Raw genomic sequence first — 120,496 nt, 5'->3', positions numbered from 1 at the left:
TGCATTTGAACTCCCACAGGCGTGTGATAACATGACTACGAGTCCACAGTGGCTCTGCCAGGCTGATGGGAAAGTCAACAGTTTCATAATTTCACAAGTATGTTGGCTGCTGTGGCGGGCCGTGTTTACCCTACAGTAATTAAACCACCTTTGAATAACCTCAACCAGGACACTAGGCAGTGGTGGAAGAACTATTCAGATGCTTTACTTAAAGGTCCACTGTGTAGTGTTTTAAGTATTTCATTAGCTAAAATCAATGTCTTCGTTCATAAATATGTCCTCATTGGTGTAAAATGACCTCTGCCAATCATCTTGACTTATCCTCGTAAGCGAAGAATTTCTTATCTGTATTTACATTGGACGGGCAAGTCCAAGGAGGCTTCCGTGTCGTTCTGTCATTTTGAAAACCTATAAATCGCTGAGAGGGACATAAAGCACTAGCCAACCTGTCTAGCTAATCCACGACGCGTTTTCGTCCAGAGCCAGCGTCATGTGACTGAAACCAGCTGAGACGGAGAAGGAGATCAGCGAGAGGCGCTTGTCACTGCCAAGGGGGCTCCTATGGCGCCATTTTGATGCTAACAAGTGATCACCCGTCGTTAGCATTCCATTGACTGCCATTCATTTTGACGTCACTTTGACGGCGAATAACTTTACATCTGAAGCGTTTAAAGACTATTTGTCCGTTGTTTATTTCTAAAGAAACACGACAATGTGTAAAAGGCTCCATTACCTTGTACCTCACGTTATGGCTCCGTAGCAGACGTTTTTGTAAAAATAGGCTAACGATTGGGTCATAACCACGCGACTTACTGTCGCATAGGAGAGGAATTACCGTATAGTACAGGAGAAGCTCGCAGGCAGTTTGGACTTACATTAGCTGTTTAGGTTTAATTACTGATCTTAACTAGCATTTTAGTTAGCAATAATTAGCCTGTGCTTATGTTATCTCCTTACATATACCTACACTCTCCGTCTCTGTAAGATTGGGAATGATTGAGATTTCTCTTGGCACAGCTACCAGAAGACTTATAACTTTCAGACAGGTTGCTCACGTCACATCTACGTCGTCTCTGTCAGTTGGAGGCTGCTCAGTAACACTCAGCGCTCCCTGGAAAAGTTCTTCTAATATCCTTCACTGGTCTCTGTCCAGAGACACGGGATCTGTTGGTCCAGTTTATATACTGTCTATGGTCACTGCCCCCGGCAAATTTGAAAGCCTGCGCTGCACTTTAGTTCATAATGGAGGATCCTACTTATGCCGAGCCACAGGAGAAGGAATCCTCGTCGCCGGAAAAGGGAATTATAGCTTCTTGGTACGTAACGGCTACCGTAGTTGCAACACGCATTTGAAAAAGCGAGGCGCTAAGAGAGCACTATTCGTTTGAATGCAAAATACAATTTCACCGCTAGATGGGAGAAATTCCTACACAGTGTACCTTTAAGTAAAAGTATTAATACCACACTGTTAAAATACTCTAGTTACAAGTAAAAGTCCTACATTGAAAATGTTACTTAAGTAAAAGTATGTATCATCAGGAAAATGTACTTAAAGTATTAGAAGTAAAAATCCTCCCATTGTAGAAAGTGTAAAGGATCCAACCAGCTGTGTGTTTAATGGTCTAATCATCTCAGCTGTAGGCCGTTATATTGTTGGCTAGTTTACCGTATAAAATCTGCTGTTTTATTCTAAACTACATGTGTATTTTGTGTGCAAAAAGTCTCATTTGTAAAGTACAAATGAGTAACTACTAGTACAAACTTGTAACTAGGGATAGACCGACTATCGTTTTTTTGGCAGTTTGCAGATTATCTGCGTTTTAGTTTCCTGATTTCCAATAATGTTTATGAATTCAAAAGTGCGCTAACCCTACTTTGGCTCGGCTCCAGCTCTGTGTCCGTCACCACTGAGTCTGACTTCATGTCCCCCCACCCTCCCCCACAACACTCTCTGACTGTTACTGGGTAATATGTTGAAAGTTTCTCATTTATTAAATAATTGCTTAAAGCATTTAAACTAAGTTTTGTGTTGGAGTTTGTCACATTCCAAAATCTTAACTTTGATTTAAAGATTTTCATTTTCACTGTAACTGCATATTGATTCTAAATATCTGTTTCATTAACTATTAATAATCAGTATCGGCATTGAAAAATCGAAAGTATCGGTCGATCCCTACTAGTAACTAAAGCTGTCAGATTAATCTAGTAGAGTACAAAGTCCAATATTTCTCTCTGAAATGTAGCAGAGTACAAGGAGAAAGTGGCATGAAAAGAAAAGACTCAAGGAAAGTACAAGTACCTCAAATTTGTATGTAGGTACAGTACATGTACATGTACTTCGTTACATTCCACCACTGACACTAGGGCATTATCGTTTGGAATAAAGTAATTTAACAAGGCTCGACACATATTTCGTCCCGAGGAGCTATAACCGAGGAGCTATAACCGAGGACACAGAGAGCAGCCTTCCTGGAAGCCGTGCAGCTGAAGGAGTTGCTAACTCCGCCCAAACAGCTGACGGATTTATGTGACGCTTCAGAGGAAAGGGCGTCTCATTCCTCTTAAACACAACAGGCTCGTTCGAGATGAACCGCGCCTCGCCTGTAACGTGTACGAGAGCAGGCGGCGGCAGCCGGGGGCGGTGACGACAATCTGCTGTCAAGTCGGACAGTTTCCAGCCATTTCCAGCAGCTTTCAGGCTGAACAGGAAGTCACAGAAACACTCACATCCTGTTAGGTCCGATTTAACAAAATGTTATCAGACCCATAAATCAGCTCATACACAGTCTCCAGTGGTTTTTATTAAAGGGAAACTTCACCGATTTAGCATTAAGCTTTGTATCAGTAGAAACCTGGTAGTATTTTTGAATGACCGTGCTTTCCTCCCTCATGTCCCCCTGAGAGGGGAGATCTCTGTATTGTGGGTCTGGAAAAATCGCAAAAATCGCCATTTTGCGTCATCTGAGGCTTTTTTGCCCAGAGGCAAAAGACTACAGCCTGTATGGCCTGTATTAGGAGCCACTTCCGCATAGCCCATAGGGGGTTGGACTGTCGGCTTTTTCCGGAGATTGCCGAGGAAAAAACGAGTGTCAGCCATCTTGAATCCTGGCTTAGCTTCTCAGCAGGAGCAGAAACTGTTCATCCCGACGGAAATTTTAGAACAACAATTATGTGCATTCAAACTACCGCACACGTGTACCACCGGGATACATTGGTACACATCGGAGAATATGCAGACCACTTTATTACAGACGCAATACTCCACACACTACGCAAGCTTCGCCTGCACGGAGACCAGCGGTGGTGCTCGATACCTCTGGCCGGTAAAGAGACCTCATCAGCGGGGAGCGTTGAACGAGTGTGCCGTGGAAAGCTAACGCTAGCCGGCCACCTGTTCACCAATCCTGCTTGCAAGTGTTCGCTCATTAAACAAACTGGACTACATCCAACTTCAACGAAACTCCCAACGTGAGTTCAGAGACTGCTGTGCTGTGTTTGTTGTTGTGGAAATATTGCTGTGGACAATCCAGCCTGCTGCTCTGTCACCGGGTAAGACTACTAGTGGAGGTGGGCTGTGTTACCCCGGACTGCCTGTTGCAGAAATGGGGTGATTTGTATCCAACTAACTGCTAACTGCTGGTGGAGTTTGTGACTGTAAAATGCCAACAATTCTAGCTACATCCCACGCAAATGTACGGCTGTGTTTATACTCGATGTTTATACCACAGCCCACCAAGAGCTAATGCTAGTAGCTATGTGTTAGCCTTCTTTTATGGCTTGGTTGAATTCTAATGTAGAATGCGGTCTGTTATGTAAGGGTTAATGCCCGACGAGGTGTCCATTGTCAGGTATTAATGGACGGCGAGGCGTGAACCGTCGTCCGCTGCGCGTCGGACGGTTGCCTCCACCGAAGTCCATTAATACCTGACAATGGACACCTAGTCGGGCATTAACCCGCTTATACCATGGTCACTTGCCAAATAACATATTTTTAAAACATTAGTTTTATTAGTTTTACAATCGAAATCTAAAGTTTATCCAAACAATAACTCTGTTTCCCTGGTTACGCCTGACGGTTTGACTAATACCTGGAACAATCATTCCCATCTATCAGATTCTTATGCAATGCAAACGTTGTTCTCTCCACCAGGAATTAGGAAGAACCTTAGATACGACTTGCCTCCCTTAGCAACCGGAGATATTTATATAGTCCGCTCAGCTGATAGAACCCTTCAGTTTAGCTGCGAGCCAGAAAGCTAACACTATGCTAGCAAGATCCAAAGTCAATAAGTCTTTTTTTCGTGTATATGGTTGAAATGACAATAAAACACACTTGTTGAGTTGATCGTCTCACTGTCTGCAAAGAACTTCTAATATATCAAGAAGTGCCACTCCCTCGTTACTTCCGGCTTCTGAACTGGTTGCAGTTCCACCAGAGTTCCATATAGGGGGCGCTCACAGGCCAGTGCAGAATGAATGGGACTCTATGGAGCTATACCCCTCAAAATCCACTTTTCTCAGGATATAATTTTTTGTCTAGTAATTTGAATGTTGCATTCGAAAGGGGAGGCTAAGAAAATACACACTGCTGTGTGTTAGATTTTTTTTAAAGTCGCTTTTTTGTTCTAAAAAGCCTTTTAAAATGTCAATGACGTCATACACATATACGGCCAGAGATACTGCATTCTGGGATTTGGTGTCTTTCATCCACATGAGCCAAAAACACATTTTCTGGCTTTTCTCGGCCTAGAAGCAACCAATTTCTAAAAAAGTTTCACATTTCTACTACATAAGTGACCCAATTCAAATATATATTCATCTTTCCAATGGTGAAATATTCCTTTAAGACAGAGTAGCTGTTAAAATGCTCTACATGCGATCTGTTGCTGATGTTAATATACAACAGACTGTAGATGATCCCTAATCTGAACGGATTTAGTCTCTCTCTGACTTCTAAACGTAACTATTCTTATTCTTTATTTTATAAAAAGGACAACACACATTAGCTGGCCGGCTAATTTTCAACTGTAGTCCTTTGGCCAGATGATTTTAGACCAAAGCAACAGGAAACAGCGAGACATTGGTACAGGTTAAACTATACAGACAGAAGTCAACAAGACACCATACAGACAGCTAGAGCAACAAATAAGCTTTCTCAGTAAGCCATGCAGAGCTACAGGCAGCAGCAAGACATTAGCACAGTTACACATCAACAGTATCCCCCATTCAGTACAAGGAGCCATGCAAGCATCAGAACACAGCCAAGCAACACAGACCCGAGCCATCTTCTTGCACTGTTCAACCGTGCAGAGCAGTAGCGAGCAGTAATAAAAAGATGAAATCGGCTACATCACTCACATCAGCCACACGACATGTGTTCTGTACAGAATACGCCTTTAAATCAGACAAATAGCAATTCAAATCCCACCAGTTCAAAAACAATAAAAAGTTGATGTAAAACGACATCATGTTGAGTCGAAAATGTCAGCATTCACGTCACTTCCTGTGGGAATCACAGGTGGGAAACTCGGGCTAGATTTTCCAGTTGGTGACGTGTTGTTGACAACTGACGTTTGATGGAGGCCACTTTGGTTCACTGAACATATTTCAATGACAATAAACTGTTTATTGTGGACAAAAGCCTCTGCCAAGAAACATACACAGACATAATAGGTTTCAAATTATTCATAAATAGGTGGTATTAATAAATAGGTTTATTTATAGGTATCCTTTCCTGTTGGTTGTCCTGCAGATAACACCAACACACACCTGGCGATGTGCTGTCTGTACAGGTCCTATCCCCTGACCAATCAGCTATCCTAACCTTAACCACTCGAGGTCAAATGCCTAACCCCAACCAATCGAGCTGCTTCGTAGGGCAGGTCATGGCGTGGCTATGGTGGAATTCGTAATTTCGCATTCCGACCATGTGAACGCTGGCAATCGGAAAAACAACGTAATCACGGGGGCAGTCCCTGTTATTCCCAGGTGGCATGAACGCATCAAACGTCGGACCCAAATCTAACCGGCATGCATTGGGCGGCCATCGCCTGTGATCCATTCTGCGCAGGCCTGGCTCATCTCGAATTAATTTAATTGCAGTAAGTGGAGATGTTCTTAGCCTTCCTTTGTTTGGTTCATACATGATTTTAAATTGTTTTTTTTTCCTCACTGAACAATATCAAATCTATTAAAATGGCAAGAAAAATGTGTAGGGACATATCTTGGAAACTACGGTTTTAATCTCCCCTTGTGTGCCGCTCTAAATGTTAATTTTGTTTTCTCTAGCCTTTTGCTTTTGACTTGTATATTTTTAAGTAGTTCCCCTTTTTGGTTTGTTTTTGTATTTTTTGTTTAGGTAAGTCTTTCTTGTAAATTGACAACATTTGTATCTACGCATGTATATTCTCTTTCCCCTACGAGAGTTTTGTATGTTTTTTTTTTGTCAATTAAAAAAAAAGAAATGTCCGAGTTTACATTTCCGGTTTTTAATCGTTCTCTTCATCCATGCTTTTTGCTGTTGTGACTGTCCCTTCAAAATAAAAGTCTTAAATAAATGGATCTGAAAAAACCATAGAACTTCTTTAACCAACGCATCCCGGAGACAACAAAAATAAATTAAAAAAAATTAAAAATCTTGAACGAGCCTATTTCGTTGCCTCTCTCCTCCGATGGTGGGAGGGACTAAAAGACGCGGGGAAGGGAGGCAGGTGGAGGAGTGCTTGGGGACGTACCCAGAGAGAGTTTCAATCAATACGCTATTGCAGAGACATGAATACACGCCACGGTGACTGAAGCCATCCCTTTTACGCAGTATGGCAGAATGCTGCATCACAAACAAACAGGCGGTCACATTTACTCATACAACAACAACGCAATGAAAAACACAAATTAAACAATTATGAATCAACAGGCTTCCCCACAAATCCCAGCCAAGCTGCTGGGGCTCAACACACACGCCAGCACGCATACACAGAGGCACAGCGGCCACTGACACCAGCAGTAACTATCTAAAGCAAGCAGTGATAGTTAGTAAAACCACTTGACTAAAAAAACGTACCAAAAGCTGCTCATCATTTGAAGAAAACGTACATCCTCATTTCTTTCATTGACTAAAAAAACTCTAAACAAAGTTGAACTTTATCGCTGCTATGGTTATGTGATGCTAGCTAGTTTTGCTTCAGTTGGCTAACTGGTCCGGAAAATGCCGACGTAGCTAGGTCAAGGGCTCTGGCTGGCTCCGGCCTGTCAAAGAATACGCCCAACAGGGCAAACACGAAATTTGATTGGCTAAAGAATATGACAATCGACAACATCGCTTAAACAGCAGAGGGATTCACTCGGAATTCGGAAGGCCTCAGAGTAGATTTTTCCCATGATTTTTCCCCACTACATTCATCACAATTCATCTGTTACAGCTTTAGTTACTAGTTACATTTTTCAACATAAGATGTCTGCACACAAAACACAAGATAAAATCTGATGTTTTATTATAAATTAAACTATGCAACAATGTAACGGCCTAATGGTTAAAATGATTAGCCGATTAAACACTTGGTTGATTGACAAAACGATTTTGAACGTTTTCAGATTTTTTCTGCATTGAGTACTTTTACTTTTAATACTTTGAGTACATTTCCCTGATGATACTGACATACTTTTAACATGTTCAGTGAAGGACTTTTACATAATTTCTACATATATTAAGAGAAAAGGAGCGGAGTAAAGGAAATATGTGGTAATCATTCTTCCAACAGCCCAATAGTGACAGCAGCAGCAGTATGGTATACTTTCAGACAGCGGTGGAAAGTACCTTTTAATACATTTACTGCAGCCTGTATTATTCAGTACTGTACTTGAGTATTCCCACTTTCTGCTACGTCATACTTGTACTCAACTTGAGGGAAATATTGTACTTTTTTAGTCCACTACATTTAGTTGATACATTTAGTTACTTTACAAATTCATATTGTTAATGCAAAATATTATAAATACATAAAGCTACCCAGCAGTATATCAAGTGATTACAATTAGCTCCACCTTTACCAGCTACAACATTAAAGTGATACACACATTCATCTATCAATGACTCTAATCCAATACAATTATATATTTTTTTCTGAAATTAACCATTCTGCATAATGAGTACTTTTACACTTTGGTCTTTAAGTATATTTGGATGCTAAAGCTTTTCGTGCTTTTATTTTGAAGCAGGACTTTTGCTTGTATTTCTTCACTGTGGTATTACTACTTTTACTTAATGATCGGAGTACTTTTCCCACCACAGCTTTCAAAAAAATGTCCCGATAGATACATACACTTTGTTAACCAGTAAAATAAATGTAAAAAAGGAGCTTGGTAAAAGTTTACAGATATAAAGAATAGGAAAATACGATACACAATCAATCTTACAAATAGAAGAGATACACCAATCTACCTTAAGTGACTATATGAAACAAACTGTGTAATGTCCCATCTGATGACCATAAATGACCTGCAACAGTGAACGAGACCAACAGTGAAAAGAACACTAGTTTTTATATAGTTTTAATAAGGCCTCTGCCCGGGTCTGATTTTTCCCGCGCAGTCACAGAATAATTTGCCGCAGGTAGACGGCATTCTGACGGGTCACAGATTTCAGCAGATTTCTTTACATAGGCCTAATTGTATTTCAATTTTATTTTAGAAGTTATCGGTTGTAGTTATGGCGGTTACTGGAGCGGGAACATTACAGGAAAGAAGGAAATTAAACAAACAACTAAAAGCAAAAAGTGAAATGGAAAGACAACGGGCGAAAACCAAGTCACACTCGGTTGGGCTTTCAACAGATGGAGACAAAAGTCTATTTTGTTCATAAAATAACTTTAGATGTGCGATATGGTTCTATGCCAGTAGCCAACATTAAATTACGTCCCCCTTCCATTTAACCTTGACGTTTTATTCCTTTAATCCATGTTTGTGTTGGCCTATGGTTGCTACGACAATCTCTTAATGTTTTGGCTCGTGACAGTGACAGGGATACCTGGTTTAGCTCATGATACGTCCAAAGTAGGCTAAGTTACCGTATGCTACACTTAAAATGCAACGATGCATCTGTGACGTTATCTTTTATTGTAAATGAATGATTTTCTGTCCGAGCAAAACATTCATCGCAACTATATGACCTCTCCATAACATATAACTCCTAGACCTTTAGGACAGCAGGTGTGGTAAAAAACCCTACCACTTTTGTCCAAAGCGGCCGCTAGAATCAACCCACACTGAAAGTTACATACAGCCACTTTAATGTCTCACAGTACATATTAAACTTCTAAACATCCAGGATGCAGTTTCAGGGTTTCTATGGGAATGAAGTACACAAGAGCAATGGTTGAATGAGCTTTTATTTTTTACTTCCCTTCAGAGTATTGGATGAAAGGCAGATGGAAATGTTCTGGAACATTTTGGGGCTCTGTGATACAAAATATTTGATGAATGCAAATTAGAGATAAAAAAGTATACGATTAATCTAAATAAATAGATTGTCTTGTCTTGAGTATATAGGTGCATGGGAATGGTCAAAATATTTCTTATCTGTAAGAATTAAAAACACTTAACGTTTTAACAAAGACAAACACTTTTTTTTGCACGCATTTCATTCCAAAAATACATATACACTTAAAATGGCACACAGAGAGATTTCCACTTCTCTGTTAATTAAATGCACACTAAAATTACATCTTCAAAAGCACAAGTTAAGTAGCAAAACATGGGCGTATGAACAATATCTATAATATTCACAACTCTCACAAGACTTCCTTCATTTCTGACAGAGTTTTATTCTTTGGAGGCCGAATGAATATGATTCAGAACATATTGTTAATGTTGGCCTCATACAGCAGGTGTTTGTTACATTCAGGTTACACACGTCATCACATAGGAGTCACTTTATCATTCCTTTGGTCATCTATGTTTTTATATGGGACGCCTAAAAGAGAGAGAAAAAAGGAACAGATATTAGAGCTGCGCTAATAGTCATCAGGAAGAATCGGTCTACAGGCATTCAACACAAATGGAGAATATAGTTGACTTTCAAGGGAATTCTTCTGGAAATACACTCTAAGAAATGAGTCGGTAAAATAACAGAAGAAGTTCTGGCAGCTCATTGTCGGGACTTTGCACCGTAATTAAAAAAACTAAAATTATGTGTGCAGCTACAATTCAAATACAGAACATTTGTTTGGCCTGTATATTAAATGCTCTTACAATAATATCAAACACGTTTGATTTTGTCAGAGCATCAAGACGGGAAAAAGACTGACTGGGACTGAGTTTTATGACCTCGCACCAAGAAATGGAGAGCACGCGAGCGCCCCGACTCTAGCAAGACTCTCAGGATTTCATCCAGATATTGGGAATTAGTCTGTGACAGCAGAATCGCTTGAAAAGTCGTTTGGTGTAATGTCGACATTAGTCAACTTGATCGTTTTTCCCCAATAAGGACAATTCTTACTTGTTGACGTCAGGCTGAGCTCCTTCTTGTGCTTGTTTTTCCTGCGGACAGAAAGAACCGAGGTTAGAAAAAGTGATAAATACCACACCTGTGTGTGCCTGCAGGTAGGAGTTGAGTGAATGCAGAGGAGGTACGTAGAGCGAGTGAGTGAGGAGGAGTGAGGAATGCAGGCAGTGAATCACACCCTTCCCTTCCCCAGTGCTGATACAGAAATTCAGTTTGCTCCCAGAAAATTCTCCCAAAAAAGGTGATGACACTGTAATTTTTCTCTCACCCACTGTGAGACGACTGCTGCTTCTGAATTACATAAACTTGTGACCTGCAATGAAAATTGTATGAATTTGTGGTAGTTTTCTTTCCTTTCTCTGTGTCGAGTAGACTCGAGGACAGTGGCTGGGTCAGGACCTTCTGCCTGCGTCAGTCAGCAGTCGTGACACAATCTCATGCACAGCCGAATGCTTTGATATTTGCGCAGAATCGGCCGAGACTCACTTGGATCTCTGTCTGCAAGCGCACGCGATGGCGGTCACGATGGCGATGACGGCGACAGCGGCCAGGACCGCGATCAGGATGATCCACTTGGTTTCTGTAACAAACAACAATTCAATAAAAACACTTTGACTCTTAAAGGAAGCCCACAATCTTAGGAATAGGGAAATAAAGTCTTCTACAGTGTGCTGAGGTAAGGAATGAGTCTTTTGCCTTCAATCACAGCTATTCCTACAGTTCAGTCAGGAGCACTCGTCATAGATTTAACCATATATTAAAACAGTTATGCTTGGTGCTGATGGCTCTGCTCTTCATAATGCTCCCTAGACCAGCCAAGCAGCATGCTAAGCTGAGACAGTTTTTTGTACCTGTCTGTTTATAATAAGGGTGTTTATAGTGTGTATATTACTGCTATTATAACTTTTATTAAATTTTTTCTGTCTTATACTTTTTTGTATATTGAATTTGTATTTGTCTTATTGTGATTGTGTAATTTTTTTTCTTTTGAGGTGCTGTAACAAGGGAATTTCCCCAGTTTGGTATTTAAAAAGTAAATCTTATCTTGTATTACAAGAGTCAGACATTGAAAACCATTTTAAACTTTGAGTCATGTTAGGACTCTGAACTAGGAAGGTGGAGGCTGGGGTGGTGGAGGCCAAGCGTTGCCAGCAGCAGCAGCAGCAGCAGCTGGGGCAGCATGTGTGTAGCAGGGATCAGTGAGGAGGGAGTCATATTTACTGTAAATGGACCGGCCTTGATGTGAGAATGGCAGTGATTGGTTTGTGACTGATAGAAATGGCAATTCAATCAGCGGGCGTATGACTTCCGTGTCCTGCATGAACGCTAACCTAATAAATAATAGTTTGACTCTGTATATCTGTGTCTGTGTATTTCTGTATATCTGTATCAGTATCTGTCTCCCAACCGCCCAGCAAGAGCCTGGGTCTGTCTCAGGTTTCTGCCTGTAAAAGGGAGTTTTTCCTCGCCACTGTTGCACCAAATGCTTGCTCGTGGGGAATTGTTGGGTCTTTGTAAATTATAGAGTGTGGTCTAGACCTACTCTATATGTAAAGTGTCCTGTTATTTGACACTATGAATAAAAAAGAATTGAATTAGTTTGTAAATGGCATCAGTAGAGGAGTGCAGCAGATGTTTGAGCAGGCCGTACCCAGTCCTCCGCTTGGTGTTTTCTCCACCTCGCAGTTTGAGCCCTCAAAGCCCTCTGCACACTGACAGGCGTATGTGCTGTTGCTGGCCTCCTGGCATGTTCCTCCGTTCTGACAGGGGTAGCTGAGGCAAGGGCTCGCTGCAACACAAAACAAGATATTATGGTTTTGTTTCTCTCACAATCATCATGTTAGCATCTTAACTAAATAGAGCTGAAAGAATAAATAAATGCAGCAGGGTGATTAACAAGCTTTACCACGTTTTCCCCTTTGCTGAAAGTTACTCATTTTGAACTCTGATTACATGCCTTAATACAGTATGAGACAAGCTAACACGGCCACAGAGAGGTAGCCTCTCTCTGAAGACCAGCTGCACATAGTGTCTCAGGAAATCTGGTGCTAATTGCACACAGATCCTGAGTGCAAATTAAATGAATGCCGCAGCACACATTTGCCCTGTGCTTTCACTTCAACATGTCTGCCACTCAAAACAACAACAAAGAGATGCAACATGATGACAGAGAGACAGAAAACGACGACAAAGACATTCAAAATGACTACAAATACACACAAAACAACTTCAAAAAGACGCAAAATGCGACAAAGAGACACAAAATGAGCACAAAAAGACAACACATGACCACAAATAGACACCAAAAGACAAAACAATTACTCAGAGACACAAAACGTAGGGGATGCGTACTGACACGATATTGACAAAAAGTGTTATTGCGATACAGATTCTGAATATTGCGATATCGATATTAATTTCGATATTTTTAAACATATGTAAAATTACAAAAGTTATGGGAAAACGCATCAAAATAGATTCACAACAATATAGTGCACACTGAGACTTCCAGTATGTAGGGCTCTATAGTGCGGCTGGACCACAGGTCGGTCGTGGATGAAAAATATTCAATATTTCCGACTCATATAAACACTGTTTATAAAGTTTTTTGAGTGACAAATAGATGCGGGATGCGATTACTTTTGGCCACTAAGGTTTCCTCTTCAATCTCCCTGAGCAACACTAATTTTCTTACTTTTGTGTTCTTTCTTTTGCTCCACTCACTCCCTTTGCTCTCTGATTAGGTCCTTTCTTTTCTTTCCCTTCTTGGATTTATTCCTTTTTTTTTTTGTCTCTAGCCATTTCTTCACTTACTGTCATTCTGTTGAAATCCACACACACACAAACACACACACCTCTGTAGCAGTCCCGTTTGAAGTTGTAGACGGTGCAGACGTCTCCGCTCTGGCAGGTCTTGGGCTGGCACACGGCGCCCAGGCTGGTGCATTCACAGGCCTGGGAACAGTCCTCGGTCACAAACTTCTCGTTCAGCTGCAGGGCGGAGGACAGGATGACATCATCACACAGAGACACGCACAGTCACTGCTGTAACTACAGGAGGCCTCTTACAGTGTAGTATCTGTGATACATCTGTTGTACTTACAGTGTAGTATCTGCTGAGGAAGGTGCAGCCACACTGCGTGTATGGCACACAGCTTCCCTCGCTCATGACGAAGCCGGCGGCACACTGGCAGCCCTCCATGCAGGAAGTGATGTCACACTCGGAGGGTGCTGCCAGGTCAGCGCATGAGGCGGGGCAAGGGGACATGCAGGGGGAGTAGGTGCTGTTGGCGTCACAGGACAGGACTGGGAGAGAGCGAGAGACACACAAGCTAGTTGGAGTTTTGTGTATATGTCACGCACATTACAACAAACTAGTGCTGCAAAGATCAGTCGATTAGTTGTCAGCAATTAAATTAATCCGCAACTATTTTCATAATAAATTAATCGTTCATCTTTTATAAAAAAAAAAAAAAAAAAAGGAAATCTTTGATTCCAGCTTGTTAAATGTGAATATGTTCTAGTTTCTTCTCTCCTCTGTGACAGTAAACTGATTATCTTTGAGTTGTGGACAAAAACAAGACAATTGAGGTCATCTTGAGATTTGGGAAACGCGGATTGATATTTTTCACAATTTTCTGACAAACAGGCCAAACAACTAATCGATTAATCGAGAAAATAATCAAAAGATAAATCGACAATGGAAATAACCGTTAGTTGCAGCCCTAGAACAAACCCACAAATTATGGCACTGCGTTGAAGAAATGTGTCACACAATTTAAAAATCTATAAGCAGACTTTGCTTGCGTTGTGGCTGCATTCATTTTTGTCAAAGTAACGTTATGGTTATGAGACGTTTCAAATGTATCTACGCTTCATCTGCATTACCACGCAGCAGACTTATGATTGTCATACAGTAGGCCAACAGAAATGAATGGATGTCCCGAACAGTAGGACAAATACATGAAAAGCATTACATTTCGGAGGCAAATATTTATTTGATAACTTCAGTTACTTTGCAGATTTAGATTATTATTACAAAATATAATCTAACTAATACATTAAGAAATAAATTAAGCTACCCAGCAGTATTTAAAAATTAGCTCCCCCTTTATCAGTTGCAACATTAAAGTAATCAACACATTAATGCATCAAGAATTAGAATCCCCTGATATATCTGAAATGGGCCATTCTGCATAAGGAGTACTTTAACTTTGGGTACTTCTGATGCTCAAAGATTTGTACTTTTACTCAAGTAGGCTTTTGAATCCGGCTCAATGTGCTAAAACCAGGTCCTCGTCCAGCACTGAGAACCACTCTGCTGTTGTTATAGCAACGTGATGTGAATGCAGTGTGACTGTGCGTGTGTGTTCAGCATCTTACCACAGCCCAGCTGCTGCCTCCAGTGCCCCAGTTTGACTCCAGCCTCCTGACACGCTGCGGCGTACGCTTCATAACTGGCACAACGCAGCACTGCACTGCCATCCTCAGCACACAGGTCAAACACACAGTCACTGACAGACACACGCAAACACACACACACACACACACACACACACACACACACACACACACACACACACACACACACACACACACACACACACACACACACACACACACACACACACACACACACACACACACACACACACACACACACACACACACACACACACACACACACACACACACACACACACACACACACACACGATGTCATATTTTAATTTTAAAGAAGGGTGTGAAAGTAAAGTGTTATGCACACATAAAAACTGCACTGTAACTCTCTTCAGAGGACAGCTCTCACTCACACACACACACAATGATGTCATTTAAATTTAAAAGAAGGGTGTGAAAGTAAAGTGTGATGCACACATTAAAACTGCACTGTAAACACAAACGAAAACTTACTCCTGGTAGATTTGAGGTTCCAGGGCTGCGTGGCAGGCAGCAAATGGCCCCTCGGAGTGAGACAGTGCTCCACACTGAGCCACACTGAGGTAGTTATTGAGCTGAGACTGGGAGCAGTCCGATGTCTCAAATCCTGAATCCAGATCAGTCTCCGCCTCGTGCCTGGAGACACATGGCAGGAAGAAACAGAAATGATTAAAGTTGGGGATCCCTATGGGGTCCTTGAGGGGGTTCCAGGAGGTCTCCAGCAAATAGGGGAAAACCTTTCATTTAAATACAACTATAATTCTATCCAGAACCAACACAATGACAGAAGGTACAACTATTTTAATGAAGGGTTTCATACGCTTTGTGTAATCAGGTGGGGGACCCTGGGGAGAAATCTAATTTTTGTCAGTTTAGGTTTCCATCACGTAAAGAAGTTTGTGAACCACTGCTATAGAAAGTGCATTTACAGCGTAAGCAGCTGGGGGTGGTCCTACCTGTGGACTGTGTGAGGAAGGTTGGAGGTTCTCAGTCCGCCCGCCTGCCGCTCACTGACCCTCCAGCTTTCTCCAAACGTGTTCAGGTCCCGGACCAGCGTTCCGTCCGGCTTAATGTACTCGTTTCTGGTGACGCCGTCGTAGTTTCCGCACAGCCCTCTGACAGAGTTCTTATAGGTGCTGGGCAGTATGATCTCTGGTACACAAACACAACGGAGCGGGATGAATGAACGGATTTACAAACAAGTTAAAGTCCGTTAACGAGGGCTGAGGTTGCCGTTTCTCTCACCTCCGCGGTAGTTGCCGTCAAAGCGAACTGTGAGTCCAAAGTCAGTGGCGAGCTGGACCTGCCTGGAGTTCATCGTGATGGTCAAACCGGCAACTGGACTGAGAGGGGGGGCCACACGCTCCCCATTCACCTAGAGGGAATACAATAGGATTTCACTCAACGCATTCTCATGAACGGGTTCGTATGGTATCATTTGAAAACTTATGCACAACCATTTGCAAGATATCCTATGAAATTACAGTTACTTGTAACATAGTCTCTATCAAAGAGGTTTAATTTCCTGGGATTGCTCTGGTGCCGCCGGAAATTCGCTTGTGGATTTGTGAGGACTATGGTTAACTGCTCCTCAGATCTCTGCAGGGTAAATCCAGACAGCTAGCTAGACTATCTGTCCAATCTGAGTTTTCTCTCGCACGACTAAAACAAGCTTTGAACGTACACATGTTCCACCAAAACAAGTTCCTTCCCGAGGCTATTTTACAGAGGCACCGTGGCTCCGTCCGGCGCTTAACACCGCCAATGACGATTGTGATTGGTTTAAAGAAACGCCAATAAAGCATGTTTTTCTCCCATCCCGGAATGCTGTGTGGACTAGCCAGACCCTCCTGCGCAGCGCTGTGGAGGAAGGTCTGGCAAAGCGAGACTACTGGTGACATGACAGTTAAGTTTATAGGCGTTGGGGGGCATACAGCAGAATTGCGATATTTTCCTTGGTAATACTGTGTCGATACACGGATGCCAAGTATCAATCTAGTATTATATAAATTGCACATGAGAATTTAGTTCAGTTTGTCAGGTGCATACAATATTATTGACTGGTTTTCATAAAAGTTTTGGTCATTTTGTCTGCTTGGCAATCCCATTTTGCAGCAATAAAATGGAAGTGAGCTGTACAAACAGAGAAATTGATCTTTTGAAGTTGGAAAAAGGTAAGTAATTGCAATATACCGCAGAATATCGCAGTATGATTAAAATCGCATTATTATCTTATTGTGACATAGGTATCGTGAGAATATCGTATTTCAGCAGCCGTTGGAGTTAAGTTTAGCCTACAAAAGGTGACCGTCATGGGGCGACAGCAGTTAGGTTTAGACACCAAAACGACTGGTTAAGATTGGAAAAAAATGGTGGTTTGGGTTAAAAAAGTACAAGTACAAAGTAGTACTCCTTTCTACGTGGATCTTGGCGCTGTTACACAGCAGCAGTCAATGTGGTGCATACAGTAATACATACGTGGAATACATATGAATCAGTGTTTTACTTTTCACAGCTATATGTACGAATGGTTCATTGGAACAGTTCCACTATACTTTTTTCCTACGAGCAAAACATGCTTTAACGAAAGGAAGACAAAGCACTGACCAGGACTTGCTTCTTCTGCAGGAAGCGAACGTTGAAACCGTAAACGTCGATGTACATCTGATCCAGGAGGGAGATCCTCTGGTTCCCCCCGCGCCTGATGTTCTTCCCCCTCACCACCAGCGGCGTCAGGGAGTTGTCCGGGTCGTAGCTCTGGGTCAGGACGTAGGTGTAGGCGCCCTGGAAATGATGGGTGAAACCATCAAATGTTCGGTGGTGAGGATCCCCTTGGATGCTGCACTTGTCAAACTCTGTATGGAAATATACAAATGAAACGGTCAAAATGGGTCATGACCTAAACTAGGGCTTGGGCTGGGTTTAAAAAAAAAAAAACTCCAGATATCTGAATGAAATGTCACTCACTACTCTGGAGAGCTGCACTTTATTGTGTGTTCATGTTAAATAAAAAGTACATTAATGTAACTGCTTTGGGGTCAATTAAATATTAATACTTTTAAGAATGCGTCAGGTTAGACGGAACCTTTGTTATTAACCTTTGTAATAATTGTAGAATCTTTTTTTCATACCCAACATAAACTGGTATTGTAACTGAATTGTTCCTAACCTAATTGAAATTGAATAGGGAATAAAATCGATTCAGGACCTTGTGAATCAGAAAATCATTGATGATACCCAGCCCCAACTTAAACAATACTAAGGTTTAAAGTCTCTAAACTACAGGTGTCAAACTCAAGCCCTGCCGGCCGAAACCGGCCCATCGCAAATTTTGATCCATCAATATCAATCTAGGTTCACAATCAATTTTTGTCCGCCTAGTTGTGCGCCAAACTAAAAAGACAGGAACCATTCTTTTTACTCGACACTCAACGCAGCATTTGAGACACAGACATTCCCACACAGCCTGTGAAACAGGTTGTTGTTAGTCGGGTAGCCTACTTTGAAAAAATGCATTGTTTTGCTTGATTTCTAAATTCTTTGATGGCTAAAGAACAAAAATGTCATAACAATTTCTTTGGAATACTCAATTTATTGCCTCCTACAATGGAAATCAAAACTTAAAGTTTTCCATTTGTTATCAATTATGTGCAATGTGTAAACTCTGCAAAAAAACTTTTTCATGAGAGCTTTTTTTCAAATTAGGAGACCTTATAATAACTAACAATAACACTTCCAACACTGTTTGGCCAATATAGATGTATACACAATCAAAGCCCACAGTTGGCATTTTCCCTTTTTTTGTGATGCAGAAAGAGCCAACATTACATACATAAGTTGGATTACACTAAACTACACAATGCATTGCATGAAGGAACCATATAATACTAATAATAATACTTCCAACTTTAAAGCAGTCTCCATCATAAATAAGCTCAATAATGAAAGCCCTCAAAACAGCCTGTCCCAAGCCAAAAAGTTGACAAATAATATACATGACTCTTAATGAGAGAAACCCATGAATAGAGAGGTCCATTGTTTTGTAACATCCCAAATTCTCCTGTGACAGCCTACATTTGCAGCTACATTTGCCCAACAACCCATAAAATCACAATTCGGCATATTTAAACAAAATAAACCACACCCACCAACAGTTACACCTCTTAAACTCTGAGCTAACGTGTTGTTACCTGTTAGATTGTCAAAGTGACGATAGACCTGTGACCTGACTGGAGCACATAACCAGTCCTCTGCCGACTCTGCCCAGAGTGGCAGCACTGAGCACCGGGGGAGTGTTGGTGTTTACACTGCTAACATATGAGCTTTGGACCGCACCAACGGTACTCATTTTATACCACACTTAGTATGAATAATAGTATGGGATCGTAACGTTACTCACACTGAAATGACCCAACATGTCCTCGGCTCTGGGGTGACCCATGAACTCCAACCTATAGTAGCGGGAGATGACGTGGTGTGTGCCAGTCTCATCATCAGTAGCTAGTCCAGAACCGCAAATGAAGGTCCATTTGTTTGCTCTTTGTCGTTTTATTCATGCTTTCGTCAAACATGACAACATATGGCTTCTCAGTAACGCTGCACGATAGCTTCTTCTTGATGAATGAAGCGATGCCATATTTGGCGACATATGCTGTTTTATTTTCACCACAGGTGAATGACTTTGCAAGCTGCGAATCGGGGAACATGACAGCAAAGACGCCACGTATGTCCTCGTTAGATTTAAATGAACTGTGCCTCCGACTGAGAGGTGGCGTCTGAATTGTAACGTCGTTAGTTCGTGCTACAAACAATGCAGGGATTAGCCTGGCCCCGCTATGGCTAGCTGCTGCCACGTACCGCTGGTGCTTTCCTCCTTTCATATACGACTCGACGGCTTTGAGCCCCATGGTCCCTAATGAAAGTCTTTTTGCAGAATTTACACATTGCCTCGTTGTTTTCAGCCGGCGCCAACCACCTCCTAAATACATCCTCTTCCATCCACTTGTCCTTAAATTTGCACTTCCCCATCTTCTTTGCATGTTGAACCCATTGACATATATAAAAGGTTGAACCTCACCTCCACAACCACGTAATGGCGGCACGCAGCTCGACGTCAGCGTCTGTAGCCGACGTACCGTAAAACAGCTATTAATCGCGGAGACTCTCATTTCACACCATGCTAAATTAATTAACTATTATATGTTTTACAGTGGGTCACTGTGCTTTCCCATCGTCATTAAGCGCGCCGGCTGAAATTGTAATACCTACAGCAACTTTATTGTAAATTTAAGACAATTTAAGACCTTAATTACCCGGATTTTAATTTAAGACATTTTAAGACTTTTTAAGGACCCGCGGGAACCCTGTTTATGTGGACCAAATTGACTACATGTCTTGATGTGATTCTCATTGATGTTGATTGTCATTTTCCAGTGTGGCCCTGAGTGAAATTGAGTTTGACAGCCCTGGTTTAAAGTCTCTAAACTGTACAACTGTTATCCGACATGTTGGAATGTTGGAGGAAGCCGATCAGAGTGGGGCACTCACTGGTGGGTTTGCAGGTCAGGTCTCCATTCTTGTCCAGGGCACACACGGCGTTGGAGTTACAGCTGTGTTCCTTACACGCGATTTTGCCGCCAAGGTTACAGGTACACCTGTCGGTACATCTATTTGTCAGCCACGAGTCTCCCACCTGTGCACACACACACACAAAATTATGTTTTGCTATGTGTAACAATCTTTCCTTTCCTTCCTAAGGACATGACCTAAGTCATAGTGCCTATGCAACTATCGGCACTGTACATATATACTATAGTGTAATAATTCTAAATCAATATAAGTGCAATACAATACAAGAAAAAAAAACATAAATGAGATTTGTGAGATACTGTATCTGCCTGTTTTACACTCTGTGACCAACCGGTGGTATTGGAAATGAAGCCTCGAGAAACGAACCCTTAAGCGTACAACTTTGCTGGAAAGCTCCAATGCTTCACGCGGCTTCATCTCGCCATCACTACCTTTAATGCTTATAACCTGCATGTGTTTCTGATGTTGAATGAGATCACGTCGCGTTTTAGGCCCATCGGCCGCTTCACTCACATCATGGTACTCTCCATCTGAGTCCACACAGCCACATTTGTCTAGAGGAACGCACACGTTGTCGCTGAGAACGAAGCCGGCGTCACACTGGCAGCCCTCCACACAGGTGGTCGGGGGGAGGTGGCAGAAGATGGGGAAGAGGTCGGAGCAGGTGGGGGGGCAGGGGGCGGTGCAGTCAGAGTAGTGGCTTTTGGGAGGGCAGGGCATGGCTGCAGGGAGGGGAGACAATTAAGTATGTGAAGAGTCAAACTAGAATCCGTGCAGTGATAACAACTCTAAAAAAGATGAACAAATACATTATCGGCATCAACATCAAGCGCAACAATGACATTATCATTCATATCACATTATCAACCCAGGCCTGTTCTGGATTTCATCTGCTGCTATTTAAAAAGGTTAATAGATACAGGAACACATTTGTTTTTATCAATCTCTAACCGTAAACCTCCCAGCAGGGGGCAGCAGCTCATACTTACGACAGAAGGTGTTGTTCCTCCAGCTGATGGTGACTCCGGCGCTCTGACAGGCCTGAGCGTAGGCCTCCACGTTGTCACAGAGAGTGGCCGGCATGCCGTCGTACTCGCACATGTCGTAGACGCAGTTACCCAGGAAGGCCTCGGGGGGCACGAAGGAGTGGCAGGGCTTGAAGCGGTCGGAGAGGATGACCTCGGCACACTGAGCCTCGAACCGCTTCTCCTCCTCTGCCGTGCAGTTGGGGTGGACGTCTGGACGGGTGTCTGGCTGACAGCTAGAGGGGAGAGTGTTTGGATCAGTGGTTTAGTCAGGCCCGAGCGGCAACCTGCGGGGCTGAAAAGTGAAGCCAATGCGGAGTAGTCTTGATCAACGTAAAGTTGATTTTTCAGGATTAAGCATGAAATTCGATGTCCCTCCCCTTCCGCTCTCTGTGTTTTACCATTCTCAAAATCGGTTCACAAAATTTGGATGGTGCAACAAGGTAGGCCTGCTTGGTTCTTTGAAGGAATGAATTCCTTGTAAAGATTTACAAGGAATATGTTTAAGGTATTTCCTCTCTAAGTGGGACATTTTGGGACTGACTGGTGGGATTGCTGTGGACAAAGTACACACGCAATACACTGGTAAGAGTAAATTAGGTTTAACCATGTATGCAGCTAATTTAAATAGCTCACATTACTGTATTGTGTCAACAGTTAACTTCATTTAATATTGTTTGTGGCATTTTCTTTTGCGGGGTGCAAATGTTCCACCAAAAACAAGTTCCTTCCAGAGACTATTTAGCAGAGACTATTTAGCAGAGCCACCGTCACTGTGTCCGGAGCTTAGAGCCCAAGACGACTGTGATCGGTTTAAACAAATGCAAACAAATGCAAACAACCCAGAGTTTTTTTCTCCTATCCCAGAATGCATCTGTGGTGTAGCCATACCTTACTCCACAGCACTGTGGAGCTACAGTACAGGCCAAAAGTTTGGACACACCTTCTCATTCAATGCATTTCCTTTATTTTCATGACTATTTACATTGTAGATTCTCACTGAAGGCATCAAAACTATGAATGAACACATATGGAATTATGTACTTAACAAAAAAGTGTGAAATAACTGAAAATATTTTAGATTCCTTAAAGTAGTCACCCTTTTTTTGATAACTCTGCAAACCCTTGGTGTTCTCTCAATGAGCTTCATGAGGTAGTCACCTGAAATGGTTTTCACTTCACAGGTGTGCTTTGTCAGGGTTAATTAGTGGAATTTTGTCCCTTATTAATAAAAAAAGCAAAGGGTGGCTACTTTGAAGAATCTATCTTTTCAATAAACTGTCTGTACACTTACAAAGTTATCAATGTTTCGGTTAACATGTAGGGACCCTCATTATGCTACCATTGAAGTTTGGTGATATTTTGATCCTTTTTAGTGGTACAAAATAATGTTTTTACTCTCCCTGTGCCCCGAATACTAGCGTTGTAAGATAATCAGCGGTCCGCGCTAGCTTGTTTCATGCTACAAACATATTTGATTAGCATGAAAACATGTCCCAGAGAACGATCGAGTGGGTACACATCTGTTATTAACCTCTAGGTTCGTTTTGCGCCGGAATTGTCCTTTAAACCTGATTCTTTCTTATGGCCAGCAGGGGGCGATTTCACTGGTTGCAAAAAGAAGTCTGTTGTAGATGTCTATGAGAAAATGACCCTGCTTCTCACTTGAATTATTATCTCAGTAATCATTTTCAAAATGAGTTTATGGCCTCAATCGCTACTTTCAAGTCTTCTTCAACACAGCATGATGTTCATTTAGTAAATTAGACAATAAGTCCCATTTATTTTAAAATGAAAAATAAATCAGAAGATACTTTAGGGCGGGGCAGCTTGTGATTGACAAGTCGCTACCTGTCAATCAGGACAGAGGCTAAGCAATGCTAACCATGGCCCTGTGTACATTTAAATAGCTGTGAATTTTTTTTGGAGTGTTTTCATCTTAGAACTTTGGCCCGGTGCTTTTTCACTTCTTCAAAGTTAATGGTAACTGTAATAACTGTAACCCACTGACCCAGGATCACTGTCTCCGTCTGATTTCCAGCTGTTGCCCAGTTCAATCACATCCTTGGCTGGCTTCTTGTTGGGCATCAGGTTGTCATCGGAGGAGTTGTGGTTGTAGTTCCCACACATTCCACACAGCTGAAGAGGAGGGAGATGGAGCTAGGTTATTACAGTGCTTCACACACTGAGGGGCCTCGAAAAGGCTGCATCTCGCAGCATAATCCCAATTCAGAGTCCAATTACAATGATATCAATGGTGAAACACTTTGTCTTTGGCAAAGGGACAATAAGACAGGCCTAAAGTCTTCATACTTGGGCTGGGCGATATGGAGAAAATTGGATATTCTTAACCAATTACATTAATGTCGATATTGTGACAATATTGTAGGATTGACAATTGTTGCTACAAGAAAATATTTACACAATTAGTATTCCATGCACTAAAAAGGTACGTATAAAGGCTTTAGGCCGCCAAGATGTTATTGTAGGCCCAGTTTAATATGCAATTTAATACAATATATGTGAGGTCCCTGCTCCGTCTCTCTTTTAGCTAAAGGGTCCTCAGCTTAAAAAAACGTTGACGACCCCTGGACAAGGTGGTTGAAGGCTAATAACAGCTGAACAGTGTGGTAAGTTCAGAAAATGACATCACTTTACTGTAATGCAGCCTTTAAAAGCAGGAAAAAACAACACCTACCATAATACGATATCCAAAACCTAAGACGATATCTAGTCTCGTATCACGATATGGATATAATATTGATATTTTGCCCAGCCCTTGTTCATACCTTGTTATAGTATTCTCCAGGAACAGTAATCTCCAGGTGATGGACTCCGTCAAACTTGACCTGCAGACCAAAGTTTGTGTCCAGCAGACTGTAGGATCCGCTGGTTATCACCTTGGCTCCGGCCACGTCAATGGAAACTGGGGTTCGCACCCGCCGTTCATTCAGCTAAGACAAGACAGAGAGAACACAGACAGTCAGCCGCTGGGCATTTTACTATGCCCATTACTGTTTCCTGCAGCCAGTATAATACTAAAAACAGAAACAGGTTCCTTACCAGAACTCTGCGGCTCTTCTGCAGCTCAACCACAGTGTCATGAGGCAGGTAGACTGTGACAGAGCGGACATAGGAGGCCTCTGGCTGACCGCGCTCCTCGTTTTTAGCCACGATCTTGAAGGGAGTTACCTTGGTGGTGTTACACACCTAGAGGATTCAGAAAAAAAACATTTGAAACAGTTACGCTTTTATGTTGCCAGGGGTTAAAGTGGGATCTGGAAACCCTAAGATACAGGTGAGGGGGGGGGGGGCGGATTGCTAACACCACACCAAATTCCATTCTCAAATTTAACATATTATAGTTTCTTACAAAACTGAAATCTCTGACTGCAACACAGCCCTTAGAGAAAACTTACTTTTAAAGCGTTATTTCCTTACTATTAAAACAGTGGTGAAGAACACCAGGAGCTGAGTGAATAAAACTAAATTATAATTATTAATTATTATCAGGACGACTTGACCAATCACAGTCCATCAGTCTGCGTCGCCTCGACTCAAAGTTACACATTTTTGGAGGTGCACATCGAGCTACGGCGAAGGGCTCGGAGGGGGGTTCACGGCGACACAGAGGGGTCTGGGGGGTACGGCGTCGATTTGACGCAGAAGCATAAATCAGCCTTAAGAACACCGGATCTGCAGCAGGTTACCGTGTTGGTTACTACAGAGGCTGTTTGCACGCGATCTTCACCTGTTCAACTGGCTTTAACAGCAAATTTAGCATCAAATTCAGCCCGTACCTCCACCAGAGTGTAAGTGCACGTGCCCATGTACGTGTGCATCACACCATCAAAGGTGTAGTAGTGAGGATCTCCAGCCACGTGGCACACTCCTTTCCCTGAGGAAGGGAAATAAGGCTTGGTGAAATATGAAACAAAACTACAAAAATATGACATGACAATACTCTTAAAATGTTGACACAGCTTATGCCGACCTTACACCAAACGACTTCTCAATTCCACTGTCGTAGACTATTTTCCAATATCGGAATGAACTCAGGAGAGTCTTGCTAGAGTAGGAGCGCTCCCGTCGTCTCAATCGTTTGGTGTAAGTAAATAGTACTGGTCCATGGAATTTGTTGTAAATCTCCCATTTTCTCCCAATCTGAATTCCCAGTTGCATTATTTAACTCAAAGATAGTGTATATCAATACAGTCAGTTTGTATCAAAATATTTCAGACTTTAGAAACTGATCTTCATAATCAAGTGCTAGGTTAAAAATTAGCTAGTGGACACACACACACACACACACACACACACACACACACACACACACACACACACACACACACACACACACACACACACACACACACACACACACACACACATATGTCACGTAAGGGCCCTGTTCATGTTGCACAGACATTTTAATTGCATTTTGTGTCTGTTAAGAGGCACAAAGGCACTGTTTACAATATGCCCCCACAACTGGCATTTTAGCTAACTGGGAGCTCTGGCCATAGCTGCAGTTTGCTAGCACCGATTCTGGTCGTTTTTTTTTCCTATAGTCAGTACTCGGATACATCTAGCGATCAAGATTCTGGTAAAAATTGTCCGGATTTCTCCTTTAAGTTTACCTGTAGAATGGCAATCCAGCACTCCTTCTACAACTTTACACTCCTGGGCCGGGCTGCACTGCCACGGCTCGCAGGTGATGTTTTTGTTGCCGTTACACTTGCAGCGCTCGGAGCAGTCCTTCTCTGTGAACCAACTATCTCCCACCTACACACACAAGTAGTGCACATACATAAGTTCGATGCATGTTCAAACACCTTTTCTTGCAAAACCCTCCACCTGAGCGGAGCACGCTTACCGGCCTGTAGTGTCCGTCTTGGTCGGTACATCCGCACTCGCTGAGCGGGACGCATTTGTCTCCGCTGAGGACCAAGCCAGGGTTGCAGACGCATCCCTCCACACAGGGCTGGTTGCAGGAGCCGCCAGGGCTCACGGGGTCCTGACAGCTGGGCTGGGAGCAGGCGGGGCCGCACGGGCTGTACTGACTGCCTGGGGGGCACTTAAGAGCTGGAGGGAGAGAAGGACAGTTGCAAATAGGGTTATTATAGTAAAGTAAAATGAACTGAAACTAAATAAAAACTAAAACATTCAAGAAAAAGTTAAACTAAACTGAGACTATATTGCCAGGTAAAAAAAACAAAGATATAAATGAGCGTACGACAGAAGGTGTTGTTTCTCCATGCGATGGAGACTCCGGCAGCAGCACACATGTCGGCGTAGCTCTCTACGGCCTGGCACAGAGCCACGGTCTGACCGCCGGTGGCACACATGTCGTACACACAGTTTCCAAAGTACGGCTCGGGAGGCACGACCGAGTGGCACGGCTTAAAGATACCTGAAAATCAAAACACAGAGAGGCAGCGGAGGTGAATGGCAATCATTTTACTGTATTTCATTTACTCAATAATTACTCTCTTAGTGGTATTAGGCTAGTGTCTGTGTGTGTGTGTGTGTGTGTGTGTGTGTGTACCTTTGGGATCGGTGATCATGCCGCAGCTGGTGGGCTTCTTGGCCTCCTCCTCCACCTTTTTGTCACAGTCGTCCGCTCCTCCCCCGTTGGTGCAGCTGAAGAAGACGAGGAGGAAATATGAAAATGGCACAAAGTGATGGTTTTTGTTGTGTAAAACATGGCTCAAACGTCTAATGTATGTGTGGGTTCTGTGATGCGACTCACTCTGGCCGGGGGTCAGGAACCTGCCAGCTGTCTCCAAGTTCGTTGGTGTTAGCGGCCGGTTTATTGTCTGGTTTCAAGTTGTCATCTTTGGAGTTTCCGTTGAAATTTCCTGCCGGGGGAAACAAACATTAAGACTCAGTCAGAGCCACTGGTACACTGAAGCAAATACAGTGGACAACGTAGCTGTCGAGAAGAACAGACTAAACTTACTGACTGGCTGCAATCAGTTGTGAAATTGACTCCCAGTAGAGAATGATGTTTATTATGTTTATTATAGTATGAAGAGCTTGAAATAAGAGAAGTTCCGATACCAGTATCGGAAAAGCCTCCGATACTGCCTAAAATACTGGTAAGCATCGGTAAGTACTCATATGCACCGATCCCATACCACGAAATTTAGACCTGATGAAAATCTAATTCAAAGTAGTTTATTTATGTTCTCTTTGTGTTATGACTAACTGTCAAACTGGATAATTAAATAAAGTTCTATAGCGTTCAATGTTTGTTTGTTCATGTTTCACAAAAAGTTTAACCTGAGCCAGGCCGTACAACAAAGACAGAAATCATATTGCATCCATACAGTGATAGTGGTGTACAGCTGTTAAAACATAATAAAATATATGACACACTGGTATGGGATTGGTACTCGGTATCAGGTGATACGCAAGTTCAGATATCGGAATCAGTATCACGAAGGGAAAAAATGGTATCGGACCATCTCTACTTGAAATGGGTCACAACTGGTTCTTACCACACATGCCACAGAGCAGGCCATTGTAGGAGGTCGGCACGGTAACGTCAGCGTGGTGGTTGCCATCGAAACGCACCCTCAGGCCGAAGGATGTCTCCAGGACAACAAACTTGCCGCTCAGGTAGATTTTTACTCCGCTGATGGAGGTGACGGGGGGAACAACCACCGTCCCATTGACCTGGAGGACACACAGCAGAGATGTTGGTTCTGATGCTGGGCAGACAGTGGCTGTATGTGGAGTAGGGCTGCACAATAGATTGTTTTTAATCCTCATCGCGATATTTTAGTGGTGCCTTTAGAGTTCAATTCAATGTTCAATTTGTTCAATAAAAGAACGTTGGGAATGATATCCTTTCATTTGTTTCAACAAGCAATTTGTTGTATTTTATACTGAAAGCAGCAGAAACGCCGAACTGAGTACATTCTAATACGTTTATTTATTGAAAATGATATATCGTTATCATGATATTTAACACAGTTATCGCATGTTTTCCTCATACCGTGCAGCCCTAATGTGGAGGCACTGATTGGAGGAAGTGCTTTCTTGTCTATTGTTCCAAATGGATCCCATTCATAGAGCCTTGTTTAAACGCAGAAAAGAGGGGAACTAATGACAGTGATGATGACTCAGTTCCGAATATCATTGCAATGTGATGCAGCCATTAATAATGTAAATAGTTACACCATTTGCTTGACAGGTAAAAACGTCTTGTCTGCTGTAAAAGATATTCCATGTTCAGTTTCACTCCACACTTTCCGCCTGGCCATGCCCCACCCGCAAACTCCTAATTTAGTAACTGAAACCCATCCACTCCGCTAACGGTCTGCAGTTGTACACGTTCAGAGCAGCCAAAGCGTAAGAAAGCCAGTTTTTGAAGAAGTGCAAAAAAAAACAGGAGAGATTATTAATCTAACGAGCAGATCTACAGCTTTAGTGTATCAGGTAACATACCTGGACTGTGCGACCCTTGCCGAGGATGACCGTCACGCCGCTCACATTGATCACCACGGCCTTGACGTAGGAAATCTTCTTACTGCTCCCTCTGTGCTCGTTCTGGGTGTCCACGGTGAAGTAGGGCATGCCGGAGGAGGCGTTGCAGGGTTTGGACAGGGTGTAGGAGCACGCTCCCATATAATGGTGGGTGTGTTTGTCAAAGGTGGTGTAGTGGGGATCGCCACATACTGAGCACATACCATTTCCTGAACAAGAGAGGCAAGAGTTTAGCTTAACTTTAACTGTTGGGGTTTCGCTGACGAATCAAACCAAAATTCACACCCAATCTAAACCAATAGTACTGGTCCATGGAATTTGTTGGAAATCTACCATTTTCTCCCAATCTGAATTCCCAGTTGCATTATTTGACTCAAAGATATTGTATGTCGATACAAATCATCAGTTTGTATCAAAATATTTTAGACTTTAGAAACTGAGCTTCATAATCAAGTGCTAGATTAAAAATGAGCTAGTGGGGACCTATATTAGACCTTTTATTTTATTTATTTTTTAAGTTTGGAAACTGTTTTTCTTTGCACTGACTATTTAATTCAATTTCCTTTAATATTAAGGTGATTGTACGTTGTAAAATGAAATGAAGATTTTTGATTTTAGAATTATAACTGAAAGTACTGTTCAAATAAGTATTATTCTTCCTCATATTGGATCTTTCTCTTGGAGAGTGATAGGGAAGTTATTATGGAAGATGTGCTGGAGATGTGTGTTTTAAGTAGAAAGTCTGGGTTGTGCCATATTGGTGTATGTTTACATGGTGTCATTATGAAATGTTAATGTTCCATCAAGCTGACACTGTTTATTTAAGTTTTTCGGAATGCTTGACTTCAATGTGTGTGTGTTTGTGTTACATACCCAGAGGACGACATTCATATTCTCCGTCGTGTAGCTGGCAGCTCTCAGTGGTCGGCCTACAGCTGCTGTTGTGACACTGGATCAAACCTCCGCTGTGGCCACACAACTTCTGCTCACAACCCTCCAGGTACCAGTTATCATCCACCTGCGCACACACACACACACACACACACACACACACACACACACACACACACACACACACACACACACACACACACACACACACACACACACACACACTTTAATTACATCAAGCCTCCACAAATACGTCATTGTTCAGATCAATATTGTTGAGTATGTGCTTGAAACATTCATACTTAAAAAATAAATACCAGGAATGTATCAATACTTATGGAATGCCTGCCGCTGCTGCAATAAGTGCAATCGCTGCTCAGAGGAAATGCTGTAAATTATAGAGCGTGGTCTAGAACTACTCTGTGTGTAAAGTGTCCTGAGATACCCTCTGCTATGATTTGACACTATAAATAAAATTGAATTGAATGTGATTTCAGTGACTCGGAGCACTCACAGGGTGATAGGATCCACTGGGGTCCACGCAGCCGCAGTCTTTCAGGGACACACACTTGTCGTTGCTGAGGATGAAGCCCGGCTTACACTCGCAGCCCTCCACACACAGGTCCTCGGCAGACCGGGGTCCAGACACACCCAGACACGTCTCCGCGACGAACCTCACACACAGGGAGTAGGAGCTGTTGGGAGGACAGGCCAGGGCTGCATGGAGGAACAGAGGGACGGAGAGATGGAGGGAGGGATAGATGACGGACAGAGGCAGGGTAGGAAGGTAGGATGTAAGGATATATATATATATATATATATATATATATATATATATATATATATATATACACACACACACAACTATTGATGGGTAACCCCTGATCCACTTCCTCCCTTCCCAGCCACAGCGAAGAAAGTTACGTTTAGACACCAAAACGACCAGTTAAGTTTAAGAAAATGCTCATGGTTTGGATTAAAACACTTGTGAGGAACGAAAAAGCGTTTCCTGGGTGAAAGTATTAAGATTAGATTCTGCGTAACTTCTGGCTGTAGCTGTATTCTTTCTAGCCACAACCCCCTTCTATGATGATGTATCACTTCCTTGCTTTTGACCTATAGGCTTACACCCTGATAGAGAGCCACACTCCCATTCATTAGTGGAACACTATATATGTGAGCAGACTACTGCTGACAATGACCCTGAAGAACAACTATTTCAGTTCAGTGGTCATTTTAACTGCATACTGCCATGTCAAATAAAGGAGAGTTGCATTTGAGACAGATTCTACCCGTGCAATCAGGCCTCCACATGATGGAACAGACAGTGAATGTCTTTGGAAGAAAAGGGAAGTTTGTGAGACTTACGACAGAAGCTTGGAGTCCTCCACGGGTGGACTTTGGCTCCGGCGCTCTGGCAGGCGTCGGTGTAGGCCTGGAGCTGGTCACACAGCACATGCTGCTGGCCTTGGAACTGGCACATGTCATACACACAGCTCTGGAAGAACGGAGTGGGATTCACCACACCGATACACTCCCTGGAACAGAGGCAAACACTCAGAGGGTCAGGCAGAGGGTCCAACACTAGAGATGTAACCAAACATTTAACTCACCATTCAATTCACGCTTTGAACGTCATGACACGATTCTCACCAGTTTTTTAACAGAATGAGCTGCAGACAAATGACTGAAAGCTATTCCTTATTAGGGGTCCAAGCCCGAGGGGGCAAGGAAACCGCGTGTTGCAAGGCAACGCGGTTCACATCTCCAACGGAGCGTGGAACTCTATTGTTTTTCTAAGGATTTTTATTATTTGTATTCATTTCCATTATTCTTCTCCGCCTAAAACTCCGACTGCAGCCTAAACCGTACATGGTGGGGAGTTGCAATTTTCAGCACTGGTCCAAAACCCCGCAAGGACCTCAGGCGCAAAAATGTACCCATTTCTACCACTAGGTGGCGCTATAGCAGACAAAAACGCGTTTGGCCCTATAACTCCCACACCGTACACCCGACATTCAAAAACAATACATCTACGCGTTCCCTGGATCCAACTGAATCACGTGATATAGGCCACGCCCATTTCCGCCTAGACTTGTATGCGTGAAAAATCGTGATTTATCAAAAACCTACTTTATCGAACTCCTCCTGGACCGTGCGACCGATCTGCACGAAACTTGGAACCTAGCATCCCCAGACTGACTTGACAAAAAGTTATAAAAGGAATTTTTATACGATAAAAACTGTGCATATAACTCACAAACTAATTTGTGTAGCTAACTATGAAAACACCAACTTTGGCATATCTCAGCCAAAATGAAGGCTATCAACCCCAAACTTTAGATTATTCTTTGCCATGACCCTCTGGAGGTACCCCATGCGATTTACCAAAATTGGTCACTAGGGGGCGCTACAACTACAAAAAGTTTATATCTCATAAACGGCTCATCCGATTTATACGAAATATAAATCCCTAGAATGGAGTACCGAGGGGTCAAAGTGGGCGTGGCCTATGGGACTCAATGAGACCCAACTCTAGATTCACCACTTACACCAATGTGAACAACTTTAAATTTACAGGGTAGATGGACAATGGGCCATGGACCACACCTACCAAAAATTAAACATGTGGACCACTAGGTGGCGCTGTAATGTTTTTTTGGCTTTAACTCCCACATTACACATCGCACATTAGAAATTCTTACATCCACGTGTTCCTTGAATCAAGCTGAATTACCTGATTTAGGCCACGCCCATTTCCGCGCAAAAGTCTTTTCGCAATATTGCGCAATGTGCAAAGCGACCTTTTTCGAACTCGTCCTAGGCCGTGCGACAGTTCTGCACGAAACCTGGTAGATAGCATCTCCAGATGGACCTGACAAAAAGTTATTGAAGGAATTTTGCTACGTTAAAGTATGCGCATTTGACGACAAAACTAATTTTCCTAGCTAGCTACTACAAACATATATCATATCTCGGCCAAATTAAATGTTATCAGCAAATAACTTGAGGTCCTTGTTCAACATCTGACGACGATACTCTGTACCACATTTGAATAAGATCGGCCTTTAGGGGGCGCTATAAGCAACGTTTATTTGTTTCGCCCACTAACTCAATGCATTTCAATGGGAAATTTGCAATTGCAATATCTCTGCCACAGTAAAAGCAATCAACACGAAAGTAGCCACCCTTTGCTTTTTTGATAACTCTGCAAACCCTGGTGTTCTCTCAATGAGCTTCATGAGGTAGTCACCTGAAATGGTTTTCACTTCACAAGTGTGCTTTGTCAGGGTTAATTAGTGGGATTTTTTCCCTTATTAATAAAAAAGCAAAGGGTGGCTACTTTGAAGAATCTAAAATATAAGACATGTTTTCAGTTATTTCACACTTTTTTGTTAAGTACATAATTCCATATGTGTTCATTCATAGTTTTGATGCCTTCAGTGAGAATCCACAATGTAAATAGTCATGAAAATAAAAAGGAAACGCATTGAATGAGAAGGTGTGTCCAAACTTTTGGCCTGTACTGTATGTAGTACCTCAAAATCCCATTGACACCTCTTTCCTCTGCAAATCTCACATTTTAAACTGCCTCTGAAAACGGGCGAATCTCAACCAAGCTAAAAGTTGACGTCAACTCCTCAACTCCTCCTTATTTAGCTCTACCTTATATATCTGTCACGCCCCAACATTTACATAGCCCACTGATCTGGGATCAGTTTGTCTTGTGAATCTAGGTCGCGCAGATCTTAAAAATGTTATACGTTGTTCGTGTGATATTTCATTACTAAATTCACTTCTTAGACTTTTTTATACTAGAAATCAACTATGCAGAGCTCAAATATGGGCTGTTTTATGAAAATTGATGGCTAATTGCAAATTTAGTACAACTTTTTTGGACTTGAGAAGCTCCACAGTATGACGTGGGAGAGGCCAGTGCCTGCCCGGATTGCTGGCTTGCTTCCCGGTCTGTACACCTTCAGACCTCGCCGCGCGCTGGGATGAGGATGAATAAACTAACCAAACTCTGTATCTAGTGCTTTGTACAGTAACATTAGTTCATGTCTCCGGGCGAAATGAAGTTTGAAGCCAGCGGCGGACAGAAAAAAAAAACTGTGGTCAGCACATTTTTGTTAACATACACACTGGAGATTATTTAGATTAAAAACTACAGGATCCAAGTAGTCAGAAAAAAAATATATATATATAACCACGATACTTACAATATAACGATACAATATTATGCCATTTCAAACATGCCATATTCAGCGAGATTTTGTTTGATTATTACTTTTTTCTCTACTTACGTCCTACTTACGTCCTAATTACGTCCCCCAAAAGAAAACTTTGAAAGAATTGCACACCAAGGCAAACCACATGAAATACATTTGAAGTTATCATTTTAACCCGGGGGGGTAATGGTAATCGATAGAAAGAACCATTGTTGTTTCACTCTGTTTTCATCTAAAAAGAAACATTTCTCCGTTTGTTCATCTCCCTTCAGTTTCATTGCTGCAAACTCAACTGCACCATCTAGTTGACTGAAAAAGCAAATTATTTTATTATTCTAGTACCAAGAAGTTAAACTCCCATGTGAAATTTATATAATAAAAGATGGACACTCTGCGTATGTGTATCGATACAGTATTGCCATGAAAAATATTGTGATAATATGCTGTATCAATTCTTCCCCCACCATTAAAACTATATCTATATGGATATGTTGTGGGGAGATTATAATGCTTTTATTGTAGATTCTGACTGTATGGGGTATACAAATTTGTATTTTCTTTCCAAAAGGTTTCAAAGGCTTTTTAAATCTATAATAGTAGCAGTATAATAGTAGTTACATTACTTTCTTATCCAACAAATCTATTACTCTAAGAATCTGCAAATATGTTTAATACATGTCTCTTGTGTTGTTCTTTCACATAACTAAAATGACGAAAGTGTAAAAAAAATGATTCCATGGGACATACGTGAAGGCACTCAGTATATTCTATCTTGTAAAGGGTCTGTGGTTGGAAAGAAAGATTAAAGCCTCTGCCCTCTGGTAGCTACTGCCCTGCTGTGCGACGTGTAGTTTTTTGGAGATGTGCACGTCAGGCTACGGCGTAGGGTCCGTGTCTCCATGTACCTCCGTATGTACCCACGGCGTGGATTTACAACAGAAGCATAAATCGGCCTTTTAACAGCTATAACAGGTCAATAATTAGGGGAAAAAGCTGCTTTCTTACCTGAAGGGTCCAGCAGGGTCTTTGAGTTTGCCGCATTTGTCTGGCTTCACCACCTCGGCCTCCAGTTTGGGGTCACAGTCTGGGCTGGGCCCGGTGCCTTGGCTACACCTGAACAATGCAAACACAACACCAGGGTTAAATTCCATTTCACTTATCCTCAGGAGTTATGGCAGAGTCAATTCTTTGTAGGGCTGGGCAATATGAAAAAATAAAATAAATACGGCAATATTGCGACAATATTGTAGGGATGAAAATTGGTGCTTTCACAAAATATTCACACAATGAGATTTGTAGTATATAATCATCAATATTGTGGACATAATGACTAAGTGGGTAAAGGCAAGTAACAGAACAGCTAGAACAGTCTGGTAAATTCAGAAATGACATCACTTTACTGTAATCCAGCCTTTCAAACCAGGACAACACTTGCGTCATATTACCATATTCAAAATCTATGACTATGTCTAGTATCACAATATCGATATAATATTGATATATTGCCCAGCCCTGATTTTATAATAATACTTTCTCTAGAAAATATAATTAATGTTCTTTTTGGACATTTTTGGAGTTAAAAATGTCCCATCGCACACAAGTATAAATCCATACAATGCGTAGCTTATATAATTTGTGTTATTGTCATTTCCCAAACTGTAAGTAAGTGAATGTATGTTCAGGTTATAGAGCCCAGTCACATGTACCTCAATCACATGCTTGAGCTTTATGGGAATCTCCAGGGAAGTCTTAAGGGAATTCTCAGATTCCAGCACTGAAATGAATGCACGTAAAACTCACGAGTCATCCTCGTCTTCTTTTGTCTGCCAGCTGTTGCCGAAGTCGTTGACGTTGCCTCCCAGAGTGCCATCTGGCTTGGTAAAGTCGTTGTTCGGGTTCCCGTCGTAGTCGCCGCAGAGGCCGCACATCTGGTCGTGGTAGGAGCTGCCGGGACGGGGAGGAAGAGAAAACGGGATTAGGAGATGGAGAGGAATGTCTAAAGAAGACTTTAAAAGGTTTAAATAGTGTCTGGCTCTTTAATGGAATTCTATAAACAACAGAGACAGAATGCTCTGATACTATTAATCAGAGCACCGTCAACGGAAGAGATAGAAGCAAAGTATTAAGAATGTTGGCAGGATTTATTAAAAATAGCAGATCTGTATGACGTTTGAACTACAGATTGGACAGATGCCGAGGTGATTACTTAGGCAGTTTTTACGAAAAACACAGAGACTCAACTGCAGATTATGGCTCTTATTTGCTGCACCCAGCTCGTGTCATTCTGTCTTTCAGGGCCTCTTTCATTCAGATTCCTATTTCCTGTCTAAATTCTTTTAGTAGTTAATCGTTTCAGCAAAAGAAATGTGGACTGACAAAGCTCCTCAGATCTCTGCAGGGTAAATCCAGACAGCTAGCTAGACCATCTGTCCAATCTTTTGAGTTTTCTGTTGAACGACTAAAACAACATTTGAACGTACACATGTTCCACCAGAACAAGTTCCTTCCTGAGGTTATTTTACAGAGGTACCGGGGCTCTGTCCGGCGCCCAAGACGATTGTGATTTGTTTAAAGAATTGCCAATAAACCAGAATGCCAATCCTGGAATGCTGTGTGGACTAGCCAGACCTTCCTCCGCGGCGCTGCGGAGGAAGGTCTGGCAATGCCAGACTATTACATTACCAACCTGGGAACAGAGATCTGGACGTAATGGTTTCCGTCCCAGCGCACCCGGAGGCCGAAGGGCGTCTGCAGGGTGATGTACTGGCCGGCCAGACTGAGAGAGATGAGAGGGGAGGGGGAGTGAGGGAGGGACACTCGCAGTCCGTTCACCTGCCGGAGGGAAGGTAGAAAAAACCAGGGTCAGCAGAAGCTACAGGTACCAGTTTTGACATACACATGTGTGTTACATATTTACAGTTTCCTGTCAGCTTTTCCAACTCAAAGCTATTTATTGGCATAGTCCCAACAGTTACAGAGAAGCCATGAAAATCATAGATCTCAGGTCCCTCCAACAATGCTCATTAAATATGTCTAAAAAGAAAATCACACCAGTAATAAAAATGGGAATCTAAGACATAAAATAGTGCGGAGGTTAGGATAAAATATATACCATAGAATATAAAGACAATAATTTATATTTGTGTTGTACAGTAAATGCAAACTGAATAAACTGAATTTAAACAGGAAAGTAGTAGATGTACTGCATATGTAATATATGAATGAATAAATATAATTATATAGGGCTGCAACTAACAATTATTTTCATTGTTTGGTTTATAAAATGCCAGAAAATGTCAATCAGAAGACGTCTTCTAATGTCTTGTTTTGTCCACAACTCAAAGATATTCAGTTTACTGTCACAGAGGAGAAACTAGAACATATTCACACTTAACAAGCTGGAATCAGAGATTTAATAAACAACAACAGACAACTAATCAATTACTCTTTGCAGATGGTAACAGGTGTAAAAAACGCAAATCAAAAGTATATGACTACACATAAATAAAAACCCAGCACACAAGATAATATAAGATAAGATAAGATGACGGAGTAAAGACACTGAGGATGTGTGGACAGATCAAACAGATGAGTACAGGAGACGATGAGGAGGAAGAGCGTGGATAGACTTCTGGGATTATGGCATTATAAAAGAGATAAAGGTCAAGGAACAAGGGATACGATCAGATAAGAAAAGGTGAAGAGAACAAGAGACAGGCTTTGGGTTGTGATGTCACTCATCCTGAAGATTAAGCTATATTGAGAGGGAGTGACAGCGGGTGTGTGCGTGGCACATGTATATTCCCTTTAGGGGTGAGGGCGGGGGATAAAAAATGTTATGTATCCTGATAAAAAAACGATTTTTAAAATTGATTCTTTTCCCTAGAATAGATATTTTAAGGTATTTGTTTTTTACCAATGATTCACTTGTATATGGTACCGCTAGACCTGTAATTATTACATAATCACGTTTCTTTGTTTCTCCGCAATTCATTGCTAACATTAGCTAAGGTCTTAAGGCGTGTTACTGGTAATTGTTGATTTTGTTTAGATTTGCCAATTTGTAATTATATAAGTGATTATTGTTTGGACTATACATTTCTATTATTATTTCAATTTGTTAGTTGTTGGCACTTGACCCTATACTGTACATATTCATAACAACAAAAATGACAAGAGGGGGGAACAGAAAAATGTTTTTATGATAATTAAGAGGCGTGGTTTACTTCATAGGCTGTGTACCTGTGTTATTACTGTACATTAGCTGGGTCACATGACAGTGATATCAATCAATTGCAAAATCAATCTGCAAAATTCGGAATTGTTACAGCTCTAGGTATCGCCGATGGCGACTACATCGTAACAGAGCGAAAGCAGAAAATGTGTTACGTTCTTCTTTATGAATTAAATAAATGTCAGACTAACATGTGATGTGCATTCTTCTTAGAAAACAACTAGTTTTTAGAAATGTCTCCTGATCTCTGGAAGTGTATTATTCAACTGTAGTTTTTCTTAAAGGAGGAAAAGAAAATATATAACCAATACTCAATACTATCGAATCGCGATACTTCTAGAATCGCAATGAAGGAAAATCGCAATACACCCATGTATGGTGAAAGAATCAGGACAAAAGCACATGGTCCAGGCCCTAATACACATGTTGTGCCCAGTCATCCTCAGTGATACTGACAGCTTGTAAATACAGAGACAGAGATACTGACCAGCGTCCTCCTGGCCTTCATCAGGGTCACAGTGATTCCATTCACAGTCACGTAGAGCTTTCTCAGGTAGGACAACCCTGGCATTCCTCTCTCCTCATTCTTCCCCTCCACTGAGAACCAGGGACCTGCACAGGAAGGGTACACACAGGTCATTGTCTGCTATGTGCAGTAACTAGGTTTTTTAGCTAAAGTTCAATATTCAGATACAGATAAAACATCTCATGGAGAATTATAATATGAGACACTGTCAAAACTGCTCTGTATTCTCATGCAAGGATGAGAACATGGAAATATATATGACTATATATAGTACATATATGACTTGGACTAATGACAACTATGGTTGTTTTCATTTATCATGTAGTTGTAGTGCCACCTCCTGGTTTAAGACATCAGATTTTACAGGACAACTTCTAGTAGATCTGTGAAGTACTGTCTTTAAGTACAAATTTGAGATACTTGTACTTTACTTGAGTCTTTTCTTTACATGCCCCTTTCTCCTTCTACTCTGCTACATGTCAGAGAGAAATATTGTACTTTTTACTCCACTACATTCATCGGACAGCTTTAGTTACTTTACAAATTTAGACTTTTGCCCACAAGGCAGCCTTTTGGGAATTACGTCACACAACAAAGTACCGTAGTATTGTGTGCAAAGCGCCAGTTAATTTAAGTACACGCTTAATGGTCCCATGAAAAACAGTGAAAACCGGACATTTTCATGAATTTATAAAACCCCCCCCGGACGCCCCGGACAGTACGTAAAAAGTGGACATGTCCGGGCAAAAGAGGACGTTTGTTCATCCTAAGTAAAGGATTATCTGAATACTTTTATCACCACTGGATCTGTGCATGTGTCATCTAAATGTGCTCGCAATTAGATGGTTTGTGTAAGAGATAGATAGATAGAGTCTATATTGTCCATCTTCTTTCCATAGCACATATAGAACATGTAACACATACAAAACACATCACATTAAGACGCCCACATAGACATATCAAATTCTCAACCATAGCTGTGGCAGGTTGAGAATTTTGCACCAATTTTTAGACAGGGACATGAAAACATTGTGTTCAGGTGCAATGGAAATAAAAGACCCCTACCTGTGGTGTTCTTGCAGGTTCTGGCCAGGGTGTAGGTACATGTTCCCATGAAGCTGTAGAACTTTTTGTCAAACGTGTTGTAGTGAGGATCTCCAGACACCACACAGTCCTGAGAGCCTGAGGGAGAGGGTCACACACACACACACACACACACACACACACACACACACACACACACACACACACACACACACACACACACACACACACACACACACACACACACACACACACCGTCAGAGTAGCTACAACACGGCTGCAATTACTCCAGTCACAATTTAGCAACTTTTTTTTGTTTGTTAACATTGAATAACTTGCATTTGGGAGTTGTAGTAGAGTATCATGTTTCAGTTTTACAGAGCTAGGACAAGCTAATGCTCGTGCTAGCTAGCTTAATTAGCAAAGTGCAGGTGTAATTCAGAATGAAATGCCGACTCCTTAGTGTCTTTTAGTACAACCATAGACTGTATAATATTAACCGAACACTGAACGAGACATTGTAGGCGAAGAAGTGAAGTTCTACGACGAAAACACGGACAACACCCGCAGGCCACAACACCGTGGTAGTGAGGGACTTGTCACTCAATCACAAGGTAACGTTAGCCACGCCCCTTAATCATCCCCTGCACGGATGCAATATTTTGTTTCCCCACTATGGCCACGCCAAGACCTGCCCTTCAATAGCTACTATTGGCTAGGCATCCATGCTTACACAAGGTAACGTAACCTGATTTGTTCAGGTCCTATCCCCTGACCAATCGACTATCCTGCGATTCGTAATTTTGCTGCCTGGATAGCTCAGTTGGTCAAATGGTTGGGCAGGCGCCCATATACAGAGGTTTACTCCTCGACGCAGCGGGCCCGGGTTCGACTTCGACCTGCGGCCCTTTGCTGCATGTCATTCCCCCTTCTCTTTCCCCTTTCCCATGTCTTCAGCTGCCCTTTTAAAAATAAAGGCCGAAAATGCCCCAAAAAATAAATCATGCCCTGCCCTGCTTTAGAGTCTATTTTACTCTATATGGGACCATCATTTACAAAATGAACATCATGCAGTATTGAAGAAGACTTGAAACTAGCAATTGGGACCATAAACTCATTAGGAATGATTATACTAAGTTAATAAATCAAGTGAGAAGTAGGGTCGTTTTCTCATAGACTTCTGTCAAATTTGACTTCTTTTTGCAGCCAGTGCCCCCTGCTGGAAATTAGATAGACTGCAGGTTTAAGGCACTTCCGCATTGGCTTCATTTATTTTTAGAGCCGAAGGTTGCTGCTTGAGGTTGCTTATCTTCCTCCAAACTTTGAGCCTTGTTATCATCATACTGTACCAAGTAATATTAGAATAGGTACCTAGTACTTAAAATATATCAACAGTATTAGTTTCCCACATTCTTAAGCGCTTATTCCCTGACATCACACCTTGTTCCGTTGTACCTACAGTACATGCATGTATGGTTACTGTAAAGGCAGTCTAGCACACTGTTAGTACAAATAATGACATGCTGTAGTCTAAAGCCTTACCAGTGATACCTCCCACAATGTATTTGCATTTAGTTTTTAATTCATGAATTTGGGTCCAGACAACATCTTCTGCTAAGCTGTAGCAGTGAGATGCCAAGTACCGTATAATTCATATATCCAGTTCAGTTACGTTGTGTAGTAGTGTGGTGGGTGTAGACTTACTGGTGGGATAGCAGCCCAGCTCTCCATCCTTGTGTTTACACTCGTGCATTGGGGGACATTCAGAGGCCGCACAGGTAACGAAGGGAGCATCGCACTTACACTTCAACATACAGTCCGCCTGATAAAACTCGTCTCCAGGCTGACACACACACACACACACACACACACACACACACACACACACACACACGTGTTAGCAGGATGAAGTTCATATCAAAGGCCGTAATATCCTCAAAATGTAGAAATGTCTTCTTTCAAACCAACTTCACCGTACCTCATAATACTGGCCGTTGTAGGTGCAGCCACAAGAACTCTTCCTGACGCACTTGCCGGCACTCAGGACGTAGCCAGGATCACACACACAGCTTTCAGAGCAGGGCCCACTGCAGGAGGGAGGTTTCCCAGTACACGTCTCCTGACAGGGGTCTGCACAGGGCTCATAGTGGCTGTTTGGGCCGCAGTCCAGAGCTAGGGGGGAGCATGGGAGGCTGAAGTCAGTGATAGTGCTGGGCAAAGAAGCATATGCTGAAACCAGGGCCAGTTTTTATATCAAGTGTAGTATCAAGATTTGAAATATAGGCAGCAGGCTTAATGTGTAGGTTATAGGCAAATAAGAAACCAAAATATGATGCCAAAATACATAAGGTACAAAAACACCATGAATGTTGCCTATATGAAAATTTAAATAGTGATGATTTGCCTCAGCTGTGAAATGCTCCTATTAGCACCACACAGCCACATCATTTTACTTATACCTACTATATCTATCCACATGTTATTTCTCCCGTTAACACTCACGGCAGAAGGTGCTATTCCTCCAGGGTCCGATGTTCCCCCCGCGGTCCTGGCATTCATTGACGTAGGCTTCTATGGCTTCACACAGAACGGGCTTGGCTCCATCCAGCGCACACAGGTCAAAGACACAGTCCTTGAAGTAATTCTGAAGACACACATAAGGTTTGTTGCATTACAATGCTTCATTCTGTCGCTTTGTTTTCAACCACAAATTCTAATTTCCGTCTCCCTCGTGTTTTGGGTTTTTATTTTAATTGTTGAGCTTGTATTTTATTGCACATAGGTAAGATGTACCTGTAAGTAGGGCTGTATATTCAATTCTCGAATTAAAATCAAACTTTGTTTGAATGATCTGATATTGAACAATAAAATCCCGAAATCAATCTTTTATTATCCACATGACCGTGGATGTGGTGAACTGAGTGAGAGTGCGTGTGTGTGTGTGTGTGTGTGTGTGTGTGTGTGTGTGTGTGTGTGTGTGTGTGTGTGTGTGTGTGTGTGTGTGTGTGTGTGTGTGTGGTGACTTACATTTGGGTTGACTTTGGGGTGGCACACAGCAAAGGGACCCTTTTTGTCCAGCAGGATACCACAGTATCCAGAGCTCTCATACAGTTCTTGCTCTCCATCACACTCAGGGATGGTGGTGTTGGGTTTCTTATTACACCTGCCAGCACAGACACTCTGTTAGAGGAGCTCTCTGTGTGTTGGTTAGTTAGGTTTTGTCCCTAGTAATTATAATAAAGGGGTAACTGTACCTACAGTGTTTGTTTAGTATGGAGACCCAACATATTCAATATTAAATTAATAAAAAGACATTATGCAACAAATAAATGAAAAAAATAATACTTTTAAAAACAGTCTGTATATATGTCTTGTTTGTAGGAATTATGTTTGTATGCTACTCACTCTGAATCGGTGTTCCAGCTGTGTCCAAAGTCATTGGCATTGTCGGTCAACGATCCATCTGGTTTACGGAAGTCATCTTTGGCATCTCCATCGTAATCTCCACACAGGCCACACAGCTGGTTCTCATAGCTGCAGATTACAAGAAATGATCTACATGTTAGTGATTTGTGGAAGTGAGAGCAACAAGTCAGTTAGAGCTACATCTCTCTACTCCTCCACCATGTCCAAGAGTTTGTGACTTATTCCAACCAAGTACTAGTGTTTTCACTGATTATCTGAGTTTATTACATTACATTAAATGTCATTTAACTGAGGCTTTTATCCAAAGCGACTTACAATTGCTATTTATGTCAGAGGTTGCATGCCTCTGGAGCAACTAGGGGTTAAGTGTCTTACTCAGGGACACATTGGTTGATGTATCGCAGTGGGAATTGAACTTTATTGTCAGCAATATTCCCAAACTTCCATTGGAAATGGGATTCTGTGTGTGGGTCGGGGTAAGAATGTAAAGACACGGCAACTCCTCAGTCCTAACTCACTCTTTGATCACTTTGATGTCCATGAAGTGGTTTCCATCATAACGAACAGTCACACCAAAGTCCATGGATACAGTGTAGAACTTTCCTGACTTGAACACAGAGACACCAGGGGCCGGAGACACTGGCACGTTTACATTGGTCCCATTCACCTGTGTGGGGAAAGCAGGTGAAAATAACATAATGGGTGATTATCAAGGAAATAGAAACTTTAAAACGGTCTATGTATACAATCTTACATGTTAAAATAACAATGAAAATTAAAGCTGCAAGCAGCGATGACGGGCCCTCGCTTCTTGCATCGGGGGGTACTGGCAAACGCAACATCACATGTAGACCACACATTCTAAGTTTCATGTAAATCGGAATAACTTTTGCCAAGATACAACCGTTCCTGTTTCAACAGCCACCTACAGGAAGTTGTTCCTCCATAACTTGCGCATTGTTTTAACTATCAAAACTATTTTGATACATTTTAGTCACGAGGTTCCACCGAGTCCATATCCAAGTTTTCGTGCAGATTGGACTTACGGCACATGGAGGAGTTAGAGTATGTTTCCCATATATCATTATGTGGCTAATTAATAAAATAAATTCTAACAGCGCCATCTAATGGCCAATTCACTCTACATTTGGCTTGGATGCTCAAGCCCCTATGCGGAACATCTGTGTCATGTTTGGTGGCAATCAGAATAAATCTTGGTAAGATACGCAACTTCCTGTTTCGACAGCCCCTACAAGTTGGTCCTCTGTAACTTGTGCATTGTGTTAGCTATCCAAATTCTTTTGATAGCTATTTGTCATGAGGGTCCACCGAGTCTACGTGTATATTTTTGTGCAGATGGGACTCGTGCTCTAGGAGCAAATTAGCTAATTAATTAAAAAAATTAAAACAGCGCCATCTAAAGGCCAATTGACGACATATTTGGCAAACAGCCTCATTGGCACATGAGGAACAACTTTCTTAAGTTTTGTGTCCATTGGAATAACCGTATGCAAGATACAACCGTTCCTGTTTCCACAACCACCTACAGGAAGTTGGTCCTCCATAACTTGCGCATTGTTTTAGCTATCAAAATTCTTTTGATAACTTTTTGTCACGATGGTCCTCCAAGTCTACATGCAAGTTTTCGTGCCGATCGGACTCACGTCCCAGGAGTAGTTAGACAAAGTAGGCTTCCCATATGTCAATATTTTGCTGATTAATAAAAAAAAAAATGTAAACAGCGTCATCTAATGGCCGATTGCCGCCAACTTTGCTGAACACAGATGCTGAACCAGCCATGAGGAACAACTTTGTCAAGTGTCGGGGAAATCGGAATAATTGTTGCCAAGATAACGCAACTTCCTGTTTAGAAAGGAAGTTTCTATAACTTGCGCATTTTTTCAACTATCAAAATTCTCTGGATAACTTTTCGTCATGAGGGTCAACAGATAGTACCTGCAAAGATTCAAGAAGATTGAAATCACGGCCTAAGACGAGTTCGAAAGAATGTAAAACACCTGAAAAATTCCTAATTAAAAATGGCCACCTTCCGGTTGGGCGGAGCTAATGAAGGTAAATGGGAAAAATGTCTGCAATGATTACAGCAATATGTGTATTAAATCTGGTGAAGATCGGAGGAACTATGTCCAAGTTAAGACCTTCCACGCCTTAGGGGGCGTGGAAAACCAAGATTTGGAAAATTTTTGAATTTTGTAATTTTTTTCTAAAAATAGCCCCATGGAGTTCAAGATGAGACCTATGTTCCCTCAAAAGTTGGTATATTAACTTCTTACTTTTTCCGGAATTAAGGCGCACGTTAGGGGGCGCTACGGAGCCCCCTGGCAACACCCGAGGCCAAGCACTACAGAACTTTGCAATTTTCACCAGTTGTGACAGGTGTGCAAATTTTTCTGTGTTTGTTCCTCCACTCATTTCTTACCTGCACAGTGCCACCTTTGAGGATGGAGATCTTCAACATGCGCACATATACATGTACGGCCTTCACATAGGAGATAGTGGGTGTGTTAAAGCGATGTTCATTGTCGGCATGGACCTCAAAGAATGGCAGAGTTGTTGTATTGCAGGGTCCAGACATCAAGTAGCTACAGTTGCCCATGAAGTTGTAGTTGCGTTTGTCAAAAGTGGTGTAGTGGGGATCACTAGTCGCTACGCATGTGGATGTACCTGAGGTATGAGAAACTGTACTTTAGCAGTTGTTATGTTACTAGCATGTTTCAGTGATTTAAATATTAAAATTGTAACAAAACACAAGTCTTTAGAATACAGCAGATAGTAACAACAGGTCATTTGGGACCAAATTAGATTATTTCAGATGGTCGATCTGAAGTTAGACGTCTACCAGACATTACCTTTAGGATAGCAGCCTGAAACACCATTGACCTCGCGGCACTCTTCAGTAGGGTCACAGGAGTTATCAACACATTCCAAAGAGTAGTTCCCTGCACAGCGACACAGCGTTGAGCAGCCATCTCCAAATATGATCTCGCCAGGCTAATTAACACAGTTGAACAAACCATCAATAATTGCAGGGTGCATTGTATGTCCCAAGAACTACATAGAACAATCTTTTTTTCATGTAATGTCTTACAATTATATATTTTGCCTTAACAGGAATGTATGCATATGGGTATATCTGACCTCATAATAGTTATTCTGGCCGTCCAGACAGCCACATTTCTCCAATGGCACACAGTGCCGTCCTTTGAAGACAAACCCTGGTTTGCAGAAGCAGCCACTGATACAGGAGCCAGAACAGTTGGTGGAGGGTTCCATACAGGTGGGGATACAAGCTGGGCCACATTCTATATAATCTGCATCAGGAGGGCATGGTTCTGTACAGCACAGAGGAAACAAGGTGGTTGAATAAAAATGGGGAAACAGATGTTTAAAAGAAAGAAAGAAAGAAAGAAAGAAAGAAAGAAAGAAAGAAAGAAAGAATTAAATGAAGTATTAGTGTAAAACTCAAAACCCAAACTTTGATAAGGACATGTCATACTTGGCGGTTTAGCTGTGGTTGGTCCTGGAGTTGTTGGTTTAGGTGTAGTTGGTCCTGGAGTTGTTGGTTTAGGTGTAGTTGGTCCTGGAGTTGTAGGTTTAGGTGTAGTTGGTCCTGGAGTTGTTGGTTTAGGTGTAGTTGGTCCTGGAGTTGTTAGAAAGAATGCAGGTTTAAGGCACTTCCACATTGACTTCACTTTTCAGAGCCAGAGGTTGCTGCTTGACAGCTACTCATTACCAGGGACGGGGCTTGAAGGGGGACACGGGTTGGCACTGGATCAGAGTACTGTCACTTGGCTGACTGCTCTGCCAATCTTCCCGGCCCTTGTCACATGACCAATTAATGTTTCCATGATGACTATCCAAAATTCTGATACCATGAAACCAGCACTGGAATTGTTTTAAAAAAATTGGCAGACTGAGTTTATAGAAAATGTGTATTATATATGCGGATGTACAATTTGTGATTATTGGTCTACCCATGTGGCATCACACTTAAAAAAACCTGGAATTGCCCCTGCTCATTTTTTTTTTAAGTCTGGGTTGTGCCATATTGGTGTATGTTTACATGGTGTCATTTGTTGATGTTCCAACAAGCTGACACTGTTTATTTAAGTTTTTCGGAATGCTTGACTAAAATGTTTCAATGTGTGTGTGTTTGTGTTACATACCCAGAGGACGACATTCATATTCTCCGTCGTGTAGCTGGCAGCTCTCAGTGGTCGGCCTACAGCTGCTGTTGTGACACTGGATCAAACCTCCGCTGTGACACACACACTTCTGCTCACAACCCTCCAGGTACCAGTTATCATCCACCTGACACACACACACACACACACACACACACACACACACACACACACACACACACACACAAATGATGAACAGTCATATACAATACAATCTAATTACATCAAGCCTCCAAAAACACGTAATTGTTCAGATCAGATACATTACATATGACGCTACAACAATATTGTTGAGTATGTGCTTGAAACATTCATACTTAAAAAATAAATACCAGGAATGTATCAATACTTATGGAATGCCTGCCGCCGCTGCAATAAGTGCAATCGCTGCTCAGAGGAAATGCTGTAAATTATAGAGCGTGGTCTAGAACTACTCTGTGTGTAAAGTGTCCTGAGATACCCTCTGCTATGATTTGACACTATAAATAAAATTGAATTGAATGTGATTTCAGTGACTCCGAGCACTCACAGGGTGATAGGATCCACTGGGGTCCACGCAGCCGCAGTCTTTCAGGGACACACACTTGTCGTTGCTGAGGATGAAGCCCGGCTTACACTCGCAGCCCTCCACACACAGGTCCTCGCAACCGGGGGGTCCAGACACACCCAGACACGTCTCCGGACACGAACTCACACACAGGGAGTAGGAGCTGTTGGGAGGACAGGCCAGGGCTGCATGGAGGAACAGAGGGACGGAGAGATGGAGGGAGGGATAGATGACGGACAGAGGCAGGGTAGGAAGGTAGGATGAATGGATTGAGGAGGGGTAGCAGGATGAACCAAAGGAGGGTAGGATAGCGACAGGGATATGTAAAAGGAGGGACAGAAGGATTAAGATAAGGATGAAAAGATGATTAATGGGTTCCTTGTAGCCACACCTCTTAAGGTGCTAAAAATCAAATACAGTAGATTTTTTTTGTCTGTTAATGAAGAAAAAATAAGTCGACAATGATCCCTGAAATTTAACTACAGCAATAGTGTCAAAGAACTGTACTTTAAAACATTAATATGAGTTCCCCCAGCCTGCCTATGGTCCCCTAGTGGCTAGAAATGGTGATAGGTGTAAACCGAGCCCTGGGTATCCTGCTCTGCCTTTGAGAAAATGAAAGCTCAGATGGGCCAATCAGGAATCTTCTCCTTATGAGGTCATAAGGAGTAAGGTTACCTCCCCTTTCTCTGCTTTGCCCGCCCAGAGAATTTGGCCCACCCATGAGAGAGAGACATCATGGCTTTCAAACGAACAAAGTGGCAGTTGGTCAAGGCCACACCCCCACCCTCCACCTTGCCCCCCCTCTCTCCTCCTAAATAGCTACAGACACAAAAATGGCACATACTAAGGAAAGCTCATTGTGGGACTGGCTCTAGTGGCTGTAATTCTGCACCAAGGCTGAATTTCGGGAAAGAAACTTCAGATACAGTATTAGGGGACCACTAAGGTCTATATAAAAGAGACTTCAGATACAGTATTAGGGGACCACTAAGGTCTATATAAAACAGACTTCAGATACAGTATTAGGGGACCACTGAGGTCTATATAAAAGAGACTTCAGATACAGTATTAGGGGACCACTAAGGTCTATATAAAACAGACTTCAGATACAGTATTAGGGGACCACTAAGGTCTATATAAAAGAGACTTCAGATACAGTATTAGCGGACCACTAAGGCCTATATAAAAGAGACTTCAGATACAGTATTAGGGGACCACTAAGGCCTATATAAAAGAGACTTCAGATACAGTATTAGGGGACCACTGAGGTCTATATAAAAGAGACTTCAGATACAGTATTAGGGGACCACTGAGGTCTACATAAAAGCATCCAAAGAGCACCATGTCATGGGACCTTTAATATATGGAACTATTGATGGGTAACCCCTGATCCACTTCCTACCTTCCCAGCCACGGTGAAGAAAGTTACGTTTAGACACCAAAACGACCAGTTAAGTTGCTCATGGTTTGGATTAAAACACTCGCGAGGAACAAAAACATGTTTCCTGGGTGAAAGTATTAAGATTAGATTCTGCGTAACTTCTGGCTGTAGCTGTATTCTTTCTAGCCACAACCCCCTTCTATGATGATGTATCACTTCCTTGCTTTTGACCTATAGGCTTACACCCTGATAGAGAGCCACACTCCCATTCATTAGTGGAACACTATATATGTGAGCAGACTACTGCTGACAATGACCCTGAAGAACAACTATTTCAGTTCAGTGGGCATTTTAACTGCATACTGCCATGTCAAATAAAGGAGAGTTGCGTTTGAGACAGATTCTACCCGTGCAATCAGGCCTCCACATGATGGAACAGACAGTGAATGTCTTTGGAAGAAAAGGGAAGTTTGTGAGACTTACGACAGAAGCTTGGAGTCCTCCACGGGTGGACTTTGGCTCCGGCGCTCTGGCAGGCGTCGGTGTAGGCCTGGAGCTGGTCACACAGCACATGCTGCTGGCCTTGGAACTGGCACATGTCATACACACAGCTCTGGAAGAACGGAGTGGGATTCACCACACCGATACACTCCCTGGAACAGAGGCAAACACTCAGAGGGTCAGGCAGAGGGTCCAACACTAGAGATGTAACCAAACATTTAACTCACCATTCAATTCACGCTTTGAACGTCATGACACGATTCTCACCAGTTTTTTAACAGAATGAGCTGCAGACAAGCTACACTACCAAGCCACGGCCGAGTTGACCAATCAAAGTTGTTGTGGTCTGCGTCGCCGCGACGTTTAGTTACTTATTTCGAGACGTGCACGTCAGGCTACGTAGGGTCCGTGTCTCCATGTACCTCCGTACGTACCCACGGCGTGGATTTACAACAGAAGCATAAATCGGCCTTTTAACAGCTATAACAGGTCAATAATTAGGGGAAAAAGCTGCTTTCTTACCTGAAGGGTCCAGCAGGGTCTTTGAGTTTGCCACATTTGTCTGGCTTCACCACCTCGGCCTCCAGTTTGGGGTCACAGTCTGGGCTGGGCCCGGTGCCTTGGCTACACCTGAACAACGCAAACACAACACCAGGGTCACATTCCATTTCACTTATCCTCAGGAGTTATGGCAGAGTCAATTCTTTGTAGGGCTGGGCGATATGGAAAAACAAAACAAAAAATCATATCACACTATTTTTGACCAAATACTGCGATATCGTGACAATATTGTGGGTTGAGAATTGGTGCTTTCACAAAATATTGAGATTTGTAGTATATAATCATCAATAATGTGGATATAATGACTAAGTGGGTAAAGGCAAATAACAGAACAGCTAGAACAGTCTGGTAAATTCAGAAATGACATCACTTTACTGTAATCCAGCCTTTCAAACACTTGCGTCATATTACCATATTAAAAATCTAAGACTATATCTAGTATCACAATATCGATATAATATCAATATATTGCCCAGCCCTAATTTTATAATAATACTTTCTCTACAAAATAGAATTTATTTAATTTATATATTTTCTTGCGAAAAATAATTTCTGGTGTTAAAAATGTCCCATTGCGCACAAGTATAAATCCATACAGTACATTGCATAGCTTATATAATTTGTGTTATTGTCATTTCCCAAACTGTAAGTAAGTGAATGTATGTTCAGGTTATAGAGCCCAGTCACATGTACCTCAATCACATGCTTGAGCTTTATGGGAATCTCCAGGGAAGTCTTAAGGGAATTCTCAGATTCCAGCACTGAAATGAATGCACGTAAAACTCACGAGTCATCCTCGTCTTCTTTTGTCTGCCAGCTGTTGCCGAAGTCGTTGACGTTGCCTCCCAGAGTGCCATCTGGCTTGGTAAAGTCGTTGTTCGGGTTCCCGTCGTAGTCGCCGCAGAGGCCGCACATCTGGTCGTGGTAGGAGCTGCCGGGACGGGGAGGAAGAGAAAACGGGATTAGGAGATGGAGAGGAATGTCTAAAGAAGACTTTAAAAGGTTTAAATAGCGTCTGGCTCTTTAATGGAATTCTATAAACAACAGAGACAGAATGCTCTGATACTATTAATCAGAGCACCGTCAACGGAAGAGATAGAAGCAAAGTATTAAGAATGTTGGCAGGATTTATTAAAAATAGCAGATCTGTATGACGTTTGAACTACAGACTGGACAGATGCCGAGGTGATTACTTAGGCAGTTTTTACGAAATACACAGAGACTCAACTGCAGATTATGGCTCTTATTTGCTGCACCCAGCTCGTGTCATTCTGTCTTTCAGGGCCTCTTTCATTCAGATTCCTATTTCCTGTCTAAATTCTTTTAATTAAGGATAATTATCAATGAAATACTGAAAAATGATGAAAACATTTAACTGCTGTATTTTATGTAAGTATGTAACATTTTCTTCAAATAAAAAAAAGAGAATAAAAAAATGAAAAATTCCCACATGAATGCAACCAAGGAGACAGGGTGGGACCACCAGAACGTTACATTAATAGTCTATATCGATGACGTTTCATTTATGGGATTGTTCCGGTGCCGCTGCAGGTTCCATCTGATGTCCCTCATTTTCGCCAGATGTCCGTTACCTTCCTCTTTCTTTGTGTTGGCGTTCTAAAGTCCGGTGGATTTCTGAGGACTATGGTTAATTGCTCCTCAGATCTCTGCAGGGTAAATCCAGACAGCTAGCTAGACCATCTGTCCAATCTGAGTTTTCTGTTGAACGACTAAAACAACTTTTGAACGTACACATGTTCCACCAAAACAAGTTCCTTCCTGAGGCTATTTTACAGAGGTACCGGGGCTCTGTCCGGCGCCCAAGACGATTGTGATTTGTTTAAAGAATTGCCAATAAACCAGAATGCCCATCCCGGAATGCTGTGTGGACTAGCCAGACTATTACATTACCAACCTGGGAACAGAGATCTGGGCGTAATGGTTTCCGTCCCAGCGCACCCGGAGGCCGAAGGGCGTCTGCAGGGTGATGTACTGGCCGGCCAGACTGAGAGAGATGAGAGGGGAGGGGGAGTGAGGGAGGGACACTCGCAGTCCGTTCACCTGCCGGAGGGAAGGAAGAAAAAACCAGGGTCAACAGAAGCTACAGGTACCAGTTTTGACATACACATGTGTGTTACATATTTACAGTTTCCTGTCAGCTTTTCCAACTCAAAGCTATTTATTGGCATAGTCCCAACAGTTACAGAGAAGCCATGAAAATCTTAGATCTCAGGTCCCTCCAACAATGCTCATTAAATATGTCTAAAAAGAAAATCACACCAGTAATAAAAATGGGAATCTAAGACATAAAATAATGCTAGAAAAAAAAAAAAAGTCAATCAGAAGATGTCCTCTAATGTCTTGTTTTGTCCACAACTCAAAAGATATTCAGTTTACTGTCACAGAGGAGAAACTAGAACATATTCACACTTAACAAGCTGGAATCAGAGATTTAATAAATAGTCAAAATAGTTGGTGATTCATTTAATAGTTGACAACTACTCAATTACTCTTTGCAGATGGTAACAGGTGTAAAAAATCAAAAAAGTATCCAAATCAAAAGTCCACACAATCAAAAGTATATGACTACACATAAATAAAAACCCAGCACACAAGATAATATAAGATAAGATAAGATAAGATAAGATGACGGAGTAAAGACACTGAGGATGTGTGGACAGATCAAACAGATGAGTACAGGAGATGATGAGGAGGAAGAGCGTGGATAGATTTCTGGGATTATAAAAGAGATAAAGGTCAAGGAACAAAGGATATGATCAGATAAGAAAAGGTGAAGAGAACAAGAGACAGGCTTTGGGTTGTGATGTCACTCATCCTGAAGATTAAGCTATAGAGAGCCAAAGTCACGCATTTCTACTTCCGGTCCATGGCAGGGCTTAACATTAACTTTTTGAGGCACTTGTCCTTCGGACAAGTACATTCACGTTTCACTTGTCCATGCATAAAAGTCACTTGTCCGGGTAAAGATTCATCATTTTATAAAAAAAATTGTGTTTTGCTAATGCAGAATTTGAACAAACCGTTGAAAGCATCCAAACACTATCAACATTAATACAATTCTGTTGAAACAGTAGAAACAAACGTGTCCCAACAATAGATTTCCCCTTCAACAAGAAAAAAGGATCTCCAGACTCCATAATACAAAGTAATATGTTGCACGCCGGTGTGCAGAAGTTATTATATTGAGATTCTAAGTCAGTATTTTAAAGTTTGTCATTACTTTCAGATTCCTAGTCAATATTCTAAGTTACTTAGTCAATATATTGAGATACTAAGTCGATACTTTGACATATTGAGTCAATATATTGAGATTGTAAGTCAATATTTTAAATGTTCTTATTGGTTTGAGATTCTTTGTCAATATTCTGAGTTACTAAGTCAATATATTGAGATACTAAGTCAATATTTTGAGATAAATCAATATATTGAGATACTGAACAATATAGTGAGATATTAAGTCAATATTGAGATACTAAGTCAATATTTTGAGATAAATCAATATATTGAGATACTGAACAATATAGTGAGATATTAAGTCAATATTGAGATACTAAGTCAATATTTTGAGATAAATTAATATATTGAGATACTAAGCCAATATATTGAGATTCTAAGTCAATATTTGACAGTTTCTCATTACTTTGAGATTCTTAGTTTATATTCTGAGATACTAAGTCAATATTTTGACCAGAGGTAGTGGTGACTTGAACTTCTACTATATCTAAAATAATTTTGTAGACATACAATGGATTTTGCCACTAAATGTTGGTGTTAACTTTTTTAATACAATTTCACAAATTTCTACCCGGCAGAGGCTGATTTACCGAAAAGATCCTTTTAAAAAGGTGTAGCTACTTTACAGTTGATTATTACCTGATATTTAATCTGCATATATTATTATTATTTTTTTCAAAAAGGAGCAAAAAAAAACGACATTATAGAACGGCTTGTTTATTGCTAAGGCAAAATTAAATGATTTATTAAAAATGTAACAACAATAACAACCACTGGATAGGAAAAGGTTATTTTACAACAACTTTGAATGCAGCACAACGCTGGCGGGGCGAATTTCAAGTGAACGCAACATCTGTGTTTTTCCGACAACAGCAGCGGCACACTGTCATATGTTCCTCTCCAGTGAAATACAGACAGACACACTTTTACACTGTTTAGCTGTCAGCATTTTAACTGTTTACTCCAGTTGCTAGCTAACGATAGGCTAACGTTACTTGCTGTTGAGTGTAGTGTTAGCTAACTAGCGTAACATGCGGCGATGTTTAGGTTGCCTCTAACGTCCGTTTTCGGAGCATCCGAGAGAAGCGCAGGCATTTCAGTGGGCACCGCGTTGCAATTCGGTCCGGTAGATAACGGTCGTTAAGGCACCGGGTCTCTCCTTTTCTGTCAACGATGTGGCGAGGAGGTAACGTTAAGGCGGAGTTAGCAAGCCAACGCAGTTAACTAACACCGGCAGGTTCACCGTGCTTTCATGCTGCATTGCTTCCAGAGAACGAGCTGAACAGGGGGCTGGGTCTAACGTTAGCGGTCCGTTGACCGGTATTGCGGGGGAAAGAAATTATCGTTTCAAATCTGTAACATAGACGTAATGAGTGGCACATGACGTGAACTAACATGGCATTTTAGTTTGTTTGAGTTTTAACTTGTCCAGTGGGACAAGTCAATTTCTCTTCCACTTGCCCTACAAAAAATCCACTTGTCCCGGACAAGCGGACAAGCCTTAATGTCGAGCCCTGCATGGTACCTATCTTTCGAAAAAATATGAATGGGAGTCATAATGGAGAGATAATAATATTTTTTTGGTCTGGTTTGAATTGAGCCATGAATTACACATATGATGTTCACCAGTTTAATAGATAATTTCGCAAGTCAAGAAAATCTCAGTTTATTGTTAAACTGTTGAAGTATAAGACTGTGAAAATACGTAATTAGAAAGACTACACACTTCAAAGTCGCATGGATGACGTCCAATGATTCACCTGTATATGGTACCGCTAGACCTGTAACAATTATTACATAATCACGTTTCTTTGTTTCTCTGGAATTAATTGCTAACATTAGCTAAGGTCTTAAGGCGTGTGACTGGTAATTGTTGATTGTGTTTAGATTTGCCAATTTGTAATTATGTAAGTGATTATTGTTTGTACTATACATTTCTATTATTATTTCAATTTGTTAGTTGTTGGCACTTGACCCTATACTGTTCATATTTATAACAACAAAAATGACAAGAGGGGGGAACAGAAAAATGTTTTTATGATAATTAAGAGGCGTGGTTTACTTCATAGGCTGTGTACCTGTGTTATTACTGTACATTAGCTGGGTCACATGACAGTGATATCAATCAATTGATCTGCAAAATTTGGAATTGTTACAGCTCTAGGTATCGCCGATGGCGACTACATCGTAACAGAGCGAAAGCAGAAAATGTGTTACGTTCTTCTTTATGAATTAAATAAATGTCAGACTGACATGTGATGTGCATTCTTCTTAGAAAACTAAAGTTTTTAGAAATGTCTCCTGATCTCTGGAAGTGTATTATTCAACTGTAGTTTTTCTTAAAGGAGGAAATGAATATATATAACCAATACTCAATACTATCGAATCGCGATACTTCTAAAATCGCAATGAAGGAAAATCGCAATACACCCATGTATGGTGAAAGAATCGGGACAAAAGCACATGGTCCAGGCCCTAATACACATGTTGTGCCCAGTCATCCTCAGTGATACTGACAGCTTGTAAATACAGAGACAGAGATACTGACCAGCGTCCTCCTGGCCTTCATCAGGGTCACAGTGATTCCATTCACAGTCACGTAGAGCTTTCTCAGGTAGGACAACCCTGGCATTCCTCTCTCCTCATTCTTCCCCTCCACTGAGAACCAGGGACCTGCACAGGAAGGGTACACACAGGTCACTGTCTGCTATGTGCAGTAACTAGGTTTCTTAAACAGTGGGGCTGAACAATTTGGACTTTTGAACTAATTGTGATTTTTCTGCCAGAAATTGCGATTAGGATTTAATTTTAGCTAAAGTTCAATATTCAGATACAGATAAAACATCTCATGGAGAATTATAATATGAGACACTGTCAAAACTGCTCTGTATTCTTATGCAAGGATGAGAACATGGATATGAATGGCCAGCAACAAGTGTTTTTCTTTTAATAAGCACGGGACATTGAACAGTCAAACACAGAACATTTATCACAAAAGCTAAAGTTATAATAATAAAGAACAATTCCAATAATAACTAGCGTGCCATTTTTGCACGCCTATCTGCGAAACCCTTAAAATATAGAATTTTTTGCCAGGCCTGATGTGTGTGCAAAGTTTGGTGAGTTTTTGAGAATGGGAATTAATTTCACGGAAAAATAAAGCCTAATAATAAAGCTTAATAATAATAATAATAATAATAATAATAATAATTCCTTCAGTTTCAGCAGGGCCTTCGTAAGCTGACGTTACTCGGTGCTCAGGCCTTAAATATCAGTACTTTACTGTAAACTAAAATGAAATGTCTGATATGCCTCAGTTCAATAGCTGCATCTACAAATTAAACCTTCTACGCTCATATTAAATGAAGTCATGAAAAATAAATGAAAGATCCACTGAAAATAGGACATTGCTGATAACAGCATGTGATATGTAACATTATTCCATCATTTATCTTGTGAAAAAACAGTAAATAATAATAAAAAAAAGCACAACACCACGTATAGAACAAACATAAAAAATATAAAAAAAAAAAAAAAAAAAAAAAAAAAAAAACCCAAAAAAAAAAAAAAAAAAATAACCACCCCGGTGGTTTTTTTTTTTTTTTTTTTTTTTTTTTTTTATAATAAAAAAAAAAAAATTTGTTGGTGTTTAAAAAAAAAAAAAAAAAAAAAATGGTGGTGGTTTTTTTTTTGTTTTTGTTTCGTGTTTTTTTTTTTTTATTTTGCTGTATTTTTTTTTTTAATTTTTGTACGCGTGTAGTGAGGATCTCCAGACACCACACAGTCCTGAGAGCCTGAGGGACAGGGTCACACACACACACACACACACACACACACACACACACACACACACACAACGTCAGAGTAGCTACAACACGGCTGCACTTACTCCAGTCACAATTTAGCAACTTTTTTTGTTTGTTAACATTGAATAACTTGCATTTGGGAGATGTAGTTCTATTCTGGTACCAACACAATATTTGTTGTAATGACGTACCCAAATGTCACCTTTCATTAACCCATTGTTGCGTTAACATGATACTCATTCAACCAAGTATCATGTTTCAGTTTTACAGAGCTAGGACAAGCTAATGCTCGCGCTAGCTAGCTTAATTAGCAAAGTGCAGGTGTAATTCAGAATGAAATGCCGACTCCTTAGTGTCTTTTAGTACAACCATAGACTGTATAATATTAACCGAACGCTGAACGAGACATTGTCAGGCGAAGAAGTGAAGTTCTACGACGAAAACACGGACAACACCCGCAGGCCACAACACCGTGGTAGTGAGGGACTTGTCACTCAATCACAAGGTAACGTAAGCCACGCCCCTTAATCATCTCCTGCCCAGATAGATCAGTTGGTAGAGCGGGCGCCCATACACAGAGGTTTACTCCTCGACGCAGCGGGCTCGGGTTCGACTCCGACCTGCGGCTCTTTGCTGCATGTCATTCCCCCTTCTCATTCCCCTTTCATGTCTTCAACTGCCCTTTTAAAAATAAAGGCCGAAAATGCCCCACAAAATCATGCAGTATTGAAGAAGACTTGAAACTAGCAATTGGGACCATAAACTCATTAGGAATGATTATACTAAGTTAATAAATCAAGTGAGAAGTAGGGTCGTTTTCTCATAGACTTCTTTCAAATTTTGCAACCAGTGCCCCCTGCTGGAAATTAGATAGACTGCAGGTTTAAGGAACTTCCGCATTGGCTTCATTTTTTTTTAGAGCCGAAGGTTGCTGCTTGAGGTTGCTTATCTTTCTCCAAACTTTGAGCCTTGTTATCATCATACTGTACCAAGTAATATTAGAATAGTTACCTAGTACTTAAAATATATCAACAGTATTAGTTTCCCACATTCTTAAGCGCTTATTCCCTGACATCACACCTTGTTCCGTTGTACCTACAGTACATGCATGTATGGTTACTGTAAAGGCAGTCTGGCACACTGTTAGTACAAATAATGACATGCTGTAATCTAAAGCCTTACCAGTGATACCTCCCACAATGTATTTGCATTCATCTTCTGCTAAGCTGTAACAGTGAGATGCCAAGTATCGTATAATTCATATATCCAGTTCAGTTACGTTGTGTAGTAGTGTGGTGGGTGTAGACTTACTGGTGGGATAGCAGCCCAGCTCTCCATCCTTGTGTTTACACTCGTGCATTGGGGGACATTCAGAGGCCGCACAGGTAACGAAGGGAGCATTGCACTTACACTTCAACATACAGTCCGCCTGATAAAACTCGTCTCCAGGCTGACACACACACACACACACACACACACACACACACACACACAACGTAATTGTGTTAGCAGGATGAAGTTCATATCAAAGGCCGTAATATCCTCAAAATGCAGAAATGTCTTCTTTCAAACCAACTTCACTGTACCTCATAATACTGGCCGTTGTAGGTGCAGCCACAAGAACTCTTCCTGACGCACTTGCCGGCACTCAGGACGTAGCCAGGATCACACACACAGCTTTCAGAGCAGGGCCCACTGCAGGAGGGAGGTTTCCCAGTACACGTCTCCTGACAGGGGTCTGCACAGGGCTCATAGTGGCTGTTTGGGCCGCAGTCCAGAGCTAAGGGGGAGCATGGGAGGCTGAAGTCAGTGATAGTGCTGGGCAAAGAAGCATATGCTGAAACCAGGGCCTGTTTTTATATCAAGTGTAGTATCAAGATTTGAAATATAGGCAGCAGGCTTAATGTGTAGGTTATAGGCAAATAAGAAACCAAAATATGATGCCAAAATACATGGGTACAGGTACAAAAACACCATGAATGTTGCCTATATGAGAATTAAAATAGTGATGATTTGCCTCAGCTGTGAAATTCTCCTATTAGCACCACACAGCCACATCATTCTACTTATACCTACTATATCTATCCACATGTTATTTCTCCCGTTAACACTCACGGCAGAAGGTGCTATTCCTCCAGGGTCCGATGTTCACCCCGCGGTCCTGGCATTCATTGACGTAGGCTTCTATGGCTTCACACAGAACGGGCTTGGCTCCATCCAGCGCACACAGGTCAAAGACACAGTCCTTGAAGTAATTCTGAAGACACACATAAGGTTTGTTGCGTTTCATTCTGTCTCTTCGTTTTCAACCACAAATTCTAATTTCCGTCTCCCTCGTGTTTTGGGTTTTTATTTTTATTGTAGTGCTTGTATTTTATTACATGTAGGTATGCTAAAAGTAGGGCTGTATATTCAATTCTCCAATTAAATCAAACTTTGTTTGGGTGATCTGATATTGAACAATAAAATCCACATGACCGTCAATGTGGTGAATTGAGTGTGAGAGAGTGTGTGTGTGTGTGTGTGTGTGTGTGTGTGTGTGTGTGTGTGTGTGTGTGTGTGTGTGTGTGTCTCTCTGTGTGGTGACTTACATTTGGGTTGACTTTGGGGTGGCACACAGCGAAGGGACCCTTTTGTCCAGCAGGATGCCACAGTATCCAGAGCTCTCATACAGTTCTTGCTCTCCATCACACTCAGGGATGGTGGTGTTGGGTTTCTTATTACACCTGCCAGCACAGACACTCTGTTAGAGGAGCTCTCTAAACCTAACTAACCAACACACGGTTAGTTAGGTTTTGTCCCTAGTAATTATAATAAAGGGGTAACTGTACCTACAGTGTTTGTTTAGTATGGAGTCCCAACATATTCGATATTAAATTAATAAAAGACATTATGCAACAAATAAACCCAAAAAATAATACTGTTGTCTGTATATATGTCTTGTTTGTAGGAATTATGTTTGTATGCTACTCACTCTGAATCGGTGTTCCAGCTGTGTCCAAAGTCATTGGCATTGTCGGTCAACGATCCATCTGGTTTACGGAAGTCATCTTTGGCATCTCCATCGTAATCTCCACACAGGCCACACAGCTGGTTCTCATAGCTGCAGATTACAAGAAATGATCTACATGTTAGCGATTTGTGGAAGTGAGAGCAACAAGTCAGTTAGAGCTACATCTCTCTGCTCCTCCACCATGTCCAAGAGTTTGTGACTTATTCCAACCAAGTACTAGTGTTTTCACTGATTATCTGAGTTTATTACATTACATTAAATGTCATTTAACTGAGGCTTTTATCCAAAGCGACTTACAATTGCTATTTATGTCAGAGGTCGCATGCCTCTGGAGCAACTAGGGGTTAAGTGTCTTGCTCAGGGACACATTGGTTGATGTATCGCAGTGGGAATTGAACTTTATTGTCAGCAATATTCCCAAACTTCCATTGGAAATGGGATTTTGTGTGGGGGTCGGGGTAAGAATGTGAAGACACGGCAACTCCTCAGTCCTAACTCACTCTTTGATCACTTTGATGTCCATGAAGTGGTTTCCATCATAACGAACAGTCACACCAAAGTCCATGGATACAGTGTAGAACTTTCCTGACTTGAACACAGAGACACCAGGGGCCGGAGACACTGGCACGTTTACATTGGTCCCATTCACCTGTGTGGGGAAAGCAGGTGAAAATAACATAATGGGTGATTATCAAGGAAATAGAAACTTTAAAACGGTCTATGTATACAATCTTACATGTTAAAATAACAATGAAAATAACGACAATAACTTCCTGCGTTGCTCCCGAGCCTCCCATAATAACTACTAGGCCATTAGAGGCCGCCATCTCTATAAACTAGTGCTGTCAAACGATTAAAATATTTAATCGCGATTAATCGCATTAATGTCATAGTTAACTCCCAATTAATCGCACATTTTTATCTATTTTAAATGTCCCTTGATTTCTTTTTGTCCCATTATTATTTTCTCATTTTAATGCTCTTATCAACATGATAAGATACTTTTAAAACGGTGCCTGAACCAAAAGATATATACATATTTAAAAAAGGAGCACCTTGTTCAATTTTATTTGTCTGTTCAAAAATATAAAACAAAAAAAAGTTGATCTAAAAAAAAAAAAAAAAAGGAGCACAAAACCGTGAAAACAACCACTGGATGGGAAAAGAATGCACCACGAGGCTGGTGAGGCGAGCAACATGACATCATGACTGTGTTTTTCAGACAACGGCAGATACAGTCCGGTGTTGGAGTCCTCTCCAGTGAAATACAGACACACTTTACACCGTTTAGCTGTAAACATTTTAACCGTGTTTACTCCAGCTGCTAGCTAACGGTAGGCTAACGTTACCTGCTGCTAAGTGTAGTGTTGACTGGCCTCCTGTGCGGCGATGTTTCAGTTCCCTCTAACGTCCGTTTTCGGAGCATCAGAAATAAGCGCAGGCATCTAAGTGGCACCTAAATAAGGCACCGAAATCCGCATTGCTGTTTGGTCTGGTAGATAACGGTCGTTAAGGCACCGGTGCCGTATTAGCACTGGGTCTCGGACCCCATTCAAAACGGCGATTTTCGTCGAAAAGCGACTAGTTTGCAGGTATGTACTACTCTTTGGCCGGCTCGCAAGCAAGTGAAAACAAGTGTGTGCAGCGTGCATGTTGTTTTGTTTCCGGTCTAGCTAGATCTGGTGTGGTGTTGTAGTATTTCTAACGTTACTAGTTGTTGCAACAGCATGTTAAAAAACTACAAAGTTTGCTGGGCCAAAAAGAATGTTAATCTCGCGATAAAAAAAATTGACTTTAAAATGGGTTTGCGTTAACGCCATTTTAACTGACAGCACTACTATAAACATAAATACAGGTCGTAATTGTTGCTGCAAACGACCTATGTGGGCGTTTTTCAGGGTACGAGTCAGGACAGCTTCTCTTGTAAATATGTCACGCTGCCATCCTGTCTGTTAAAAATCTGTGTTTGTTCCTCCCCTCATTTCTTACCTGCACAGTGCCACCTTTGAGAATGGAGATCTTCAACATGCGCACATATACATGTACGGCCTTCACATAGGAGATGGTGGGTGTGTTAAAGCGATGTTCATTGTCGGCATGGACCTCAAAGAATGGCAGAGTTGTTGTATTGCAGGGTCCAGACATCAAGTAGCTACAGTTGCCCATGAAGTTGTAGTTGCGTTTGTCAAAAGTGGTGTAGTGGGGATCACTAGTCGCTACGCATGTGGATGTACCTGAGGTATGAGAAACTGTACTTTAGTTGTTATGTTACTAGTATGTTTCAGTGATTTAAATATTAAAATTGTAACAAAACACAAGTCTTTAGAATACAGCAGATAGTAACAACAGGTCATTTGGGACCAAATTAGTTTATTTCAAATGGTCGATCTGAAGTTAGACGTCTACCAGACATTACCTTTAGGATAGCAGCCTGAAACACCATTGACCTCGCGGCACTCTTCAGTAGGGTCACAGGAGTTATCAACACATTCCAAAGAGTAGTTCCCTGCACAGCGACACAGCGTTGAGCAGCCATCTCCAAATATGATCTCGCCAGGCTAATTAACACAATTGAACAAACCATCAATAACTGCAGGATGCATTGTGTCTCACAAGAACTACATAGAACAATCTTTTTCTCATGTAATGGCTTACAATTATATATTTTGCCTTAACAGGAATGTATGCATATGGGTATATCTGACCTCATAATAGTTATTCTGGCCGTCCAGACAGCCACATTTCTCCAATGGCACACAGTGCCGTCCTTTGAAGACAAACCCTGGTTTGCAGAAGCAGCCACTGATACAGGAGCCAGAACAGTTGGTGGAGGGTTCCATACAGGTGGGGATACAAGCTGGGCCACATTCTATATAATCTGCATCAGGAGGGCATGGTTCTGTACAGCACAGAGGAAACAAGGTGGTTGAATAAAAATGGGGAAACAGATGTATGAAAGAAAGAGAATTAAATGAAGTATTAGTGTAAAACTCAAAACCCAAACTTTGATAAGGACATGTCATACTTGGTGGCTTAGCTGTGGTTGGTCCTGGAGTTGTTGGTTTAGGTGTAGTTGGTCCTGGAGTTGTTGGTTTAGGTGTAGTTGGTCCTGGAGTTGTTGGTTTAGGTGTAGTTGGTCCTGGAGTTGTTAGAAAGAATGCAGGTTTAAGGCACTTGCACATTGACTTCACTTTTCAGAGCCAGAGGTTGCTGCTTGACAGCTACTCATTACCAGGGACGGGGCTTGAAGGGGGGCACGGGTTGGCACTGGATCAGAGTACTGTCACTTGGCTGACTGCTCTGCCAATCTTCCCGGCCCTTGTCACATGACCAATTAATGTTTCCATGATGACTATCCAAAATTCTGATACCATGAAACCAGCACTGGAATTGTTTTTAAAAAAATTGGCAGACTGAGTTTATAGAAAATGTGTATTATATATGCGGATGTACAATTAGTGATTATTGGTCTACCCACTTAAAAAATCCTGGAATTGCCCCTGCTCATTTTTTTAAGTAGAAAGTCTGGGTTGTGCCATATTGGTGTATGTTTACATGGTGTCATTATGAAATTGGTTAATGTTCCACCAAGCTGACACTGTTTATTTAAGTTTTTCGGAATGCTTGACTAAAATGTTTCAATGTGTGTGTGTTTGTGTTACATACCCAGAGGACGACATTCATATTCTCCGTCGTAGCTGGCAGCTCTCAGTTGGGTCGGCCTACAGCTGCTGTTGTGACACTGGATCAAACCTCCGCTGTGCACACACACTTCTGCTCACAACCCTCCAGGTACCAGTTATCATCCACCTGACACACACACACACCCCCCACACACACACACACACACACACACACACACACACACACACACACACACACACACACACACACACAACACACACACACACACACACACACACACACACACACAAATGATGAACAGTCATATACAATACAATCTAATTACATCAAGCCTCCAAAAACAATATTGTTCAGATCAGATACATTACATATGACGCTACAACAATATTGTTGAGTATGTGCTTGAAACATTCATACGTAAAAATAAATAAACACCAGGAATGTATCAATACTTATGGGCCTGCCGGTGCGCTCGCAATAAGTGCAATCGCTGCTCAGAGGAAATGCTGTAAATAGAGATTATAGGCGGGTCTAGAACTACTCTGTGTGTAAAGTGTCCTGAGATACCGTGTGCTATGATTTGACACTATAAATAAAATTGAATTGAATGTGATTTCAGTGACTCCGAGCACTCACAGGGTGATAGGATCCACTGGGGTCCGCCCGCAGGTCTTTCAGGGACACACACTTGTCGTTGCTGAGGATAAAGCCCGGCTTACACTCGCAGCCCCTCCACACACAGGTCCTGCGAACCGGGGGTCCAGACACACCAGCACGTCTCCGGAAACGAACTCACACACAGGGAGTAGGAGCTGTTGGGAGGACAGGCCAGGGCTGCATGGAGGAACAGAGGGACGGAGAGATGGAGGGAGGGATAGATGACAGACAGAGGCAGGGTAGGAAGGTAGGATGAATGGATTGAGGAGGGGTAGCAGGATGAACCAAAGGAGGGTAGGATAGCGACAGGGATATGTAAAAGGAGGGACAGAAGGATTAAGATAAGGATGAAAAGATGATTAATGGGTTCCTTGTAGCCACACCTCTTAAGTTACTAAAAATCAAACACAGTAGATTTTTTTGTGTGTTAATGAAGAAAAAATAAATTCGACAATGATTGCTGAAATATAACGTACAGCAATAGTGGCAAAGAACTGTACTTAAAAACATTAATATGAGTGCCCAGCCTGACTATGGTCCCCTAGTGGCTAGAAATGGTGATAGGTGTAAACAACCGAGCCGGGTATCCTGCTCTGCCTTTGAGAAAATGAAAGCTCAGATGGGCCAATCAGGAATCTTCTCCTTGAAGGTCATAAGGAGTAAGGTTACCTCCCCTTTCTCTGCTTTGCCCGCCCAGAGAATTTGGCCCACCCATGAGAGAGAGACATCATGGCTTTCAAACGAACAAAGTGGCAGTTGGTCAAGGCCACAGCCCCACCCTCCACCTTGCCCCCCCTCTCTCCTCCTCAATAGCTACAGACACAGAAATGGCACATACTAAGGAAAGCTCATTGTGGGACTGGCTCTAGTGGCTGTAATTCTGCACCAAGGCTGAATTTCGGGAAAGAGACTTCAGATACAGTATTAGGGGACCACTAAGGTCTATATAAAAGATACTTCAGATACAGTATTAGGGGACCACTAAGGTCTACATAAAAGCATCCAAAGAGCACCATGTCATGGGACCTTTAATATAAGGTCTATATAAAAGAGACTTCAGATACAGTATTAGGGGACCACTAAGGTCTATATAAAAGAGACTTCAGATACAGTATTAGGGGACCACTAAGGCCTATATAAAAGAGACTTCAGATACAGTATTAGGGGACCACTAAGGTCTACATAAAAGCATCCAAAGAGCACCATGTCATGGGACCTTTCATATATGGAACTATCGATGGGTAACCCCTGATCCACTTCCTACCTTCCCAGCCACAGTGAAGAAAGTTACGTTTAGACACCAAAACGACCAGTTAAGTTTAAGAAAATGCTCATGGTTTGGATTAAAACACTCATGAGGAACAAAAACATGTTTCCTGGGTGAAAGTATTAAGATTAGATTCTGCGTAGCTTCTGGCTGTAGCTGTATTCTTTCTAGCCACAACCCCCTTCTATGATGATGTATCACTTCCTTGCTTTTGACCTATAGGCTTACACCCTGATAGAGAGCCACACTCCCATTCATTAGTGGAACACTATATATGTGAGCAGACTACTGCTGACAATGACCCTGAAGAACAACTATTTCAGTTCAGTGGTCATTTTAACTGCATACTGCCATGTCAAATAAAGGAGAGTTGCATTTGAGACAGATTCTACCCGTGCAATCAGGCCTCCACATGATGGAACAGACAGTGAATGTCTTTGGAAGAAAAAGGAAGTTTGTGAAATCAAAATGCTCAAGACTTACGACAGAAGCTTGGAGTCCTCCACGGGTGGACTTTGGCTCCGGCGCTCTGGCAGGCGTCGGTGTAGGCCTGGAGCTGGTCACACAGCACATGCTGCTGGCCTTGGAACTGGCACATGTCATACACACAGCTCTGGAAGAACGGAGTGGGATTCACCACACCGATACACTCCCTGGAACAGAGGCAAACACTCAGAGGGTCAGGCAGAGGGTCCAACACTAGAGATGTAACCAAACATTTAACTCACCATTCAATTCACGCTTTGAATGTCATGACACGATTCTCACCAGTTTTTTAACAGAATGAGCTGCAGACAAATGACTGAAAGCTATTCCTTTATTTTTTTTAACTGTGCAAAACAACAGATGTGTCCTCTTATCAAAAGTGCAACTGAAATTGTATTTCATCTTAAATGAAAATTAAATAAAAAATAAACTTCGCTAAATAAATATTTAAAATAAATCTCTTCAGATAAATAAACTGAGGACACAGTGACGTCTGAAGTCCAACAAGTGAAATCTAAAGTAGATTACGCCCTAGGTGGTTTAAAAACTGCATCCCCATTCATTTTTTTATCTCAAGCGGTAGGAATCTTTACACGTTTATATCAATTTTTAACCAACTCACGATGCATCGTTCCATCCCTATCCAACCATAACTAATGGCATGCTGCTGATTTCACTGCATATATGAAATACATGAAACCACCTCCTAAACAACCCAAAGTGAGAGATTGATATTAGGCATTCAAAACACATTTTCATTAACATACACACTGGAGATTATTTAGATTAAAAACTACAGGATCCAAGTAGTTGGAAACTGTATATCTATTACCACGACACTTATGACAATATTATGCAATTTTAAACATGCCATATTCTGTCAGATTTTGTTTGATTATTACTTAATTTCCCTACTTCAAATGATGTCCCCCAAAAGAAAACTTCGTCAACATCTGTTTTTATCTAAAACGTTTGTTCATCTCACTTCAATTTCATTCTAGTCAATCTAGTTGACTGAAAAAGCTAATTATTTTATTATTCTAGTACCAAGAAGTTAAATTCCCATGTGCAATTTATATAATAAAAGATGGATACTCTGAGTACGTGTGTCGATACAGTATTGCCATGAAAAATATTGTGATAATATGCTCTATCAATTCTTACCCCACCATTAAAACTATATCTATATGGATATGTTGTGGGGAGATTTTTATTGTACAGTCTGACTGTAAAAAATTTTTTAAATAAAATATAAAAATGTGTATCTATGTGTGTGTGTGTGTCTGCGTGTGTGTGTCTGTGTTTTAATGTTGTTTAGAGTCCATTGCATTCATGTGATTTTCCAAGAACGAGCTGTAATCTGAAATGGGTAAAAGAGTTGGATAACCTTTAACCAATCTGTCTCTCCTCCAGTAACCCCTGGTTACCCCTTTCAAAATAAAACACACCCGCCGTGTGTGCAGTTGTAAAGTAGGTAGAAAACTGAACCAATAAACCGTCATTTGACAAACTACTCGGCCTGACATTTCTACAGTATCTACAATCAGACCCTGTAACTAGCCTTTGTACACAGTATGTTATCTGATCCACACCCATCCCAACAAATAGATAAGTGCCGACAGTGCTCAGAACAGGGATGTCCCGTACCGATTTCAGGCTAACAGCTTAAGGTTAATATGTAAGGGTTAAAGCCCAACGAGGTGTCCATTAGCAGGAATTAATCGACCAAGGGGAGATACAATACGTGATAACGGACACCTCAAAGGCCATTAGCCCCTTTATGCCATGGTCGCTTGCCAAATGACATTTTTTTTAAGACCGTTCATTTACATTTTAATGCATTTTCCAATCAAAATCCAAAGTTTTTTTTAAAAGGGTTTGACTAATACCTGGAACCTCAGATTTTCTTTTTCATTTAATATAGCGTATTTATTAAGAACGGTAAACAGTCTGTTGCAACTCCTTAGTAGGTATCACTTTTGTTGGCACCGTGCAGCCAATCAGAATTGAGTATTCACCCAGACCATGGTATAAGGTAACATAGATTATTAAATTACTGTAGATTTTACTGAAAGGTGTTTAAAATATACGTAGATGAACTTTGCCTGAACAATTATAGTATAACAGAAAGCCTTTGTTACAAACTGGAGGTTTGGACATTTAGGAAGCCATGGGAAATAGGAAGTAGGATGACTCTAAAGGCTGATTTATGGTTCTGCGGAGGCTCCACGCAGAGCTTTCTCCGTAGCGTACTTAAGTGGCCTGAAGTTTATACATTAATGCGCTGGTGTGTGCGTCGATCTCTTTAAGAGAATAGCAGGGCCGGCGTGCGTGTGTGTGTGTGTGTGTGTGTGTGTGTGTGTGTGTGTGTGTGTGTGTGTGTGTGTGTGTGTGTGGTAGAGAGCGTGAGAGAGTGACGGTGCTTAGCTTCAGAGCAACTCTAGAGTCATAGTGAGAGAAACAAAGTGTCTCCCTTGTTCTTTCTGACCACGGTGAGAAATCTGGAGCAGGAAAAGTTAACCCTCTCGTTGATTTCATGTTGTTTATGGAGAAGGAGAACCAGGAAATGAGTCGTGGGAAATGTAACACTACCAAGCCACGGTCGAGAGGACCAATCACAGTTGTTGCAGTCTGCGTTGCCACGATGTGTAGTTACATTTTTCGAGAGGTGCATGTCAGGCTACGGCGTAGGGTCCATGTCTCCATGTACCTCCGTACGTACCCACGGCGTGGATTTACAACAGAAGCATAAATCTGCCTTTTAACAGCTATAAAACAGGTCAATAATTAGGGGAAAAAGCTGCTTTCTTACCTGAAGGGTCCAGCAGGGTCTTTGAGTTTGCCACATTTGTCTGGCTTCACCACCTCGGCCTCCAGTTTGGGGTCACAGTCTGGGCTGGGCCCGGTGCCTTGGCTACACCTGAACAATGCAAACACAACACCAGGGTCACATTCCATTTCACTTATCCTCAGGAGTTATGGCAGAGTCAATTCTTTGTAGGGCTGAGCGATATGAAAAAGAAAAACCGCAATATCACGACAATATTGTATTGATGAAAATTGGTGCTTTCACAAAATATTTACACAATGAGATTTGTGGTATATAATCATCAATAATGTGGATATAATGACTAAGTGGGTAAAGGCAAATAACTGAACAGCTAGAACAGTCTGGTAAGTTCAGAAATGACATCACTTTACTGTAATCCAGCCTTTCAAACCAGGACAACACTTGCGTCATATTACCATATTCAAAATCTATGACTATATCTAGTATCACAATATCGATATAATATCAATATATTGCCCAGCCCTAATTTTATAATAATACTTTCTCTAGAAAATATAATTAATGTTCTTGCGAAAAATTATTTTTGGTGTTAAAAATGTCCATAGTAGTATAAAGTATAAATCCATACAATGCGTAGCTTATATAATTTGTGTTATTGTCATTTCCCAAACTGTAAGTAAGTGAATGTATGTTCAGGTTATAGAGCCCAGTCACATGTACCTCAATCACATGCTTGAGCTTTATGGGAATCTCCAGGGAAGTCTTAAGGGAATTCTCAGATTCCAGCACTGAAATGAATGCACGTAAAACTCACGAGTCATCCTCGTCTTCTTTTGTCTGCCAGCTGTTGCCGAAGTCGTTGACGTTGCCTCCCAGAGTGCCATCTGGCTTGGTAAAGTCGTTGTTCGGTTTCCGGTGCGTACGCCCGCAGAGGCCGCACATCTGGTCGTGGTAGGAGCTGCCCGGGACGGAGGAAGAAAACGGGATTAGGAGATGGAGAGGAATGTCTAAAGAAGACTTTAAAAGGTTTAAATAGTGTCTGGCTCTTTAATGGAATTCTATAAACAACAGAGACAGAATGCTCTGATACTATTAATCAGGGCACCGTCAATGGAAGAGATAGAAGCAAAGTATTAAGAATGTTGGCAGGATTTATTAAAAATAGCAGATCTGTATGACGTTTGAACTACAGATTGGACAGATGCCGAGGTGATTACTTAGGCAGTTTTTACGAAATACACAGAGACTCAACTGCAGTTTATGGCTCTTCTTTGCTGCACCCAGCTCGTGTCATTCTGTCTTTCAGGGCCTCTTTCATTCAGATTCCTATTTCCTGTCTAAATTCTTTTAGTAGTTAATCATTTCAGCAAAAAAAATGTGGACTGAGAAAGGATCCACAGCCACATTAAATTGTAAAAATATGCACGCATCGCATCCGGGAGCACAATGGTTTAAATGTGTTTCCACATTTTGTTTGATTCTAAAAATACGGAGATTATCAACTCAGTTTAGGGTGTTTTAAATCTGTTTTAGAGGCTTTATTCCCCAAATCCCACAATCTGACAGCTGCTGGGAAGCACTGATTGAGTTTGTGACACCACGTTGGATACAAAGTTCTGTTATTTCTATGTTGCTTTTAATTAAGGATAATTATACAATGAAATACTGAAAAATGATGAAAACATTTACCTGCTGTATTTTATGTAAGTGTGTAATTTTTTTTAAATAAAAAATGAAAAATTCCCACATGAATGCAACCAAGGAGACAGGGTGGGACCACCAGAAGGTTACATTAATAGTCTATATCGATGACGTTTCATTTATGGGATTGTTCCGGTGCCGCTGCAGGTTCCGTCTGATGTCCCTCATTTTCGCCAGATGTCCGTTACCTTCCTCTTTCTTTGTGTTGGCGTTCTAAAGTCCGGTGGATTTCTGAGGACTATGGTTAACTGCTCCTCAGATCTCTGCAGGGTAAATCCAGACAGCTAGCTAGACCATCTGTCCAATCTGAGTTTTCTGTTGCACGACTAAAACAAGCTTTGAACGTACACATGTTCCACCAAAACAAGTTCCTTACCGAGGCTATTTCGCAGTAGAGCTGTAATCAGGTCTTAAAAGTTCGGCCCGACAAGGCCCGAGACCGACAGAATTCAGCCCGAGCCCGACAAATACATTTTGATTGACAGCTTTTTAAAAGTCTGAACCAGTTTACAGCCCGACATTATTCAAATGTGCCCACGCACAGTTCTTTTGCCTTTTGTCAAGAATGAGTCATTTATAAATTTTTTAACATCATGTATTCATGACTAACGTCGGCTATAGGCCCCTTGGAAGTTGGAACAAAGAAATAAAATAAGGCCTCCAGAGGCCAGCCTCCGTTTCACCTCCTCAGCATCCATTTTCGCATTAAACGAAACGCATCACCTGACCGCTCATTTACCGCGCAACCCGGAGGACAAGCCCAAGCCCGGCCCGAGCCCGTGTAAAATGATAGAAATTAAGACCGAACCGTTTGCAGAGGCACCAGGGCTAAGTCCGGTGCTTACCACCGCCCATGACGATTGTGATTGGTTAAAAGAAATGGCAATAAACCACAGCAGGTTTTTCTCCCATCCCGGAATGCTGAGTGGACTAGCCAGACCCTCCTCCGCGGCGCTGTGGAGGAAGGTCTGGCAATGTCAGACTATTACATTACCAACCTGGGAACAGAGATCTGGGCGTAATGGTTTCCGTCCCAGCGCACCCGGAGGCCGAAGGGCGTCTGCAGGGTGATGTACTGGCCGGCCAGACTGAGAGAGATGAGAGGGGAGGGGGAGTGAGGGAGGGACACTCGCAGTCCGTTCACCTGCCGGAGGGAAGGAAGAAAAAAACAGGGTCAACAGAAGCTACAGGTACCAGTTTTGACATACACATGTGTGTTACATATTTACAGTTTCCTGTCAGCTTTTCCAACTCAAAGCTATTTATTGGCATAGTCCCAACAGTTACAGAGAAGCCATGAAAATCTTAGATCTCAGGTCCCTCCAACAATGCTCATTAAATATGTCTAAAAAGAAAATCTAAGACATAAAATAGTGCGGAAGTTAAAATATGAGGATAAAATATATAACGACAATCTAACACAAACAATTTATATTTGGGGTGTACAGTAAATACAAACTGAATAAACTGAATTTAAACAGGAAAATAGTAGCTGTACTCTATATGTAGTATAGGAATTAATAAATATAATTATATAGGGCAGCAACTACCAATTATTTTCATTGTTTGGTTTATAAAATGCCTGAAAATGTCAATCAGAAGACGTCCTCTAATGTCTTGTTTTGTCCACAACTCAAAGATATTCAGTTTACTGTCACAGAGGAGAAACTAGAACATATTCACACTTAACAAGCTGGAATCAGAGATTTAATAAATAGTCAAAATAATTGGCCATTAATTTAATAGTTGAAAACTAATCAATTACTCTTTGCAGATGGTAACAGGTGTAAAAAACGCAAATGAAAAGTATATGACTACACATAAATAAAAACCCAGCACACAAGATAAGATAAGATAAGATAAGATGACGGAGTAAAGACACTGAGGATGTGTGGACAGATCAAACAGATGAGTACAGGAGATGATGAGGAGGAAGAGCGTGGATAGATTTCTGGGATTATGGCATTATAAAAGAGATAAAGGTCAAGGAACAAGGGATACGATCAGATAAGAAAAGGTGAAGCGAACAAGAGACAGGCTTTGGGTTGTGATGTCACTCATCCTGAAGATTAAGCTATAGAGAGAGGGAGTGACAGCGGGTGTGTGCGTGGCACACACCAAAAATCGTATGTATCGTGATAAAAAGATATAGAATAGATATTTTAAGGTATTTATTTTTTACCAATGATTCACCTGTATATGGTACCGCTAGACCTTAACAATTATTACATAATCACCGTTTCTTTGTTTTTCCGCAATTAATTGCTAACATTAGCTAAGGTCTTAAGGCGTGTGACTGGTAATTGTTGTTTTTGTTTAGATTTGCCAATTTGTAATTATATAAGTGATTATTGTTTGAACTATATATTTCTATTATTATTTCAATTTGTTAGTTGTTGGCACTTGACCCTATACTGTACATATTCATAACAACAAAAATGACAAGAGGGGGGGAATTTATGATAATAAAGAGGCGTGGTTTACTTCATAGGCTGTGTACCTGTGTTATTACTGTAGAAGTGTATTATTCAACTGTAGTTTTTCTTGAAGGGGTGATAGAATGATTATATAGGGTATTTCACACTGTTCTCTGGTATGTAACATTGGTTCGGCTGAAAAAGGCCTTGTTGATACTTTATTGGCCCTTATGCATCCCTGTGTTTTGGCCCTATTTGTAACAAGAGCTTTTCTTCCAAAATATGGTATGCTCATGAATACAGTGCCTTGCGAAAGTATTCGGCCCCCTTGAACGTTTCGACCTTTTGCCACATTTCAGGCCTCAAACATAAAGATATAAAACTGTAATTTTTTGTGAAGAATCAACAACAAGTGGGTCCCAATTATGAAGTGGAACGAAATTCATTGGCTATTTCAAACTTTTTTAACAAATAAAAAACTGAAAAAGTGGGCGTGCAAAATTATTCAGCCCCTTTACTTTCAGTGCAGCAAACTCTCTCCAGAAGTTCAGTGAGGATCTCTGAATGATCCAATGTTGACCTAAATGACTAATGATGATAAATAGAATCCAGCTGTGTGTAATCAAGTCTCCGTATAAATGCACCTGCTCTGTGATAGTCTCAGAGGTCCGTGTAAAGCGCAGAGAGCATCATGAAGAACAAGGAACACACCAGGCAGGTCCGAGATACTGTTGTGGAGAAGTTTAAAGCCGGATTTGGATACAAAAAGATTTCCCAAGCTTTAAACATCCCAAGGAGCAATGTGCAAGCGATAATATTGAAATGGAAGGAGTATCAGACCACTACAACTTACGAAGACCCGGTCGCCCTCTAAACTTTCAGCTCATACAAGGAGAAGACTGATCAGAGATGCAGCCAAGAGGCCCATGATCACTCTGGATGAACTGCAGAGATCTACAGCTGAGGTGGGAGACTCTGTCCATAGGACAACAATCAGTCGTATACTGCACAAATCTGGCCTTTATGGAAGAGTGGCAAGAAGAAAGCCATTTCTTAAAGATATCCATAAAAGTGTCGTTTAAAGTTTGCCAAAAGCCACCTGGGAGACACACCAAACATGTGGAAGAAGGTGCTGTGGTCAGATGAAACCAAAATCGAACTTTTTGGCAACAATGCAAAACGTTATGTTTGGCGTAAAAGCAACACAGCTCATCACCCTGAACACACCATCCCCACTGTCAAACATGGTGGTGGCGCATCATCATGGTTTGGGCCTGCTTTTCTTCAGCAGGGACAGGGAAGATGGTTAAAATTGATGGGAAGATGGATGGAGCCAAATACAGGACCATTCTGGAAGAAAACCTGATGGAGTCTCCAAAAGACCTGAGACTGGGATGGAGATTTGTCTTCCAACAAGACAATGATCCAAAACATAAAGCAAAATCTACAATGGAATGGTTCACAAATAAACATATCCAGGTGTTAGAATGGCCAAGTCAAAGTCCAGACCTGAATCCAATCGAGAATCTGTGGAAAGAACTGAAAACTGCTGTTCACAAACTCTTCCATCCAACCTCACTGAGCTCGAGCTGTTTTTGCAAGGAGGAATGGGCAAAATGTCAGTCTCTCGATGTGAAAAACTGATAGAGACATACCCCAGCGAATTACAGCTGTAATCGAGCAAAAGGTGGCGCTACAAAGTATTAACTGAAGGGGGCTGAATAATTTTGCACGCCCAATATTTCAGTTTTTTATTTGTTTAAAAGGTTTGAAATATCCAATAAATTTCGTTCCACTTCATGATTGTGTCCCACTTGTTGTTGATTCTTCACAAAAAATTACAGTTTTATATCTTTATGTTTGAGGCCTGAAATGTGGCAAAAGGTCGAAAAGTTCAAGGGGGCCGAATACTTTCGCAAGGCACTGTATTTAGATGAGCTGCGCGCTGATTGGTTGAGCGAATCCCCATACACACACATTAGAGACGCACGCTGATTGGTTGAGTGAATCCCCATACACACACATTTAGGGCTGGGCACCGAACGTCGATACTTTTATGGCACCAGAAAAAAAATTCCAATCCTATGAGTATCGAAATATTATTCATCTATCGGTGCCAAATTTCGGTTCCAAAAGCGTCTGAACGCTTAAAGGAACACGCCGACTTATTGTGAATTTAGCTTATTCACCGTAACCCCCAGAGTAAGACAAGTTGATACATACCCTTCTCATCTCCGTGCATGTACGCTGCTGGCTTCAGCCTACGTATCAGCGCTGCCCAGCGCAGATCCTGCAGGTAACTGGTTCCAACTAGCCTACTGCTCCGAATTGTGACAAAAGTGACAAAATAACGCCAACATGTTCCTATTTACATGTTGTGGGTTGTACAGTGCAGCGTGTACAAAAACAACATAACATGAGACACAGCCATCTTCTATCTGTAAACAAACCGGAACTATATTCTCAGACAGGCTTGCTGCAAGCATCATCACTCGCCCAAGTACTATATTCTTCCGCCTGAGAATATAGTTCCCGGTTTGTTTACGTTTAGAAGATGGCTGTGTCTCATCTACGTTGTTTTTTGTACACGCGATACAAATCACAACATGTAAATAAAAGGCATATTAACGATGTTGTAACGACTTATTTGGAGCAGTAGGATTACTAGAACCATTCACCTGCCTGTTCTGTGATGGGCTGATGCGGCTGGAGCCGTCAGACAGCCTTACAGCACGCACGGAGATGAGAAGGGTATGTATCGACTTGTCTAACTCTGGGGGTTACGGTGAATAAGCTAAATTTTCAATAAGTCGCCGTGTTCCTTTAAGCGCAAGCTTATCTGTCCTCTCTGCATACTGACAGAGAGCAGAGCTCTGACTGACACACATACACACCTACACAGAGAGGTGCGGACCGAGTAAACTACGTCGTCGGCTCTGTAGTTTTGTTGAAGTCACAGCAATGCAAATAAAGGGGTTTCAAGTGTGGTTACAGTTTTTCAAACTTCACGCAGACAGCGTTTGCTGCGATATGATATTAATGGCGAGCCGAAAGCGGTCGCGGTGCTGTTGACGTTACACTTCCTCTAAGCTCTAGGCAAGCAGGCACAACGGTGGTTTCTCTGCCCTGGTGACTGACTGACAGGCTGAGCTTTTAAGGCAAGGCAACTTTATTAATGTTACTCTGAGTGAGTAGTGTTACCAGAATTTTTACATTTTGATAACTGTTTTGATTCACAATTAAGTTGGAAAATAAAAGATTTGTGTTTGATGTATTTTTGTTGATGTTGAAATGGATTTTAAAACATATGGTATCGAAAAAAGTATCATTAGGAACCGGTATCGAAACTGAGGTATCGAAATTGGCACCGGATCGAAAGATTTTGAACGATACCCAGCCCTACACACATTAGAGAAGCGACAGAATCTCATATTCCAGACACTGCAATGTTTCATTACCAAATTCACTTCTGAGACTTTTTTATGCGAGAAATTAACTATATAAAGCTCAAATATAGGCCATTTTACGAAAATTGATGGCTAATTGCAAATTTGGTAAGACGTGTCGGACTTTAGGAGCTCCACACAGTCTGACGAGAAAGCGGCAGCCTGCTGGGCTCCATACCCAGGGCAAAGTCACCCTTTGTGGATTACTGCACTACCGGGGCTCCGTGGCCGGCTGCCAGCATAGCTATAATATATTTTTTGAATTTCGTCACGGCACTTATATCACAGCTACCCCAAGGTCTTATAAAGCTAACCGTTGTGTCCGATTTCAAATTAAGGCATTTTTGTGAACGTCGGGTGTCTTGTTAGGAGGAGCAGCTAGCTAGCTATTACATAAACTCGCTGACCGCGCTCTCAGTCACACACCGGCCATTTAGCAGGAAGAGGGGAGGGAGAACAGCAAGCTGCAGGCCCTGGAGTTCTGTCAAGGCAGCGGCGTTTGGTAGTCCAGTCACCCAGAAAGGGTGAGTTTGCGCGGGTATTGAGCACCGCGGGCTGCCAGCCGTGACGGAGCTCAATTGAGTTCACAGCAGGGGTCTGTGAAGGAGGACAGGCACGGCGGCGATGTAGCAACCCAGGCAGCACCGGCCACTGAACTCCGACACACAGTCGTACAAAATTTGCAATTAGCCATCAATTTTCGTAAAACGGCCCATATTTGAGCTTTACATAGTTGATTTCTCGCATAAAAAAGTTTCAGAAGTGAATTTTGTAATGGAATAGCAGAGATCTGCGCGACCTAGATTCAGAAGACTACCTGATCTCAGGTCAGTTGTGTAGCCTATGTAAATGTTGGGGCGTGACTGTTCTCTTAATACATCCATGGGCGTGACAAAGGTACAGGTCCTGGGATGCTTACGTCAACTTCTAGCTTTGTTGAGATTCGCCCGTTTTCAGTGGCAGTTTCAAAATATGAGATTTTCATATTAAAGGGGTGTCAATGGGATTTTGAACTTCTATGTATGTCCTTATTTACCCACCGAACTGTCGTTATTCAACTATGACAAGGTAAAATCGGTTTTGCATTCTATCACCCCTTTAAAAAGGAGGAAAAGAAAATATATAATCAATACTCAATACTATTGAATCGTGATACTTCTAGAATCGCAATGAAGGAAAATCGCAATACACCCATGTATGGTGAAAGAATCGGGACAAAAGCACATGGTCCAGGCCCTAATACACATGTTGTGCCCAGTCATCCTCAGTGATACTGACAGCTTGTAAATACAGAGACAGAGATACTGACCAGCGTCCTCCTGGCCTTCATCAGGGTCACAGTGATTCCATTCACAGTCACGTAGAGCTTTCTCAGGTAGGACAACCCTGGCATTCCTCTCTCCTCATTCTTCCCCTCCACTGAGAACCAGGGACCTGCACAGGAAGGGTACACACAGGTCACTGTCTGCTATGTTGCAGTAACTAGGTTTCTTAAACAGTGGGGCTGAACAATTTGGACTTTTGAACTAATTGCGATTTTTCTGCCAGATATTGCGATTAGGATTCGATTTGCGATTTTTAGCTAAAGTTCAATATTCAGATACAGATAAAACATCTCATGGAGAATTATAATATGAGACACCGTCAAAACTGCTCTGTATTCTCATGCAAGGATTAGAACATGGAAATATATATGACTATATATAGTACATATATGACTTGGACTAATGACAACTATGGTTGTTTTCATTTATCATGTAGTTGTAGTGCCACCTCCTGGTGTAAGACATCAGATTTTACAGGACAACTTAAATTAGATCTGTGAAGTACTGTCTGTATGAAGTAAACTTGTACTTTACTTGAGTCTTTTCTGCTTTCTGCTGATTTTTGCACATAAAACACTTATATAATTAAATTTAATTTAATTAAACTACTAGAGATGCACCGATTAGAACTTCCTAGGCCAATTCCGATTTCCGATTTTCTTTGAGTTTGACCTGCCGATACCGATTTTAGCCGATTCCGATTTCATTTTTTCTAACCACTTTACAGCACACCCAAATATTTATTTTCTATCTTTTCTTAAATAGAACATTTTACATAGAACATTTTTTGAACAGATAATGGATCACTATAAAATATAACTATATAAATTACTGCTGGTGTGGGAAATTCACACACATCTAAAGAGCAATGTTAGAACCATTTCCTTCTTTTCACATCCAATAACCAACTTAATATAATAAATATAGTCTTGTAGTATAAAGATATTTCTCAAAACACACGCAGGCCTGTTTGAACATCAACAGTAACGTTACCTGAAAACATAAACGTCACCACTCATTTTACACACAGTTTAGCAACAAACTAAACGCTGGGGGAAGATTACTACGTTTTTAATGTTGGTGTGGAGCGGTATATGCACCCCCACTAACCTGGAAAGCGTTTTAAACAGTAACGTTAATACAGCGGGTCGGAGGAATACAGTCTCTTTTTTTTTTTTAACACAGCGTCTCTTGCAGCGTCAGAGGGACAGTCACCGCAGCGTTTGCTAACGTTAGCTTCTTGTCTCATCTGGGGTCTGATCAACAGCAAAAATTCATCAAAGTCAGTGTGCCCAAAACTTTAAAAAAAAACCCCACCCCCCTTTTTTTTTTCCTTTTTTCTTAGCGGGGAGAGAGAGAAGAGCGCTGAGATCAGAGCAGACTGCTCTGCAGAGCAGTGTATAATTATGACTTTATAACATGTCATGAACAGCTGATTGAGCGGCAGTGCGCTGATCTTGCGCGATGTTAATCATGCGGCGCCCGAGTGCATTTGACCGGCATAAAATCGGCATAAGTCAGACTGACCGGCCGGTCACCGGTCATGGCCGAGCACGTGAAAATCGGCCGATTCTGGTCACTGGCCGGTAATCGGTGCATCTCTATAAACTACCCAACAATATATCTGCATACAAGTCCAGCTGAAATGATTAGCAGACTAAACACTTAGTTGATTGACAGAACAGTTTGGATTGTTTCCAGTTTCTAAAATGGGAGGGTTTTTCAGCATTGAGTACTTTTACTTTTAATACTTTGAGTACATTTTCCTGACGATACTTACATACTTTTACTTAAGTAACATGTTCAATACAGGACTTTCACTTGTAACAGAGTATTTTGTACAGTGTGATATTAATACTTTTACTCAAGTAAAGGATTATCTGAATACTATCACCACTGGAACTGTGCATGTGTCATCTAAATGTGCTCGCAATTAGACGGTTTGTGTAAGAGATAGATAGATAGATAGATAGATAGATAGATAGATAGATAGATAGATAGATAGATAGATAGATAGATAGATAGATAGATAGATAGATAGATAGATAGATAGATAGATAGATAGATAGATAGATAGAGTCTTTATTGTCCATCTTCTTTCCATAGCACAACACCACATATAGAACACATAAAACATGTAACACATATACAAAACACATCACATTAAAACGCCCACATAGACATCAAATTCTCAACCGGAGCTGTGGCAGGTTGAGAATTTTACACTTTTTAGACAGTGACATGAAAACATTGTGTTCAGGTGCAATGGAAATAAAAGACCCCTACCTGTGGTGTTCTTGCAGGTTCTGGCCAGGGTGTAGGTACATGTTCCCATGAAGCTGTAGAACTTTTTGTCAAACGTGTTGTAGTGAGGATCTCCAGACACCACACAGTCCTGAGAGCCTGAGGGAGAGGGTCACACACACACACACACACACACACACACACACACACACACACACACACACACACACACACACACACACACACACACACACACACACACACACACACACACACACACAACGTCAGAGTAGCTACAACACAGCTGCAATTACTCCAGTCACAATTTAGCAACTTTTTTGTTTTTGTTAACATTGAATAACTTGCATTTGGGAGTTGTAGTTCTATTCTGGTAACAAAACAATATTTGTTTGTAATGACGTACCCAAATGTCACCTTCCAGTAACGTGTTGTTACAACGGAGTATCATGTTTCAGCTTTACAGAGCTAGGACAAGCTAATGCTCGTGCTAGCTAGCTTAATTAGCAAAGTGCAGGTGTAATTCAGAATGAAATGCCGACTCCTTAGTGTCTTTTAGTACAACCATAGACTGTATAATATTAACCGAACGCTGAACGAGACATTGTCAGGCGAAGAAGTGAAGTTCTACGACGAAAACACGGACAACGCCCACAGGCCACAACACCGTGGTAGTGAGGGACTTGTCACTCAATCACAAGGTAACGTTAGCCACGCCCCTTAATCATCTCCTGCCCAGATAGATCAGTTGGTAGAGCCAAAACTGTAGCAGTGAGATGCCAAGTATCGTATAATTCATATATCCAGTTCAGTTACGTTGTGTAGTAGTGTGGTGGGTGTAGACTTACTGGTGGGATAGCAGCCCAGCTCTCCATCCTTGTGTTTACACTCGTGCATTGGGGGACATTCAGAGGCGGCGCTGAAGTAGCGAGGGAGCATCGAACTTACACTTCAACATACAGTCCGCCTGATAAAACTTCGTCTCCAGGCTGACACACACACACACACACACACACACACACACACACACACACACACACACACACACACACACACACACACACACACACACACACACACGTGTTAGCAGGATGAAGTTCATATCAAAGGCCGTAATATCCTCAAAATGCAGAAATGTCTTCTTTCAAACCAACTTCACTGTACCTCATAATACTGGCCGTTGTAGGTGCAGCCACAAGAACTCTTCCTGACGCACTTGCCGGCACTCAGGACGTAGCCAGGATCACACACACAGCTTTCAGAGCAGGGCCCACTGCAGGAGGGAGGTTTCCCAGTACACGTCTCCTGACAGGGGTCTGCACAGGGCTCATAGTGGCTGTTTGGGCCGCAGTCCAGAGCTAGGGGGGAGCATGGGAGGCTGAAGTCAGTGATAGTGCTGGGCAAAGAAGCATATGCTGAAACCAGGGCCAGTTTTTATATCAAGTGTAGTATCAAGATTTGAAATATAGGCAGCAGGCTTAATCTGTAGGTTATAGGCAAATAACAAACCAAAATATGATGCCAAATTGAATTAAAAGTGTACAAAATGTACAAAAACACATTTTGAAGTAGATTGTAAGTAAACAATTGGCTTACAAACTAAATGTAGCCTATATGTTACTTAAAACAGTAATTATTTGCCTCAGCTGTGAAATGATCCTATCAGCACCACATGACCACATCATTCTACAATGTTACTTCCATCTTAGCCTCACAACATCCCTCCATCCAACTATAATTTTTCCCGTTAACACTCACGGCAGAAGGTGCTATTCCTCCAGGGTCCGATGTTCACCCCGCGGTCCTGGCATTCATTGACGTAGGCTTCTATGGCTTCACACAGAACGGGCTTGGCTCCATCCAGTGCACACAGGTCAAAGACACAGTCCTTGAAGTAATTCTGAAGACACACATAAGGTTTGTTTGAGTGATATGATATTGAATAATAAAATCCCAAAAGCAATGCCTTTTCACCATGGATGTGATGAACTGACACCCCTTTTGCTTCACATTTGTGTGTGTGTGTGTGTGTGTGTGTGTGTGTGTGTGTGTGTGTGTGTGTGTGTGTGTGTGTGTGTGTGTGTGTGTGTGTGTGTGTGTGTGTGTGTGTGTGTGTGTGTGTGTGTGTTGTGACTTACATTTGGGTTGACTCTGGGGTGGCACACAGCGAAGGGACCCTTTTTGTCCAGCAGGATGCCACAGTATCCAGAGCTCTCATACAGTTCTTGCTCTCCATCACACTCAGGGATGGTGGTGTTGGGTTTCTTATTACACCTGCCAGCACAGACACTCTGTTAGAGGAGCTCTCTGTGTGTTGGTTAGTCAGTTTTTATCCCTAGTAATTATAGTAAAAGGGTAACTGTACCTACAGTGTTTGTTTAGTATAGAGACCCAACATATTCAATATTAAATTAATAAAAAGAGATTATGTAATAAATAAACAAAAAAATGAATACTTTTTAAAACAGTCTGTATATATGTCTTGTTTGTAGGAATTATGTTTGTATGCTACTCACTCTGAATCGGTGTTCCAGCTGTGTCCAAAGTCATTGGCATTGTCGGTCAACGATCCATCTGGTTTACGGAAGTCATCTTTGGCATCTCCATCGTAATCTCCACACAGGCCACACAGCTGGTTCTCATAGCTGCAGATTACAAGAAATGATCTACATGTTAGCGATTTGTGGAAGTGAGAGCAACAAGTCAGTTAGAGCTACATCTCTCTACTCCTCCACCATGTCCAAGAGTTTGTGACTTATTCCAACCAAGTACTAGTGTTTTCACTGATTATCTGAGTTTATTGTCAGCAATATTCCCAAACTTCCATTGGAAATGGGATTCTGTGTGTGGGTCGGGGTAAGAATGTAAAGACACAGCAACTGCTCAGTCCTAACTCACTCTTTGATCACTTTGATGTCCATGAAGTGGTTTCCATCATAACGAACAGTCACACCAAAGTCCATGGATACAGTGTAGAACTTTCCTGACTTGAACACAGAGACACCAGGGGCCGGAGACACTGGCACGTTTACATTGGTCCCATTTACCTGTGTGGGGAAAGCAGGTGCAAATAACATAATGGGGGATTATCAAGGAAATAGAAATATTAAAAACTGTCTATGTATACAATCTTACATGTTAAAATAACAATGAAAATTACTTCCTCCTTTGCTCCCGAGCCTCCCATAATAACTACTAGGCCACTAGAGGCCGACATCTCTATAAACATAAATATAGGTCGTAATTGTTGCTGCAAACGACCTATGTGGGCGTTTTTCAGGGTAGGAGTCAGGACAGCTTCTCTTGTAAATATGTCACGCTGCCATCCTATCTGTTAAAAATCTGTGTTTGTTCCTCCCCTCATTTCTTACCTGCACAGTGCCACCTTTGAGAATGGAGATCTTCAACATGCGCACATATACATGTACGGCCTTCACATAGGAGATGGTGGGTGTGTTAAAGCGATGTTCATTGTCGGCATGGACCTCAAAGAATGGCAGAGTTGTTGTATTGCAGGGTCCAGACATCAAGTAGCTACAGTTGCCCATGAAGTTGTAGTTGCGTTTGTCAAAAGTGGTGTAGTGGGGATCACCAGACGCTACGCATGTGGATGTACCTGACATATGAGAAACTGTACTTTAGCAGTTGTTATGTTACTAGTATGTTTCAGTGATTTAAATATTAAAATTGTAACAAAACACAAGTCTTTAGAATACAGCAGATAGTAACAACATTTGGGTCATTTGGGACCAAATTAGATTATTTCAAATGGTCGATCTGAAGTTAGACGTCTACCAGACATTACCTTTAGGATAGCAGCCTGAAACACCATTGACCTCGCGGCACTCTTCAGTAGGGTCACAGGAGTTATCAACACATTCCAAAGAGTAGTTCCCTGCACAGCGACACAGCGTTGAGCAGCCATCTCCAAATATGATCTCGCCAGGCTAATTAACACAATTGAACAAACCATCAATAACTGCAGGATGCATTGTGTCTCACAAGAACTACATAGAACAATCTTTTTCTCATGTAATGTCTTACAATTATATATTTTGCCTTAACAGGAATGTATGCATATGGGTATATCTGACCTCATAATAGTTATTCTGGCCCGTAGTCCAGCCACATTTCTCCAATGGCACACAGTGCCGTCCTTTGAAGACAAACCCTGGTTTGCAGAAGCAGCCACTGATACAGGAGCCAGAACAGTTGGTGGAGGGTTCCATACAGGTGGGGATACAAGCTGGGCCACATTCTATATAATCTGCATCAGGAGGGCATGGTTCTGTACAGCACAGAGGAAACAAGGTGGTTGAATAAAAATGGGGAAACAGATGTATGAAAGAAAGAAAGAAAGAAAGAGAATTAAATGAAGTATTAGTGTAAAACTCTAAACCGAAACTTTGATAAGGACATGTCATACTTGGTGGCTTAGCTGTGGTTGGTCCTGGAGTTGTTGGTTTAGGTGTAGTTGGTCCTGGAGTTGTTGGTTTAGGTGTTGTTGGTTTAGGTGTAGTTGGTCCTGGAGTTGTAGGTTTAGGTGTAGTTGGTCCTGGAGTTGTTGGTTTAGGTGTAGTTGGTCCTGGAGTTGTAGGTTTAGGTGTAGTTGGTCCTGGAGTTGTTGGTTTAGATGTAGTTGGTCCTGGAGTTGGTGGTTTAGGTGTAGTTGGTCCTGGAGTTGTTGGTTTAGGTGTAGTTGGTCCTGGAGTTGTTGGTTTAGGTGTAGTTGGTCCTGGAGTTGTTAGAAAGAATGCAGGTTTAAGGCACTTCCACATTGACTTCACTTTTCAGAGCCAGAGGTTGCTGCTTGACAGCTACTCATTACCAGGGACGGGGCTTGAAGGGGGGCACGGGTTGGCACTGGATCAGAGTACTGTCACTTGGCTGACTGCTCTGCCAATCTTCCCGGCCCTTGTCACATAACCAATTAATGTTTCCATGATGACTATCCAAAATTCTGATACCATGAAACCAGCACTGGAATTGTTTTTAAAAAAAATTGGCAGACTGAGTTTATAGAAAATGTGTATTATATATGCGGATGTACAATTTGTGATTATTGGTCTACCCACTTAAAAAATCCTGGAATTGCCCCTGCTAATTTTTTTTAAGTAGAAAGTCTGGGTTGTGCCATTTTGGTGTATGTTTACATGGTGTCATTATGAAATTGGTTAATGTTCCACCAAGCTGACACTGTTTATTTAAGTTTTTCGGAATGCTTGACTAAAATGTTTCAATATGTGTGTGTTTGTGTTACATACCCAGAGGACGACATTCATATTCTCCGTCGTGTAGCTGGCAGCTCTCAGTGGTCGGCTTACAGCTGCTGTTGTGACACTGGATCAAACCTCCGCTGTGACACACACACTTCTGCTCACAACCCTCCAGGTACCAGTTATCATCCACCTGACACACACACACACACACACACACACACACACACACACACACACACACACACACACACACACACACACACACACACACACACACACACACACACACACACACACACACACACACACACAAATGATGAACAGTCATATACAATACAATCTAATTACATCAAGCCTCCAAAAACACGTAATTGTTCAGATCAGATACATTACATATGACGCTACAACAATATTGTTGATTATGTGCTTGAAACATTCATACTTAAAAAATAAATACCAGGAATGTATCAATACTTATGGAATGCCTGCCGCCGCTGCAATAAGTGCAATCGCTGCTCAGAGGAAATGCTGTAAATTATAGAGCGTGGTCTAGAACTACTCTGTGTGTAAAGTGTCCTGAGATACCGTGTGCTATGATTTGACACTATAAATAAAATTGAATTGAATGTGATTTCAGTGACTCCGAGCACTCACAGGGTGATAGGATCCACTGGGGTCCACGCAGCCGCAGTCTTTCAGGGACACACACTTGTCGTTGCTGAGGATGAAGCCCGGCTTACACTCGCAGCCCTCCACACACAGGTCCTCGCAACCGGGGGGTCCAGACACACCCAGACACGTCTCCGGACATGAACTCACACACAGGGAGTAGGAGCTGTTGGGAGGACAGGCCAGGGCTGCATGGAGGAACAGAGGGACGGAGAGATGGAGGGAGGGATAGATGACAGACAGAGGCAGGGTAGGAAGGTAGGATGAATGGATTGAGGAGGGGTAGCAGGATGAACCAAAGGAGGGTAGGATAGCGACAGGGATATGTAAAAGGAGGGACAGAAGGATTAAGATAAGGATGAAAAGATGATTAATGGGTTCTTTGTAGCCACACCTCTTAAGTTAATAAAAATCAAATACAGTAGATTGTTTTTGTCTGTTAATGAAGAAAAAATAAGTCGACAATGATCCCTGAAATTTAACTACAGCAATAGTGTCAAAGAACTGTACTTTAAAACATTAATATGAGTTCCCCCAGCCTGCCTATGGTCCCCTAGTGGCTAGAAATGGTGATAGGTGTAAACCGAGCCCTGGGTATCCTGCTCTGCCTTTGAGAAAATGAAAGCTCAGATGGGCCAATCAGGAATCTTCTCCTTATGAGGTCATAAGGAGTAAGGTTACCTCCCCTTTCTCTGCTTTGCCCGCCCAGAGAATTTGGCCCACCCATGAGAGAGAGACATCATGGCTTTTCAAACGAACAAAGTGGCAGTTGGTCAAGGCCACACCCCCACCCTCCACCTTGCCCCCCCCCTCTCTCCTCCTCAATAGTTACAGACACAGAAATGGCACATCCTAAGGAAAGCTCATTGTGGGACTGGCTCTAGTGGCTGTAATTCTGCACCAAGGCTGAATTTCGGGAAAGAGACTTCAGATACAGTATTAGGGGACCACTAAGGTCTATATAAAAGAGACTTCAGATACAGTATTAGGGGACCACTAAGGTCTATATAAAAGAGACTTCAGATACAGTATTAGGGGACCACTAAGGCCTATATAAAAGAGACTTCAGATACAGTATTAGGGGACCACTAAGGTCTATATAAAAGAGACTTCAGATACAGTATTAGGGGACCACTAAGGTCTATATAAAAGAGACTTCAGATACAGTATTAGGGGACCACTAAGGTCTATATAAAAGAGACTTCAGATACAGTATTAGGGGACCACTGAGGTCTATAAAAAAGAGACTTCAGATACAGTATTAGGGGACCACTAAGGTCTACATAAAAGCACCCAAAGAGCACCTTGTCATGGGACCTTTAATATATGGAACTATTGATGGGTAACCCCTGATCCACTTCCTACCTTCCCAGCCACGAAGAAAAAGTTCATGGTTTGGATTAAAACACTCGCGAGGAACAAAAACATGTTTCCTGGGTGAAAGTATTAAGATTAGATTCTGCGTAACTTCTGGCTGTAGCTGTATTCTTTCTAGCCACAACCCCCTTCTATGATGATGTATCACTTCCTTGCTTTTGACCTATAGGCTTACACACTGATAGAGAGCCACACTCCCATTCATTAGTGGAACACTATATATGTGAGCAGACTACTGCTGACAATGACCCTGAAGAACAACTATTTCAGTTCAGTGGTCATTTTAACTGCATACTGCCATGTCAAATAAAGGAGAGTTGCATTTGAGACAGATTCTACCCGTGCAATCAGGCCTCCACATGATGGAACAGACAGTGAATGTCTTTGGAAGAAAAAGGAAGTTTGTGAAATCAAAATGCTCAAGACTTACGACAGAAGCTTGGAGTCCTCCACGGGTGGACTTTGGCTCCGGCGCTCTGGCAGGCGTCGGTGTAGGCCTGGAGCTGGTCACACAGCACATGCTGCTGGCCTTGGAACTGGCACATGTCATACACACAGCTCTGGAAGAACGGAGTGGGATTCACCACACCGATACACTCCCTGGAACAGAGGCAAACACTCAGAGGGTCATGCAGAGGGTCCAACACTAGAGATGTAACCAAACATTTAACTCACCATTCAATTCACGCTTTGAACGTCATGACACGATTCTCACCAGTTTTTTAACAGAATGAGCTGCAGACAAGCTACACTACCAAGCCACGGCCGAGTTGACCAATCACAGTTGTTGTGGGTTCGTGCGCCACGCACGTTTAGTTACTTATTTCGGTGATCGCACGCTCACGGGCTCGTAGGGTCCATGTCTCCATGTACCTCCGTACGTACCCACGGCGTGGATTTACAACAGAAGCATAAATCGGCCTTTTAACAGCTATAACAGGTCAATAATTAGGGGAAAAAGCTGCTTTCTTACCTGAAGGGTCCAGCAGGGTCTTTGAGTTTGCCACATTTGTCTGGCTTCACCACCTCGGCCTCCAGTTTGGGGTCACAGTCTGGGCTGGGCCCGGTGCCTTGGCTACACCTGAACAATGCAAACACAACACCAGGGTCACATTCCATTTCACTTATCCTCAGGAGTTATGGCAGAGTCAATTCTTTGTAGGGCTGGGCGATATGAAAAAAAATACCGCGATATCACGACAATATTGTATTGATGAAAATTGGTGCTTTCACAAAATATTTACACAATGAGATTTGTGGTATATAATCATCAATAATGTGGATATAATGACTAAGTGGGTAAAGGCAAATAACTGAACAGCTAGAACAGTCTGGTAAGTTCAGAAATGACATCACTTTACTGTAATCCAGCCTTTCAAACCAGGACAACACTTGCGTCATATTACCATATTCAAAATCTATGACTATATCTAGTATCACAATATCGATACAATATCGATATATTGCCCAGCCCTAATTTTATAATAATACTTCCTCTACAAAATATAATTAATGTTCTTGCGAAAAATTATTTTTGGTGTTAAAAATGTCCATAGTAGTATAAAGTATAAATCCATACAATGCGTAGCTTATATAATTTGTGTTATTGTCATTTCCCAAACTTTAAGTAAGTGAATGTATGTTCAGGTTATAGAGCCCAGTCACATGTACCTCAATCACATGCTTGAGCTTTATGGGAATCTCCAGGGAAGTCTTAAGGGAATTCTCAGATTCCAGCACTGAAATGAATGCACGTAAAACTCACGAGTCATCCTCGTCTTCTTTTGTCTGCCAGCTGTTGCCGAAGTCGTTGACGTTGCCTCCCAGAGTGCCATCTGGCTTGGTGAAGTCGTTGTTCGGGTTCCCGTCGTAGTCGCCGCAGAGGCCGCACATCTGGTCGTGGTAGGAGCTGCCGGGACGGGGAGGAAGAGAAAACGGGATTAGGAGATGGAGAGGAATGTCTAAAGAAGACTTTAAAAGGTTTAAATAGTGTCTGGCTCTTTAATGGAATTCTATAAACAACAGAGACAGAATGCTCTGATACTATTAATCAGGGCACCGTCAACGGAAGAGATAGAAGCAAAGTATTAAGAATGTTGGCAGGATTTATTAAAAATAGCAGATCTGTATGACGTTTGAACTACAGATTGGACAGATGCCGAGGTGATTACTTAGGCAGTTTTTACGAAATACACAGAGACTCAACTGCAGTTTATGGCTCTTCTTTGCTGCACCCAGCTCGTGTCATTCTGTCTTTCAGGGCCTCTTTCATTCAGATTCCTATTTCCTGTCTAAATTCTTTTAGTAGTTAATCATTTCAGCAAAAGAAATGTGGACTGAGAAAGGATCCAAAGCTACATCCAATTGTAAAAATATGCACGCATCGCATCCGGGAGCACAATGGTTTAAATGTGTTTCCACATTTTGTTTGATTCTAAAAATACGGAGAATATCAACTCAGTTTAGGGTGTTTTAAATCTGTTTTAGAGGCTTTATTCCCCAAATCCCACAATCTGACAGCTGCTGGGAAGCACTGATTGAGTTTGTGACACCACGTTAGATAGATTTTCAGTAAATTCATTCTCCTCGTTTCATAAGTGTTAATGCTATTATTACAAAGTTCTGTTATTTCTAGGTTGCTTTTAATTAAGGATAAGTATCAATGAAATACAGAAAAATTCTGAAAACATTTACCTGCTGTATTTTATGTAAGTGTGTAAAAATAATTCATAAAAAAGAAAAATTCCCACATGAATGCAACCAAGGAGACAGGGTGGGACCACCAGAAGGTTACATTAATAGTCTATATCGATGACGTTTCATTTATGGGATTGTTCCGGTGCCGCTGCAGGTTCCGTCTGATGTCCCTCATTTTCGCCAGATGTCCGTTACCTTCCTCTTTCTTTGTGTTGGCGTTCTAAAGTCCGGTGGATTTCTGAGGACTATGGTTAATTGCTCCTCAGATCTCTGCAGGGTAAATCCAGACAGCTAGCTAGACTATCTGTCCAATCTGAGTTTTCTGTTGAACGACTTAAACAACTTTTGAACGTACACATGTTCCACCAAAACAAGTTCCTTCCTGAAGCTATTTTGCAGAGGTACCGGGGCTCTGTCCGGCGCCCAAGACGATTGTGATTGGTTTAAAGAATTGCCAATAAACCAGAATGCCCATCCCGGAATGCTGTGTGGACTAGCCAGACCTTCCTCCGCGGCGCTGTGGAGGAAGGTCTGGCAATGCCAGACTATTACATTACCAACCTGGGAACAGAGATCTGGGCGTAATGGTTTCCGTCCCAGCGCACCCGGAGGCCGAAGGGCGTCTGCAGGGTGATGTACTGGCCGGCCAGACTGAGAGAGATGAGAGGGGAGGGGGAGTGAGGGAGGGACACTCGCAGTCCGTTCACCTGCCGGAGGGAAGGAAGAAAAAACCAGGGTCAACAGAAGCTACAGGTACCAGTTTTGACATACACATGTGTGTTACATATTTACAGTTTCCTGTCAGCTTTTCCAACTCAACGCTATTTATTGGCATAGTCCCAACAGTTACAGAGAAGCCATGAAAATCTTAGATCTCAGGTCCCTCCAACAATGCTCATTAAATATGTCTAAAAAGAAAATCACACCAGTAATAAAAATGGGAATTTAAGACATAAAATAGTGCAGAAGTTAAAATATGAGGATAAAATATATAACATAGACTATAAAAACAATCTAACACAAACAATTTATATTTGTGGTGTACAGTAAATGCAAACTGAATAAACTGAATTTAAACAGGAAAATAGTAGCTGTACTGTATATGTAGTATAGGAATTAGGGCTTTGACTTTTGCCCAAAAATCATTTTCGAAGTTCGTTTGTATATTAATATTCGAATATATTTGAATATTTTGACCATTCAGTTTAAAAAAAAAATTAAGTCAGACCCTGGATTAAACACAAACAGTGTGCTTTCGACAGGAAGTTCGGAGCTTTCACCGTAGCCTACGTAAGTGGTCTGATGTTTATACTCGTGTGCTGGTGTGTGCGTCGAGCCAGTGTGCGTGGGCGGTGTTGCCAACTTAGCGACTTTTTTCACAAAAGCGACTAGCGACAAATCTGGCGACTTTCTGTAGAAAAGACAGCGACTTTCTGTAAAATAAAAAAGAGTCACCAGTATTGTCCAGCGAGCACGCAATGTATTTCTCTCCTGTGGCCGCCGAAACAGTCACCTTTCTCTTCTGTTGTGTGACTGAGGAGCAGCTCCGCCCCCCCCTCCCCTCTGTGCTCTCTCCTCATGTGCAGCAGCACTGAGCAGGCAGGTAGGAAGGGGAGAAGGGACAGGGTGCGGCGCCGGTGGAGGTATGAGAGACAGCGGAACGCGACGGGAGAAAGACGCCGCTGATCTGGTCTGGCCCTGGGCCAGCCTGCTTTCTTTGAGAATTAGGGGGGAATGCACCGCTACTGAGCCACGGCCGAGAGACGTGCGTCGCCGCGACGTGTAGTTACATTTTGAAATGCGTAAAAAAGCCTCGGAATCTGAACTGAAAACAACGTTTACAAGCAAACGCATTTACAAAAAATAATGCCCATAACAGGTATATTAAGGGCTGGCTAATATTCGTTCGAATATCATTATTTTTTTTAAATATTCGAATGATATTCGAATAACGAAGTTCGGAGTCAAAGCCCTAATAGGAATTAATAAATGTAATTATATAGGGCTGCAACTACCAATTATTTTCATTGTTTGGTTTATAAAATGCCAGAAAATGTCAATCAGAAGACGTCCTCTAATGTCTTGTTTTGTCAACTCAAAGATATTCAGTTTACTGTCACAGAGGAGAAACTAGAACATATTCACACTTAACAAGCTGGAATCAGAGATTTAATAAATAGTCAAAATAGTTGGTGATTCATTTAATAGTTGACAACTACTCAATTACTCTTTGCAGATGGTAACAGGTGTAAAAAATCAAAAAAGTATCCAAATCAAAAGTCCACACAATCAAAAGTATATGACTACACATAAATAAAAACCCAGCACACAAGATAATATAAGATAAGATAAGATAAGATAAGATGACGGAGTAAAGACACTGAGGATGTGTGGACAGATCAAACCAATGATTCACCTGTATATGGTACCGCTAGACCTTAACAATTATTACATAATCACCGTTTCTTTGTTTCTCCGCAATTAATTGCTAACATTAGCTAAGGTCTTAAGGCGTGTGACTGGTAATTGTTGATTTTGTTTAGATTTGCCAATTTGTAATTATATAAGTGATTATTGTTTGGACTATATATTTCTATTATTATTTAAATTTGTTGTTAGTTGTTGGCACTTGACCCTATACTGTTCATATTCATAACAACAAAAATGACAAGAGGGGGGGAATTCATGATAATAAAGAGGCGTGGTTTACTTCATAGGCTGTGTACCTGTGTTATTACTGTAGAAGTGTATTATTTAACTGTAGTTTTTCTTGAAGGGGTGATAGAATGATTATATAGGGTATTTCACACTGTTCTGTGGTATGCAACATTGGTTGGGCTGAAAATGGATTGGTTGATATTTTATTGGCCCTTATGCATCCCTGTGTTTTGGCCCTATTTGTAACAAGAGCTTTTCTTCCAAATATGGTATGCTCATGAATATTTAGATGAGCTGCTCTCTGATTGGTTGAGCGAATCCCCATACACACACATTTAGGGCTGGGCACCAAACCTCGATACTTTTATAGCACCGGAAAAAAAATTACGATCCTATGAGTATCGAAAAATGATTCATCTTCCGGTGCCAAATTTCGGTTCCAAAAGCGTCTGAACGATTAAGCGCACGCTTATCTGTCCTCTCTGCATACTGACAGAGAGCAGAGCTCTGACTGACACACATACACACCTACACAGAGAGGTGCGGACAGAGTAAACTACATCGTCGGCTCTGTAGTTTTGTTGAAGTCACAGCAATGCCGATAAAGGGGTTTCAAGTGTGGTTACAGTTTTTCAAAACTTGACGCAGACAGCGTTTGCTGCGATATGATATTAATGGCGAGCCGAAAGCGGTCGCGGTGCTGTTGACGTTACACTTCCTCTAAGCTCTAGGCAAGCAGGCACAACGGTGGTTTCTCTGCCCTGGTGACTGACTGACAGGCTGAGCTTGTAAGGCAAGGCAACTTTATTAATGTTACTCTGAGTTAGCAGTGTTACCAGAATTTTTACATTTTGATAACTGTTTTGATACACAATTAAGTTGGAAAATAAAAGATTTGTGTTTGATGTATTTTTGTTGATGTTGAAATGGATTTTAAAACATATGGTATTGAAAAAAGTATCATTAGGAACCGGTATCGAAACTGAGGTATCGAAAATGGCACCAGATCGAAAGATTTTGAACGATACCCAGCCCTACACACATTAGAGAAGCGACAGACTTTTTTACGCGAGAAATCAACTATATAAAGCTCAAATATGGGCCATTTTACGAAAATGTATGGCTAATTGCAAATTTGGTAAGACGTGTCGGACTTTAGGAGCTCCACACAGTCTGACGAGAAAGCGGCAGCCTACTGGGCTCCATACCCAGGGCAAAGTCACCCTTTGTGGATTACTGCACTACCGGGGCTCCGTGGCCGGCTGCCAGCATAACTATAATATATTTTTTGAATTTCGTCACGGCACTTATATCACAGCTACCCCAAGGTCTTACAAAGCTAACAAAAGCTAACAGTCCGATTTGAATTTAAGGCATTTTTATGAACGTGAGGGGTCTTATTAGGAGGAGCAGCTAGCTAGCTATGTGTCCCATTCAATATAATGGGAAACGATTACAGCTAGCTAGCTACACTGTTGGCATAACTATAGTATATTTACAGTTTGAATTTCGTCACGCCACTTATATAACATCTACCCCAAGGTCTTAAGCGTGTTATATACTGGACGCAGCGCAGCTGGCGCATACAAATGGGACGTCATGAGATCGCCGTGACTATTTATACCTGCGCTGGTGGTCGCGACACTAGTTTCAGTCTTCTCCTGAACAGCGGTGGCGCTAATGAGCAAATGCTACCGACGTTGCCCTTTCTACAGACTAGAAAAGAAGAAAAAGGTAAATAACGGCAGAACTGGCAGCAGCATTTCCGTCAACACTTCGATTTGATTCAGTGAGCTGCTTCGTCGGCTCAAGCCTTTCATTCACCATAAAAGAACTCATCTTACCCCAGTAAGTTTACAGGAGAGACAAAAAAAGAGCCGTGCACGACCTCGGCTCGCGCGCCATAAATCGGACGCGCCGGCCGGATATTACGTAATTTTGACGTCACGATGTTGCGCGCCACCTTGGATGCGTCTAGTATATAACGGCCATTATAAAGCTAACCGCTGTGTCCGATTTCAAATTAAGGCATTTTTGTGAACGTCGGGGGTCTTGTTAGGAGGAGCAGCTAGCTAGCTATTACATAACAAACTCGCTGACCGCGCTCTCAGTCACACACCGGCCATTTACCAGGAAGAGGGGAGGGAGAACAGCAAGCTGCAGGCCCTGGACCTCTGTCAAGGCAGCGGCGTTTGGTAGTCCAGTCACCCAGAAAGGGTGAGTTTGCGCGGGTATTGAGCAGGGCTGCCAGCCGTGACGGAGCTCAATCGAGCTCACAGCAGGGGTCTGTGAAGGAGGACAGGCACGGCGGCGATGAAGCAACCCAGGCAGCACCGGCCACTGAAGTCCGACACACAGTCGGACAAAATTTGCAATTAGCCATCAATTTTCGGAGAAAACGGCCCATATTTGATATTTACATAGTTGATTTCTCACATAAAAAAGTTTCAGAAGTGAATTTTGTAATGGAATAGCAGAGATCTGCGCGACCTAGATTCAGAAGACTACCTGATCTCAGGTCAGTTGTGTAGCCTATTTAAATGTTGGGGCGTGACTGTTCTCTTAATACATCCATGGGCGTGACAAAGGTACAGGTCCTGGGATGCTTACGTCAACTTCTAGCTTTGTTGAGATTCACCCGTTTTCAGCGGCAGTTTCAAAATATGAGATTTTCATAGTAAAGGGGTGTCAATGGGATTTTGAGCTTCTATGTATGTCCTATTTACCCACCGAACTGTCATTATTCAACTATGACAAGGTAAAATCGGTTTTGCATTCTATCACCCCTTTAAAAGGAGGAAAAGAAAATATATAATCAATACTCAATACCATCGAATTGTGATACTTCTAGAATCGCAATGAAGGAAAATCGCAATACACCCATGTATGGTGAAAGAATTGGGACAAAAGCACATGGTCCAGGCCCTAATACACATGTTGTGCCCAGTCATCCTCAGTGATACTGACAGCTTGTAAATACAGAGACAGAGATACTGACCAGCGTCCTCCTGGCCTTCATCAGGGTCACAGTGATTCCATTCACAGTCACGTAGAGCTTTCTCAGGTAGGACAACCCTGGCATTCCTCTCTCCTCATTCTTCCCCTCCACTGAGAACCAGGGACCTGCACAGGAAGGGTACACACAGATCACTGTCTGCTATGTGCAGTAACTAGGTTTCTTAAACAGTGGGGCTGAACAATTTGGACTTTTGAACTAATTGCGATTTTTCTGCCAGATATTGCGATTAGGATTCGATTTGTGATCTTTAGCTAAAGTTCAATATTCAGATACAGATAAAACATCTCATGGAGAATTATAATATGAGACACCGTCAAAACTGCTCTGTATTCTCATGCAAGAATGAGAACATGGAAATATTTATGACTATAATAGTATTTACATGACTTGGACTAATGACAACTATGGTTGTTTTCATTTATCATGTAGTTGTAGTGCCACCTCCTGGTGTAAGACATCAGATTTTACAGGACAACTTCTAGTAGATCTGTGAAGTACTGTCTGTGTGAAGTAAACTTGTACTTTACTTGAGTCTTTTCTGCTTTCTGCTGATTTTTGCACATAAAACACTTATATAATTTAATTTAATTAAACTACCCAACAATATATCTGCATACAAGACCAGCTGAAATGATTAGCAGACTAAACACTTAGTTGATTGACAGAACAGTTTGGATCGTTTCCAGTTTCTAAAATGGGAGGGTTTTTCAGCATTGAGTACTTTTACTTTTAATACTTTGAGTACATTTTCCTGACGATACTTACATACTTTTACTTAAGTAACATGTTCAATACAGGACTTTCACTTGTAACAGAGTATTTTGTACAGTGTGATATTAATACTTTTACTCAAGTAAAGGATTATCTGAATACTTCTATCACCACTGGATCTGTGCATGTGTCATCTAAATGTGCTCGCAATTAGACTGTTTGTGTAAGAGCTGTGGCAGGTTGAGAATTTTGTACCAATTTTTAGACAGGGACATGAAAACATTGTGTTCAGGTGCAATGGAAATAAAAGACCCCTACCTGTGGTGTTCTTGCAGGTTCTGGCCAGGGTGTAGGTACATGTTCCCATGAAGCTGTAGAACTTTTTGTCAAACGTGTTGTAGTGAGGATCTCCAGACACCACACAGTCCTGAGAGCCTGAGGGAGAGGGTCACACACACACACACACACACACACACACACACCGTCAGAGTAGCTACAACACGGCTGCAGTTACTCCAGTCACAATTTAGCAACTTTTTTTGTTTTTGTTAACATTGAATAACTTGCATTTGGGAGTTCTATTCTGATAACAAAACAATATTTGTTTGTAATGACGTACCCAAATGTCACCTTCCAGTAACGTGTTGTTACAACTGAGTATCATGTTTCAGCTTTACAGAGCTAGGAAAAGCTAACGCTCGCGCTAGCTAGCTTAATTAGCAAAGTGCAGGTGTAATTCAGAATGAAATGCCGACTCCTTAGTGTCTTTTAGTACAACCATAGACTGTATAATATTAACCGAACGCTGAACGAGACATTGTCAGGCGAAGAAGTGAAGTTCTACGACGAAAACACGGACAACACCCGCAGGCCACAACACCGTGGTAGTGAGGGACTTGTCACTCAATCACAAGGTAACGTTAGCCAGGCCCCTTAATCATCTCCTGCCCGCACTTGAATAGATCAGTTGGTAGAGCGGGCGCCCATACACAGAGGTTTACTCCTCGACGCAGCGGGCTCGGGTTCGACTCCGACCTGCGGCCCTTTGCTGGATGTCATTCCCCCTTCTCATTCCCCTTTCATGTCTTCAACTGCCCTTTTAAAAATAAAGGCTGAAAATTCCCCCCCCAAAAAATTAAAAAAATCATCCCCTGCTTTAGAGTCTATTTTACTCTATATGGGACCATACTTTACAAAATGAACATCATGCAGTATTGAAGAAGACTTGAAACTAGCAATTGGGACCATAAACTCATTAGGAATGATTATACTAAGTTAATAAATCAAGTGAGAAGTAGGGTCGTTTTCTCATAGACTTCTGTCAAATTTGACTTCTTTTTGCAGCCAGTGCCCCCTGCTGGAAATTAGATAGACTGCAGGTTTAAGGCACTTCCGCATTGGCTTCATTTTTTTAGAGCCGAAGGTTGCTGCTTGAGGTTGCTTATCTTCCTCCAAACTTTGAGCCTTGTTATCATCATACTGTACCAAGTAATATTAGAATAGGTACCTAGTACTTAAAATATATCAACAGTATTAGTTTCCCACATTCTTAAGCGCAGTGTTGGGAAGGATACTTTCAAAACGTATTTCGTTACAGAATACAGAATACATGCCCACAAATGTAATTTGTAACATATTCCGTTACATTACTCAATCTGAGTAACGTATTCTGAATACTTGGATTACTTCAGGATTACTTCCACATTGAATTGCGTTTTATAAGTGTAGGAATGCAGCTATCACATCCAGCTTACTAAACAGGCCTATATAATGGTGTGTTCTTTTTATTCCAACTAGCTGAATGTGTACCTGAACAAGCAGATAGATTATTGTATTGGTAGTCCCGAACTGCATACTACAAAAATCTAACCGCAGTCTTGCTACCACGAGCTAATTTTAGCTAACGTTAGCTAGCATGTCAAACGGGGCTAGTCAGTCTTTAAACGGCTCTGGAGCTAGTAAATCAGCACGTAGGAGAATGTAAAGTCGCACGTCAATGTTAAAATAGCAAGGTGACCAGTAAAACTACAGCAGACGACTACCCTTGGCTAATTAAAAAAATTAGCTTACTTTAAGATGCTTCTTCAGGTTGGAGGTGGAGTAATTTGGACGCTGAAAGGAGGTTGGTTGCTGGCAAGCACCGGTTGCACTGCACAGTTATATTTCATTCTCCCTGTTCGTTCTTTAATGTGAAATGCTGTTTCAATTTCCAAGATAGAAACTTATTCCTGCCCTGGTTCCGACTCCATTGTGACTGATCACGCAAATAGCTATTTTTTTCGATTTCATATTGGGGCTTCTGGAAAATGCATGGAGTTGCCTTAATTTAGTCAGAGTGAATAAACTCGTGAAACAGAGAAGTATCGTCATGTAATCCATTGATTTCAACAATGTAACTGTATTCTAAATACCAACGATTTAAATTGTAACTGTAACGGAATACAGTTACTCATAATTTGTATTCTGAATACGTAACGCCGTTACATGTATTCCGTTACTCCCCAACACTGCTTAAGCGCTTATTCCCTGACATCACACCTTGTTCCGTTGTACCTACAGTACATGCATGTATGGTTACTGTACAGGCAGTCTGGCACACTGTTAGTACAAATAATGACATGCTGTAGTCTAAAGCCTTACCAGTGATACCTCCCACAATGTATTTGCATTCATCTTCTGCTAAGCTGTAACAGTGAGATGCCAAGTACCGTATAATTCATATATCCAGTTCAGTTACGTTGTGTAGTAGTGTGGTGGGTGTAGACTTACTGGTGGGATAGCAGCCCAGCTCTCCATCCTTGTGTTTACACTCGTGCATTGGGGGACATTCAGAGGCCGCACAGGTAACGAAGGGAGCATTGCACTTACACTTCAACATACAGTCCGCCTGATAAAACTCGTCTCCAGGCTGACACACACGCACACACACACACACACACACACACACACACACACACACACACACACACACACACACACGTAATTGTGTTAGCAGGATGAAGTTCATATCAAAGGCCGTAATATCCTCAAAATGTAGAAATGTCTTCTTTCAAACCAACTTCACCGTACCTCATAATACTGGCCGTTGTAGGTGCAGCCACAAGAACTCTTCCTGACGCACTTGCCGGCACTCAGGACGTAGCCAGGATCACACACACAGCTTTCAGAGCAGGGCCCACCGCAGGAGGGAGGTTTCCCAGTACACGTCTCCTGACAGGGGTCTGCACAGGGCTCATAGTGGCTGTTTGGGCCGCAGTCCAGAGCTAGGGGGGAGCATGGGAGGCTGAAGTCAGTGATAGTGCTGGGCAAAGAAGCATATGCTGAAACCAGGGCCAGTTTTTATATCAAGTGTAGTATCAAGATTTGAAATATAGGCAGCAGGCTTAATGTGTAGGTTATAAGCAAATAACAAACCAAAATATGATGCCAAAATACATAAGGTACAAAAACACCATGAATGTTGCCTATATGAAAATTAAAATTGTGATGATTTGCCTCAGCTGTGAAATGCTCCTATTAGCACCACACAGCCACATCATTCTACTTATACCTACTATATCTATCCACATGTTATTTCTCCCGTTAACACTCACGGCAGAAGGTGCTATTCCTCCAGGGTCCGATGTTCACCCCGCGGTCCTGGCATTCATTGACGTAGGCTTCTATGGCTTCACACAGAACGGGCTTGGCTCCATCCAGCGCACACAGGTCAAAGACACAGTCCTTGAAGTAATTCTGAAGACACACATAAGGTTTGTTGGAGTGATATGATATTGAATAATAAAATCCTGAAAGCAATGCCTTTTCACCATGGATGTGATGAACTGACACCCCTTTTGCTTCACATTTGTTTGTGTGTGTGTGTGTGTGTGTGTGTGTGTGTGTGTGTGTGTGTGTGTGTGTGTGTGTGTGTGTGTGTGTGTGTGTGTGTGTGTGTGTGTGTGTGTGTGTGTGTGTGTGTGGTGACTTACATTTGGGTTGACTCTGGGGTGGCACACAGCGAAGGGACCCTTTTGTCCAGCAGGATGCCACAGTATCCAGAGCTCTCATACAGTTCTTGCTCTCCATCACACTCAGGGATGGTGGTGTTGGGTTTCTTATTACACCTGCCAGCACAGACACTCTGTTAGAGGAGCTCTCTGTGTGTTGGTTAGTCAGTTTTTATCCCTAGTAATTATAATAAAGGGGTAACTGGTCTTTACCTACAGTGTTTGTTTAGTATAGAGACCCAACATATTCAATATTAAATTAATAAAAAGAGATTATGTAATAAATAAACAAAAAAATGAATACTTTTTAAAACAGTCTGTATATATGTCTTGTTTGTAGGAATTATGTTTGTATGCTACTCACTCTGAATCGGTGTTCCAGCTGTGTCCAAAGTCATTGGCATTGTCGGTCAACGATCCATCTGGTTTACGGAAGTCATCTTTGGCATCTCCATCGTAATCTCCACACAGGCCACACAGCTGGTTCTCATAGCTGCAGATTACAAGAAATGATCTACATGTTAGCGATTTGTGGAAGTGAGAGCAACAAGTCAGTTAGAGCTACATCTCTCTACTCCTCCACCATGTCCAAGAGTTTGTGACTTATTCCAACCAAGTACTAGTGTTTTCACTGATTATCTGAGTTTATTGTCAGCAATATTCCCAAACTTCCATTGGAAATGGGATTCTGTGTGTGGGTCGGGGTAAGAATGTAAAGACACAGCAACTGCTCAGTCCTAACTCACTCTTTGATCACTTTGATGTCCATGAAGTGGTTTCCATCATAACGAACAGTCACACCAAAGTCCATGTGTACAGTGTAGAACTTTCCTGACATGAACACAGAGACACCAGGGGCCGGAGACACTGGCACGTTTACATTGGTCCCATTTACCTGTGTGGGGAAAGCAGGTGCAAATAACATAATGGGTGATTATCAAGGAAATAGAAATATTAAAAACTGTCTATGTATACAATCTTACATGTTAAAATAACAATGAAAATTACTTCCTCCTTTGCTCCCGAGCCTCCCATAATAACTACTAGGCCACTAGAGGCCGACATCTCTATAAACATAAATATAGGTCGTAATTGTTGCTGCAAACGACCTATGTGGGCGTTTTTCAGGGTAGGAGTCAGGACAGCTTCTCTTGTAAATATGTCACGCTGCCATCCTATCTGTTAAAAATCTGTGTTTGTTCCTCCCCTCATTTCTTACCTGCACAGTGCCACCTTTGAGAATGGAGATCTTCAACATGCGCATATACATGTATGTACGGCCTTCACATAGGAGATGGTGGGTGTGTTAAAGCGATGTTCATTGTCGGCATGGACCTCAAAGAATGGCAGAGTTGTTGTATTGCAGGGTCCAGACATCAAGTAGCTACAGTTGCCCATGAAGTTGTAGTTGCGTTTGTCAAAAGTGGTGTAGTGGGGATCACCAGACGCTACGCATGTGGATGTACCTGACATATGAGAAACTGTACTTTAGCAGTTGTTATGTTACTAGTATGTTTCAGTGATTTAAATATTAAAATTGTAACAAAACACAAGTCTTTAGAATACAGCAGATAGTAACAACAGGTCATTTGGGACCAAATTCGATTATTTCAGATGGTCGATCTGAAGTTAGACGTCTACCAGACATTACCTTTAGGATAGCAGCCTGAAACACCATTGACCTCGCGGCACTCTTCAGTAGGGTCACAGGAGTTATCAACACATTCCAAAGAGTAGTTCCCTGCACAGCGACACAGCGTTGAGCAGCCATCTCCAAATATGATCTCGCCAGGCTAATTAACACAATTGAACAAACCACCAATAACTGCAGGATGCATTGTGTCTCACAAGAACTACATAGAACAATCTTTTTCTCATGTAATGTCTTACAATTATATATTTTGCCTTAACAGGAATGTATGCATATGGGTATATCTGACCTCATAATAGTTATTCTGGCCGTCCAGACAGCCACATTTCTCCAATGGCACACAGTGCCGTCCTTTGAAGACAAACCCTGGTTTGCAGAAGCAGCCACTGATACAGGAGCCAGAACAGTTGGTGGAGGGTTCCATACAGGTGGGGATACAAGCTGGGCCACATTCTATATAATCTGCATCAGGAGGGCATGGTTCTGTACAGCACAGAGGAAACAAGGTGGTTGAATAAAAATGGGAAAACAGATGTATGAAAGAAGGAAAGAAAGAAAGAAAGAAAGAAAGAAAGAAAGAAAGAAAGAAAGAAAGAAAGAAAGAAAGAAAGAGAATTAAATGAAGTATTAGTGTAAAACTCAAAACCCAAACTTTGATAAGGACATGTCATACTTGGTGGCTTGGCTGTGGTTGGTCCTGGAGTTGTTGGTTTAGGTGTAGTTGGTCCTGGAGTTGTTGGTTTAGGTGTAGTTGGTCCTGGAGTTGTTGGTTTAGGTGTAGTTGGTCCTGGAGTTGTAGGTTTAGGTGTAGTTGGTCCTGGAGTTGTTGGTTTAGGTGTAGTTGGTCCTGGAGTTGTTGGTTTAGGTGTAGTTGGTCCTGGAGTTGTAGGTTTAGGTGTAGTTGGTCCTGGAGTTGTTGGTTTAGGTGTTGTTGGAGTTGTTATTGGTGGTAGAGGAGTTGTTGGCTGAGCTATAAATGAAAAGCAAATAGTTTCTCATGAAACTATTGACACATCATAGACATATTTCCTATGGTGCAGAGAGTGACTTGAATTCCCTCAGGTCAGTTTCTCACCTTTGCAAGGCGTGACACACACAGCATCAACGGCAATATCTGTCTCAGGAGTTTCTCCAAAGGTACCCACAATCACAAACTGAAATACATATGAATGCAACGAGAAGGTTAATGTGAACCTATGCACAAACACACACACACACACACACACACACACACACACACACACACACACACACACACACACACACACACACGTACAGAGACACACAAAGTTCTAGTATTTACCTGAATGGCAGCAGTTCCCAAGTACTGGGCCTCGGCAGGCTTCCAGCCCTGACCCTGGTTCCCCCTCACAGTGAAGAGAGCAGGTCCAAGGCTTCCACCTGGTTGACAGAAAAACAAATTCAAGTGAAAATTAATAATTTTCATGCTGTCTGTGTTCCTGTCTGTTTGTTTCATTGTTGTTCATTGTTTGTTGTCATCTTTATGATAAATGCAGTCTTTCACCTGGAGTGATGGTGTGGACACTGAGCTCCATAGTGGTGCTGGTGCCGTACAGGTAGTAGTGGAAGGTGAGGTCCAGACATCCAGACGCCGGAGTTATTTCAGGACTTATGAGCTGAGACTTGGCTCCAGGGACAGCCTCACTAGAATCCATCAACATGTAGGAGCCAACTACATATGGAAGGGGTCAAAATAAACAATTACCATTTAGGTAAGAGTAAAAAAAAGTTTTTGTTGAAGCTTTTGTGACACCTATTCATGAACACAGGGTCAGAAGGAAAATATGAATTTGATGTTCTCAACTCATTTTGTTGCCTTGATTGTTTTATATACATTGCCAGACTCTGTAACACAAAGTCATTCAACACAGCCACTTACATCCAGGTTTGGAGAAGTCATCATCAGGGCCAGTGCCTTCAGTGTTCGTATTCCCGGACCACTGTTCAAAGCCAAATAAGTCAGGATCCTCAGTATGACTCGTCCACCCACACAGGTCAGTGTCAAAATCGCAGTCAGAAACACAAGCTGTGAAAAAAACATTTGGACAATCATTAATACAGCAATTTGTGTTTGTGCAGTGGTGTCTAAGTGTGTGTGTGTGTGTGTGTAGCTTACAGGGACATGCTCCTTCAGTGATGATGATGTTGTCCAGAGCGGTGTCACAGGAAGAAGTCAAGCCTCTCTGAGCCTCAAACACAATCTATAGACACAGAGCATACATTATCACCCTGCATGAAGATATGAATACAGCAGTTGTACTGTATGCAAAATGTTGCATTTGAGTTATACAGTAGATTGATTTCAGTTTTGCAGTCTAGTTGGATTAGATGAATTCTCATGGCTAATTATTATTATTATTATTATTATTATTATTATTATTATTATTATTATTATTATTATTTATTATTATCCGCAAGTAAGTTGTAGCTCATGTAGCTCAACATTGTAGTTTTTCTTTCACAGACATTATGTGCATTTCCATTCCACCTGTTTTTATGTGTAATTTGTTCATTTAAAAACCAAAGTTGAACTGAAGGAAAAAAACAAGTCAAATATCTTAGAAAAATGTTTACGCTCGGCTAAGATGGAAAAGTTGGTGGTGTATCGATGAAAGCAAACCACAGATGAAAACATCAGATCTGTGTGGATCGATAAGGAGACTGTAATGTAATGTAAATGTCATATTTCTATAACGTTTTTCACATCGATTTGGTATGCTTGAGGTTTGACTGGAGCTCTTTTAATGACATCATCTCAGTGCTCCCTCTTTTTCTGCAATTCGATTTTTGAATGGCACCCGACTGGAGGATTAGCACCAACAAGTGTTTATCTTGATGCACCTACAGTAGCTACTGTTAGAATATGAAATTTGAATTCTGAGTGAAGAGTAACTGTTGATATGTAAGTCTATTCAGCGACACATGGCACCGCAGCCAACCAGCATATCTACAGGAGCACTAAGAATTTGATATGTCAACTTCGGACCTCCAAGACCTATTTGTGGGGCCGCAGGGTTTATTGGGCAGCCTCATTAGGGTTGAGGCCATTGTGGAGCCTGTTGGTTTTGGCAACTTGGGTCCTGCCTGTCCGGGGGTAATAAACGCCCTGCTGCACCAATCCTTGTGCAAACTGCCTGTTACTGTAACAGTTCCTGCTAAAAGTGTCCCGGTGTTTGCCACGTTATAACACAAACGCCGGGTTCTGGCCTGGCCTTTGATTTCAACCACGTGATCTACCTCTTCCTCCACCACGCCCGCACAACTGACCCTGAAGAGTCTGATAAGCATATTGAGCTGGAGGCCCGTAAAATGGGGGCTGATTGGGGAGCCTGCTGCTGAGAGAGAGGTTGCTTCTGAGGCTTCACTAGTGGGGCCTGAATATGTATTTTTAGTGCTTTAAGTTTTTGCAGTAACTCATCCTGTTGCTCAGGAGTTTCTTCATTTAAAATGAGTGCGGTCAACATGTCTCAATCTCAAGTGTCTTGAGATAAGTTTTGTTATGATTTGATACTTATGATTTGATAAATAAAATTGAATTGAATTTATTTTTGCCAATTCAAGTTATTAAAAAAAAATGATCGTGTGTGTTACAGTTAAAGCTGTTATGTTCGTGTGCTGAGCAGCTCAGAGACAGAAGGCCTGCGGCAGGTTCCTCCTTACTGCTGCAGCCGCTCACTAGCAGACAGCTCCTCCCCACCTGTCAAAGCTAGTCCACTCTGTTCTTCTCCCTCTTTAATATACCAAACAGGTATATTCTAGTATGAACCGTAGCACTTTGAGATTAGTTCTAAATGCAAAATGCAGTACAGATAAAGTCTATTGTAATTACTATTGTTATTATTATAAGATTACAGGTATATCAGTAATAAACTGAATAAGTCAGGTCTACCACAAACGTGTGTTCCCTGAAGTATATCAGAGATATTGTAGTATAGTAAAGAGTGGTAAAAACGGGTAGAAGGCAAATCATTACAGCACAACAGGAGCCGAGCGTAAGAAAGGGGGTGTGTGTGTGCTGAGAGCAGGAGCAGAGGTGCTACAGCAGGACAGACACAGACAGGCCACGCCCTGTTCGGCAGCTCAGCGTGAAATTTGATCCAGTCAGAGTCGGGCCGCAGAGCAAGACAGTACACACTATTATATTAACGCGTCAATCAGTAAATATAACCTCGGTAGCGAGCTCCCATACCTGTCAAGTTTTGGATTTGAAAATAAGGGAAAGTTTTCCGGCGCCCACCGCAAGCAGTCCCACCACCCCAACCAAGCTCCAGTATCCCTTACATTTTAAGACAGGTGTACAAGAAAGCTAAAATCACCACTTGATGCAGAATGCTGAAAACATTTACAATTTATAACATTGCTTGTCTTTACATTTTATTTTCATTCCACACATTCTTTTCATTTCATATTGCTTTTCTTTTACAGTTTTTCTTTTCATTTCACATAACTTTTCTTTACTCTTTTAGTGAGTTATTGTATAAATGTGTTGCAGACTTTGCATTCTTTAAGATTGTTTTGGAAGGAGAGTATTTGTGGGCTGGGCCAGAGTGGTTTACAGAGTGGTTTACACAAGAGTAGAGCGCAAACAGTTCTGTTGTCTAACGTCATCCTATTCTCTGGAACAATCTTTCGTACCATGCTAAACACCCTTTCTCAACTTGCATTGCTATGGGGAATGCATAGTAAAGCCTTCATACATTTTGGCAGCGCACCGTCTCTGTCGTAGCGTCCATCATCCGTCTCTCATCATCTGACCTCACACACTAAACTCGCGACAACTGCCATCTACAGTACCTGTAGTAGGCTACTGCAGGTGGCAGTTATCGCGAGGCTAGTGACAGAGCTCAGATTGGGAATGTTTTTTTTTTTTTACTCCGCTCGGACCCAGGGTATTATTTTTTAATAACACAGGTTAAAATACGGGAGATTTACGGGAAAATACTAATACGGGAGGACGGCGGGAAAGAAGGGCTAAAATACGGGACTTTCTCGGCCAAAACGGGATACTTGACAGGTATGAGCTCCTTATATGTTATTTAATTAATAAGCACAGTTAACCCCAACCAAAAACGTCAAATACACAAAAAACAAACCAAGACAAACAAAGCACCGTAACCCACGCAAACAGCACATGTAAAACAATCAGATACCATACAAGCAAAACAGACTATATAAATGACACACAAGAACAAGCAAAACCAACAACCAGCGCCAGATGTTACACAAAGCACAGCAAACAACTACAAACCAACACACTGCCACCAGAAAAGGCGTTAACACCTGGGTTTAGGGACAGGAGTGCCCAGAGCTCCGTTTATAATTAATTTTACCATTTTACTCGTACAAGTCAATCTGAGTCCTAACTGCGTGTTCACAAATGTGTTCATGCACTTTTCAGAGGAAAAAAAGGAAACTGAATGCTCTCGCACAATGTCTCAAACACCAGGCACAACAGCGATAACAGCAGTCACAATAAAAATACAAAAGAAGACTGTATCAATTGGATCAGGAAGCTCGATCACGGTTCCTGAAACAGCTATTACGTATAACTACACGATCACGGTAATTATAGATCCAGCCATATGATCACAACGGCAAAACAACTATTACGTATAACCAGTGGTTAAATTGGCTTTTGTAGGGAGGGGGAGCCCTTATTTACCGGGAATGGTCGTCATTCAAAATCGCGCCGTAAAATTACTTAATGTGTTTTTACACCAAAGGGGCTCTTTTTCCAGTATTAATGTGTAAGGTAGGGTTGATTAGTTCAAACAAAGAGAAATACTTTACAATTCACTTACTTTATTATGATTTCTTACCTTTTATAGGCTAATGTTAACAGGCAGGCAACGGATTTCACCCTTGGAAAATGTATGAAATTGAACATGTTTGAAAATATTGGTTGGCAAATATGTAAACATATTTTTAAACAAGAAAATTATGTTGATTTAAGAGAATCAGAAACCACTATTATAGCCTTTTTAACAGTGATTGGCTTGCCCAGCTTGTTAATAGCCAGTGTATGTTCATTTTAGCTTCCAGTTTGTTAGATGGCACCAACATTTGGTCTAATCATAACTGGCCTGGCCAAGGTTTTGCTTACAGATTTGTGTGCTGACTTATGATGTGGTGGTCTGGGGGTCCTCCCCCAGAATTTTTTTTAGCATTAAACACTATATTTCCTGCATTTTGGTGAATTTGTATGCATCTACTTCTACCTTTTTCTGAATAAATATGCCTTAAATATCTTTATGTAAAGGGAAACATTACAATCCAAAAATAAAAACATAATGGAAAATATTGCAGTAAGGCTGTCAGGCATTCTGTATTGCATTCATCTATTTATTCTCCTTTAGATCGACTTTTCTAATTATATCTGAGTCAGCACACATGTAGCTTAGGCCTAATTTATTCTTCCCTCTTTTGCATCTTTTGTTGGGGAAGTAACCTCTGTAAATGTGCATATGACAATTTTTCACCTCAGTGATACATTATTCATTTAATAAATCCCTGGACTGTAATATTTCAGATGTTTGAACAAGATTTCTGCTCATGTCCAAAACTTGAGTTGACAAAATATAACTCATCCCACCTGTGCTCTCTGAGATTTGGAGGAGTCGTGATATTTTGTGAAAAATAAAGTTATAATAGGCTATTAGCCTACAAGAATAAAGTCACTATATTTCAGAAAATAATGTACCTGCACCGTAGTCTGCTGCGCATTACGTGATTGGTCTGCTGATACGGTAGATCTCAGACCGTCTGACAGACATAGAGCGCCGTTTGAGACGTTTAGGGAAGTGGCTGTACGCTGCTCTACATCGGAGGTGGAAACCCGAAACTTATAGCAGAAATGCACTGAGCACAAACGCGACACATTTGCCGCAGCATGTCGCCAGCAGAGCGCATCCATAAACCTGAAGCTGCCCAGCTTTTTACAGCGAGAATGGGCACAAAGCGACGTCCAGTTTCATATTTGTCAGTCAACACTTCAAAATACATTTGGGGCTGAAGCCCCGGCAAAATGTTTGATGCTGAAGGAGACGGAGCTGAGCTCCGGCAGGGTGTATAGCTAGTGGACCTGAGGAGGCGGAGCTGCGCTCCGGTGCGCTCCGGCCCAATTTAACCTCTGCGTATAACTACACGATCACGGCAATTATAGATCCAGCCATATAATCACAACGGCAAAACAACTATTACGTATAACTACACGATCACGGCAATTATAGATCCAGCCATATGATCACAACGGCAAAACAACTATTACGTATAACTACACGATCACGGCAATTATAGATCCAGCCATATAATCACAACGGCAAAACAACTATTACGTATAACTACCCACTAAACATTAGACGTCTGATGGACGTGCAGATCATGTCTAAATTGCGTCCGTCGGTCCAGACCAATTCTTGACGTCTACACGACGTGCAAACTAGGTCTGCTATTTGAACGTCTAACAATGACCCCATTTGGACGTCAATATGCAGTTCAACATTTGAACGTCAGACTAGGTAACTTTTTTGGACGTCATGTGGACATCTTAAACATGTGTGGGAAATTGACATTTATTAATGTAATATTGTTTATTTATGACAAATATCAACATTGTTGTCAACAATATGATTAATGAATATGAATATGATGATTTGTGATTAAACATTATTTGTTATACATTATTTATTTATTGAGTACATTATATTTTGTTATTTTACATATTCCTGTTTTCCCTCTACTGGTTTATTTTATTTTAAATAATTAATTAATAAATTTATTTATTTGGAAATGCAATTTAAATAATTAACATATAAATAACACCACTCTGGCTGAGGCAGCACGTTATCATGACCCAAGCATTAAAGGCCAATCTGATTGGCCGAGGCAACACACCAAGCATTTGGCGCCTGTTTGGGGCGATTCAGCGTGTTTCATGGCATAGATATATACGGTTTCATGGAAGCAAGCTTTTAAGCTGTAGGAAAATAAACTGAAACCGTATGCCACCTTCTGAAATGGTACTACAGTTATGCACAGAGCTAAGAAGCATTAAAAAAGATGTCTGAAATTAGTTTGAATTTGACGTAGAAAAGACTTCCACAATGACCACAGTTGGACTGCAATTAGCCCTTATACAGCGGTCCTTTCGACGTCAATAATGGATGTTCGGTAGACGTCGGAAAAAATTTGACGTGCAAAAACGACGTAGACAACACGTCGTTTGGACGTGTCTTTGCGCAGTGGGTACACGATCACGGTAATTATAGATCCAGCCATATGATCACAACGGCAAAACAACTATTACGTATAACTACACGATCACGGTAATTATAGATCCAGCCATATGATCACAACGGCAAAACAATTCACTTATTTCACTCAAAGTGTATGGTCACAACACCTAGGATCTACCACACATGATCACAGTGACTTATCTTACCCAGAATGTATGATCACAACAACTAGGATTTACCATACATGCTCACAGTGCCCAATAACAAACCCTATCCAACATGATCACAGTCAATAGAGGTATCAGTATTGCAATATCAGTCACCAGACATGTTTTCTTGCTAAATTTGAAATGCTCAGATGATACACACTCACCCAGGTCCAAAAAAATGTAGTGTGAGGGCCAAATATGAGAATTTTTAGCTATATCAAGCAATAGGTAATTCTCTCACCTGTTAGTCGTTTCGGTACCGTTTGGACCTGGAGAGGCGAGAGTCTGAGTAGTGGAGGCTGCCAAAAAAGTCTGAACAGCTCCAAGAAGCCGATGATCCGATCTATCCAGCACGTCGGGAGGTCACCATGTAATGCTATGCTAGATTAACCTTGCTTCTTTTTCCCCTAGTGCGGCCAATTGTTGAATAGTTTAGTGTGTTTAGTGGAAAAGCACCAGGATAGCTTAGTCATGCAAAAATGAGAAAAGGATAAATGTTGTACGTGCAGAAAGCAGCACTGTATGACGGTGGTCAGAAAGCAACAAGAGTGCAGCAACAAAGTTAATATCAGTTTGATATCAGTTTAACCGTGAAAGTAAGTTACTCCTCAATCTGTGACGGACAACAGTGGCGCATTGTTCTTTCTGACCATCAGCATAGTCTGCCTAACAACTGATGAAGAGGGCGTGTGCCAAGAGACTGGGACCAGTCTGTGCACCAACCAGGGGAGGCTAAGTCTAAACCACGGTACTCCTCCAACTGTTTTTCTATCCTCTTTTCCTGATCCTACTTTGTTTCTCAGTTTTGCGCGTGGCTCCAATGGGCTTTTTGATTTGAATTAATGTAACTGAAAAGCTAAAACCTGAATCTAATTTTAGTAGTTTTGCAGTCAGTATAGCCTTAAGCAAGACATAGATTTGAAGTTTGATTTCACAATTTTAATAGAATTAGATGTTTATATTGAAGTTTTTGCTGTTTCACTATGCTTAAGAGATCTCCACAGATAAAAGAAAAAATGTAACCATCAAGTATAGTCATAGACGGAAATGTATTCTGCAGCTTACATTAGCAGCTAAATTCTACATATAGGCTACACGCACCACATCGCACTGCTATTTTATTACCAATATTATAATTAATTTTTCTAATATTGTTGATCACCTTAAACTGTGTTTAGGTTAGCAGTTAGGTAGTTTTATGTTACACAGCGTTTGCTGTGTAAAAAGGGGGAGATTAAATTTTTCCAAAATTTTTACTGTTTTACACTTATTATGATATGCACCGCGTGTGCGGTGCATAAAGGGGGATTGTTAGAATATATTTGTGAGAGTAAGCTAACAGGATTGTAAAGTTCATGATTTTGACCTTGTTGTCTCGTTTCCCTGGGTTTTGAGAGGCCATCTGGTTCTACAGTGATTTGACATTACAAAAGTAGGGTGAGATAATGCCTGAAATGAAAAAGTCTTCTCTGATCAAGGGGGGAACAGGCAACAAGGTCAGTGTTTTGTAAGCGCGTGATATGTGACACAAAGTATAGTGGAATGACCTGACTCTTGGAGAACTCCGTAAGCTTGAAGGAGATTAAAAAACACAGAGGTTCAAATTTAACAATAGCAGTCTGTCTTTATGAGCTGGGAATGAGAAGTCGAGGTCATTTGTTTATACAATGTGATACATATCGTTAGACGGATGAAGCATACCTGTCAAGTTTTGGATTTGAAAATAAGGGAAATTTTCAGGCGCCCACCGCAAGCAGTCCCACCACCCCAACCAAGCTCCAGTATCCCTTACATTTTAAGACAGGTGTACAAGAAAGCTAAAATCACCACTTGATGCAGAATGCTGAAAACATTTACAATTTATAACATTGCTTGTCTTTACATTTTATTTTCATTCCACACATTCTTTTCATTTCATATTGCTTTTCTTTTACAGTTTTTCTTTTCATTTCACATAACTTTTCTTTACTCTTTTAGTGAGTTATTGTATAAATTTGTTGCAGACTTTGCATTCTTTAAGATTGTTTTGGAAGGAGAGTATTTGTGGGCTGGGCCAGAGTGGTTTACAGAGTGGTTTACACAAGAGTAGAGCGCAAACAGTTCTGTTGTCTAACATCATCCTATTCTCTGGAACAATCTTTCGTACCATGCTAAACACCCTTTCTCAACTTGCATTGCTATGGGGAATGCATAGTAAAGCCTTCATACGTTTTGGCAGCGCACCGTCTCTGTCGAAGCGTCACTCATCCGTCTCTGTTTTTTTTTTGTTTTTTTCCCTGCGTTGTCACTCATCATCTGACCTCACACACTAAACTCGCGACAACTGCCATCTACAGTACCTGTAGTAGGATACTGCAGGTGGCAGTTATCGCCTATGAGCAGTATTTTTACATCCGCGAACCGGGGTATTATTTTTTAATAACGCAGGTTAAAATACGGGAGATTTACGGGAAAATACTAATACGGGAGGACGGCGGGAAAGAAGGGCTAAAATACGGGACTTTCCCGGCCAAAACGGGATACTTGACAGGTATGGGATGAAGGTGAGAGAGGGAATAAAAAGTAAAGGTTCTGGGTTAGCCGGGATCAGATGCTGGGAGAAACTCTGTCTGTTTGCTAGGTTGTATAGGCTGTTTTGTCTTGAAGTAATCTGATCCGTATGCATACGCTTTTGTATTTTGCAATATCATTCACTAAAGCTTTTTATTAACTTTAACTGGACGAATCCTGAGTCTTATTTTGAATCCTGAGTCTTTTCCTCTGATCTACCAGTAAACGAACACTATTCAGTGACCATAGAATTGGAGTCAGATTAGCCTGGCCTTTTAGAGCCAGACCGGTCATCGGTCACATTTTAGATTAAAATCTTACACTACCTAATATTCACATAATAGCAAGGGAAGGAAACACATTTTATTTTGCCAACTTTTTGGAAATTCATTTCAAATTTGCCCTAAATTTAGATGAAAACTTGGCTACTGACATGAGGCATAGCTTTGTTTTTATAGCGTTTAAGCAATATTGGTGTTCTGATTCATGAAAATAATGGATGGTGCAAATGGTGTCCTGTATAAGAGGGAATTTAATGCTGAAAAGGCTTTATGAAAAATCCAGTTGATTTGTCTAACTTTGCTGAAGCATGATATCAGCTTCAGAAAGATTGAAGAATATATTTTTGTGAAGACTGTGGGATTTGCCCCCCATCACTTCCATTGGAAGTGCATTAGAAAGATCCGTGAAAGTCTGTCAAGTGATGAAGACTTAATTGTGAGGAAGATATTCCTGATGGCAGTTGTAGAGAAGTTAATTGAAAAAGTGTTTTTTTCCCCTGTGCAAGATTCTTTTAGTACCTTTTCAGTCAACAATTTGTAATGCAATGCACTAGAGCAGCAAAGATTAATTGATTAATTGATTAACTATTAAAATAATCGCCAACTATTTTGATAATCGATTAATCGGTGTGAAAATTCTCTGATTCCAGCTTCTTAAAGGTGCAGTACGTAAGACTTATAAAACTAACTTTCTGTCATATTTGCTGAAACTGACCCTATGTTTGAGTAGAACTACATGAAGCAGGTCATTTAATGGCACCACCTACAGCCCATAGTGAGATTTGCAAAAATCCACAGCTGTTCAGATGCACCAATCAGGGCCAGGGGGAGGAGGGTGGAGGGGGTCTAACTCTGTCAATTACTGCTCATGCACATGCATCCATTTTCTGACATTTTATAGACCAAATAACTAATTCATTAATTGAGAAAATAATTGACAGATTAATCGACAATGAAAATAATCGTTAGTTGCAGCCTTCCAATGCACCTGTCAGTAGACTTTATAGTATGTAAGGTTTTTTTCTTCAATATTTAAGTCTTTATCTGTGAATACTGGGAGAATATCTGTTTTTCCCTTCATGACCAAATCTGGGATCCCATTTGCCATATTGCTTCTCATCTATAAGTCCTTTATTACTGATGGTTAAAACAACATCTACAGTGACCTGCGAACACTCACGGTAACGCTCTCACTGCTGGGTTTGGACACGGTGACAGATCCCTTTAGCCAGGATGGACTCTGCATACCTGTCCTCTTCCAGACCTCCTGCTCACTGCTGGGCCTCCTAACCAGAACCCTAAACACATTTGCACTGTCCGAGCCGTACATGTAGTATCGAAACTGGACACAGATCTGAGAGGCCGATGATGAGAGGGCAGGGCTCAGCAGACGAACTTTCTGTCCATTAGACACATTGTCACACTCCTGGTAGATATAGAAGCCCTCTGCAGACAGATTGACACAGAAAGAAGAGGTGTATTTATAATCATCAGAATTCAGTGGTTCCATCCTAGGACTCTAAATCTACCTCAATCATTGCTGTTGATGATAATATATGAAAATAAACCATGCATTCAGGACTGACTTCCATCAGGGTAGTCTCCACTGGGGCCAGTGCCAGATGTCGGGGTTGGACCTTTCTGTCGGGTCCAGTCACCGTTGTCTGTGCTATCCTGGAGGAACTTGCAGAATGGTTCACTGTCCTGGTTAAAGTCGCAAGAGGTCAGCACTGCTGCTGGAGAAACACGTAGAGATCAAATAGGTTAAACATAAAAGTTGAATGGGAGCCAGAGCCTTCAGCTGCCAAGCTCTTATTCTCTTGAACCAGTTCCCAGTTTTGGTTGTGGAGGCAGACACCGTCTCCACATTTAAGAGTAAGTTTAAAACTCTCCTCTTTGATAAGGCTTAGAGCTGACTCAGGTTGCCCTTGGACCAGCTCTTAGCTATGCTGCTATAGTTTTAGACTTCCTACTGTATGACACACTGAGCTCCGCTCTCCTCCTCTCTCTCTTCATCTGTGTAAATTGATGTCCCATTAATGCTACAATTACTAAATTAGCTTATTCCACAGAGTCCTTATGCTTTCTTGGATTACGGATTTTATTGGATTGTGGTGGCACCTGGATTGTGGTTGCAGCTGCTGCCGTGGTCCTGCTCTATGCCCTGCTATGCCCAGCACTGCTGCTACTATTATTATTAATCATAGTTCTATCATCTTTACTGTTACTATAATTGCCACTGTTCATAGTGTCATGTCATTTCATTATATCTACTGCTATAATTATTGTGAGTCATATTTCTGTATCTCTCTCCAAGCGGCAGCGGCAGATGGCCACCCACCAAGAGCCAGGGTCTGTCTGAGGTTTCTGCCTATTAAAAAGATTTTTTTCCTCACTGCTGTTGCACCAAATGCTTGCTCTTGGGAAATTGTTGGGTCTCTGTAAATTATAGTATGGTCTAGATAGATAGATAGATAGACCTACTCTATATGTAAAGTGTCCTAAGATAACTTCTGTTATCATTTGACACTATAAATAAAATTGAACTGTATTATATGTGCAGTTTGTATGTTTGGGCTGTGTTAACACATCTGTGCAATGTAAAAGTGTATGTTAGTTAAGGATAGTGAAGATAAGGAGCTGTAAAGAGTTAAAGTCCACATCCATGCCAAGGACAGTGCGGTGGAGTCACATGCTGTGCTACTGTCTCACCTCTGTGGGAGGATGCCATCTAACTTATACTTATGTTCACATATACATTAAAGTTTATGATTTTATAGCATAATTAAAACCAACCTACCATCTCTGTATGTTTTCTGCAGGCTGTAAAAGCAGGAAAGATACAGCAACAGATTCAGATTAATGTTGAACTCAAGACACATAAAAATATAAGAATACATCAACACGTAAGAGATAATATAGAGTAAATGGGTCATTAGTGTCCACCAACAGGGTAATGGGGACGGGTCTTGAATCACCCTGGAAGAGTTTAATTTGGAATAATGACCCGCTTGCTCTACATTAACCTGCTTTTTACACAGCTACTTAATAAATAAATCAACAATTTGAGCCAAAATATTGATTCAAAAATGATTTTATTGATCGAAAAATTGTCCTCCACAGTCTATGATCAGGGATGCGTCCATAGCAGCAGTCTATTATTCTGTTTGCCGTAATTGACCAATCAGAATTGAGTATTCAACAAAGCCGATGCAATAATCCTACGTAAAGGCTCGGTCAACAAAAGCAAGAGCAAGTTTCATCAAATTTGCAACATGCAGGCTGCAATTAGCAATATGAGATAGTTCCCTCTACATAGGCGTCAGTTTGGTTTGAAATGTCCTGGGGACAGAGACGCATTCGGAAGTGCATTTTCAAAAGTGCCTGGGTACAATGACGCATTCATTTTTTTGTACTCTTTCGCGCAGGTCATGTTTTGAAAGACGCTGTCCTGTAGCTTACTAATGTAAATTAATAAAAATGTATACAAAAAGTTTCAGTTCAACTCCGAAACAAAACTTTTCATAACGGAATCTGACAATCCAGGAAATGTGTAGGAAAAAAAAGTTTATCCGAAGGTAGAGCGCAAGTGAGCGGTGTTGAAGTGCGAGCAGGCGGCTGAGCCTACGCACCGTCCCGTGAAATAACGGTGCAGCCTCTTCAGTCATATTGTGCAGCACAATATTTGTAGTTCTGCACCACAGAACGGCTGTGTCTGCCCTGTGGGAGATAGAGATTTTTGTGGATTTGTTGGTATCTGTCGCTCAAGAATTATATGTGTTATGAACTTTATTTTTTTTAACTAAATTGAGCTCGAGGTTTTAAAAAAACGTGGTGGGTACAAATGACTCATGATGCCTATGTCCCTCTAGTTTGAACAAGTTCAATTTATCAAAACATGAAGCATAATAGTGAGCCGTGCGTGCAGCCCTGTAGGACTGGTAAAACGGGACACTGTCACATTTGCATTTGTAAGCAGTGGACGAAAAGTGTAATATGGTATGATATCAAAACATAATTGAGTACAACAACATCCCCCATAAACTCACTATTCCTAATGGCACTATCTTTTAATTGATTGGGATTTAATTCACACTAATACCACAGAAGAGCAACACTTCCCAACACTAGGGTCTGAAATCTCCACAGGGCTTTGGAAATAATTCAAGTGAATCACTCTGAGGTGACAGTTACCGCTCCTAGAGAAACGCAGGGCCGTAGCCAGGACTTTAGAAATACTGAGTCCAAACGCCAGAAACACTTCTAAATAAATAGTGCAATAAAAGCAGAAAGATTTGAATAATTAGCATTGTAATTAATTAGTGAATTGACAGAAAATTAAGCATTGACCGTCTTGACACTTGATTCTAGTCATACTTTTAGACATGTGCTTTGTTTTTCATATGATTGTAACTGATTTTTGACGTGACAGTATGACAAAATCATGAATCATTAATAAGAAAGTGATGACAATAATAACATTTTGGGGGAGGGGGTGGTGGGGGGGGGGCTGACTTACCTGTGCTGTGCCTGTCCTCCACACATCCATAAGAGCAGAATCATAAACTTTAGTGTATCCATGGCTAACTGCTAGTTAGCAGAAGAGGAAGACAGAGGGACAGAGCAGAGGACTTTATATACAGTAGAGGACTAGGATGATCGGGGCGGGGGCTGGTGTGGATGCTGAATTGCTGCATTTCTTGCTGTTGCAAAATGTGTAAATCAGTAACTGTGAGCGATAGGGCCAGGGTGTGTTCTCTTTCTTGAGTGTATGTGTGTGTGTGTTCTCTGAACTATCAGCAGTTCACAAGGTGGGTGGGGATGCCCAACAAACACTATATTACAAATACCAACTTGTAACGTAAGACATCATAGAGCTCATTGTGCAATAAACTGAATAGTTTGAACATCTTTATAGAATGTACTGTATATTTGCGTGTGTGTGAGAATAAGGCTTGCTTTGTTACACTACGTTTCTAAGAAAAAGCTAATTAAACGGTTTTCCATAGCAACTAGACTCACTTAACTTTCCATGTGCACTTTGACCTCGGGCTCACTCCATCACCAGTGACACTCACACTGTTCATCTTTATCTGTGAAAGGGAGTTATAATCGCTAGGACCATACTGTTCGTTTTGCAAGTACTAGCCCATTTACTGGAACTCTTCTTCCTGTGTCCAAGAGGCCACCGGTTGTTTCTGTACACTCAGAAAATCCGCTGTCAGAGAATAATTGATAATTGATACTTGTTTGATCCCCAGGGGGGAAATTATATTAAAGTATTTTCACTTTGTTGTTCTTACAATTCAATTTAATTCAAATGTATTTAAAGTGTTGAATCACAACAGGAGTTACCTCAGGACACTTTACAGATAGAGTAGGTCGACTCCACACTATAATTTACAAAGACCCAACAATTTCCCAAAAGCAGGCATTTGGTGCGACAGTGGCAAGGGAAAACGCCCTTTTTACAAGCACAGATACAAATATAGAGAAAAATGATTCATAATAATTATAGCAGTTGGTATGACGCACAGGGGCAATTATAATAATAATAATAATAAATGGAATTTATATAGCGCTTTTCACAGATTAAAAGTCGCTTTACAGGGCAGGTAGAAAACAAAAACAATGCAAAACTGGAACTGGAAGATGGTGAGGGACTCAGAGGTGCAGATCTCTTGGGGGAGGGAGTTCCAGAGCCTGGGAGCTGCTCTGAAGTAGGCTCTGTCCCCAAAACTGCAGAGATTGGACTTGTGGATGCAGAGGAGACCGGCTGAGGTGGATCTGAGGGACCGTGAGGGTTGGTGGAGAGGAGAGGAGGTCAGTGAGGTATGAGGGTGCCAGATGGTGGAGGGCTTTGTAGATGAGGACCAGGATTTTGTAGGTGATCCGGTGGGAGATGGGAAGCCAGTGGAGTTGTTTTAGGACTGGAGTGATGTGGTGCCAGGATTTGGAGCAGGTGATGAGTTGGGCGGCTGCGTTCTGGACCAATTGGAGTCGGTTGATGTTGGTAGAGCTGATGCCAAGGAGAAGTGAGTTGCAGTAGTCCAGTCGGGAGGAGATGAAGGTGTGAATGAGTCTTTCAGCAGCCGGGGGTGTGAGAGAGGGTCTGATTTTGGCAATGTTGCGGAGGTGAAAGAAGGAGGTTTTAATGATATGATGGATGTGGGGCTCAAGGGAGAGGGTGGAATCAAAGATCACGCCATGGTTGCCGGCCTGGGGAGATGGGGAGACAATGGTGCTGTCGATGGTGAGAGTGGCGTTATTGATTTTGCTGAGTGTGGATTTGGAGTCTGTTTTATCGCTGTTGAGTTTGAGGAAGTTGTGTTGCATCCAGGTTTTAATAGCTGACAGGAGTTGATGTGGGAGAGGGGAGGATTGTGGGGGGATTTGGTGCTGAGGTGGAATTTAAAATCCTTCTCCTGACCTACAAAGCTCTAAATGGTCAAGCGCCATCATATCTAGAAGAGCTCTTAGTACCTAATTGCCCCACTAGAGCACTGCGCTCCCAGAATGCAGAGTTACTTGTGGTTCCTAGAG

General features: G+C 41.6%; 1 protein-coding gene across 1 annotated transcript; it reads right to left on the bottom strand.

Moving 5' to 3' along the window:
- Positions 1–9,365: 9,365 nt before the first annotated feature.
- zanl (zonadhesin, like) lies at positions 9,366–118,558 on the bottom strand. Its single transcript, XM_039823009.1, is given in 112 exon segments — positions 9,366–9,967; positions 10,493–10,533; positions 10,767–10,811; positions 10,985–11,078; positions 12,150–12,287; positions 13,354–13,489; positions 13,602–13,804; positions 14,882–15,012; positions 15,413–15,574; positions 15,895–16,090; positions 16,184–16,313; positions 17,546–17,793; positions 20,486–20,630; positions 21,041–21,249; positions 21,517–21,788; positions 23,564–23,691; positions 24,342–24,506; positions 24,616–24,762; positions 25,353–25,450; positions 26,193–26,337; positions 26,429–26,637; positions 26,789–26,965; positions 27,101–27,195; positions 27,305–27,413; positions 28,056–28,233; positions 29,008–29,255; positions 29,920–30,064; positions 30,452–30,654; positions 31,306–31,475; positions 35,175–35,282; positions 35,970–36,113; positions 36,856–37,001; positions 38,891–39,015; positions 39,995–40,111; positions 41,678–41,816; positions 41,952–42,145; positions 42,476–42,617; positions 43,001–43,136; positions 43,379–43,507; positions 43,918–44,066; positions 45,840–46,084; positions 46,270–46,411; positions 46,559–46,752; positions 46,917–47,060; positions 47,587–47,731; positions 48,134–48,336; positions 50,019–50,188; positions 50,559–50,666; positions 51,385–51,528; positions 52,513–52,658; positions 56,401–56,556; positions 57,579–57,646; positions 58,970–59,108; positions 59,245–59,438; positions 59,774–59,915; positions 60,250–60,293; positions 60,296–60,384; positions 60,633–60,761; positions 61,172–61,320; positions 62,661–62,905; positions 63,088–63,229; positions 63,377–63,570; positions 64,338–64,433; positions 64,436–64,481; positions 64,953–65,088; positions 65,090–65,150; positions 66,724–66,893; positions 69,539–69,646; positions 70,332–70,475; positions 72,217–72,362; positions 78,391–78,515; positions 80,693–80,809; positions 81,517–81,589; positions 81,591–81,644; positions 81,833–82,026; positions 82,427–82,568; positions 82,807–82,942; positions 83,185–83,313; positions 83,567–83,715; positions 84,040–84,284; positions 84,474–84,615; positions 84,763–84,956; positions 85,095–85,403; positions 85,933–86,077; positions 86,542–86,744; positions 88,364–88,533; positions 88,907–89,014; positions 89,699–89,842; positions 91,192–91,337; positions 96,287–96,411; positions 97,337–97,453; positions 99,788–99,926; positions 100,088–100,281; positions 100,612–100,753; positions 100,990–101,033; positions 101,036–101,124; positions 101,372–101,500; positions 101,754–101,902; positions 102,227–102,277; positions 102,280–102,473; positions 102,659–102,800; positions 102,948–103,141; positions 103,332–103,628; positions 103,734–103,812; positions 103,962–104,059; positions 104,184–104,351; positions 104,559–104,705; positions 104,796–104,880; positions 115,134–115,399; positions 115,540–115,689; positions 116,754–116,776; positions 118,473–118,558. Coding segments are annotated over 112 exon segments (16,200 nt in total). The 5' UTR covers positions 118,535–118,558; the 3' UTR covers positions 9,366–9,911.
- Between the last annotated feature and the right edge of the window lie 1,938 nt (positions 118,559–120,496).

This window comes from Perca fluviatilis, chromosome 14 (assembly GCF_010015445.1).
Source record: "Perca fluviatilis chromosome 14, GENO_Pfluv_1.0, whole genome shotgun sequence".
Taxonomy (NCBI): domain Eukaryota; kingdom Metazoa; phylum Chordata; class Actinopteri; order Perciformes; family Percidae; genus Perca; species Perca fluviatilis.
Note: the sequence above shows the minus strand (reverse complement) of the source record. Positions and strands in the feature narration are given on the sequence as shown.